This window comes from Protopterus annectens, chromosome 4.part0 (assembly GCF_019279795.1).
Source record: "Protopterus annectens isolate FY-2018-M chromosome 4.part0, PAN1.0, whole genome shotgun sequence".
In the NCBI taxonomy this organism is placed as follows: domain Eukaryota; kingdom Metazoa; phylum Chordata; order Ceratodontiformes; family Protopteridae; genus Protopterus; species Protopterus annectens.
The window spans coordinates 643,054,644-643,198,822 of record NC_056733.1 but is presented as its reverse complement, the minus strand read 5'-3'; positions in this window follow the sequence as shown (position 1 = coordinate 643,198,822).

The window sequence follows — 144,179 nt, the reverse complement described above, 5'->3', positions numbered from 1 at the left end:
AGGTAAGGAAGAAAGGAAAGGGAAAAAGGAAACTAAGAAAAAACTAAAAGAAACTTCTCATCATAAAGCCATCAATTATCACAGGTACACTTTTACTTTATTATCTATAGTCTATTTTAATTTATATATTACACTCTGTATCAGAATAAATATCTATACAACTTATTATAACTTAATCAACACATTAAAAGTACTTCACAAGAATATGTTATTATACTTCTGTGTCACTGTTAGACAGAGGCACAGTATACTAACCTCGAAAAAGGGCATAGCAAAATTAATTTAAAATGGGTGGCGAAAGCCAAACACACTCTGGCTAGGCTTATAAATGCCCTAGGGCAGATAGCCTAGTATGAACCTATGAACCTATAAATAAAATATGTCTTCCTCATTCATTATAAGTTATCAATACTCAAAAGCATTAAAAGCTAAAGTATTCAATTGAAAGTGGACTAATTATATGCTAATAATCACTGCAACATGATACATATTGTCCAACTATAAAACACAATGATAACAAGTTCTTAAACAAATAATTATACAGTCAAGATATAAAATAATAAAAGGTTTGACATGAGAACACTTTAACAGTGACATAGAAGCTATACTACTGAGATAAGCTCTATTCAATTAAATCATTTGCCTTAGATGTTTTCACTGACAAAGAAACTCTAGCATGCCAATGCATACTTTGCATACTAGGCTATGTTCTGTTTTGATATGTTCACTCAACTGTCAAACTGTTTAACATTACGGTTGAATTTCTTATATTTTAAAATTGGAGACAGGATGTATGTTTATCAGCATACCATATATGATTGCAACAGATTCAAGATATATAGCAGTTAACAGCAGCACTGTATTTTTTAATCTTGTTGTTAACTATAAGGGCAAAATAAGCAGCGGGTTTTGAATGTATATAAATGGGTATTTGGTAATGCAACAGTGAAAAGTAATGTGAGATGTTTTTAGAACTGTGATAGTTGTTTTTTGATTAGCAGCGATAATGGGCTCTATAGATCTAATGTTATGTCGAGCTCTAGTATTCCTGCTGACAAATAACCTGGAGGCATACCTGAACAGTCTCCTTTTGAAGTTCTTTTGGTTTTTTAGTCAACGCCAGCAGCACAAGATGGTACGCAATTTTACACACAGGAGCAGTTTGACAGTTCCCGCTTACCATATCGGTCTGAAATCAAACAGATGCTTGTATAATGACGTTATATTAGACATCGCGAACAAGCCTAGCCCCATTTAGAATACCACAAGTGTACTTTACAATAAAAACTTAGAAAGGAATACCACCGATTAAATACTAAAAACTAGTTTATTTCTACCCTCCATTACCAAATATTAAACATTAGAGTATTGGAAAGGGACATTCCGAGTAAGTGCACCACGATTTCTGTTCCTAACCTGCACATACATATGGAAGAGGAGTGAGGCTTCTGTGAGTACTTGACAGTAGATTTCTATTAATTACCAACATTGATATGTACAGCGTTCGCTGCTGACAGGCTGTGTTGATTCATAACACAGTTTCCTAAATATAGTTGTAAACATGGAGGTTTCGCTATGCATGTCTGCACTTCATGTGCTTTCCTCCAGAGCATACATGCTGAGCTGTATATCATTGAAACCTGCCCATGCTGTGTTCTGTATGGGTCTATATCATATGAGCGACTCGCACAAATTGTGAACACTCATAATATCGAACGTACCAGATCTCGAACTTTCTATACACCCCCCGCTAAATCTGTATTCCAACTCCGAGATCGCACTACAGTGAGGAAAGGGAAAATATCCCATTCTTCACTGTACCGCGATCTCAGAAAAAGCACTTCGAGGTCCGGTACATTTGATGTTATGAGTGTTCACAATTTGTGCGATTCGCTCATATGATAGAGACCCTTCTGTACAGCACGGAGATTACTGGTCACCTGTTGATTCATTTAAAGGGGACAGTAGGAATATTTGGTTGATGCTAGATTTACAAGATGGGAATATGCTTTTTTATCTACACTAAACTGGTTTGGAAGGAGGATAGAGTGATAAAAGAAGAGTCTTAAGAATACTAGTAGATTTATTGCATATTACTGGGTTCAGACACTGAAGACCAAACGAGATGTGGAGCCCCAGCTTTCCTGATGCTAGAGTTCACAAGGCATACCTGTGATATCTCCTCTTGAAATTCTCAAACATTTTTTTAGTTCCTGCCAGCTATACGAGATGATCTATAACATATCAGCAGATTTCTATTCACTTGAGCAATTATACAGATTCTGCTTGCCATCTCGGATATAAAATAGACAGTTGTTGACATATTGATGTCATATCAGACGTCAAAAATAACTCTGGTCCCAATAAGCGCTTCACAATCACTTTGCGTAGCACATAATTTTAGAACTAAAGCATTTTTGTTTTTAAACTTACTAAAATTATTTGTTGAACATTTTTGGTCTGAAGTATAACAAAAATGCTATAGTGAAAAATGAATCTTCATTGGATTATCAAAAACTAAGTGATAGAAGGTCAGTAATTTAAGTAAAGAGTATTGTTGCATAATATGTAAAACTTTAACATTGTTTTAAGTTAACGGAAAGCTTGATCAATGCAATTGTAACCTAGAAGTTTTATCCAATGCTCATATTTATAATAACGGGTTTTATTTATAGGTTCATAGGTTGGTACTAGACTATCGGCCCTAGGACCTATACAAGCCTAGCCATAACAATTCCCTGGCTATTTCTTCCCCACAATATTTACTTCCCTGGACCCCTGTCTAGCAAGGTGACTGACGTGATCTCCAGGTTGAATTTCCTCTCTCGCATCCAATCGTCAAGGTTCCTTTTGAAGAGGGCCAAAGAGGTGCTCTGCTTGACATGTATGGGCAGTCTATTCCAGAGTCTGGGGAGTCTCTAGGTCAGGAACCTATCCCTCCAGTATGTTTTGTTCATTGTGATGACAAGGTTTAGATCCCTGGAGCATGTGGCTCTGAGGGATTGGAGTGTAGCATGTCCAACAGCTCTGCATTTGACATGGCCTTGTATGTTGAGCACAGATCGCCTCTGAGTAGATGATATGTGACAGAGTATAGCTGGAGTTTTTTTAGATGGTCAGCATAGGGCATCTGCTTTAGGCCTGTTCATAGGTTGGTACTAGGCTATCGGCCCTAGGGCCTATACAAGCCTAGCCATAACAATTTCCTGGATATTTATTTCCTCAGTATTTACTTCCCTGGACCCCTGTCTAGCAGGGCGGCTGACATGATCCCCTGGGTAAATTTCCTATCTCCCATCCAATCATCAAGGTTCCTTTTGAACCTTTTGTGATTCTTTTAGTGAGGTTTTTTTTAAAAACTAAAGTCTAAGTACTGTATTTATTCAAGATATCTCAGATAAGAAAATAGTTTCTTTGCAACTGTACTGATTTTGCATTCATAATGACTACTTAATGTAAATTTTGTATTTGGATTTCTATTATGACAGCCTTATTACAGACTTAACAAATGACTTTATAAAAAACAAGTATTTAAAGAGAAAAATGCTCACTGAAAATAACTCTGGTGAATATAGTTTAACATTTTTCTTAGTTACAGTGTTTATCTTCAATGTTCCTTGACCCTGGATCTCTTTATCTAGATGTATTTAGTCTTTTGATGTATGATTCTTATTGCCTACACTAATTATTATTGTCATGAACACAATTAGTTCTATTTATTACTGAAAATCAGTAACAATGTATAGATATTTTTCAGTGAAAAAATGTATATGTTAAACACAGTGGTAAACAGTCTATTAGACTATTTATTGTAAAAATATGTGATGGAAAATTTTGTCTATCATCCTTATCGTATGTATCTTTTGATATTAAGTCCATTTTAGACATAACATAAGTTTAAGTAAACTTTTTGAGAGACTTTCCTCTTAACTTACATTTCTTTTTTTTTCTCAAATAACTTTTTATTTCACAAATATCAGAACAATACAAAGAAGAGAAAGAAAAAATAAGCAGTCCATGAATGAAAAGCTGAACGTTGTATACAAGGATGAATATACAAACAAAAAAAAAACAATAATATATACAGTCTAAATCTATAAGCACACTAATTATGTACAATATTTACAAACTAAAGTGCTACCATGCAGAGAAATGAGTTAGAAGAGAAAAGTCGGAGTTATAAGGGATATCAGTGGATCTCCAAGTAAAACTCAAAGTGGGATCGATACCATTTACCCAGATATAAGCTGTAAATTAGATTAATTATATAGAATTAGGTCGAATAAACATTTCCAGACTTTTTTAAAGTAGGCTTTTCTCCTAGACCCTTTTGTGATAAACTTTTGCGCCGAATATATGTCAAAGCCATCTCCTTAAATCCTTTCCAACAAAGTTTAGTGCGGTCCATCCAGTTCTTAGTAATATATAATTTGATAAGGGAGCAGAGAGTGATTATTACATGATGTTTTCACTTAGGTAGCTTTGTGTTGGGTATGTGAAGGATCGCTGTTTCCCAGGAAAGGGTGGATTTGTGGTATCCCATTTTCTCTAGGCGAACTTTTAAGGAGCACCAAAGTCTGTGGGTATGTTTGCAAAACCAAACTATATGAAGTAGATCTGCTTTTGGGAAGGAGCAACAAGTACAGGAAGGGGAAGTTTTGGGGTCAACCCTATTAACTTACATTTTTTGATTAGAGAAAAGAGAATAAAATGACTAATTTTTACATAAATTTATGAATATCGTAAATAACATAACTGTCATGAACATACCACAACCAGCTACCACAGCTAAGGTGAAACCATATCTTTTAAGTAATATTTTACATATATAGTTTACTCCAGGGTGAGAGACTTTTTTTGTGTAGAATAGTTAGAATTAGAGGGTTTGCCTGTGTGACTTCCTCACACAGACAAGAGGAAAGGGATAGGTGTGGAAAGTACTTGCCATAGTTTTAATTACACAAATATGCTTTACATAGTTTTTAAGGTGTCTTACATAACACAAAATTCAATGCAAACATGCTCAAGTAATTTTTTCCATAATGCATATGCAAGTAAAATAATAAGTATGTAATGCACAACAAAACTTCATATCAAAACTTAATATGAAATATCTTTCCATTAACGTCAATGGCTTCAATGACAATAGTAAAAGAAGTTTATTCAAATATCTTAACATGCGTAAACCCTCATTTGTTTTTCTTCAAGAAACACATCTTATTAATGATGACATAAATAAACTTAATTTCAATAATTATACATTATTGACATCAAAATGTAAACAAAAAAAAAAAGAGTTGAGCAATATTAATCAGAAACTCCGTTATTTCCCCTAAGATAATATCTACACACCAAGACTCCTCAGGTATGTTTTGTTTAGTATCTCTTGAAATAAATAAAAAAAGCATACACCTTAGTTAATATACACTGGATACATAGGATCAGTATTAAAACAACACCCATTTAGAGGATAGTATACATCATACTAAAGGCAGTTTAATTATGGCAGGAGACTTAAATTGTATCATGGAAGACAAAGACTCAGACTCACACTGTAAAAGATAGAAGTCTTCAACCTCCAAAGCCTTAATGAAATTTATTGATACTGTATTAATCAAGGATATTAATCAATTTGCTGATCATAATTCATTATTTTACACCTTCTATTCACATAGACATAAATCCCACTCGGGTATTGAGAGAGTGTATGTCTCAACTGACCTAGTAACAAAACTAAATGAGGTTAAAGTTATAGCCTGTCCTATATTAGATCATAGTATAATAATATTCGATATAGACTATGACCCATACTTTTCTCTCCCTATTACTAGAATTCCCTCATACATAAATCTAAAAGATTTTAAGGAATTTTACACACATGAAATGTTGTCTTTCTTAGAAATAAACAACACTGAAGATATATCAGAAATTTATATATGGGATTCTTTAAAATCATACATCTATGGCAAAACATTAACATGGTTCATCAATAAAAAAAACATGGAATAAAGAAATAATAGTCCTACAAAATAAACTAGATACATTTTAAACTAGAAATACAAAATGACAACACTAATCTAATCCCAGAATTAACACAAATCAATAATACTCAGAGATCGTACATCATAAAACTGTGATAACTCTCAAGAAGATTAAACTAAACTTTTATTCTATGAACTCACTTAATCAAAAAGAACTAGCAAATAGGACAGAAATAAATAATCCAATCCAGACAAATTAAGGGAATTTACAACACACACACAAATAAGGTAGTAACAGATCTTAATATATTAGAAGCATTTAGATTACATTACAACAATCTCAACACATCTCAACACATCTAAACAAGAAAACAAAAAAACAATAAAAGATATCAAAATATTTCTTAGAATATTAATACTAAACTAACTCAACAACAGAAATAATTAATAAACCAATAACCATGAATGAATTAAAAGCACAAATCTCTAAACTCAAAATGAACAACTCCCCTGGTCCAGACAATATACTACCAGAGATGATTTGACTATTACCAGGACAAACATTATCTTTAATATTAAAGGTATACAATACATCTAAAGATAAGCTATTAATTCCCCCCCCCCCATGGAAATGCTCAATATCTCCAATAATTAAACCCGGCAAAGATGAAAAGCTCTGCTCTTCATACAGACCTATATAATTACTTAACATAGACTACTAAATGTTTATGTCAGTATTTGCAAATAAAATTAAACATCTACTCCCTCTACATGAGGACCAGACAGGCTTTATAAAAGGAAGAAATACGATAATATCAAAAGAATTATAACATTAATAGACTATATGATACATAAAAACAAAGACTTAACTTTAGTTTTCTTAGATGTAAATAGCTCCTTTGACACTGTAGACTGCAAATACTTAAACCTAGCCTTAGAAGAATATACATTTACCAAAGCCTTTATAAACTTAATTATAACATTATATTAAAACTCCTCATTATATGTTAAACTAGGATCCCATAGATCAGGTCCTATTACAGTTAGAAAGGAAACCAAACAAGGTTGCCCACTATCACCATTATTGTTTGCTCTATTGATTGAACCATACATGAACAATATTAGATATCAGATCAGGATACAAGGTCTAGTAATAACTAAAACATTAATTTAAAATTACAACTATTCGCAGATGACATCCTTTTTATCCCTATCTAATACAAATCATTGTATGGAAGCAATATTTATTTCTATGATTAATTTTCAAAAAGTATCAGGGCTATGCTTCAATGATGACAAAACAAAGATATTATGTGTAAACCCCAAGACAAATAACAAATTAGATAAAAACAATTCTACAAATACATTGTTCCTGAGGGCAAACTCAAGTATCTGGGAGTCTGTATGTATCACAGGAACTAAATGACACCATAAACTACAACTACACTACAACACTAAATAATATTGAAATATTATATTTGTTTATAACATTTGATGATAGGTTACAACTGATAAAAATGGTTTTGTTACCTAAAATATTATATATAGCAGAAGTCCTTACACTTCCACCAGGAAAGAAAATCCTTAAAGAAATCACTTCAACTCTGATGAAATTCCTATGGTACCCCAAAAGAAATAGAGTGGCATATTCTCATCATATCAGAAAATGGGAACAAGGTGGGTTAAAGTTCCCAGAGACTGAAAATTATATAAAGGCATCTATAATTAAAATAGTGATGTACTGGATAAATCCTAGATACTCTTCCAATTGGAAACAGTTACACTCCATTATACTAATGAATGAAAATTGTTTATCAAAGAATGCTTTGGTAACTGACAAAGATAACAAGGTATGGCACTATTTAAGTTTACATTTACAGTATACTACAATAAAATTAACTAAACTAACACTAATAAACAATATTTTTGATGTGTTTAGAAAATTCATTAACACAAATTTAGATATAAAACTGTGGCATATATTTTAGTACCATTTACTATTACAAGGTATTTCCCTGATAAAACACCTAGAGAGATTTTTGGTTTATGGGAAAATAACTTATTTTGTTGGTTGCAATGTATTGAAAACCAACAAGCTTTGAACACACAAAGTATATTGTAAACCTATGGCCTATCCCCTAATGACTGGTTAGTTCTTCAGAGTGTCACAGCATACACTAAGGATCTGTGTAGAATAATACATAACTCATCCTTCAAAACCGTACCAAAAATTATAAACTGGATTTTTGGAATTCTATATAATAATATCAGTGTTAAGAATGAATTATCATATCTATATAACACTTTAATTGTCTATAAGACAGCTCCCAAAGATTCTTACTGGCTGTACCTAACTAAAGAGTTTCAAGTATCATTATCAATGGAAGATAAAACAAACATTTTATTTTCAGTTAAACTAACTTCTTACTCACAATTCTGGAGGATTTTTCATTGGAAATTTCTACACAGATCCTTTTTGACACATGAGAAACTCTCAAAAATGAACCCTTCAAACAGCAATTTATGTTGGAGATGTCATCTGTCCACTAATGCTTACTGGTCTCATATTTTTTATGACTGTACTAATATTAAACCATATTGGAATGAGATTAACAAATTTCTTCAAGCTATCTATACTGATATATTTGTTTTGATAAAGTCTTTAATTTTATTGAATGTTAATAGTAATAATATGAAGAAAGATGACCTGTATTTGTTGTGGACAATGTTAGCAATAGCCAGAAAATGTACAACTAGAAGATGGAACTCTAATCTAGAACCCACAATGGAGGAATTCCTATCATCACTGAAGAAATGCATACTAATGGAGAAAAGAACTTTTCCTAAGCCATTGGTTAATAGTCCATGGATGAAAGTTTTGAATTTGATTGATACACTACAGATGGAACCAAACTCTTCCTAACTGTCATAGTTTATATATTAACTTATTATTTAACTACAAATGTTTTTATCTGAATCCTTTTTGTCAGGCTGAATGTAAATACTGTAAATAGTTATTGAATGTTATGAATATATTAAATTATTGTGTTATTTCATTAAAATAAAAATATTTTGAGTAAAAAAAAAGAAATATTAGTAACTGGAGCAAATTTGTATTTACAATGGAGGACAGGCTGTATTTAACCAAATCAATCATCTCCCCCAAAATACTGTATTTCATACATGTTTTCTCATTACCACCACCAAAATATATAATACAAAAATACAAAAAAATAATTTAAAAATTCATATGGTATCCACTTAAACCTAGAATAGCATTAAACAACCATTTGCCAAACTGGGAAGACGGTGGAATTAATCAGCTATACAGTGAAATGTATGCCCATTCGGCGGTAATTTAGAATGTAACCCTATGGATAAATCCACTATATTCTTCTATTTGGAAAATATTACATGAACAAATCTGCTTAAATGATATGCAGAAACATATTCAGGATCAGTTAGTAATTGTACCAAATATTTTGTATTGGACTATAAAATCATATTTAATGGAGAGTAAAAATAAAAAATATCATCTCTTTATATAAATCACACAGTACCCATATTCAAAAAAGTTGTTAATGCTGACCCCAGTATCAAATCCTGGCTATTTGCAATTTTACCAATAGCATAAACCTGTAATAACTTTGAAATACTTCAACTTGATAAAATGGAAAAGCTGAAGGAAGCAGAATTAATATGCTGGCATCAACTCTTAGAAAAAAAACAATATACTGTAGAAAAAAACAATATACTAACCTCCACATATCTTATAGATAAATATAATTTACTTAATGATATTTGGCTAACTTTACAATCTTTAAGATGAGCCTTAATAAATAAAACAGAGACGGTGCAAACCTCTGTTAAACAAAACATACCTAAATTTATTGATTACATTATATTCATTATTTATCAACCTTTTCAAGGAAATGGGTATTTATCTAATATTTACAAATTAGTCAAATAGATGAAAACATATTACAAAAAATCGTACTGGAATTATTTCACAAAGGTTAACAAACACTCACCCCAAGATGAAGAGAAAAAGCTTATACTCAGATCTGAAAAACATATTACACTGTCTCCCCATTGGCACCTGTTTACATGGAGATTTCTACACAGAAGTTTCTACACACCATACAAACTATCTTTAATGTTTAACAATCAAGAGGAGATGTAAAATGAATCTAGACGCAAACTGGGTACATGTTTTTTATGATTGTATAAAACTAAAACATTATTGGAATAATATAAACTCTTTCTTTCAGACAACATTTAATTATAACTTTGAATTAACCTGGTGTTGTTTTACTCACCCATTCCAAAATGTGTTACAAGAAACAGATTATCAATTCTATGGTCCTTACTATCTATAGCCAGAAAGGTAATAACTAGCAATTGGAAAAAACAGAATTCTCTGTCGTTTAAAGAATTAAAAAAATCTTGCTATGGCTGTTGGCCAAATGGAAATAAACACTATAAAAAGAACCAACTGAATTACAACACTACAGAACTCTTGGTTAATAGTAATGGAAACCATGGAGAAAAATGGACAATATACATAACTGAATTGGTATGAATTACATTGTTTGCAAGTGCTTTCATCTAGATGATTAGACACCTTTGTATATAGTTACTTTCTTTTTTTGTGTGTTTTGATAGTTCGTCTTTTTATTGCATTTATCTTCTTACTTTAATATTATGTAATTCACATTCTGTTTCATGATCATCATATTGTTACATATATGCTTTGTTAAATTATTGTAACTTAATTTTTTGAAAAAATAAAAAGTATAAAAGAAAAAATAATATGTCTTTGCTTTTAAAGGATATCACAGTGCTGTGGATTATTTTGGTACAGTTTCAAGTCTTTTCAGGATATAAAATAAATGAAAATAAAACAAAGGCTATAGCAGTAAACAATGTACCCACACAAGAAGTGGTTCAGCAATACCCATATTTATGGAGGAATGATAAGTTGAAGTATTTAGGTGCATGGATTGAAAAAGAATTTATACCACTCAACTGTCCAAATTTTTGCAAAATGTATTTTTGCCTCATAGTTTTGCTTTGTTCCTCATAAAATTTATGATGTTATGTTGCCCCCATCTTGCCTCCATTCTTGCTAGTTGGGTTTGCAGCCGATCCTCTGCTCTGACTTGGCCATATACTATAGCCCAAAAGCCTTTTACTGGCTCAAGGCTAGCCCCTATCCCAACATGCCTAACGGTAGTTAACCAGATCTCGTTTGCCACTTGCAGCGTCGAGAGTACTCATACTGTCTCAGGCTAAGTATTTTCTTCTTCTTGTTATATTTCCTATAATTTTTTGGATACAGATAGCTAATTTCCTGTTAGTTTAGTGTTAGAGTGTGTTTCATCTTAGGCTTGCACTTTTCTGACCTTTCCACTGCTGCCTTTTTGTTGTTATTGTGGCCGTCATTTTCCTTTAGGCCTAACTTGTTACCTTGAACCCATTTGACTTAATACTATAGTAACAAGAAAAAAACAAAACTAGATGCAATGTCCATGATAATTATAAAAAGCAATATACATAGGAGAACATTTAATATAACAGATTAGATAATTTAGATAATTTTGTTCAAGCAATTAAACGATGAGTTGTGTTGTCAGTCCTTGCTTTTATAGTAGCAATCTCATTCTTACAAATGTATTTCACAAGATGTATAAACTCGACTTTAAAGACAGTAGTAGATTAGGATTTCCAATTTTTAGTAACTTGCTGTAGAGAGGACAGACCATAGTAAAAATGTTGGTGTTTAGGAATGGCTTCAGGAACAGGAACACTGAAAAGGATAAGGGAGTCAGTAATTGTATGGTTGTCATTCCATAGAGCTTTACAAAGATATTTAAAGTCTAACCAAAATGGGGAAATTATTTTGCAATTAACAACCATATGTATCCAGTCAGCATCTGGGTGTCCACATCTCCAGCATTTCATTTTGTCTTGTACATTATTGCTAGTCTGTGGAGTGAAAAAACATCTATGTATACACACCAGAACAGGGAAGATGTGGATTCCTTCACCGACAGTAAACAAAGTGTTTTTTTTTTTTTTTTATCTTTTTCCGACAATACTTGTCAATTAACTTCACCTGAATAATTCCAAAAAGAAACATCTGATGTTCTTCGTGTTTTACTGTTGCAGTCATCACCTGTGGGTTATCCCTGCTGTGGTAGCTCTTGGCCGGCCCAAATACCAGAGTCAATGTTTGTCTGCATCGCCATTACATCAGTCTTTCTTGCCTTGGAGCCCGTGGCAGAAGCAGTTTGCAAGTGTGGCAGTCGGTTGCTACCAGAGTTTTGAATTACAGCTGAAAACGTCTAAAGCTAAGTACCCCATTGGGGATCCTTTTTTCTTGCACTAACCGATGTCCGTACCCCATTGGGGATCCTTTTTTCTTGCACTAACCGATGTCCGAAAAAGTTAACAATTGTCTCGCCTGTGGAAAGCAAACCCCACACCGAGACTTCCATTCATACTGTGTCACTTGTTTAGTCCCAGACCACGACCTCCCCCATTGCTGGTTCTGTGCCCACTTTAACATGAGAACTGTTCGTCGTAGAGCTCTTACTGTAGCAAAGTATTTTTGTCTGTCGTACTCGCATTCCGAAATGGCATCCATCAGCCAACAATTCGTAGACATACAGAAAAAACGTAGAGGTAGAGACAAGACCACTCAAGGCTAAGCATTCCGACGACTACTGGTAAGCAGGTCGTCAGTTCTCCAGAATTCATTGAGGTGCTTTCACACCCCCTGATGCCCAATCCGATACTTTCGCAAGCCTCTACTGAGACCATTTTGGAGTCCGGTATGCAGCAGAAATCTTCTTAGTCTTCCGAGCCTTTGGTTGTCTCTGCCTCAGTTGGGTCTGGAGCCCCGATGCAGGCACCGGCTTCCGAGAAGATTTCTTGCACTACCGAATCTAGACAAAAAACGCCATCTTCTCGTCCAACTACCATTTCTGTCAGACCGACGGATACCCTTAGGCCTAGAAGCAAGGCTACTCCTAGGAAATCTACCTCTAGCCACCATCTTTCTTCTGCTCCACCACCTCAAGCTCAAATGCTTAAAATGGCGGAGGATCTTATCTTCCTTAACAGGGGTAGTCATGCCACAACTTCTAAAAGGAAAAGAGACCCATCTCCTGAAATACTGACAGAACAGGATTCTGAGAAAGCTGATTATTCAGATTTTGAAGAACACCAACCTCTTCTGACTGCTTATGAGGATTCAGATGCAGAGGAATCCATTCCTCCTGCCTCCCCACCAGAAGATCTCTCCTTTGGGGAAACCCTTCACACCCTCCATGAACATTTCCACTGGTAATCACAGGACTTCCCTCAGACTAAGAAAAGACTAAGAGAGTTTCTAGACCATCTCCAGCACAGACCCTTGGCCATACCCCCTATTTTAGAGGTGGTGGATGATGTCTTCCATTAATCCAGCTTAGCTCTTGAAACCCTCCCACCTGCTCCAAGTAAACCTGACAGGTATTACAGAGTACTGGATTCTCACAAACACCTGTACAGAAATCCTGCTTCAGACCCAGAGGTCATTACACAGGGACCAAAAGGAGCTAAGGCTAGTTCTACAAAGAATCCTATTCCTTCTGACAAGGATTCCAGAGGTCTGGACAGATGGGGTAAAAAAGTATACACCTCTGCAACCTTAGCTATCGGAGCACTCAACTGTCAGTTCCACATGCTAAAATATCAACAACACACTTTGGAACTATTAAAGCAAAAGATTTCAACATTTCCTGACTGTGCTAATTCAAAAGAGTTAGCAGATTTACTGCACTCAACTTGTCAAGTGGTAAAACACTCATTACACTGTGGATATGATGCCCTAGAAGCCTCAAGCAGGGCAGCAGTGTCAGGATATGTCATTAGGAGACTTGCATGGATGAAGGAACAACCTCTTCCTGATCATGTCAAATCTAAATTAATTGTTCGGATCTGTCATTAGGAGACTTGCATGGTTGAAAGAACAGCCTCTTCCTGATCATGTCAAATCTAAATTAATTGATGCACCCTTTGATAAGGACCGCTTGTTTGGAGTAAAAGCAGAAGAGGTGCTTAAAAAGATGAAAGACAAAGCAAAATCTATGCAAACAGTGAAAGATTTCTTTCAGGTACAACCTCCTAGGTTCAGCAAGATTTTTCGCTCAAAACACTCATCCTTTCCTGCACCTAGCAAGGTAAGCCCCGCCGGGACAGACCACCCAGACTCCTGTCCCACGGATAGCAGAGAACCAAATAGTGGACCACTTCCTCTCCAAAGGCGGGGAGTTCTAAGCCATCCCTCTATGGCAAAAACTCTCAATGACCCCCCCGCCCTCTTTTCTCTCAAGAAAAATTAGGAAGAAGGCTGTCCCTCTGCAAAGAAAATTGGCTTTCTGTAACAAAGGACCAATGGGTCTTAAAAATAATTTTTCAGGGATACAAATTCTCTTTCAACGAACCCCCTATTCCAAGAGGGTACTCAGACTTACCTCCAAATCAGTGGGCAGAGGCATTAAAACAAGTCCAAACTTTCATATCCCAAGGGGCAGTAGAACCTGTCCCCTCAGATCAAAAAGGCAAAGGATTTTATTCCAGACTATTCCTTGTTCCCAGAAAAGAGGGCATCTGGCGCCCCATCCTGGATCTATCCATTCTGAACACCTCCCTAGTGGTTTCCAAATTCAAAATGATAACTATGCAGCAGCTGCTGCCTATGCTGACCAAAAATGCCTGGTTAGTTACCTTAGATCTAAAAGATGCCTACTCCACATCCCCATAAGGGAATCCTGCAGGAAATGCCTTCGCTTCAAAGCAGGCTCACAACACTTTCAGTTCTCTGTGCTACCCTTTGGCTTATTTACTGCTCCCAGGGTATTCACCAAATGCTTAGCCCCAGCCATAGCCTTTTTCAGACAGAAAAATATACAGATTTACCCTTATCTGGATGACTGCCTCATTCAGGCAGAGTGCAAAGAGAAGCTACTCAAGGACCTCCTCTTTATCAAAACTCTACTAACCTCCTTAGGGTACAGCATCAACGAGAAGAAATTAAAACAAACACCCTCCTGGAAGATCATTTTCTTGGGAGCACTGCTGGACACAGCATCCCAAATGGGCTTCCTATCCCCAGAAAAGCAGAGCTTCCTGCCTCTCTACTTTATCCAGCTGGCTTCCAGAAGTCACTTCACTGTGAGGAAGTTCCTGCAAGCCTTGGGGTACATGACATCTTGCATCCTTCTAATTCCTCTGGCCAGGCTTCACATGAGAAAACTTCAGTGGAACTTAAGAACCTTTGGTGTCAGCACTGTGAACCCCTAGAGACCTCTCTCCATCTGATCCCCTGTATAAGGGCCATGTTTCTCTGGTGGGGCAGGGTCCTGTACCAAGAACAAGGGTCTTCCCTTCACCCTGCCAGGCAGACCATTACCGCCGACGTCTCAGACATTGCTTGGGGCGCTCACCTAGAAGGCAGGTGCACCCAAGGTCTTTGGGATGCCCAGCACCTTCCCTTACACATCAACCAGAAGTAAATGATAGCAGTACAAAAGGCTCTGACATCCTTCAAACCCCATCTCAAGCCAGGGGTTCTCCTTATCAAAACAGACAACACCACACTAATGTGGTACATCAACAAACAGGGAGGGACCCAGTCTTACCCTCTGTGCAGGCTAGCCATGAACCTCTGGCTGACAGCCTCATACATGGGATTATACCTAATAGCCCAATACCTGCCAGGGATCAACAACACCCTGGCAAACCACTTAAGCAGAAATGTAATGGACCCTCACGAATGGCAGCTCCACAGAAAAATCTTTTTACAGATCACTCAGGAGTGGGGGACACCAGAGGTGGATCTCTCTGCTTCGCATCTCAACCATCAGCTGAAAAAATTCTGTACCAGAGAGTATCACCACCTAGTGTGGAAGGTGGATGCCTTGACCTTCTGGAACACCCTCTTTGTGTATGCATTGCCTCCTCTGCCTCTTATTCCCAAGGTACTGATCAGAATAAGGGAGGAGAAACCAAAGGCCATCCTCATTGCTCCATATTGGCCCAGACAACATTGGTACCCTTTACTGCTCAGCCTGACATTAGAGCCTCACAGGCAGCTTCCCCTGATCTCAAACCTCCTGACTCAGGTGGGAGGGGGGATGCTGTACCCAGACTTGCAGACTTGGCTAATACTCTAAAGGCAGACAAGGGGCCCCAGTTGAGCAAACAGGTCCTAGACATTATCACAGAGGCCAGAAGGCCCAGCACCAGAAAATCTTATGCAGGAAAATGGAAAAGATTCTGCTCCTGGAGCCAGTCCAGAGGTGGCAATACCTCACAACCTTTCATCCCTCTTATCCTGGACTACCTAGCAGAGCTACTTAATAGTGGCCTCTTCTTCTCTTCTATTAAAATCCATGCTTCAGCCATTTCAGCCCATTTTGACACAGATCTTCCCGTTTTCCCATTCTTTGATCAAACAGTTCCTCAGAGGGGCTTCTAATATCAGACCTCCAAGAAGGCCACCCACGCCACCCTGGGACCTGAATTGTGTTTTGGAAAAACTAACCTCACCACCCTTCAAACCTGCTGCTTCAGCAGAATTAAGATACCTTTCCTGGAAGACTGCTTTTCTCCTAGCTATCACCTCAGCCAGAAGGGTTTCAGAACTTCAGGCACTGATGACCATTGAGTCCTTCACCATTTTCCATGCAGACAGGGTCTCCCTGAAGACTAATCCCTCCTTTATGCCCAAGGTGTATCTAATGTGACTCTCAACCAGGCCATACATCTACCCACCTTCTTTCCTAACCCTCAAAACAAGGGGGAAAGAATTTTGCACTCACTAGACATGCACAGACAGCTCAGATACTATCTGGACCATACTAAGCTCTTCAGGAAAACAGACCAACTACTTGTCAGCTTTGCCCCAGGGGCAGAGGGGAAGCTCATTTCCAAGCAAACCATTTTGAAATGGATATCACACTGTATCCATTTCTGCTTCAGATTACATGGGAACCCCCCCAAATCTATGCAAACCCATTCCACTAGGGCAGCCTCCACTTCCACAGCATTCCTCAGAGGAGTTCCCATCAGGGACATCCTCGAAGCTGCCACCTGGACTTCTGTCCATACCTTTACCAGGCATTACCACCTACCTCTATTTTCTAAGACTAGGGCAGGGTTTGCCTCTACAGTTCTGCAGGGCTTGATGACCCAGACCTAGGTCTCTTACTAATCCTACCACCCCTCTCCTCAGCTTTTTAATCCTCCCACAGGTGATGACTGCAGCAGTGAAGCACAAAGAACATAGTACAGTTGTGTACACTTACCATAAATGTGGATGTCTGAGTGTATTCACTGTTGAAGTCTTGATTTCCCTCCCTCCTTCCCCCTTATATCTTCTTTCTTTAGGGAGACATAAGCTTCTCTAGGTGGCTTTTGGCCACCAGGACCACTTTACCATATTACTTGGGCCTATGCCTGGTTAGGGCAAGAAAAACTGATGTAATGGCATTGGCTTCCTTGCTTTGTAGCACTGATGACCTGATATCAGTCAGCAAGCGACAGCAGCCGACACAGAAAAACATCAACTCTGGTATTTGGGCCAGCCGAGGGCTACCACAGCAGGGATAACCCACAGGTGATGACTGCAACAGTGAATACACTTGAACATCTACATTTATGGCAAGTGTACACCACTGTACTATTTGCTAAAATCATATATGAGAATTTTATAAATAACAGATATGTATGAAGTATTCTTGGGTGAGCTATTAATAATTGTTGAGATAAAATCCAAGATTTTTAAGTTACTCTTATTGTATGCCTCTAATGAGGGTACAAGCTTAGCATGTACAAAATCCTTACAAATCTGGATGTTCAGCCAATTGCAATTTTGCAGACTATATGTGCTGATCAAATAGTCTGCAGAACTTTTTTTCTTAGCTGAGATAAATTGATTCCAATATAATAGGTCACCCTTCTTAAATTCTAATATTTTCTTAGTATCAAAAGATATCATTCATTTGTATAAACAATAGGAAACATGATTATTAATAAATTCTTAATTACTTGATTAGAAAACATAAGCTTTTTAAATGGCAGCAATATTTGGTTTTGTAAGAGGTGTGAGAACAAGTTTTGACTTTTCACTTTGAATGTATATTTTTAAAATCCATATAAAGATGCTGTATATATTTGAGTATATGGGTCAGGCAATGTTCTGTTACTATTAAGAAGTAAGGTTTCATGTATTGATTTCCAATATGAAGTACAAGTCTTATTTCAGAGCAACGCTATGTTAATAAATGCTGAGTGTAAATAAAAATTAATATTTGGAAACCCTATACCTCCTTCATCCCAGCTTGTGGTGTGCCAGAGAAGAGCAATTGATTTTTTTGGGATACCAAAGGAGGTTAAATAATAAGTTATTAATTTTCTGTTTAATTTTGACAGGTGGGGTAATTAGTAGAGCTTGGCCAATGAATAAGATTTTGGGTAACAGTATAATTTTGATTAAAGTTCATTTTTGAGTTTCACAGTTAAGACTCGTATACATAACACAAACAGAAGGTTATAAGTTAAAGTGGAAAGGGATGATGATAAAACATGACAGAGTTGAAGAAGTGAACCAGTTTGCTACCTATCTGGTAACATATGGATCGATGCATACTTGAGAGAGTTTTTCTATTATGCCCAAGTGGGGAATAATATCAAAGGCTTTGGCCAGGTCAAGGTAGGCGGTGTGCACGGTCTTCCCCTTGTCCATGGCTTTGGTGACTGTCTCAAAGAAGTTGACCAAATTTTGCAGATATGACCTCCCCTTGATGAAGCCAGACTGTGTGGGATCAAGTGTTTGGAAGTTGCCAATGTCCTTGTTAATGAGGTCCATGATAATCCATTCCATGGCCTTGCAGATCAGGCTAGTTAGGCTGATGGGTCTATAATTTCCCGGATCGGTGGACACTACACCGTTGTGTAAAAGGATGACAGTGGCTGTCTTCCACTCAGCTGGGATGAAGCCAGTACTCAGGCTTTGGTTGAATACGGTGCCTAATGGTGCTGCAAGTTCCTGCCTGAGTTCACGTAGTATGCAGCCTGGGATGTTATCTGGTCCCATGGAAGCTGCATTTTTTTGCCTTTGAGAGAGCAGTGATAACCTATTCCCTCATTATAAGGAGAAGGGGGCAAGTATTGGGGATTTACTGATGGAGGGGTAAAGATTTCACTGAATCTGTCAGCCAGCTGTTAGCTGATCTTCCAGACTCGCCTTCCAAGGCATAAAGTTCTACCCTCATTAATCTCTCCTCACAAGCCACTAGGTGCTCTATTTGTTGCAGCTATGGTGCTGCAGAAGCTTTTGCAAGATCAGCTGCCTCAGCTTCAGTCCTGAGATGATATTCTTGGTTAAGGATTCAGCCCTTACCCGATTACATTACCTCAAAACTAATGGACCCACCCCTGGATAACTCTGCCCTTTTTAGATCTAAAGTGGTTGAGCTATTTAAAGCCCTTCAGCAGAAAGAGAAGGCACTGTAAGATCTTAAACACCTGTTCATCTCCCCTATTCCCAAATTTCACAGAAACTATCCATCAATGGCACAGTTCATTAAGAAGCACTCTGCTCCAGCTTCCCATGCTAGAGGCAGAAAAGGGACAAGGAAACTGCAGACCCCTTTTAGGTCTGCTCAAAATCTGTCCCAGAAAGCTCCCTTTCAGGATAGGGCAAGTAGCCTGTGACTACCTGCCTTCACTGCCCCCCTCCAGACTCCATTCCCCTGTCCCTAAGGCTCTCACTGTCTGCCACTCTGGCAAATCATTACCTCAGACAGGTGGGTCCTCTCCATCATAAAAAAGGGCTATTTTATGTCCTGAGTCATTCCCCCCCCCACAGGGATCCCCCAGCCACATAAAAAACAACTCCACCTCTTCCAGCCAGTCATAGACAGCCTCCTTTCTCAAGGAACCATATAACCAGTTCCTCTGGGGGAAAAAGGAAAGGGGTTATATTCAAGACTTTTCCTGGTACCCAGGATGGATGGACCCTGGAAGACCTATCCTGGATCTCTCTCACCTCAGTCTGTTCTTGCAGGTCCCCACCTTTCACATGTTTACTCTTCAAACCCTTTTTTCCTTTACTGATAATTCAGGGATTTCTAACCAACTTGGACATAAAGGACACCTACCTCCACATACCTATAAGGCCCAGCTACAGGAAATTTCTGTGTTTTTCTGCTGGCTTGTCAGATTTTCAGTTCTCAGCCTTACCCTTTCGACTGTGTACTGCTCCAAGGGTCTTCACCAAATGCATGGCTCCTTTGGTGGCCTACTGCAGGGTCCAAGGCATCCAGATTTTTCCATACCTGTAAAACCTACTGATTCAGGCAGAATGCTCCAGATTCCTGCAGAGCCAACTCCAGAAAGTTATCTCCCTCCTGCAGGCTCTGAGATTCCACATAAACTTTCCTAAGTCTGACCTGAGTCCTTCCCAGGACAAGTTTTCCTGAGGTGCAGAATAAGAACAGATGTTATGAGGGCATTCCTTCTGACTCAGAAAGTGGAAACTCTGACTCAGTACCTAGCCATCATCCTCAAAGCCACTGCTTTAACAGCCAGATGATACCTCAGGCTATTGGGTTACATGGACTCCACTAATCCCATGCTGCCTCTGCAAGACTCAACATGAGAAAATCGCAATGGTATCGCACGTTCATATGGACCCAACACTCACACCCATTGGACTTCATCATCCCCTTCCTCCCTTGTCTGAAGAAGGAGACGCTGTGGTGGTTAAACCAAGTTATGCTCAACTCAGGACTTCCACTGAAACCCCTACCCCTTGTTCAGGAGATGTACACAGATGCCTCAGATCTGGGCTGGGGGACTACTCTGGGCAGCCTGAAAGTGCAGGGTACCTGATCCCACACCTTTAGGCGAGAACACGTCAACATCAGGGATATGAGAGCAATCATATTTGCCCTGACAACCTTTCTTTATGACCTAAAACAAGGGCCCCTGAAGTTGTTCACAGACAGTACTACAGTTCTTTGGTATGTCAGCATACAGGGAGGAACCAAATCCTATTTGCTTTGCAGACTTGCTTTCCAGGTCAGGGACTTGGCAACCCAACATGGAATCTCCCTGCAGGCAGTTTATATCCCTTCAGCTCAGAATATTCAGGCAGACACCTTAAGCAGGTCCATGTCACAATCCCACGAATGGATGCCTCACAGGAATGTGTTCCTGGACATTGTCCACAGGTGGGTGCACCTCAAATAGATCTGTTTGCCTCCCACCTGAACAGACAACTTCCATTGTTTTGCACCAGGCTAATCAGTCCCTTAGCAAGGGCAATGGATTCCTTCTCCATTTCATGGAAGGGGTTGTTTCTGTATGCATCCCCCCCCTTCCCATTACTTCAAAAAGTCCTGCTGAAGATCTAGCAGGCCAAACCAAAAATCTTGCTGGTGACTTCCTTTTGGCCAAGATAGCTGTGGATGTTCTTCGAGTTTCACTTTTGCAGTCATCACCTGTGAGTTATCCCTGCTGTGGTAGCTCTCGGCTGGCCCGAATACCAGAGTCAGCGTTTTTGTACGCCGGCTGCTGTCGCCTGTAGTCTGACATCAGGTCACCAGTCCTATAAAGCAAGGCAGCTGACATCATTACATCAGTCTTTCTTGCCATGGAGCCCGTAGCAGAAGCAGTTTACATGAGTGCCGGTCGGTCACTACCAGAAGTCGAATTTCAGCAGAAAACGTCTAAAGCTAAGTACCTCGTTGGGGACCCTTTTTTCTTGCTGTAACCAATGTCCGAAAAAGATAACAGTTGTCTCACCTGTGGAAAGCAGATTCCACACAGAGACTTTCACTCTTACTGCATCACTTGTTTAGGCCCAGACCACAATGTCCCTTGTTGCCGGTTCTGTGCCCTCTTTAATGCAAGAACCATTCGCCGCAGAGCTCTTTTTGTAGACAGTTATTTTCGTATTCTGTCTTCGAATTCCGATATGGCCTCCATCAGCCAACAATCTGCCGATATTCCGAAAAAACATAAGGATAGAGACAGGCCACACAAGGCTAAGCCTTCCCACGATGCTACCACTAAGCAAGTCGTCAGTTCTCCGGAATTCAGTGAGGCACTTTCGCAGCCCCTGATGCCCGACTCGCTTTCTACGCAGGCCTCTGCTGAGACCCTTTTGGAGTTCGGTATGCTGCAGAAATTCACTTCGTCTTCCGAGCCTTTGGCTGTCTCTGCCTCGGTTGGGTCCGGAGCCACGACGCAGGCATCGGCTTCCGAGGAGGCCGTTCGCACTACCGATTCTAGACAAAAACTGGCGTCTTCTCTTCTAGCTACTGTTTCTCAGAGACCGACAGATTCTCTCAAGCCTCAAAGCCAGGCCACTCCTAGGAAATCTACTTCTAGCCACCATCTTGCTACTGTTCCCCCACCCCAAGCTCAAATGCTTAAAATGGTGGAGGATCTCATCTCCCTTATCCTAGGTACTCACAGCCCCACTCCAAAAAGGAAAATACTTCATTCTCCAGAAATTATGACAGACCCAAGAGTCTGAGGAATCTGATTATTCTGCCTTTGAAGAGGAACAAAAGCCCTTAACTGTTTATGAGGATTCAGATGCAGAGGAATTCATCCCCTCTGCCTCCCCTCCAGAGTACTTCTCCTTTGGCGAACCCCCCCCCCACTCCCTCAGGGAACATTTTCAATGGGAATCTCAGGACTACCCCCAGTCAAAGAAACAACTTGGAGAGTTTCTGGACCTGCCCCAGCACAGTCCCCTGGCCATCCCACCCATTCTAGAAGTGGTGGATGATATTTTCCTTGAATCCAGTTTAGCCCCTGATGCCCTGCCTCCTGCTCCAGCTAAACCTGACAGGTACTACAGAGTACCAGCTTCTCACAAATACCTGTACAAGAACCCTGCTGCAGACCCTGAGGTCATTACACAGGGACCCAAAGGACCCAAGACTAGTTTTGCCAATAATCCTCTTCCTTCCGACAAAGACTCCAGAGCTCTGGACAGATTGGGTAAGAAAGTATACACCTCTGCAACCTTAGCTATCAGAGCATTCAATTGTCAGTTCCATATGTTAAAATATCAACAACACACTTTGGAACAATTAAAACAGAAGATTGCTACCTCTCCTGACGGTGCCAACTCAAAAGAGCTGACAGAATTACTACACTCAGCTTGTCAAGTGGCTAAGCACTCATTACACTGTGGATATGATGCCCTAGAAGCCTCTAGCAGGGCAGCAGTGACAGGATCTGTTAGTAAAAGACATGCATGGCTGAAGGAAAAACCTGTCCCTGATCATGTCAAGTCTAAACTTATTGATGCACCCCTAGATAAAGAACACCTGTTTGGGGAAAAAGCAGAAGAGGTGCTTAAAAAGATGGAAGACCAAGCAAAATCTATGCAAACAGTAAAAGATTTCTTTCAAGTTCCACCACCCAGATTCAGCAGGAATTTCCCCTCCAAGCACTGGGCCTTCCTTGTACTCAGCAGACAGGGCCAAAGTAAGCCCCGCAGGGACAGGACATCCAGGCCCCTATCCCAGGGCCAGCAAAGAAGCAAACAGTGGACCACTTCTGCCTCTAAGGCGGGGAGTTCTAAGCCAAGCTTCTGTGGTAAGCACTCACAATGACTCTCCCTCCCCCCTCTGCCCTCCTTTCACTCATCTGAAACTAGGACGAAGGTTAACCCTCTTCAAGGACAGTTGGGTCTCTATGACAAATGGGTATTAAAAATCATTGCTCAGAGATACAGATTCTCCTTCAGCGAACTCCCAATTCCAAGAGGGAACCCAGACCTCCCCCCAAACCAGTGGGCAAAGGCATTAAAACAGGTAAAAAACACTAATATCCCAGGAGGCAGTAGAACCTGTCCCTCTGGATCAAACAGGAAAAGGTTTTTACTCCAGACTATTCCTTGATCCTAGAAAAGAGGGTACTTTGTGCCCCATCCTGGATCTATCCAAACTGGACACCTCCTTGGTGGTCTCCAGATTCAAAATGCTAACCTTGCAGCAGGTCCTGCCTGTGCTCACACAAAATGTCTGGCTGGTGACACTAGACCTAAAATATGGCTACCTCCACATCCCCATCAGGGAATTGTGCAGAAATTTCCTGTGCTTCAGAGCAGGCAATCAGCACTTTCAGTTCTCTGCACTGCCCTTTGGCTTATCTACTGCTCCCAGAGTACTCAAATGCTTGGCCCCAGCCATAGCATTCTGCAGACAGAGAAATATACAGATTTACCCTTACCTGGAGGACCGCCTCATTCAGGCGAACAGCAAAGAAAAGTTGCTCCAGGATCTTCTCTTTGTCAAAAAACTCCTAACTTCCTTAGGGTTCACCATCAACAAGAAAACATCAAAGCAAAACCCCACCAGGAAAACTGTTTTTCTGGGAGCTGTGCTAGACACAGCAACCCTAATGGCCTTCCTATCCCCAGAAAAGCAGAGCTTCCTGCCTCTCTACTTCACCCAGCTGGCTTCCAAAAGTCACCTCACTGTGAGGAAGTTCCTGCAAGCCCTGGGATGCATGGCATCTTGCATCATTCTCATCATTCTCACTAGGCTTCACATGAGAAAGCTTCAGTGGTACTTAAAGAACCTTTGGTGTCAGCACTCTCAGTCCCTAGGGACCACTCTCTCATTGATCCCTTGCATAAGGGACAGATTTCTCTGGTGGGCAGAGGCCTGTGCCATGAACAAGGGTCTTCCCTTTATCCTCCGCCCTTCCAGCTAGACCATCACCACCGATGCCTCAGACAAAGCTTGGGGAGCTCACCTAGCAGGCAGGTGTACCCAAGGCCTTTGGAATGCCCAGCAACTTCACTTGCACATTAACCAAAAAAAATGATGGCAGTGCAAAACGCTCTGACTTCCTTCAAACCCCATCTCAGGCCAGGGATCCTCCTTATAAAAACAGACACCACAGTAATGTGGTACATCAACAAGCAGGGGGGCACCCAATCTTACCCCCTGTGCAGGTTAGCCATGAGTCTGTGGCTTACTGCCACCTCCATGGGACTATACCTAATTGCCAGATACTTACCAGGGATCAACAACACACTGGCAGACCACCTAAGCAGAAACTTACTGGACCCCCACGTATGGCAGCTCCACAGAGAAATCTTTCTGCATATCACCCAGGAGTGGGGGACCCCAGAGGCAGACCTCTTTGCCTTGCACTTCAACCACCAGCTGCACAAGTTTTGTACCAGGGAGTATCATCTCCTAGCATGGAAGGTGGTGGATGCTTTGACCTATCCCTGGAGCTCCCTCTTTGTATATGCATACCCTCCTCTGCCCCTTATTCCCAAGGTTCTGATCAAAATAAGAGAGGAGAGACCAAAGGCCATCCTCAACGCATCAGTTTGGCCCAGACAGCATTGGTACCCCTTACTACACAGTCTGACCTCAGAACCCCCAAAGCTGCTTCCCCTAAGGTCAGACTTCTTGACAGGAGAGGGGGAAGGTACTGCACCCAGACCTACAGACTCACAAACTTTCAGCATGGCTCTTACACTAAAAACTAGCAAGAAATCACTGTTAAACAAACGGGTCCTAGACATCATCGCAGAGGCCAGAAAGCCCAGCACAAGAAAATGGAAAAGATTCTGCTCCTGGAAACAATCTAAAGGGGGGCAGTACCTCCCAACCTTCCATCCCTCTCATCCTAGATTACTTAGCAGAGTTTTTCAATAATGGCCTCTCCTGCTCTTCTATTAAAATCCATGCCTCGGCCATCTCTGCCCATTATGATTCAGACCCGGGTCTGTATTAGAACATCGAGGTTTAAAACCTTTGAATGTTCTAATATCAAACTCTACGGAGTGAAAGCTTTAAATATCGAAGCAACAGAAACCCAAATTCTTTCCTAGGGAAAGATTTTGGTTGTCCGTTTCTGTTGCTTCGGTATTTTCAGCACAGTGGTGGAAAGTTACGGGTAAGTGTACGATTGTGTGGATGTGAGGGTTAGGGCGGGTTAGGTATGCGTGCGATTGTGTGGACATGAGGGTTAGGGCAGGTTAGGTGAGTTAGGGTTAGGGACTGGGTGAGGTGAGTGTGCGACAGTGCCGGACCTTAGGGTTAGGGTTTGGATTAAGTTAAGTGGATAGTTAGTGGTGTGTGTATAGTTTAGTGTAGGGTTAGTTGTAAGATTTTAGGTGTATTTGTGTGAATTGCTGTTTGTTTGGTGTGCTTGTGTTGTGTGTATGTGTTTTGGAACAGCAATTTTTTTTCCCTAGGAAAAAAATCGCTGCTCCAACCGTTAGAGATTGTAAGCTTTCGCTTACATAGGGTCGATTAATCACCATTTGCTTCTTTAAGCGGTCGGTGATCTAATATAGACCCTTCAGACTCACCCCTCTTCTCTCACCCTTTGATTAAGCAATTCCTCAGAGGGGCTTCTAATATCAGGCCTCCCAGAAGACCTCATACTCCACCCAGGGACATGAATTATATGTTAGAGAAACTAACCTCACCTCCTTTCGAACCTGCCGCTTCAACAGAATTGAAATACCTCTCCTGGAAGATTGCCTTCCTACTAGCTATCACCTCAGCCAGAAGGGTCTCAGAACTTCAACTTCTCATGGCTGTCGAGCCCTTCATAATTTTCCATACAGACAGTGTCTCCCTGAGGACTAATCCCTCCTTTATGCCCAAGGTGGTATCTGATGTGACCCTTAACCAGGCCATACACCTTCCCATCTTCTTTCCCAACCCTCAAAACAAGAGGAAAGAATTCTACACTCACTAGATGTGCACAGACAACTCAGATGCTATCTGGAAGGCACTAAGCCATTCAGAAAAACTGACCAGCTTTTTGTAAGCCTTGTCCCAGGGGCAGAGGGAAAGCCCATTTCCAAATAAACCATTTTCAAATGGATTTCACACCAGTCTATATTATAAGCATGAACATTTACTTACCCGAATACCTAAATGCCGACACATATTCCGCGAACCGCAAATACACCGAACGCCCTAAACCGCAAAATTCAAAAGGTCGAACCATCATTGTTGGTCCACCCCACCGCCTGCTACATACTACCTACACAATCAAACTAAATAAACCGCATACATACATACACTAACAAAACCCTACTTCTATCCTGAAACTAAACCCTACTTCTAACCCTACACTAAATCTTGCATATACCACCATGTATACACTTAACTTAACCCGCACCCTAACCCTAAGGTCTGTAACTATCACACATTTACCTTAAAAAGCTGTACCCAAACAAACGAATCCGCATACATACACATAACAAAACCCTACTTCTAACCCTACACTAAATCTAACATACATTACCATCTATGCACTTACCTTACCCCGCACCCTAACCCTAAGGTCCATAACTATTGCACACTTACCTTGCAGAGCTATACCGCAGAAGGGCCAACCATGACGATTCGACGTTTCCGATTTCACACTTCTGGATGATCAATGTTTTCGTGGTTCGATGAAGATGTGTCGGCATTTAGGTATTTGGGTAAGTAAACGTTCGTTCTTTTAATATAGGCCAGATTTTTGCAACAGATTATATGGGAAACCCATCCCTAAGTCGATCTGTACCCACTCCTTTAGGGCAACCTCCACTTCCACTGCCTTCCTCAGAGGAGTACTTACCAGGGACATATTGGAAGTGGACACCTGGACCTCTGTCCATATCTTTACAAAGCATCACCACCTACCTCTGTTTTCTAAGTCTAGGGCAGGGATTGCCTCTGCAGTTATGCAGGGCCTTTTGACCCATACGTAGGACTCTACCTATCCTTCCACCCTTTACCTCAAATTTGGGAATCTTCCCACATGTGATGACTGCAACAGTGAAACACAAAGAATGTAATACAGTTGTGTATGTTTGTTTGTGTTTTTTGGCTTTTCCCGGTTAGGGCTTGCCACAGCGGAACTCCGGTCTGCTAATGATTGGTTGTGGATTTTTACGTACCAGGTTATCAGCCCTGATGCACAACCTTCAACGAAGGCACGCCCCATTCACGTATGCCTCCACACAGAAGACGCTCTAGCTGAGAATTGAACAGGACAACATCTTGCTATGAGGTGGCAACGTATACTTAGCATAAATGTAGATGTTCGAGTGTATTCACTGTTGCAGTCTTCATTTCCTCCCTCCATCCCCCTTTTCACATCTTCCCCTAAGGGGACACATGCTTCCCTAGGTGGCTCTTAGCCACCAAGACCACTTCTCTCTTTTCCCTTGTGCTTCTGATCAGTTAGGGCAAGAAAAATTGATGCAATGACATCAGCTGCCTTGCTTTATATTACTGACAACCTGACGTCAGCCTACAGGTGACAGCAGCCGACACACAAAAACATTGACTCTAGTATTCGGGCCGGCCGAGGGCTACCACAGCAGGGATAACCCACAGGTGATGACTGTAACAGTGAATACACTGAAACTTCTACATTTATGGTAAGTGTACATAGCTGTACTTTCCACCTTCTTCTGCATTTAGCCAGGGGCAATCACCACAAGTTACCTGACAGAGTGGGCTTTCTCACAGAGGAAAAGGGATCCCTGATCCATCCCCATCTGGAATCTCTGAATCTAACCCTGTGGGTGATGGAATTATGATCCCTTCTAGGCACCTTTACACTGAGGAAGTGCTATCAGTCTTTCAGGAGGCCAGCAAACGTAATACTAGGAGATCCTATTTGTGTAAATGGAAGAGGTTCTCCATGTGGTTTCAACAAAGTCAGCTAGACCCTTTGCAAAGTGAGATCCCCTTAACACTGTCCTGTCTGTGTGAATTTGTGCAAGCAGGGTTGGCATATTCCTCTGACAAAGCACACCTTGCTGCTATTTCAGCCGGTCAGCCTCTTGATCCTCCTCTAGCCTCCTGTCTCCCTTCAAAGTTTTCCTTAAGGGAGTGCTACACCTCAGACACCCCCAGGAGGCAGGTCCCTCCTCCATGGGATCTGAATTATGTTGTAGAGAAGCTCACTGTTGCCCCCTTTGAACCAGCTTCTGAGGCATCTCTGAAACATTGTACCTGGAAAACTGTACTTCTTGTGGCCCGGACTTCAGCCAGAAAAGTGTCAGAGGTCCAGGCCCTCATGGCAACACCCCCTTTCCTCATCTTCCACAAGGATAGTGTGACCCTGAGGACCAACCCCTCCTTTATGCCCAAGGTGGTCAGTGAGCTATCCTTAAATCAGGGTATTCACCTTCTCATCTTTTTCACTCATCCCTAAAATGACAGTGAGAGAGTCTTATATTCCCTTGATGTTCACAGACAACTTAGATTTTACCTTGACAAGACTAAGGCCATTAGAAAATCAGATCAATTATTTGTCTCCTTTCACCCCAGAGCCTTGAAAAAGGCAGTGACAAAGCAGACCATTTCTGTTTGGATCTCCAAAGCTATATCCTTTTGCTACACATACCATGGGAAACAGCTGAAATCCAAAATTAAAGCCCACTCCACTAGAGCCGTGGCTTCATCTGGGGCCTTCAAGTGTTTAGACACTGCTTCCATCCTAGAGGCTGCTACTTGGTCATCTGTCCATACCTTCACTAAACACTACAAGTTGGATCCTGTCTCCAGATCCAGAGGGGGGTTTTCTAGGGCAATCCTGCATGGCTTTGTGGAAAGTAGCTCCATACCACCACCCTCTTCTTCCATGTGAGCTTTGGCACTCACCCAAGAGGAATACTGCAACATGAGAATAGAAGGACATAGAATAGTTGTGCAAAACCTTACCATAACCATAGTTGTCCTTGTCTTCCATGTTGCACTATTCATTTCCTCCCACCATACCCCCTTCTCTCTATCTAAACGGTCTCTTCTTGGATGGCACAGAGCCTGTACAGCTATCCTGGGACTGGGGTGTTCAGTTCTGAGGAAAGGTACGTGCAGATGTCACTTTTATGGCTGATGCTCCCTGGGCCAACGTCAGACGTCCTAAATGCCTAGCAGTGACAACAAACTTTTGTATACTGGCCGAATGTTCTGGTAGCAAGAGAGGAAAACCCAAGAGTTTGGAATACTGCAACATAGAAGAGAAGGACATCTGTGGTTATGGTAACATTTTACACAACTATTCTCTATGTAGCTAGCATGAGGGGCTTAGGGTGGGTGTTAGAACCTGGTGATCCTGTACTGTCAAACAGCACCAGGTTGAAGTGTCTTTCCTTTTCTTTATTTTTTGCTCTCATATTGAGAATGAGAGGGTCTAAATCAGGAAGTGGCACTGGGTACCACAAATACCAGCTACTCCTCTGGAAAAAAAAAAGCAATTACGGGAATCAAAATTTAAACCAACTGTAAATACTGAATATTGGAAAGGAGATAAAACAACTGGAAGTGGGATCTTTAGAAAAAGGAAGGATAAAAATACATAGAAAAATGGAATTTGTGGTAATAATACATCCAGAATAATATTCCTACTCTCATAATGGATGAATCTGTGACAAAGCATATACCCATTAACATTACAAATGCCTTGTCTCAGAGACTGAAGCTTTGGACTGTGGTGGTGAAGTTTGCTGATAAGGGTGGTACTTTTGCCATGTTGTAAAGAATTAGAATTTAGAAATCATGTGACACTGAAGGGATGGCCTACTGACCTCATGCCATCACTCCAGAGGAGGTTTCAGAATGTGTGTAGATTCACCTAGCAATTCTCCTGGTTGATACCTCCTTTGGAGAATGTCTTAAAAGACACAGTGTGGTCTTTGTCCCCAAAAAGGACTCCAGCCTCTGGCAGAAATTCCCAAATCATATATTTTAGTTACTGCAGGAGCACTTAAAAAGGTGCTTATATCCCACAGCCCTTCAACCCATCCCGCAGCCAGAAAGACCAGGGCAAAGGACATATTTGGAATACATTATTTATGCATCTGATATGTTTCCGGTTCATGGCTTTACTGGAAAGGCTCACCCAGACTCTGCGACAGTTTGCTGTGAGGGAAAGGTTAGCTTGTTTTTTATTTCTTGTATTTTGTATTACTTTATTGCCGTTTTCTATTTTGTATACTGTGATTTGTTTTCTTTACACTGTAGTTTACTTGTATTCTGCTTTTAACTGCATATTAAAACTTGAAAAGAGACCACAGCTCTCTCTCTTGTGAGTCATCCAGAAATTTTTCCCACCCTCTCGCCCTGTTACTGTTGTGTTCTTAAACGCCACTGTCTTTCTAGTTGCCTTCTCCATATGTTAATCTGACCATATATCTCATTTCCTCTGTGCTTTTACTGGCTGGTGTGAGTAAGTACAAAATTATAATTTTGTGAAGTCACTCCCCTTCCAACTGTTTAAATTTATTGGCTTTCCTAATGTATTCCATAGTACCAGAATACAAAAGTGCCCACACCCTTTCAGTCTGTCTTGCTCTTTTAGAAATAGTGTCTCTCCACTAAAACTTAACTTTTTAGACAAGTTACCCACTTTCATATCTAACTGCTTAGTGCACACTGCAGTGTTTAGGATAAGCCATTCTTTTCATCTTACCTTTAAGCATCTATTGCAGGACATAATATCAGGATTCACAGCAATAGGGCAACACACAGAAGTACCACAGAAGTCACAGGAAAATAAAGTTAAATTTAAGTTGAATTTAATGAAGCGCTTTTCGTCTGTGGTGTACACAGACTTCCTCAGACAAAAAGTATTACAAACTACATTTAACTGAACAGCAGCTTAAATATCCAGCAGTATTAAGTCAAAGGTTCAATTAACCAATCAGGCACACCTTGAACCATGAATAAAAATTTAAAGTTAAAACGCAAGCTCACAGGACTTGAGTTCAATCACTCACATTATATTAAAATTAAAAATAAAACTAGACAATCATAAAATTCAATCATCTATTGCAGGACCACCAGTTATTGGAGAGCCAACATTCTGCCTCTAAGTAGTCATCTTGGGATTAGTGCTTCTGTTTTCTCCTGGTGAGAGAAGGAGTACAGTTACATTATTTCCTGGAGACTGCTGATCACCAGAAAGACTAATAACTGCTTAATAGGAGACAGCTTGGAATCTGTGCTTATATTCTGATCCTGGTGAGAGTAGGAGCAGAGTGCATTGATTCCTGACTTTTTCTGCTTGGATAGTGAGTGTCTGTGCTTGACCTGATTGGTCTGGTTGCTGTTCGAGGCATCTACAAGAAAAAGTCTACAAGCTTACAGACCCTTGCATCATCTGGGACAAGACTGTGGATCACCAAACAGACTGTGGTCTGCTTCTCTTCACATTTTGCTTCTGGTGAGAGAAGAAGCAAAGGAGTATTGCATCCCAGCAGAGTGAAGCTGTTGTGAGACCAGCACTATTAATAGCTAGGTAGTAGCCATTCATGCATTCATTGACAAGCTAATTCTTTGTTTTCAGTAAGTACTGCTTGATTTCTTTCTAACTTCAGAATATCTGCCTGAATACACCATCCTTAAATTTTCAGGGTCTATGTATTAGTTTCCTCTCAAGTGTTTGGCAGTACTCTATTCTGTACAGGTTCAGACACCTTGAGTGACATTTTTCCTGTAAAAGCACAACTGAAATTTCTACAATGTCTAGTTGCACACAGGACAACTAGTTTGCAGTGACAAGCACTGTCCACATAGTTGCAAACCGGATACTCCTGACAGTGAGTGATATTCTCACTCCAACGGTCTAATCAATAAAAAAGGGTCTTTTGCCATGCATATGAACTTTCCTACTGTCTCCATTACCGGCCTGGTGGATATGGGCATCCTGAGGCAATGTAGAAATTCCCTCATGTTTACTGACAGCCAGTTAATTCTCAAACAAACTGATACGGTTTTTGAGAGATGTATTTACACAAAGTCACTGGAGGCAAAGCTCTCACATAAAAGTACTCATAATGTCAATAAGTTTGTCAGTATTACACATGCTGTACCCATCACGCACAATTCAAAGCAGACATATAGACCCACATATACTGAGGCACTTACATGTAACCTTCCTAAACCACAAAGACCTCCTAGATAAAGTACACATAAGAAATACCCTCAGCAGCCCCAAATGCACTCTTTCAAAACAACACCCACATCAACACATAGAGCTACATCTCATGGTGCCTCTACCTCTAAGCCCATAAGGCATGTAACCACACAATGCAACATTCTAGTCATTGGAGACTCCATTGTGAGACATACTGATGTCCCTCTCACCAGGCTGAGTAAGGAGAAGTTATGGTCAGTTGCTTATCAAGTGCTAGAATCCGTCACATTACGCATGCACTCAGGTCATTGGATCACAATTACCAGTATGACTCGGTCATAGTCCATGTGGGAGTAAATGACCTGAGATGTAGCTCCCTGTACTATATGAAAAGAGACATCACAGAGCTTTCAGAATATGTGTCTCAGGCTGGTATGAGCCTAGCATTGAGCAGCATTTTACCTTCTCCAAGGATGATGCCACAATACGAACAAAAGATGATTGACTTTAATAATTGACTTAGTTTCTGGTGTCATTCTAAGGGGGTGCAGTATTTGTCAGCATGGAAGGAGATGGTCAACAGACCTCGCTCCTTTGCCAGGGATGGTCTATACCTCCCACCTTTAGGCTTTCAAATATTAGCTAAAACATTACCTTTCCCCATAGTACATTTTTAGGCAATGTCAAACTGAAAGTACTTCCAACATAGCAAATCAAAACCAAGAAAACCTAAAGGTATTATTGCTCAGTGCTAGGAGCCTAAACAAAAAACTCCACTCCCTGGAAGCTCTCTTTACCCTAGAGAATGCTGATGTCTGTGCAGTCTCAGAGACGTGGTTTAAAGCCGCATACAGCACACCAACAGTGCAGGGTTATTATGCTTTCCACACATTTAGACCAGCTTTCTTCACTGGCAGAGGCTAAAGGTGGAGGTGTCTCTATTTATATCAGAAATAAATATACTTCAAGGCTGGTCAAACAGGGCAATGCACTTGAGCTGCTCCATGTTCAAATCACCATAGGTAAAATCCAATACCACTTCCTTGCAAGCTATAGGTCCCCTCTATGACCCAGGAAACCCATACCATGTATTTAAACGTATTAGAAACACTAACCATCCATTCCAATACTATATTCTTGGGTGGCTTTAATTACCCCACTGTTAACTGGGAATTCTATACGACATCAAATGTACATGCAAAGAGATTCCTGGATTTTGTAAATACAAACTCCCTGGACCAGATAGTCACTACACCAACCAGGGGTGCAACCATACTGGATCTGGTCCTCACTAATATGTGAGAGTGCTTCACATCCCCTACTGTAATGCCTTCCCTAGTAAGGTCAGACCACAAAATGGTCTCCTTTGAAGTACAAATAAAACCTGGACCCCCAACTAAACCATGAATATTCAGGAACTATTCTAAGGCTAACCTCCTGTTATTAACTGAGAACCCGGCAAAATTTCAAGCCCCTATAAACCATGTGAACACTTCTACCTATGCAGAACTGTTCACAGAAACCCATGTACAAGCTTAATAGCTGTATAGAGGCAGCTGTACCCACCAGGAAGAAGTACAGAACTAATTCAAAAAACAAGCTACAGTGGTGGAATCACAAAATCAGTCAGATGTATAACAGGAGGAAGAACATCATGGCAAAAATTAGGAGGTGCAGCACCCAGAAGAATAAAAGCACTCTCATTAAACTAAACAAACAACTCAGAGGACAAATAAAGTCTACCAAAGCCAAATTTGAGGTATGTTTGGCCTCCCAAGCCAAGGACAACCACAAAGCATTCTTTAGCTATGTCCACAACCTCAAAGGCAATACACAATTGTGTGCAGAGCTCATTGTAAATGGAGCCACCTATACTGAGCAAGAAGATATAGCAAACCTCCTGGCCGATAAATTCAGCTCCAACTTTACTCCTCTCTCCCCCTCAACCTTCCCTCAGGAAACATCATCAAATACAACCCCCCTACTATCACTAGGGAGCAGGTCCTTAATGCTCTCTGTAAGACCAAGAACACTTCATCAGTGCGCCTAGACAATATCCCAGGCTGCCTTCTAAATAGCATGAAACATGACCTATCAGGGCCTCTGGAATTACTGTTTAACTGTAGCCTCCAAACAGGCTTCATGTGTCATGAATGGAGAAAGGCAACAGGCATCCCTCTGCATAAAGGTGGACCATCTACAGACCTTGGAAACTACAGACCCATAAGTCTCACTAGTCTTATATGTAAAGCCATGGAAAGAATTATCATGGAAATGATCAATAGAGGTATAGTAAACCTCCAGACACTGGACCCAACCCAGTTTGGTTTCGTAAAGAGCAGATCATGCCTACTCAACCTGGTGGACTTCTTTGAGAAGGTCACCAAAGCAATGGATGAAGCAAAATCATTCACACTGCTTACCTTGACCTGGCCAAGGCATTTGACACAATACCCCATTCAGGCATTGTTGACAAACTCAAGAGTTTAGGTACAAACCCATATGTCACCCAGTGGATAGCCAACTGGCTCACAGACAGGACCCAGGAAGTTAGAATTGGAGAGTCCACCTCTACAAAGAGTCCAGTCACAAGTGGAGTCCCTCAGGGATCAGTCCTTGGACCGCTCCTTTTTGGCATTTACTTCTCAGAAGTCAAGGCCAATGTCCGTGGCCTCTGGCTGACTAAATTTGCAGATGATTGCAAATTAGGAGCTGTCATCGAATCTCACACTAACACAACTCCAGGAGGGGCTGATACAGACAAACAACTGGTGTCAAAGTCATGGACTAAAACTTAATGCCAAGAAATGCATAATAGCATCCTTTGGGAAGTCATTCATCCCTGGTAACTATCATATTGACAACACACCCCTTAGAGTTGACCCAGTAGTCAGGGACTTAGTGACACACATAGATAGCAATCTAGCCTTTGATTATCATGTGTCTACAGTAGTGAGGAAATCATTCTATGTTGTGCAAGGAAGTCATTCTTCCACTGTATTCGGCATTCATCAGACTTATCATTTAGTACAATGTCCCCTTTGGTATGTACCTAAACAGGCATATCCAACAACTGGAATGTCCACAGAGGTTCCTCACTATTCCTAGGTTCCTAAAAGAATACAGGGCATAAGCAATATGTCCTATGCAGACTGCCTCAAGGTCATATCCCTGTATTCTGTCTCCTACAGGCTTTTGAGGGGAGTTCTATGCCTGGCATACAGGAAATTGTCAGACCCCACTCTGATGGACCTCTTGCATATCACAAAACAAACAGCACTAGAATTACCAGTTCTAAAGACTTAAACCTTGCCTGTGATATAAATATGACCTGCTGGAGAGATAGGTATGTATCCCAGAGACTACCCTGTCTATGGAACAGGCTCCCCATCCATGTGAAGCAGAGTTCTTCCCTAATTCAGTTCAAGTGCAACTTGGACAATTGTATGGTAAACCAGAAATTCATCCCTGGTTTGGTACTTGCATCTCTGATGCAAACAGACAACCTGTAAGTGGTTCTTCTCCCAGGCCCATGCTTACACTTAAGGATGTTAGAACTCGTCAGAGATTTGGGGTGCATAGCTAGGCTTAAAAAGGCCCTTGTGACCATTAGCCTAGTAAACACCTATATGATAAACTAGATAACTTTTATGTTGGATTTCAAAAGAGGGTGGTCTGACAAAATGCACCACATAATAGAGAGGTTACCAGGTGAGGATTAAATGAGAAACTTTTTTCTCAAGTCTTAAAACATCTCTAATGTGACTAACTTCATGTTGTGCATCTCTTGTAACACTACTGCAGGCTAGGGAGAGAGAGAACGAGAGAGATGCAGTAGCTGCTAGTTTGGCATTGCAGTTCACTGATAAGCATAGGTCCAGATGATGGACTTGATGAGAACACTAAGGTAACTTTTTCTGAATTTCCATTTCCAGAGTTGTGCATCTTTAGCAAAAGAAGTAAAGAAGCAGCTGGAGAACATGGAAAAGGAAGGTGAAAACCTCAGCTGTGCATCTAAAACTTATATATGATTATATGTGCAGCACACAGCCCAAGTCTGCATGGTAGGCAGATGAGATGAAGCCCCCATGGAAACTTCCAGCAAGATTGCAGACCCAGATGCAAAGGTCGTCAGTAATCCACATGAGGCCACATTCCATCTAAGGTCAGGCAGTAGCAATCCTGTGGCCTTACCTGACTGTTCAACATGTAGGCAACTGTGGGCTATCTCTCTTTCTCCCCCTGTTGGCTTGGATTTATATCACAGGTGAATCAGGAAATGATATTCAGAGGGTACAACATTCCTAGAAAAAAAAAACATCCAGTTGAACTGTCTCTAGCCTTGTCCAATATCCAAACCTGTCAGAAAAAATTCTGCAAGTCACAAAGTATCCAACTGGCTGCTAAAAAGGGCCACCCAAGAGGTATGAGCAAACCACAAAATGCTAGGATACTACTCTACTTCTTTTTTTGGTGATGCAGAAGACAGAGAACCTCAGACCACTTCTAGACGTAAATGATCTAAACGCTTTCATTCCATCATTCCCAAGCAAACCTTTCAAATGGTCATGGTATAGCCTATTAGTTTTTCTTATTAGAAAAAGACTGAATGTGCTGTTTGGACCTCCCAAGATTCCTACTTACATATCACAATCTCCAAGCAAATCAGGAGGTTATAACATTTCTAGGTGGGGGGGTTGTCATTACCAGTTCCATATTCTCATAAATGGTCACACTTTAGCTCAAAAGGCAGTCACAAAATGCATGTTTGTGGGTTGCAGCCTGCCAGAAGATGCAAGGGGCCATGGTTTTTCCATATTAGACAGCTGGCTGATAATTGATGCATTTGTTCAGACTCTAACTACTTCCAGGGAGTACTATCTCAAAACACTCCATTGTCCACACATTTCAATGACTCTTGCAAAGCTGCTACCATTTCAACTGTAAACACTGATCAAATGCCAGTTGGACACCAGCTATTGCAGTGCATGTCTACCTCAGGAATGGGTTTATCTCTTCAAACACAGCCACTTAACATAATTTTTTCCAACTCTGTTTTAGCTCAGCTGTGCCTAAAGTCTTTGAAACTGATGGCAGCAGCCATTTGTGTGGTAACTCATGCAAGACGTCACATGATGGTAGCATAGTGATAAATAAGGGTTTAGTGGTCACAATGCAGGCCACATGCCCCATTCTACAAGAATATCTAAGACTTGTAAACAGATTCTCCAATGGTAAATGGTACTGGATAATCTCTCCTCTGGGAAACCCTCTAATTGCCAACTCCACAAGCTACAGTCAGCATGCACCTGCTGCCTTAGAGTTGTTGGACTCTGCACAAGGGAGGATGGTTCAAAGTGTCTGGACATTTCTGGAGCCCAACCTCCATATCAGTGTTCTTATGATATGGGAGGTCCTTGTCAAACCATAAACTCTTTAAGACTCCATTCCTCAGGTATAATTGCCCTTCAGACTGAGAACATGTTATCAGTTTAATGTACTATTAAATGAGAGGAAACAGACCTTACCCTCTATGCCTAGGGTCAGTGAGAGTCTGAGAATGGGCCTTCTAGTTCATCTGCTTCCTAGTGGCCAATTGTATTCCAGGGTAAGACAGTTCTGCTACAGACAGGCTAAATTGCTCCTTAATGATGTCCCGTGAATGGATCCTCAGTCACAGAGTGATTCACAAGTGGTTTACTTTTGGAGGCAGGACTCTGTGTAATATGCTTGCAGTTCTGATCAGTACCAAATGCAATAACTAGATGGCCTCATTCACAAGTGGCACCCTAGAATCCTTTATACTTTTCTCCACCTTCTGTGATGATAAGATTCATTCAGAAAACCAGGGACCATGAAGCAACAGTCCTCCTCATAAACCCTTACTGGTCATTGTTTCTTCTGCTTCATCCTTATCTTCTTGAAAAACCCTTAGTGCTTTCTCTTATTAAACACTGTTGACCCATCCTTCATACAAACCTCATATCAACTTTCACTCCATTAGTTTCTTAGCTTGCCTTTCCCAGTTCCACTCACTGCAAGTAATCCAACCCTGTCTGCACAAAAGTTGTAAAAATCATTCCCTCTTCTTATAGGCTTCTTGCAAGATGTACAAAGGGACAAATGGACTAATTTTTCTTCTGTTGGTCATACTTCTCTCTTTTGGCTGTTCCTGTTAGGGGTCGCCATAGCGGATCATCTGTTTCCATTTCTTCCTGTCCTCTGCATCCTGCTGTGTCACACCAACCACCTGCATGTCCTCTCTCACCACATCCATAAACCTTATCTTAGGCATTCTTCTTTTCCTCTTACCTGGCAGCTCCATCCTTAGCATCCTTTTCCCAATATACTCAGTATCCCCTCCTCAGCACATGTCCAAACCAATGCAATCTCGCCTCTCTGACTTTGTCTCCAAACCGTCCAACCTGAGTTGACCCTCTAATATACTGATTCCTAATCCTGTCCATCCTTGTCACACCCACTGCAAATCTTAACATCTTTAACTCTGCCACTTCCAGCTCTGACTCCTGCCTTTTTGTCAGTGCCACCGTCTCCAACCCATATAACATAGCTGGTCTCACTACCCTCTTGTAGACCTTCCTTTTCACTCTTACTGGTACCGGTCTGTCACAAATCACTCCTGACACTCTTCTCCACCCATTCCACCCTAGATGACTATATACTCCTAAACCACTCCTCTATCAAAGTCCTTCTCTTGGCCTTTTCAGATTTCGACTTGAGACTGGATTTTACTTCTCTGTCTTCACTGAAAATTTATAAAGCTTTTCTGCTTGGCTGCACAGCATGAACTCCTGAATGAGACCCACATGTCCCAAGTCTGATTAGCAGCTCAGATGTTGGGTAAGCCAGGGAGGGAAGAGTGGGATTTAGTAGCATATGTCAGCCCATTCCATGTCTTCCCCTTAGATGCTATGGGCACGCGCAAGCATGTGGTTAGGATACAACAAAAAAGCTCTGATCAGTGCCTCTGTGATTGTCTCTTACCCTGCAGGAATGAACAGGCTGATGGTTAGCAGGTAACACAGACAAAAATAAGTATGCAAAGCCATTCTGAGAGGCACCTTTCTTCTAAGTCCCCATCCCCCAACAGTTTTCCATGCTTCCCTGGGATTTGCATTTCATGCTTGAAAAGATATCTTGCCTCCTTTCAAGCCAGTGTCCATAGCTGAGTTGAAGCCACGGAAGACATTGTTTCTAGTGGCAATGACCATACAACTGTATAGATTTTCGCAGAACTTCCAGATTTTTGCCTCATATTTTTGGTCTATTCCTCATAAAATTTCTGGTTTTCTAGCAAATCACTGGGTTGATCTGAGGACTGAAATCATCAAATAATGATATACATTTGAGTTTCAGACTTCAAATCCCTCAGAAAAATGTATGTTAACACAATCCCAGACACTCTAGCAACTTTCTAAGTTTATAAGGGCAACATTTAAAATCTGTCCCTATTTTTGGGCCTTTGTCCCCCCATTTTGTCAGGCTTTGTCCAGATTTCTTGCACTAAGGTTTAGAAGTATGGCAGTGACATATGTTATATATTAATAGGGTTCATAAGCAGTTATTTGGCATGCAGTTAAGGAAAACATTGAGGAGCTTAGGCCAAATTCCCAATTTCTTCAGAACACTGTCTGGTTAAGTAACTTGCTCAGAGTCACACAATAGGCAGCTGGAAGCATAGGGAATCAAATCCTAGAATGTAAGAAGTGTCTCATTAACAGCTCATAGTCTTAATCCTGTAGCCTAACAGACATACTAGGAAAAAACTTGATGATGCAGTTGTGCATAAAAGGTACATTTGTAAAAAAAGGTAAGCCCACTAGACACAAGTGTCCCTTTTCAGGGTTGACCCAGTAACCATGTCTGGTTATGTGGCATGATTAGAGTCACATTGTAGGCACATGGAGCCGGACAGAATCAAGCCTTGTACAATTGTCTGCAGGAAGTAGCTAATTAAAAGCTCAGAGTCTTCTCTCTCTGTACTTACTGCCAGACAGTACTAATCTGTGAATCTATGAACCTATGAGCCTTCTCTCTCTGTACTTACTGCCAGACAGATGGGATTTTCAAGCTTTATACTCACTCACTCCACCATATTTGTTTTTTCACAAGTATAGGGTCATCCTAAAAACTAAGCCTTCTTGTATAGCTAAAGTGGCCACAGAGAAAAGCCTTAATGAATCAATCAATTTACCAGCCATTTTCTGAGTACTGTAATATGGGAGAATGTCTGCTCTATTGCATTGATGTGCATTAGCAACTCAGATTTTATACTGAGAGGATCCAGGCTTTCTGCAAGAACAGTCAGCTATTTCTATCACTGTCCAAATGAAGCTTGGAAAGAAACTGTCTATGCTTATTCTATTTAAGTGGTTGTTTAATTGCATTCAATTTTTAATGTTATCTATGTGAAGATTCTTAATTCAGCACCTATGGCACATCCCACAAGAGTGGTAGCAATTTTAACAGCTTTGTTAAGACACGTAGTTTTAAATTTTGTGCAGTAACTTCCTGGTCTTCCTCTAACACTATTGGAAGATGCTATAAGCTGAATACAATGTCCAGATCCAGGTCTATTTTGGAGCCATTGCTATCAAGGAGATATTGCCATAGGGATGTCCTTCTGGAAGGATTTGGTTGAGGCTCTGTCATGTAGTTACAGAGGTTGGACCTCTTCATATTAAGTAAAAAATTAATGTACTTAACAGTAAAGGCAGAGCCGCAAGAGGCAGGTGCAGCCTCCGTAACGTACCCTTGTTCCTTCCCCCACCTGTGGTGTAGCAGGTCTGTAGATTCCTTCCTTCTGTTGTATTGTTGCTTATTATACACTCGTCAATATTTATGCAGAAGATCTGGAGGAATAGGCACTGCAGTGCATGATGGGCTAAAAGGAAGGTACTTAGCAGGCTGGAAAAGTTATATCCATTGAACAAGCTTAACGCAAGTCTTGTAATTATGGAGGATGGACCTACCCCTTGCATATGGTAAGTATATACATTTTGTTTCCTGAGCCCATACATCACACGGTGTTTATTCTGTGATTTAACTTTTCTATTATTTCCTTCATGCTGTTTTCTATTTTGTGGTTTAGCTTATCTTTTTGAGCTTTGTTAATTAGTATATTTGAACAGACACAAATTATCACTTTGTATGCCATCAATAACTTACCTTGGTCTGTCATATGTTGTCATCCAAGGCATAGAATGAGATTAGGCATTTCCACAGTCTATTCAGTACACATTGAACTGGCTTAGCCATGTAGCAGCACTAACTAGTTGGCAGCAGTTGGCTGCCAGAGTAATGAGCTGTGATGCACTCGTTTTTTTTTTTTTTGTTTTTTGGAGAATTTCTTTGGGAGATGAACATTCACTGTAATTTATGTTTTGCCATTCTGATGCTCCTGGAAGGTGCTACAGCTATCATGGTTGTGAGCAAGGTGAAGTTTGCAGTTTGGACTGTCTTGCTGAAAGTTTAGTTTGACCTGCTGTGGCACCAGTTTGAACTTGAATTAGAACTGTGTCAGCAGGTGAAGGAGTGAAGCAAGAGTATTTGGTGGTAGTCTGATGTTCCTGGGGATGGCATTTTCTTTCTATGCTCATGGTATCCACTTATTTGGGAAACTCTTACTGCATATAGGCACCATTAGAAGTAAAGGGTCTCAGGAATTTTCATGGACTGAGTTTGACAAAATATCTGTGTATTTCTCCTGAGTCTGAACATCTACACATTCCCATTATGGTGAAGTGTTAAGCTAGATATTGTTTTGTCATGATGCCATTTAGTTTTCTCCAAAAGTCTCTATTTAAATATACTGCATTATGTACTGAGCTTTATGGTAAGTGACTGTATCCAAGCATGTTTGTCTTTCAGCAGTTTTACAGCTGTTTGTCCCTTAGCTGTTATCAGCAAGTATTATTATTTGACTGTTTAATGTCATCTGCTCTCCTAGCAATGTGAAATTATAACTGCTGTGATGGCTGTTTTCAGCTGTCACATTTCCAAGTATGATGCATATAACACAAGCATTCAGGTCACTCCAAAGCAAGTACAAATATGACTCCGTCATTGTCCATGCTGGTGTGAATGACCTGAGACGTACCTCTGTGGACTACATGAAAAGAGACATAGAGGAGCACTCTGATCATGTAGCCCAGGCCGGTATGACCCTGACCTTGAGTAGTGTATGATGCCACAGTATAAAGACAAAATGATCAATTTTAACAATTGGCTAAAGTATTGGTGTCATTCAAAGGGGATCCAGTGTCTGTCTGCCTGGGATGACATGCTCGACAAGCTATGTTGCTTCACTAGGGACAGCTTTGCACCTGTCACCCCTGAGCTTTTGAATACTGGCTAAGGCTCTTGCCACCCCCATAGTGCCTTTTTTAGGCAAGGCTCAAAAGACAAACCCACCTCCATAGACAACACAAGGAAAAAGAAACTAAGGGTAATGCTGCTCAACGCCAGAAGTCTAAACCTCAAGATGCACGCACTCGAGGCTCTCCTCAGTATGGAGAATATCGATATCTGTGCAGTAACAGAAACCTGGTTCAAGGCTCCCGAGAGCACCCCAGCACTACCAGGTTATATCTCATACCATGCTTTTCAGCCCCAAAACTCAGACCGAACCACAAAAGGAGGGGGAGTATCCATATTCATCAAAGATACCCACACCTCCAGGTTTGTGGCACTGCACGAAGCATCGGAGACCATCCATGTGCAACTAACAGTGGGCAAAACTGCCTTTCAGTTTGTAGCCTGCTACAGACCACCCTCCCAAACTCAGGAACCCCACTTGGCTTTCCTGAGAACACTGGAGAATATGAAGGTCTCTCCAAACACCATTATATTGGGTGACTTCAACTACCCAAACATAGACTGGGAGCACTACTCAAGCCCCAACACCCTCGCCCAATGGTTCCTAGAATTTATAAACTCAAATGCTATGGAACAACTGGTCACCACTCCCACAAGAGGGGAAAACATATTGGACCTGATCATCACCAACATTGGGACTCTATGCTCCATACCAGAGGTATACCCCTCATTGGTAAGATCTGACCATAAATTAATCTCATTGGACATCCGTATCCCATCCCCACCCCCAGCCAAGGAAACCACTGTGAAGAACTTCTCAAAAGCAAACTTCACACTTCTCAAAACAGAGGTGGAATCCTTCAAAGCCCCCGGGCCAGTGGAACATACGGCCCAAACCGCAGAATCCTTTACAAACGCATTCTATGGACACCTACAGGAATGCATGGATCGTGCTATCCCAAATAAAACCAAGACTCACTCCTCCAAAGGCAGGAGACCTGTCTGGTGGACCCCAGCCATAAATAAGCTGTACAACAGAAGGAGGAAGCTACTACATGATAGAACAAAATCCCAAAAAGGGAAGGCATCTCTGATCAGTACTAGCAAGAAACTACAATCCCTCATAAAATCATCTAAGGCCAGCTTCGAAAGAAAAATTACACAAGATGCTAAAGATAATCACAAGGCCTTCATTAGTTATGTCAGGAACCTGGGTGGCAACTCCCAGATATGCTCTCAGTTAGTGCAAAATGACAAAAAATACACTGAACCCACAGACATTGCCAACATCCTGGCAGACAGGTTCAGTGCAAACTTCTCTCCCCTTTCCCCCCCAAAAGAGCAAATGTCTATCCCAACAGAGTGTAGCCTCCCTGACATCACAGATGCACAGGTGAGAGCTGCCCTCTCCAAAGCAAAAAACACAGCATCAATGGGACCGGACGGTGTCCCGGGCTACGTCTTACATGAGCTCCAAGAAGAACTGAACCCTCACATAAAGTCACTGTTCAATCTCAGCCTTACTACAGGATATGTACCCAAGGAATTGCGTACAGCAACAGTGGTCCCACTCCACAAAGGTGGTGCCACAACGGACCCCGGAAACTATTGCCCTATAAGCCTGACTAGCCTGGTCTGCAAAGCTATGGAGCGTATCATCATGGAACTCATAAACAAAGACATTGGGAACCTCCAAACACTGGATCCTACCCAATTCGGCTTTGTTAAGGGCAGATCTTGCCTCTTGAACCTGGTCGACTTCTTTGAAACAGTCACCAAGGCCATAGATGAAGGGAAGGTAGTCCACCCAGCCTACCTGGACCTCGCAAAAGCCTTTGACACAATACCCCACTCAGGCATCATAAATAAGCTCACCAGCTTAAATATCAACCCCTATGTCACAAGATGGGTTGCAAACTGGCTCAGGGATAGAACCCACATGGTCAGAATTGTAGGTGCCATGTCAGACTCTAAACCAGTTACAAGTGGCGTCCCACAAGGCTCAGTCCTGGGACCTCTCTTGTTTGGTATATATTTCTCTGAGGTACAGGCTAACACGGGAGGACTATGGCTGACCAAGTTGGCAGATGACTGCAAACTGGGTGCCATAATCGACTCGCCGACTGACACAAGCATCCTTCAAAAGGGTCTCACAGAGATGGATAACTGGTGCAAGAGCCATGGCCTAAAGCTAAATGCCAAAAGGTGCATAGTCATCCCCTTTGGGAAAAACAAAGTGCCCACAAATTACCACATAGGTGGTAATCCATTAAGTATGGAAGAAGTAATTAGGTATTTGGGGACCCAAGTAGATAGCGATCTCTCCTTTGACAATCACATTGCCAAAGTGGTTAGAAAGACCTTCTATATAGCCCACCATATCACGAAAGGGTTCACATGTAGATCAAGAGAGGTCATTGTGCCCCTCTACTCATCACTCATCAGGCCATAATTGAATGCAATGCCCCATTTGGGATGTACCTTACCCGACATCTGCAGCAACTGGAAAGACCCCAAAAGTACCTTACCAAGAGGATCAAGGGACTCAAACAGATGCCCTACGCAGTTAGGCTAAAGAAACTCCAGCTCTACTCAGTTGCTTACCACCTACTCAGAGGCGATCTCTGCCTGACGTATAAAGCCATGTCCAACCCAGAATTAATGGACATGCTCCACCTCAGGAAATCCAAATCCCTTAGAGCTACACGCTCCAGGGACTTAAACCTCAGCACAGAAATAAATAGGACAGGCTGGAGGGACAGATTCATATCCCAGAGGCTCCCCTCACTCTGGAACAAAATCCCAATCCATGTTAGGCAGAACCCCTCAATGACCCTCTTCAAGGGAAATCTTGACGAGTGGATGGGAGATCGTAGGTTTACCCTTGGGATCTCTTCTGTGTCCCTACTAGACAGAGGCACAGTAAACTAACCTTAAAAGGGCTATCTTCTGTGACCTACTATACAGAGGCACAGTCAACTAATCTAAAAGGGTGGCGAAAGCCAAACACACTCTAGCTAGGCTTATAAAGGGCAGATAGCCTAGTATCAACATATGAACCTATGAACCTATGTATAACAATTGGTTGTCCTGCTGCCCTCTGAAAATGAATTGCATGAGCAGCATTAGACCAGGGCATAGAAGCCCGATTAGTATAGCAAGACAAACATGGAAACCCCAAAATATGGCTGAAGTTCTAACTGCACAAAAAACAGAAAGTGTAGCTTTGGACAAATTGACCAGTCATTGAATTATAGGAAGCAGGAAAAAATCATCACCCACATTGTACTTTGAAAAAAAGGGTGTCCACAGCCAGATGTGAAATAGGACCCTACGTAAACAGGCAGACATTTTGCCAAAACACATTACTAATGTAATATATACAACAAAAAGACCCCTTATAAATACACATAACAATACGTACATATAAAGTAGTGAATCTGAATAGGGATTAGGACAAAAAGCACAGCATCCCAGGACTACAGTGAAACATGAAAGAAACAACCAGAATGGGAGATAACGAGGGCAATGCAGTAGAATAAAGAAACAGAAGCACAACACTTATAGCAAAGGACCCACAGTTATGTTAAAACAGTGCACACAACAGCAATCATAACAGTACAGCACAGACGTGAACATCACTACAAGTAATGATCTACATCAAGGATCTTAAAAAGGTCACATAATTCAAAGGACAATATTGAAAGGGTCTGTCGCACAGTTAGTGTTAGGAACATTGACATGATATCCATGATAAATACAGCATAAACATAGTATTTCAGCAAAAAATAAAAAATACTGGATAAATCAAAAAGTGAAAACAGAAACTGAGAAACAACAGCCAGTGATATTCTGTCCTTGAGTAAAATTGTGTTACTGACTAGTAGGTACACTGCCTGGATGTGAGCAAAGAAGAAACTAAGAGAGCCTGAAAGAAAATCAGTTAGAAAAGGTTAAGAGAAATCACTGAGAAGAATCCTGCAGCTGTTCAGCAAAAAGCAGTTGAAGCTCCAGCAGTTGTGCAAGACATGGCTTCCTAATCTAGAGGAAAAAATAAGTCAGATGGGAAGGTTCCCCTCTGATATGTTGGGTCTATATCAGAACATCAAAGTTCTAAAACTTTGAATGTTCTAATACCGACCCGTTTTGAGCGAACGCTAAAAATAGTGAAGCTGCAGAACACCAAATTCTTTCCTAGGGAAAGAATTTGGTTGGCCGGTTCTGTGGCTTTGCTATTTTCAGCGCTGAGGTGGAAATTTACGGGTTGGGTTCAGGTAAGTGTGCAATTGTGTGGTGGTTAGGATTAGGGCGCGGGTTAGGTGAGTTAGGGTTAGAGCGCGGGTTAGGTGAGTGTGGAATAGTGATGGACCTTAGGGTTAGGGTTTGGGTTAAGGTAAGTGGATAGATAGTAATGTATGTATAGTTTATTGTAGGGTTAGTTGTAGGATTATAAGTGTATGTGTGTGGATTTTTTTTAGGTGTGCTTGTGTTGTGTGCATGTGTTTAGGAATAGCAAATTTTTTCCCCAAGGAAAAAAATCGCTGTTCTGAATGTTCGATATTATGTGGTTTAGATATTTTAGGTAAGATGAAATAGCGTTCGCTATTTTCATCTTTCGATAACGTGATATAAACATGATATGTTGTGTCTGATCAGAGGAGCCAAGCAGGGGTGTCCTTGTTCCCGTTTATTATTTTTGTTATATTTAGAATCACTGGCAAAGAAAATAAGGGACTCAGAAATTCTAGGAAATGATTTGTATGGTGTTTAAGAAAAGTTGGCTTTATTTGCAGGTGACATTATATTGTACTTGGTGAAACCAGAAAAGGACAACTCAGCATTGTAGAGCATTCTGAGACATATCCATTTTTTTGGGGGGGGATATACAATTAATGAAGGTAAAACAAAGGCTATAGCTATAAACTATGTACCCACACATGAAATGGTTCTGCAATACCCATATTTATATATTTATGGGGACATGATCAAATGAAGTATTTAGAAGTATAGATTAAGAAAGATTCTATTGTAGTAGCTAAGGATATGTGGGAAGAGACTAAAAATATTAATAAAAACTGAGAAAATGGAAGCTTTTGCCTGTGCATATGGATAGTAAATACAAGCAGTAAAAATGTTTTTAGTCCTTTAAGTTTTATATACAAGTAAGGCATATTTTATCAACCAGAGGAAAAGTTGTGGATAGTAATTAATAAAGAGATGAAGGATTTTATTTGGGAGGGGAAGAGGACAAGAGTCAAGAGGGATAAGTTGATCTTCTCAGTAGAACAAAGAGGTTTAGGATTGCGTGATTTTAAGGGACATTTTTGACAGTTAATACTCTTATACATAACACAAGCAGAAAGCTACAATTCCAAGGGATGATGATGAAGTAGGGGGGTAATTCAAAAAATAAGGAAATAATGGGATTTTAGATCCAGAATCCTTAAGGAGAGTAACAACAGTCGTACAGAATATTATATTTCATAAAGTAGTAGAAAATATACTAAGAACTAAGTGAATATAGGAATGGAGAAAGGAGATTCTGCCGATAGGGATGACTGCAATTGCAGGTGCTGAAAATAGACAGGAAGGGGCTGGAATTTACTGGAGGAAGCTGGCAAAGGAACCAATATATAGGGAACAAATAACTAGCGGAGGGAAAGTAATAGAATGAGAACAGGCCAAGAAGACATTTGAATTGCAGACTAGTGATTGCCTTCCCTAGCATGGACTGATGTCAGAGTATAAAAGTGAAAGGGATAGGGGAATCCTAAATGAAAGAGCTGCACTGGTTGAGTTTTTAATTGAATTTAGAAATGAAGCTGCTGTTAAAAAAGAGATCATTAGAACAACATATAAAATATTGCATGATAACTATCGAAATCAATCAAAAGATGTCAGAAAATATTGGGAAGAGAGATTAGATATGCAATTCATAAAGAAACAATGGGAGGACGTGTATGGCTCCCAAATATGGAACAAAATCCAAAAGATTTAGAATTTTTGCCTGGAAGTATTTGCCTAGATACTTTTATACCACAAGCAGACTTCAAATACTTTTTCCTCGGGTAGATGGCAAATATTGGAGGTGTAATGGGGAAGAAAGAGGTACCTGGGAGCATATGTTTTTGGAGTGTAACTAATTGGCAAAGTTTAAAAATTCCCTACAGAGTACTCTGTCAGAAATATTTGGCGTAAAAATGAGTGTCGCTAAGGAAATGATTAGTTCTGAGCTGGGATAAAGGATCTGAATTGCCTAGACATAGTATGGCCTTGTTAAGTTTAATTTTGGTGGCTGGCAAAAAAGCAATTACTAAAAAATGGAAATCAAAATCTAAACTAACTATACTTGAAATGGTGAAGAACAGGAAGTAGGATCCGCAGAAAATGGTAGGAGTAAATTACATAGGAACAAATGGAAATTGTGGGAACAATGCATGCAGAAAAATGTTTTCAAGGAGGAACAAGGCTTAAGGGCAGGCAGGAATTGAACAATTTATGTAATGTTGCTTTGCTTATATGATATGTAACAATGTGTGTGTGATGTATAATGTTTGTAAATGTGAACTTGTTAATATGGTTTGATTACTTTTATATAAATGTAAGTTTGGCTATATCACAAGTGATAACTCAATAGTGATTTTTTTTAAATGTACATCATACTATGAACATCCTAGGTGATGGTGTCATTAAATTGTGATAAAGGGGGCCACACTTTGCACAGCTGATTAGCATTATCAGAGGTATGATATCTCATGTTGGAGATGTAAAGTTGAGAGCTATGTATAACCTTAATAGTGTACACAAAAACTATAATGGAGGTGAACTGGGCAAATATAAATAGATATTGCTGCTGAAAAGTTTAAAATGAGATGGAAGAAAAGGATGTCACTTAACATGAATATGATGAAGGATATCAAATATGCAAAGACTTAGGGTGTCTGATTGTAAAGGGGAATAATGAGGTATAAAACAACATATGTCAATAATAACATAACAATATTGAGGCTAATAGGTGGACACTGTGTAATATTATTCCTGAGATGTGAAAAGTATTACACAGTGTGCATCAACACATCACCAAAACCATGAGGGTGCCACATGATAATCATAGCAGAAGTGACATCCAATGACAAAAAGAGCAGTGCGTATAGTAATGGGCACAAAGGCAGCCACAGTAACACAGGAGAATAAGGTCAAGGCAATAACCCATACACATATAAATAGGGTGTAAAGCAAGTAACTAATGAACAATGATATTGTGATGATGACTGAGGGAGTTATGAAAATTATAGACATAAACATATATACATACGTACAACATACTGACTGAGGGCACAGAACATGTACGCAATATAAGGCAAAGCACATATATACAGTATGTGTAAGGGTCATTAAGTCAGTAATCACCATCCATCATATATGGAAAATAATGTCCAACACAAGTCTGCATCCATAACAAAGAATACCAGGCATGCAACATGACAATGGCATTATATCTTACAAGAAACACATCTGGTGAGTGCAATTCACAAACCCAGCTGGCAAGTCAAAATATCAGCCTGTGACCACATGGTGTGCTACCACTGGCAAGTGTTCCACATTTGGTAAAATAGTAGTACAACATGCACTTAACTCGCAAATGTAGAAATAAAGTGTACAAATGTCATCAAAATATGCACACAGTATCAGATGCATATATGTGTAATCCAGACCATGTAGGCATGACACTCAAAATAATGAATTAAAATAAATCCACATGACAAAATGGAATATCATGTCCACAGTGGGCATGATAATAATGCCAGATGTCAGCCCCAAAAAAAAATGCAAGTTTCAATGTCCAGTATTGAACACCAAACCCAAGAGTCCAGAATACTGATGTTGTAAAAACACAGTCCCCATGCTGACACAAGCTTCACATCAGTAGTCACATACAAGCTGTGCTGAAGGACTGTAATATATGGAATGTCATACAGTCAAAGCTCCTGATGGATGCTTCCCTGGGAAATAAAACGCAATGTAAACCACACCTGGTACCTTAAATACTAATACTCAAGACGTAACTATACCCAACAGCAGTGTAATAGGTGATGAACTGTAGCCCTCATGTAATCAACAGCACTGTAGTCCCCCTTCCTTCTCATTAGCTGGCAAAGACTATCCCTCTGCTGTACCCATCTATTCCTCTGAGGCGATGGCGGTAGGCCATGCAACACAGACTCACAGAGCCAGTCAACACAGTTCCATTTCATCACTAGTACACGTACCAGATCATGCAAACCCACTGTCCTTGCTCTATACAGGTCCCCGTGATGTCTCTGCCAACCCTCAGCATGGTTTACGGTACATGGCAGTGACAGAGATGTAAGTTCATGCACAGACCAGAATGCTGGTGAAAAAAGTAGTGGGCAATGTTGTGCCCAAAGGACACGTGTGTCATAATGCCACAACTTACCAACTCGGAGTGGTACTGCCTCTTGAGAGTACTGCTCACATAGACTGTCATACACATCACCTATCTCAGCTGTTGTGAGCTATGTCATAGGTTCATAGGTTCATAGGTTTATACTAGGCTATCTGCCCTAAGGCATTTATAAGCCTAGCCCAAATTATTGTGGCTTACGCCACCCCTTATATGAAAAAATACTGTGCCCATTAGTTTGTTGTGCCTCTGTCCAGCAGTGACACAGAGTTGATTCCTGGGGTAAACCTACGATCTCCCATCCACAGGTCTAGATTTCTCTTGAACAGAGTCAGCGAGGTGCTCTGCCTCACATGGACCGGGATTTTATTCCACAGCATAGGGAGTCTCTGAGTGATAAATCTATCCCTCCAGCACGTCCTATTTATATCCGTGCTAAGGTTTAAGTCCCTTGCTCTAGTGGTTTTGGTGGATTTGAATTTTCTGAGGTGGAGCATGTCCATTAATTCCGGGTTGGACATGACCTTGTATGTCAGGCACATGTCACCTCTGAGCAGACGGTATGCGACTGAATAGAGCTGGAGTTTCTTCAATCTGGCAGCATATGACAGATTTTGGAGTCCCTTTATCCTTTTGGTGAGGAACTTTTGGGGTCTCTCCAATTGCTGCAGATGTCGGGTGAGATACATCCCTAATGGGGCATTGTACTCGATCATTGGTCTGATAAGTGAAGAGTACAGGGGAACAATGACCTCACTAGATCTGGATGTGAATCCCTTCATGATCAGGTGGGCAATGTAGAAGGTCTTTCTAACCACTTTAGCAATGTGAGTGTCAAAAGAAAGGCCACTGTCAACCTGGGTCCCCAGGTCCCTGATAACCTCTTCTGTGCTTAGTGGATTGCCACCTATATGGTAGCTTGGGGTTACCTTGTTTTTCCCGAAGGGTATGACTATACATTTTTGGCGTTTAACTTCAGGCCATGGCTCTGGCACCAGCTATCTGTTTCCGTGAGTCCCTTCTGAAGGATATCCGTGTCTGATGCACTTTCCACTATGGCGCCCAGTTTGCAGTCGTCTGCAAACTTTGTCAGCCAAAGTCCTCCCATGTTGGCCTGTACTTCTGAGAAGTAGATGCCAAACAATAGGGGCCAAGGACCGAGCCCTGTGGGACACCACTTGTGACCGGCTTGGAGTCTGACACAGCGCCAGCAACTCTAACCCTGTGGGTTCTGTCCTTAAGCCAGTTTGCAACTCATCTTGTGACATATGGGTTTACATTTAAGCTGGTAAGTTTTTCTACAATACCCGAGTCGGGTATTCAGTCGATAGCCTTTGCTAGGACAAGGTAGGCTGTATGAACTGCCTTTACCTCATCAATGGTCTTGGTGCCTGTTTCGGAGAAGTCACCCAAGCTCAAAAGTCATGGTCTTCCCTTGACAAAGCCAAACTGGGTCGGGTCCAATGTCTGCAAGTCCCTATATCTTTGTTTATGAGCTCCATTATGATCCTCTCCATAGCTTTGCAGACTAGACTTGTTAAGCTTATGGGGCGGTAATTACCAGGGTCCGTAGAGGGACCGCCTTTGTGGAGTGGGACCACAGTTGCCGTGACGCCACTCCTTGGGCATGTATCCTGTGGTAAGGCTGAGATTAAACAGCTGCCTTATGTGCGGGTTTAATTCCTCATTTAGCTCGTGTAGCACACAGCCGGGGACACCATCCGTCCCATTGATGCTGTGTTTTTAGCTTTAGAGAGAGCAGCTTTCACCTGCGCATTTGAGATGTCCGGGAGGCTACACTCGGCTGGGATAGTTATCTCTCCTTTAGGGGAGGGGGTGAAGTTTGCACTGAACCTGTCTGCCAGTATGTTGGCAATGTCTGTGGGTTCAGTGATTTTTGTATCATTTTGGACTAATTCTGAGCATATCTGGGAGTTTCCACCCAGGTTCCTAACATAGCTGAAAAAGGCCTTATGATTGTCCTTTGAACCCATGGCAATTTTTCTCTCAAAATTGGCCTTAGTTGATTTTATGAGTGCTCGTATTTTTTACTAATAATGATCAGGGGTGACTTCCCTTTTATGGATTTTGTTCTATCATGTAATAGCTTTCTCCTCTTATTGTAAAGTTTGTTAATGGCTGGGGTCCACCAGACTGGACGTTTGCCCTTTGTGGAAAGAGTCTTGGTTTTATTTGGGATTGCCTGATCCATGCAGTCCTGGAGGTGTTCATAGAAGGCATTTGTAAGGGCTTCCGAGCTTGGGTTGTGGTTTCCTCTGGCTCAGGGGCCTTGAAGGATACCACACCAGTCTTGAGTAGTGTGAAGTTTGCTTTAGAGAAGTTCTTCACTATGGTCTTTTGCTTGGGGTGGGGGCGGGATGTGGATTTCCAGTGAGATTAGTTTATGATCAGATCTCACCAATGAGGGATATACTTCCGGTGTGGAGCATTTTATCCCCATGTTTGTGACAATGAGATCTAGTATATTTTCTCCTCTCGTGGGAACAGTGACTAGCTGTTCCATGGCATTTGAATTTATGAACTCCAGGAACCGTTGGGCTAGAAAGTTAGGGCTTGAGTAATGTTCCCAGTCTATATTCGGGTAGTTGAAGTCACCCAATATGATGGTGTTTGGAGATACATTTATACCCTCCAGTGTCTTCAGGAAGGCTGTGTGGGGTTCCTGAGTTTGAGAGGGTGGCCTGTAGCATGCTACAATTTGTAGAGCAGTTTTGCCTATGATTAGTTGCACCTGGATGGTTTCCGAATCTTCGTGCATTGCCACCAACCTGGAGGTGTGAGTATCCTTTATGAATATGGATACACCCCCTTCTTTTGTGGTGTGGTCCGGGTTTTGGGGCCGGAACGCATGATATGAGGTAAAACCTAATAGTGCCGGGGTGCTCTCAGGAGCCTTGAACCAGGTTTCAGTTACAGCACAGACATCGATGTTCTCCATACTGAGAAGGGCCTCGAGTGCGTGCATTTTGAGATTTAGACTTCTGGCATTGAGCAGCATTACCCTCAGTTTCTTCCCATTTTTGTTTTCTAGGGTGGTAGGTTTAGAATTTGAGCCTTGCCTAAAAAGGCACTATGGGGTGGCAAGAGCCTTAGCCAATATCCGGAATCCCAGGGTGACAGGTGCAAGCCGTCCCTTGCGAAGCAGCGTGGCTTGTCAAGCATGTCATCCCAGGCAGACAGACACTGGATCCCCTTTGAATGACACCAGACATTAAGCCAATTGTTAAAGCTGATCATCTTGTCTCTATATTGTGGCATCATTCTTGGTGAAGGAAGGATACTGCTCAGGGTTAGGGTCATACCTGCCTGGGCTACATAATCAGAGAGCTCCTCTATGTCTCTTTTCATGTAGTCCAGCGGGGTACGTCTCAGGTCGTCCACACCAGCATGGACAATGACTGTGTCATATTTGTACTTGCCATGGAGTGACCCGAGTACTTGTGTTATGTGGCGGATTCTAGCGCCCGATAGGCAGCTTACTGTGACCCTCTCCTTGTTCAGCCTGGTGAGTGGGACGTCAGTGTGTCTGACTATGGAGTCACCTATGACAAGTATGTTTGGTGTTGTATTTGGCCTTAAGGGCTGTGACTGCTTTGCACACTGCTTTTGTGGTTTATGTGTTGCTTGTGGGGTGTCTTGAGGTAGCAGTTGTTTGGGTGTCTGCTTTGGAGGCCTCTGCTGTTTAGGTAAATTTTACTCAGAGCCTCCGAGTATGTCTTTGTGTGTTTATGTGTTTGAGTCAGTGGAGTGGTAGCATTATGTGAGGCTGGTTTTGTGGTGTGTGTAGTTGCCTTCTCCTCCTGTCTGGTCTTGCCAGTCCTGAGTTGAGAGAGCTCAGCCTCCAGTTTGGCTAAATAGCTGCATCTCTCGCAAGTATTTGTGTTATGTGGGAGGAGGAGAGGGTTGTCTGTGTACATGAGGCAGTTATAACATTGCCTCAAGATTCCCAGATTCACCAGCTGGACCGGAGAGGAGATTGACAACTGACCTTTGGACATGCTAGAATAATATTGGGAAATCCTTAATTGAAAACAAGGGCCAGTGGGGAGTGAGGGTGTAGTGCTTTTAATTTTTAGTGCTGACTTATATAATTGCTTTAGTGAGCAAGTGCCAGGTAACTTGAGTGCAGTGTGTTACAAGTAACTAAATGCAAAAACGACAAACAGTAACTTTCTTTCAAGTGAAACAAGGAAATAAGTACAGTACAATACCAGAAGTTGTTTCACCTTTATAGTGAATGATGGTACTTTCACATAACGTATGATTAGATCTAATTGCTGGACTTGACACCACAAAATCTGACCCATGTGAAACAGGCATGCATGTGATTCTGCATCAGGGTAAGCCCAGTGCATGGTGTTGTATGAAGCATGCTCAAAGTCTATCATCACAAATGATGGTTATAATGTAAAACCACATTCTGTAGCAGTATCTCCCAAACAGCCAAAAAGTGAATCGCATGCAGCCAGACTTTTTTGTGCTCGAGAGACAATACACTAATGGAGCCATCCTGCCATCATCACCCACACCTATAATGTCATGGAAAGTATACAGTTGCCTACACACTAGTGTACATGTTGGAAAGATTCCATCCATAAACCACACCACACTTGCAGACAGATTTGCCATATTTGCTGTGGTGGTAGACATGCAAAGATAATGTTCTCCCCATCATATGATGCATGCTTCATTATGGTCCCACCAGCCCTGACCTTGAAGACATCCTCGGATGCCCTTCTATTCAATGTTGGAGTATTCTTTACATGTGGGAAAGTCCTCTGCCCAAACAACCTGACAGCTGGCCAGCATACAACAGTTTTTTATCTACTGCAGGTATGTGGGATGTCGCACATATGTTCTGACACCCTCAGCCATAAAAGGACGTCCACATGCACAATCCTCAGAACTTTTTTGCTGCCATTCAGAACTCTTAACTTGTACATCGGTCTGCTGCCTGAATCCTTTTGCTGCTGCCTGATTTCAGATAAGTGCCCCATTGAAGATTTCTTTTTTTGGCTACTGCTTTTTGTATTTAGTTCATGTCATCCAGGAAGGGCAAATGTAGGTGGGGAAGGCAGATTCCAAATAAAGATAGCCATGACCTTTGTCTTTTCTGCCTAGGCCCCAATCACAACCACCTTTCCTGTTTTGTCAGCCCTTTGTTCCTAAAACTTTAAATAGCTGACTTTTGGCTTTAAATCTCTATTTAGAGAATCAGAGGTTTAAATATCTGGTTAAAGATGTTATGGAGGGTTCCAGGGATGCTTCTGCTGAGGCGATTTTGAAGAAGAAGGTTAGCAAACCTAGGCCTGAGTCCTCTTCGGCTATGCCGCTAACTTCCAATGTATCCCTTGAGGTCAGTGAAGATCCGGTGTTGCGTTTGGAGGTTGGGTCTGGTTCCTCGATGAGTGCCTCTTTGAAAGCCGCTAGGGAATCTGACCTAGGCATGTCCACAGAGGCAGTGCAGATTTCCATTTCAGGCAGACAAAGGGAACCGTGGTTCACTGTGCTTGAGGGCTCTGGGGACATTCCTTCTATTCCTGCTAGGGATCGAACATGGCCCGCTCCGGTCATTAGGCCTACGTCAGGCTCCTCCACTTCACCTCATGGGGAAATGCATGTCAAGGAAAAAAACAAAAAACTAGACACTCTCAGGTCCCTTCCACTCCTCAGTTTGATTGGGAAGCATTTTCTCAGGGTTTAATTAAGGCTCTGATGGCTTTGAAACCTTCTTCTGCTGTTCCTGTTCCTTCTTTTACATCTTCTCCTATTTAAAGAGTTGGGGAACAGTTTCTCTTTGCTGATAGTGATGAGTCCTCTTCTGATGAAGATTCTTTAGCATATTCCACTCAAATTACATCCACCTTAACATATGTATCTCCAGAGGAGGAATCTAATGGAGTGGATTCCCTAGTAGAAGAGATTTATTTTGGTGAAACAATTAACAAAGTGAGGGAGATTTTTTCATATGGGACTCTTCCCAAATTTCTGAAGAGCAAAAAAGGTATTATGACCTTTTGCAAATGGAAGTTCCTTTTCCTCCTACAGTACCTCCAGTCCTGCCAACCTTCCTGGATGCTTTTGCTTATTCTTCTAAGACCCCTGATTCTCAGACTCCTGTCCCCAAGCGCTCAGACAGATTTTACAAGGTGCCTGATGATTGTAAGAGTCCTTCAGCTGATCCAGCTGTTGTTTCTATAGCTTCAGACAAGTCAACTTCTTCCTTCTGATAAGGATAGCAAAATTCTGGAGAGACTTTGTAAAAAGGTTTACACATCCTGCACTTTAGCAATCAGTGCAATGAATTACCAGACCCACATATCTAGATATTCCTTGGCTCTACTTTCTCAGGCTTCACAAGATCTTGTTCAGTTACCAGATTCTGAGGTTAAAACTCAGGTTTTGTCTCTCTTGTCATCTTCTTCACAAGTAGCTAGACATTCCATTAAGTGCAGGTATGATGCTGCTGAGGCATTGTCCAGAGCTGCCGCATTTGCTTCTATACTTGGGAGACACTCTTGGTTGAGGCTTCAACCATTGCCAGATGACATTGAAGCAAAACTGCTCGATGCACCTCTGGATAAGTCAACTCTTTTTGGCTCGTCAGGTGCATAAGTTATTTAAGACTTTGCAAGAGAAAGGAAAGGAACTTCAAGATGTGAAGCACCTGTTTGTTTCTCCTGTTCCGAAGTTCTATAGGAGTTTTCCTGCTAAAACATCTTGTTTTAGAGACCAGTTTGCTCATCTTCTGCCTCTGCTTCTGCTTCTAGGCCTAGAAAATCTGTTAGGAGGCCTTCTCAGTCTAAGCCCAATGTTTCTGTTCCTTTCACTCAGCAGCCTTTTCAAACCAGCCACAGCTCTCTGTGATTACCAGCAACCTCTTTCAAGTCTTCCTCCTCTATCTCTTCATCTCTGTTTCTCTCTTTTCCAGCATGGACAAAGATCACTCAGGATTCTTGGGTTCTGTCTATTATCCAACAGGGATACTTCATGACTTGGAAGATTATTCGTCCTTTCATGGTAATTCCACACACCCCTTCCAGTCAACTGCATTTGTTTCCAGAGGTTCTATCTCAACTACTTTCTCAGGGCACAATTCAGAAGATGCCACTGGATCAGAGAGGCAGGTTTTTTTTTTACTTAAGGATATTTCTGGTTCCCAGAAAAGATGGTCCTTGGAAACTAATCCTAGATCTTTCCCACTTAAACACTTTCTAGAAGTTCCATCTTTCTGCATGCTGTTTTTCCTCTGATTTCTCTTCATTCTTACATGACCTCTCTAGACATCAAACATGGTTATCTACACATTCCCCTCCATCTTCTGTACAGAAAATTTCTTTGTTTCTTGGTGGGTTTTTTGCACTTTCAGTTCTCTGCCTTGCCTTTTGGACTTTCCACTGCCTCAAGGGTATTCACAAAGTGCTTGCCTTCTTGAGAGTCCAGGGTATCCAGGTATAGCCATACCTGGACAATCTTCTCTTCCTGGCTCCTCTGTCAGATCAGCTGTCTCAAAAGCTACAGGTGGCCATTCATCTCCTTCGAAGTCTAGGGTTCACCATAAATTTCAAAAAATCCTTTCTGACTCCATCCCAGGATCACATCTTCCTAGGGTGTGGAATCAGGACAGACCTTATGATTTTTTTTCTTCCCACAGACAATGTTCAGTCCTTCATTGCCTTTCTGGAGTCCCTTGTTCCTATTCCCTCCATTACAGCCAGGGAGTTTTTAAGACTTCTAGGGTTCATGGCTTCCACAATTATCATGCTTCTGTTTGCAAAACTCCACATAAGGAAATTTCAGTGGTTTCTAAAGTCAGTGTGGACACAGCATGCTCACTTACTAGATTTTGTGAGTCCTCTCCTTCCCTACCTAAAAACAGAGTTTCTTTGGTGGATTCAACATCTTTCTCGGAGTCCTGGCCTTCCTCTTCTGCCCCAGACATCTCAACATCTGTTCACAGATGCCTCAGACACAGGCTGGATAGCAACATTTACCTCCCAAGAAGGTTCAGGGTCTTTGGTCTTCCTCTCAAAGGAGAGAGCATGTCAACATCAAGAAAATGAGGGCTCTCATTCTGGCTGTTCGGTTCTTTCATCCTCTCTTTCAATTAGGACAGCTGAAAATATTTACAGACAACACCACTGTTCTCTGGTTTATAAACAAGTGGGGGGATACGAAGTCTTACCTTCTTTGCAGGTTAGCTCTCACTGCATGGGAATTGGCAATTCAGTACAATGTGACTCTTCTTGTGGTTTGCATTCCTTCCACTCAAAATACTGTGGAAGTCACCCTAAGCAGGTCCATGACTCAATCCCATGAATGGACGCTTGACAGGGATGTGTTTCTGGACTTGGTCCACCTACTCCCTTTCTGGATCTATTTGCCTAATCTCTGAACAGACAACTTCCTCTGTTTTGTGCCAGACTACCCGATCCTCTGCCTTGGAAGGTAAATGCCCTATCTTTCTCATGGAAGGGGATGTTTCTTTATGAATCCGCCCCCTTCCCTCTCATTCAGAAAGTTCTGCTTAAAATTCAACAGGGCAAACCAAAAATCTTGCTGGTGACTCCCTTTTGGCTAAGACAGCATTGGTTCCCTCTTCTTCTGCTTTTAGCCAAGGGCAGTCATCACAAGTTACCTCACAGAGTGGGCCAGCTTACAACTGATCCTGTAGATAATCAACTTTTGATTCCTTTCAGGCACCTTTTTTCACAGGATGTGCTTAGGGTTTTGCAGGCCAGAAAACCCAATACTAGAAAATCTCACATATCCAAACTGAAGAGATTTTCTATCTTTTGTCTTTCTCGAAAGCCGGATACATTCTCAGCGGATATTCCAGTAGTTCTTTCTTACTTGTGTGAATTACTTAACAGTGGCTTGTCATACTTATCAGTGAAGATTCACCTGTCTGCATATATCTGCATGTCTGCCATTATCTCCACCTTTAGCATCCAGATTGGAGGTAAAACTTTTCCTTAAAGATGTCTTACATATTAAACTTCCCAGGAAAACAGTTCCACCTCCTTAGCATTTGAATTATGTCTTAGAGAAGCTTACTGTGGCTCCTTTTGAACCTGTAGTCTTAGCTTCCTTAAAGTCTTGTACTTGGAGGACTGTGCTTCAGTTAGCCTTGACATCTGCCAGGAGGGTTTCGGAGATTCTGGCTTTGATGGCTTCCCCACCTTTCCTTGGTTTCCCACAAGGATAGTGTTTCTCTGCATGTCAATCCTTATTTTATGCCTAAGGTAGTAAATGAGGTGTCTCTTAATCAGTCTATTCAATTGCCCACCTTTCCCCTTCTCCTCAATCCTCTAGTGAGAGGATCTTGCATACCTTGGATGTACATAGACAACTTAGATTCTACTTGGATAAGACTAAAGTTATCAGGAAATATGATCAGCTTTTTGTTTCTTTCCATCACAGGGCTCTGGGTGTACCTGCCTCTAAACAAAAATTTCCAAGTCTGTTGTGTTTTGCTATGCTTTCCATGGTAAATCTCTTGCTGTGCCTGTTAGGGCTCATTCTACTAGGTCTGTGGCTTCCTCAGCGGCATTCTTTAAAGGTCTGGATACTAATTCTATTCTGGAGGCTGCTATATGGTCTTCTGTACACTCCTTCACCAAACATTACAAGCTGGACACTGTTTCTAGGTCAAGAACAGGGTTTGCTAGGGCCATTCTCTATGGCTTTATTGAAAATTCTTCAGTGCAAAGTTCTTATGCTCCTTCCTCCTACCAGGGTGCCTACTAAGCATTGGTATTCTTCCAGGCTCAAATTCTAAACCTACCACCCTAGAACACAAAAAAGGAAAAAAACTAAGGGTAATGCTGCTCAATGCCAGAAGTCTAAATCTCAAAATGCACGCACTCGAGGCCCTTCTCAGTATGGAGAACATCGATGTCTGTGCTGTGACAGAAACCTGGTTCAAGGTTCCTGAGAGCACCCCAGCGCTATCAGGTTTTACCTCATATCATGCGTTCCGGCCCCAAAATCAGGAAAATACCAAGAAAGGAGGGGGGGTATCCATATTCATCAAGGACACCCACACCTCAAGACTGGTGGCAATGCATGATGCATCGGAGACCATCCAGGTGCAATTAACCGTAGGCAAGACTGCTCTGCAAATTGTAGCATGTTACAGGCCACCCTCACAAACTCAGGAACCTCACATGGCCTTCCTGAAAACACTAGAGGGGATAAATGTATCACCAAACACCATCATACTAGGTGACTTCAATTACCCAAATATAGACTGGGAACACTACTCAAGCCCAAACACCCTAGCCCAAAAGTTCCTGGAATTCATAAACTCAAATGCCATGGAACAACTAGTCACCATCCCCACAAGAGGAGATAACATACTTGATCTCATCATCACGAACATGGGAGCACAATGTTCAACACCGAAGTATACCCTCACTGGTGAGATCAGATCACAAACTAATCTCGCTGGAGGTCCTCATCCCACCCCACCTGAAATAAAAAGACCACAGTAAAGAACTTCTCAAAAGCCGACTTCACACTTCTAAAGACTAGTGTGGTCTCCTTTAAGGCCCCGAGCCGGGCGGAAAACAGTACTCAAGCCGCTGAATCACTTACAAATGCCTTCTACCAGCACCTGCAGGACTGCATGGATAAGGCAATCCCAAGCAAAACAAAGACTCTTTGTACCAAAGGCAAGCGTCCAGTCTGGTGGACCCCAGCCATAAACAAACTCTACAACAAAAGGAGGAAGCTACTACAAGATAGAGCAAAATCCTTAAAAGGTAAGACACCCTTGATCACTATAAGTAAAAACTAAGAGCTCTCATAAAATCATCCAAAGCAAATTTCGAGAGAAAAATAGCTAAAGACTCAAAAGACAATCATAAGGCCTTCTTTAGCTATGTTAGAAACCTAGGAGGAAACTCCCAGATATGCTCAGAACTAGTTCAAAATGATGTGAAGATTACTGATCCTACAGACATTGCCAACATACTGGCTGACAGGTTCAGTGCAAACTTCTCCCCTCCCCAAAAGGAGAGATATCTATACCAAACGATTGCAGCCCCCAAACATCTCCAGCGCCCAAGTGAGAACTGCTCTCTCCAAAGCAAAAACACAGCATCCATGGGACCTGATGGTGTCCCTGGCTGTGTGCTCCACGAACTCAATGAGGAATTAAACCCACAGCTAGGACAGCTGTTTAATCAAAGTCTTACCTCTGGATACGCACCCAGGAGTGGCGCACTGCAACTGTGGTCCCACTTCACAAAGGCGGTGCCTCCACCGACCCTGGAAATTACCGCCCATTAGCTTGACAAGCCTTATCTGCAAAGCCATGGAGAGGATCATAATGGACCTCATAAATAAAGACATAGGGAATTTGCAGACCTTGGATCCAACCCAGTTTGGCTTTGTCAAAGGCAGATCATGCCTTTTAAACTTGGTTGACTTTTTCAAACAGTCACCAAAGCCATTGATGAGGGAAAGGCAGTCCATACAGCCTACCTCGATCTGGCTAAGGCCTTCGATACAATACCCCACTCGGGTATCATTGAAAAACTCATCAGCTTAAATGTTAACCCATACATCACAAGATGGGTTGCAAACTGGCTGAGTGACAGAACCCACAGGGTCAGAGTTGCTGGCGCCATGTCAGACTCAAAGCCTGTCACAAGTGGTGTCCCACAGGGCTCAGTCCTGGGCCCACTCTTGTTTGGCATCTACTTTTCCAGTACAAGCAAACACAGGAGGGTTATGGCTGACAAAGTTTGCAGATGACTGCAAACTGGGCCATAGTAGAAAACACATCTGACACAGATATCCTTCAGAAGGGTCTCACAGAAACGGATAACTGGTGCCAGAGCCATGGCCTAAAGTTAAATGCCAAAAATGCATAGTCATACCCTTCGGAAAAACAAGGTTACCCTAGCTACCAAATAGGTGGCAATCCACTGAGCACAGAAGAAGTTATCAGGGACCTGGGGACCCAGGTTGATAGTAGTCTGTCATTCGACACCCATGTAGCTAAAGTAGTTAGGAAGACCTTCTACATTGCCCACCTTATCATGAAGGGATTCTCATCTAGATCAAGGGAGGTTATAGTCTCCCTTTACTCATCACTCATCAGACCAATGATTGAGTACAATGCTCCATTCGAATGTATCTGACCCGACACTTGCAGCAGCTGGAGAGGCCACAAAAGTTCCTCACCAAAAGGATAAAGGGTCTCAAAATCTATCCTATGCTGCCCGACTGAAAGAACTCCAGCTCTATTCAGTCGCACGCTTGCTCAGAGGTGACATTTGCCTAACATACAAGGCCATGTCAAACCCAGATTTGATGAATATGCTCCACCTCAAAAATCTAGATCCATCAGAGCCACAAGGGCGGAGACTTAAACCTCGACACGGCTATTAATAGGACGTGCTGGAGGGATAGATTCATCACCCAAAGACTCCCTATGCTGTGGAACAAAATCCCGGTACATGTGAGGCAGAGCACCTCGCTGGCCTTGTTCAAGAGAAATCTTGACCAATGGATGGGAGATCGCAGATATACCCCAGGGATTACCTCAGTGTCACTGCTCGACAGAGGCACAGCAAAATAATGGGTATAGTTCCCCATACTAAAGGGGTGGCGTAAGCCACAAAACGATGGGCTAGGCTTGTAAATGCCCTCGGGCAGATAGCCTAGTATGAACCTATGAACCTATGAACCTATGTAAAGAATACTGCAGCACTGAAGAGAAGGACATATAATTGTAGTGTAAAATCTTACCATAACCATAGATGTCCTTCTCTTCTGTGTTGCAGTATTCTGTTCCTCCTGTCTTCCTCCTACATCTTGTTCCTTCCTTGGATGGTTTTATATTGTTCCTTAGTTCTGGTATTCCTCCTGGGGCATTTCAGTTCTGAGGATTGTACATGCGGACATCCTTTTTATGGCTGATGTTGTCAGAACATACGTGCAACATCCATGTACCTGCAGTAGCTAAAAGCTGTTGTATACTGGCTGGACATTGGGTCATTGTGCAGAGGACATCCCCACATGTAAAGAATACTGCAACACAGAAGAGAAGGACATCTGTGGTTATAGTAAGATTTTACACAACAATTCTTTGTCTGTTTGTGCATGGAATGTGCCATCTACTGTGCAGCCGGTCCTCTGAAGTAACTTCTGTAGTACCCGCTTTCTTGGCATCTGTTGCATGCCAACCAAAGGATCTTCTGGAGACGTTATAAATTCCAATGTCCTGGATCAACTTATCCACACCACCACCAGGGGCAACAGTATCCTAGACCTAATCATTACCAACATGAGTGGCCGGTGTTCCACACCTGAAGTCAACTCCTCATTGGTCAGATCCAAATATAAGCTAATCACCCTAGATATCCACATCCCACCCCCACCCCCCATTAAGGAAACCACGATAAAAAATTTCTCCAAAGCTAACTTCATGCTTCTTATGACACCCATGCAGATGGACAATACAGTTACGACTGCTGAATCCTACACAGATGCACTCTATAAGCACATACACGAATGCATGGATCGTGCTATCCAAACAGAACCAATATCCTCCAACAAAAGGAAGCCAATCTGGTGGTCCACTGCCATAAACAAACTACAACAGAAGGAAGAAACTTGCAAAAGAGAGTAAAATCCCATGAATTTAGGAGCTTTCCTGTTCAGCCTCAGTAGGAAGCTGAGATCCCTTATAAGATCCTCCAAAGCTAGCTACAAAAACAAAATCGCCACTGATTCTAGGGACAGCCATAAAGCATTCTATAGCTATGTCAAGAATCTCAATGACAACACCCAGATCTGCTCAGAGTTACAGCACAATAGCACAAAAATTACAGAACCAACTGATATTGCCAACATCCTGGCAGATAGGTTCAGTGCTAACTCCCCCCCACCCCCTAAAGGGCCCATATCTATACAGGAAGAATGCAAGAGTCCCTGTAATCACAACTACACTGGTAAAAGCTGCACTCTCTAAAGTCAAAAACACAGCATCCATGGGACCGGACAACATCCCAGGCTGCATTTTACATGAACTTCAGAATGAACTGGCTCCCCGCCTAAGCACCATGTTCAGTCATTGCCTCACGTCAGACTTTATGCCCATTGAGTGGTGCACAGCAACAGTTATCCCACTCCACAAAGGGGGAGCCACCACTGATCCCGGGAACTATCGCCCTATTGGCCTGACGAGCCTGGACTGTAAGGTCATGAAACTTATCATCATGGAACTCATAAACAAAAATATTGGTAACCGCCAGACTCTGGACCCCACCCAGTTTGGGTTTGTGAAAGGCAGATCATGCCTCCTGAAGCTGATCGACTTCTTTGAGGCAGTCACCAAAGCCGTAGATGGGGGTAAGGTGGTTCACACAGCCTATCTTGACCTCGCCAAGGCTTTCGACACCATCCCCCATTCTGGAATTATAGCTAAACTCACTAAGCTAGGTATAAATCCCTACGTCACAAAATGGGTTGCCAACTGGCTCACTGACAGAACCCGCATTGTAAAAGTTGCAGACTCCAAATCTGACTTCAAACCAGTGACAAGTGGAGTACCACAGGGTTCAGTCCTGGGACCTCTCCTGTTTGGTATCTACTTCTCTGAAGTACAGGATAACACAGAAGGCCTCTGGCTAACGAAGTTTGCAGAGGACTGCAAACTAGGAGCCATAGTCGAGTCCCCAAATGATGTGGACATCCTACAGAAGGACCTCACTGAGACAGATGCCTGGTGTCAGAGCCATGGCCTCAAGCTCAATGCCAAAAAGTGCATTGTCATCCCCTTTGGTAAAAACTCTGTACCCATGAACTACCACATAGGTGGCAGTCTACTTAACACTGAATGTGTGATAAGAGACCTCGGGACCCAGGTGGACAGTAGTCTCTCCTTTGATAATCACATCACCACAGTAGTCAGGAAATCCTTCTATGTGCCTCACCTCATCACAAAAGGGTTCTCATCCAGGAAAAGGGAAGTCATTGTTCCCCTCAACTCCACACTCATTAGACCCATTGTAGAGTACAACGCCCCTTTTGGAATGTACCTCACAAGACATCTGCAGCAGCTGGAAAGGCCACAGAAGTACCTCACAAAGAGGATTATTGGCCTCAAACAGAAGCCCTACACTGACTGTCTCAAAAAACTCCAGCTTTACTCTGTAGCATATCGCCTACTCTGAGGTGATCTCTACCTAACATATAAAGCTATGTCAAACCCAGAGCTGTTGGACATGCTACACCTAAAGAAATCCCAATCCCTCCGAGCTACATGCTCTAGGGACCTAAACCTTGTCACCACAATAACCAGGACATGCTGAAGGGATAGATTCCTGTCCCAGAGACTTCCCATACTCTGGAACAAGCTACCCATTTATGTCAAGCAAAGTTCCTCATTAGCACTCTTCAAGAACAATCTTGATGAGTGGATGGGAAATGGGAAATACACCCCAGTGATCACTTCTGTGGCTCTGCTCGACAGGGGCACAGGAAAATAACTTTCTTGGATGGCATAAGCCAGGGAACCTTGTTGGCTAGGCTTACTTAGGCCCTTGGGTCGATAGCCTAGTACCTACTTATGAATGTTGGTCAACCATAGCAAAAGGGATGTCACTGGATATTGTTGTTTTCTCTCTTACTGTCTGTGTGAATTTGCAGATGACAGCTCCTCTGGCTTTAGTGCATGATGGTGGGCTGTCCACCTAAGCAATTCTTCCCCTTGCTGTGTCGCAGTTGTCACTGCTCTTCCATCGCTGTTTTGTTTTCTTTTCACCGCACATCCCTAGTATGATCTTCCATTGGATTACCTCTGTCTATGAAACATATACCCATCTATCACAAGGACTGGTTTGCTCCTTTGACTCGTAGTACTGCTATACACATTTCCAATCTGGCCAGGGATGTTTACATATATTTTCACTTTCAAAAACAGTGCCTTCCATTGGGATGTACTACATCAGAGGATGTGGGACAGATGGCCAGGGATGTTTACATACATTTTTACTTTCAAAAACAGTGCCTTCCATTGGGATGTACTACATCAGAGGATGTGGGACAGATTTCTGTTATATTTCCTATGCTTATGGAGGGAGTTGCTCATACACATTGACTGTTCTATGAACGTCCCAGAGGGCTTATGTACTTCTGCTCACAAAAGCCTAGCAGTTGGCAAATACTGCATTGACAAACTGCTTTTCAGTAATACCTGCTATTCCATGCACTAAGATTGCAATGACATGCACAGTCAGTCATCACAAGGTTAGGTAAGTTAACTACAAATAGTTTCATTCCATCCACTCATAATGGAAGCATAACAATTTTCCATCTTTGTTGCTAGCAGAGTATTTGTTTTTCCTTTTGCTAGTACTTTTATTGCAGATTTATTTAATGTTATTTGCTGTACAAATTAATAGGTTCAGATATTGTTTATTCTCTGTTCAGTTTTTTGTTTGTTGAAGTTCTTTGGATAAAAGCAGTATAATACAGTTTAAAATGAAGCTGAAGTCAGATCCCAGCGATAGTGACACGAGGTACCCATCCCCATACATTTCCAAGTAGAGACAGCAATTACAAGTGATACACATTTCCTGTCCTGCCTTTGAAAACTGAGTAGGTGTGCATACTAAAACATCTGACTTTTGCCTGGTATCCTGTTTGCACTACGTATGCTTAACCATCTCTCTACAAGGGGAACTCATGTTACACTGGTTTATAGATTCCTAGGAGGATATTAGGCTAATGGATCATGGTTAGATGGTCGTTGTTAGCAGAGCAAATCAGTGATTAGCACCAGCTGCCCCTGTCCATGAGGAACATAGGTGCCACCTCTGGGGTGAATTTATGATCCCCTATCCAATTGTTGAGGGTGAGCTTAAATAGGTCATTGAGGATCTCTGCTTCACGTGAAGTGGGAGTTTATTCCAGAGGAGTGGCAATCTCTGGGAGACCTATCTGTCTCTCCAACATGTTCTGTTTATATCACAGGCTAGGTTGAGATCCCTGGAATGAGTGACTGTTGTCCCATTTGATTTGTGGACATGCAACATTTCCATTATGGCAGAGTCAGAGATCGCTCTGTAGGCCAGGCACAGGTCACCTCTCAGCAGCCTGTAGGATACAGAGAACAAAGACAGGGCCTTCAGTCTTTCCATGTAGGTCATGTTTGGAGCCCTCAATTTTCTTGGTTAGAAACCTCTGTGGTCTCTCCAGTTGTTGCAGGTGCCTGGTGAGGTACATGCAAAATGGAGCATTGTACTCAATTAGAGGTCAAGTATAGAGGACTTATAATATCCTTAGTCTTGAATGCAATGCCCTTATTTATGAGATGTGCATCTTAAAAGGCTTTCCTTACCACTGTGGAGACATAGTGATGAAAGTTTAAATTGGTGTCAACTTGTGTTCCCAGGTCTCTCTCCACTGTTTGAGCTTAGGAGGTGCTATCTATAATGTAACTTGCAGGGACCACTTTGCCAAAGGGGATAATGACACATTTTTTTACATTTAGTTTTAGACTGTGGCTCTGGCACCAATCATTAGCCTGTGTTAGCCCCTTTTTTAATATGTTAGCATCGTTGGGGGGAGGGTTCTGATTTCACCTAGTTTGCACTCATCTGCGTACTTGATAAGCCATAGACCATCTACTTTTGCCTGGACATCCGGGAAGTAGATTCCAAATAGTAGAGGGCCCAGCACAGATCCCTGTGGTACACCACTGGTAGCTGGTCTACTGGTGGAGGTGGAATTCCCAACTTTGACAGTATGTATTCTGTTGGTGAGCCAGTTTGCTACCCATTTAGTTAATCACCACTGGAGAGTTTCTCAATGATACTGGAGTGGGGATTGTGTTGAAGGCCTTGGCTACGTCAAGATAGGCGGTATATACTGCTTTGCCCTCATCCAGGGCTTTGGTGACATTTTCAAAGTCCACTAGGTTTAATAAGCAAGATCTGCCTTAACAAAGCAAAACTAGGTTGGGTCAAGAGTTTGGAGGTTGCCTATGTCCTTGTTGATAAGGTCCATGATGATTCTTCCCATGGCCCTGGAGATGAGGCTGGTTAGACTTAATGGCTCTGTAGTTACCAGGGTTGGTTGATGGACCCTCTGTGTAAGGGAATTACTGTTCTCTACTTTGCTGGAACAAAGCCAGTGCTCAGGCTATGGTTGAAGAGAGTGCCAAGCGGTTCTGCTAGGTCTTGTTTTAAATTGTTTAGTAAGCAGCCTGGGATGTTATATGGTCCCGTGGAGGCTGTGTTTTTGGCCTTGGAGAGGGTGGATATGACCTGCTCTTTGGAGATGCTAGGTAGTGGACTGGTGACAGGGATGCTTTGGAGTGTGTCTGGTGGGAACAGGGCGGGTGAAATTTTCACCAAATCTGTCCACCAGCAGGTTGGCAATTTCTTCGGGTTCAGTGTGAGAAATATTGTCCACAGTCAGTTCGGTACATAGCTGGGCATTCACTTTAAGATTTCTGACATAGTTAAAGGAAATCTTATGATTGTCTTTAGCCAGAGATGCTAATTTAGCCTCATAATTGGCTTTAGAGGACTTTAGAAGATATCTAATTTGCTTGTTCAAGCTGCGGAGAGTATTTTTATGATGGTGAGCAAGTTCCTTTTTGTTCATGGATAACAGTTTCTTCCCTTTGTTATATAACCTATTTATACTTACAGTCCACCAGGGTAGCCTATTTCTATGGGAAGACCTGGTTTTGATCCAGACAGATACAACCAAGTCTATACAGTTGTTTAAATGTCTATACAGGGCATTTGTGTACTCCTCTGCATAGGAGTCATTGTTGGCTGTGTTAACAGGAGGTTTGAAACTTTTTATACTCTCAGCATACTTCTGCTAGTGTATGTTGTCCAGTCTGTAGAAGGATAGTTGAAATCTCCCATGACCAAAGTGTTTAGCTGTATAGGGAGTGATTCTAGCAAGTCCAGATAGTTGGTGTGTTTCTCTTGGTTCAGGGTGTTTTACCTATATTGAATTGTACCTGGAGTAGCTCTAGAGAGTCATACTGTTTAACCAGTCTCTAGGTTTATTTGGAATTAATGAAGATGGATACACCTCCACCTTTGGTTCCTTCACACTCGTTTTGGGGTCTGAATGTGTGGAAGGCATTGTAGCCTTGTATGGCCAAGATTCTCTCTGCGGATTTGAACCAAGTCTCATTGACTGCACAGACGTCAGCATCTTCCAAGGTGAGGAGTGCTTCCAGGTAGTGCAGTTTTCTGTTGAGGCTCCTGGCATTAAGCAGCATAACCTTGAGTTTGTCTTGAGTGAATTTCATTATGTTGGTAATTTTTTTTGTTTTGACATTGCCTAAAAAAGGCACTATGGGGAAGGCAGGTGTCTTTGCTAGTATCCGAAAGCCTAGAGGAGACAGATGAAGACCATCTCTGGCAAAGCAGCATGGTTTGTCAGCCATGTCTTCCCAGGGTGACATATACTGGATCCCCTTGGATTGACACTAGAAGCTAAGCCAATTGTTGAAGTAAATCATTTTTGCCTATATTGTAGCATCACCCTGGGTGAAGGTAAAATGCTACTTAGTGCTAGGAACATGCCTGCCTGGGACACATAATCTGACAGTTCAGTCATATCTCTCTTATATAGTCCAGAGAGGTACACTGAAGTCATTCACTCCAACATGTACTATGACAGAGTCATAACAGTAATTGTTGAGTGACTTGAATGCGTGTCATTTGACAAATCCTGGCACCTGACAGCAGCTAACTGTGACTTTCTCCTTGTCCAGCCTGCTGAGGGGAAGAACTTTGTGTTTCACTATGGAATCGCCTATGACCAGGGCATTAGGTTTTGAGGTGTTTTGCCTTAGGGGCTTATTTGTTGAGACACTTGTGTGTGTTGCTTATTTGTTGAGACACTTGTGTATTGCTATGTGAAGTGGGGTCTGTTCGTGCTCCAGTAAGTGTGATCTGTTTGAGCTTGGGAGTTCCTTGGTCCTTTGGTAGGCTCTTGATGAGTACCTCCGCATAGGTGGGTCTATGTGACTTGACCTTGTCTTGTGTGAGAGGAGCAGTGTGTGTAACGACAGCCTGTTTGATGTCTTATTTATTGTTACATGAGAGGATTGATTCCGCTTCATGGTACAGTTACATCTCTCATATACTGTATTTGTTTGCTTTAGGAGCAAGTGGTTGTCAGTGTACATGAGGCAATTACTAAATTGCCCTAGGGTCACTCAGGCTAGCTGGTGAAATGTTGGGAAACTGAGCTGTCCATTGTAGCAGGTTAAACCATAAGTACTAGTTGGGGAGTGGGCAAGTTGGAATAGCTTTGCTCTAGGACTAACCTGGCTAACTAAATAAGGGGGCTTATTCTGTTGGATTAGGGACAAAGGCGTGTGGTGATAGTGCTCAGCTGAGTTGTCCGCAGTGCAGCAGGGAAGCTTGGGAGGGTTCAACTGACAAACAGCTAGGGAAAAAGTTGGTCCTGGGAGCTTGCTACTAAACAGGGCACTGCTAACCCTCTTTGTGCAAATCTTTCCCTTCTAGGCTGGCATTTTTGTAATATGCAAGTGTTGCACTAAACAATAAGCAGATTGTTGCTTGTTTGTTGGATTTATATCCATGTTATATATCTTGCATTTTTGCTGTAATTGTTTTTTTCCCAGTCTGGCTGTTTGGAAGATGTGCTGCTGTCAGTCTGAACTGTGCAGTTTTTAATTTTCTGTCTACTTTTTTTGTTTAAGCAAGATTAGATTTGATTTAGCTTTAATTAGGACACTGTATTCTGGCTTTATTAGCGAACAGACCTCTCAACTGTTCCAATTTTGGATGAACATAACGTTTTCAGGCCTGGCATGCCCCTGCCTAGGATGAATGTATTTTTGGAGGTATACCTCTATGCTCAGGCTTGATTTACCCCTTCACACAATTTTCTGAATCTCCCTCATCATGTGATTTTTGAAGCTGTCTAGTACACACATGACCAACATTACTAGTGCCAACAGTATTTTAAAGAAAGAGGATCCACATCATACATCTCCCTTTTTCAGAAGCAGAAATAAATTACCTTGTGTGGTGAATTTTGTAATGCAGTTCATTAAAGTCTACAGGTTTTACATGGTCTCTGTAATAATGTGCTTATATTTTCCATCATTTTTGTCACTCTGTTTTTTAAATGTGTTTCTGAGTCGTATCCCACATTTCTACTGGAAGCAGGAAGGGTTATCTGCTATTTGGTATTCAAATCTTATGTTAATTAAATGTCCTGATTTTTTGGCTAGATGTACCTACGTTTTCTAGAGGCTTTTGTACCTATTTTCATTTTCTGCAGGTTGAGAGGTACATACTTCTCAACCTCTTAGCCCAAGAAATCTGGACAAAGCTGGACCTAACGGAGGGACAAAGACTCAAAAATAGGGACATATTTTAAATGTTGCTCTTATAAACTTAGAAAGCAGCTAGAATAACAGGATTTACAATACATTTTCTAGAGGATATGAAGTCTGTAAAGCAAATGTATGTCATTATTTAGTGGTTTCATTCCTCACATCATCCCAGTGATTTGCCTGAAAACCACACATTTTATTAGGAACAGACCAAAATGCTGAAGTAAAATCTGGACAGTTGAGAGGTCTGGGTCAGCCATAAAGCCAGCTGAGACATTGTGCTACACAGGTAGGTGGACTGGTCTGAAGATCTTTTTTTAGCCATGATGTAGGCCCAAGGCAGAAAAAAAGGTTTCATTTTATTCCACTGTTTACAATGTGTTGTTTAAGTGGTGCTTAAGAAGTTCAAGATACATTTCAGGACTTGGTGTCATGATGTTTCTTACTAAGAAATGCCTTGAGCTCAAATGCACACCTATGTCTGATATGTTATCGTGCCTTCATTTTTAAACTACACTGGCAGGATTATCCGTTAGGTATAATGTCTCTATTTTTAAGTACTCTCAACAAGAAATGCACGAACAGGTGCCTGCCTGATAATGAATGACACTGATTCCCAGCTTGAGTGTTGGAACTGTGACTTTGGGACTTTACTGTTGACGTGCAGTAAAATGCTGAAAGAGATGCAAAAGCAGTGTTATTTCAGGCGGTTAGAACATTAGTGCTTTCATTTCAGCTGCTGTTAACCCACTTAAAAGAATACAGTGAGGCTTTACTGCTGTAATGTTTGTTTTCTTCTGAGTATTGCCCAATGCTAGCTGTGGCTTCAGCTGCAGAAAAGTATTGCTCCTTTCTTCCTGACACTGCATACTCTTCCTGCTTGTGGTTTCTAGTGAAACAAGAAATAGCTAAATAATTATACTTTTCTCTCTCCTTCTACTGTGCAGTGCCTGTCTGCTACCATTCCCCTAATAAAACTGGTACCATAGATATCCAGTCACCTCAGAACTGTGTGCTACAGCCTTTTGGTTCTTTTGTTAGCTAACTTTACCATTTTAAGTAAAAGCGGAACATCCTCTTCATCCAGTTCCACCCTCATCCTGCTGTAACATGAAACCTCCCCCATCCTGCCCAACTCTCCCACAATTTCAAGGTTCTTAACACTTCCTAGCACAACAGAAAGTTCATTTATGAAACCCGACTATGAACTAAGGTGACTGTTAAAAGTAAGGTTTTATTCTTTGTGTCCTTCAATGAATACTTCAATTTCAAAATCATAACTGGGTCATTGTTTAAATATTTTGGCCGCAGGTTTCACCATGTATCCTCTAAGGACCCCCCCCCCCCAACCTTACTGTCAGTGACACTGCACATATCTAACATGAAGGCTGATCACGTTGTTGGTGTGCAGAATCAGTTTTTAGGCTGGAGATGATTTTTTTTACCAGTGTAATTCATAGGATAGGATATGAAAGCAGAAGACAGAACTAGAATGTCGAGAAGTACTAGATCTGCAGGTACAGCTTTGTAACGTTACCAGTTTTCAACATTTTCACCCAAGTAAGATATGCCTGCTTCTTTGGGATATTTTGTGAAAGTAACAGTGATTATTTTTGTCCTCTAGAACAAAATGTGCGTTTTAGGTTTGGTGGAGGAGGTGTGGGGACATAAAGCAAATTGCAGTCACTGTGAGAAATAACATATATATTTCCCATAAAAAAAATTATCAGGATTCTTCTTGAGAGAGCATTACAAGAACACTATATCAAACATCTGAAGCAAAAATAACTGGAAAAATCAGTAGGTTATGTATGTGCATTATGTTTCCAAATATATTCCCTGACATAAGTAATTTCATCTTGTCACTTAGATTTCAGAATGTGTACACATTCCTTCCAGTGGGTATTACAACTATAAATGTGGCCGATGCCATGTGTGAATTATGCTATTTCCCCATCCTGATGTGTTGTATTCTTATTACTGAGTGCAAGCTAACTTTCAACACTCATTTTTTTAGCACAGTGGCTTATATTTTGTTACAGTGCATGTTCTAGGACTTCTAAGAACAAATTTCATAATTGTAACTAATATAACGTGTGACATTTTATACGCCTGACTCAGGCAGCGGTATGCGTCATGCTTATTCATCCGATAGAGATAGTGAAATGAATTGTATACAGATGTGTGAAATCCTTATTAACTCATTCACTTATCAAACGTCTACATACTCATAGTAAAGCCTTCCAGTAAACCTCCTACTGGTTTTCAGAGCAACATACTTCTATTAGCTTTACCAGGTTTCATATTTTCTCACTTGTATAACACTTCTTTCTTGTGCTATAGTTCCTTTTAGAAATGAGTAACAATTCTGCTGTGTCTTACATTTTTGTAGTATACGAGTACAGTCTGCATTTGATATTTTTCCTTTACATTCAAGTCTAACTAATTTGATTCTGACAAACTTGATTTGCATTCAAGGTAACACAGAGGACAGCACCTTGGAGCCTGCTGTTCCACATTACATACCACTTGTGTGTCTGTTAGGCTATCTCTTATAGAAAATTAAATTTATTTTTTTCTCATTTGCACTGGGTAGTGGAAAGGCTTCAATAGAGTTTACTGTCATGGATTATATGTAAGACCCTCTCACGCTGAGGATCTGCAGGGCATTTTACACCAAACCTTGAGAAAAATGACTGAAATTTCCAGGGGTTGTTCCTTTGCCATAAATATAAGTAGGCATTTCAGTGCAAAAATTCAGAAAAAAAAAATTAAAAATAGGAGTCTTGAGTTAAAACAGAAAAATGTGACACTCTTCGGTGGTTTTCAATGAAGAAAACTTGTGAGCAGAAACCCACTTAAGCACCTGTGAGATAACAGCATAGGGTATTACATGGGAGGACTACAGTTCTGTGAAGGAGGTGGTTATGTGCTGCAGATGTTAGAAAATGTTACATTTACCAGCTTGTCAGTGGTTCTTGAACTCCAATGAAGTCATTGTTCGAGGCAATTCTTAACTGTTACTGTGATGGAGAGCTGCTATTTTGTTTATATATATAGTGTTGTCAGTATGTACAGTAGCTATTGCCACTTCAAGACTATTGTATAACATTGCCATTTTAATACAGTATGCATCCCATAATGCATTGCATTGAGATTACTAAAATAATATTGTTTCTACTGAGTTGCCATATTGTACAGAATAAATGTGCATAGATTTATATCTATTTAATCAGTCAGTGATCTGCGAGTGTCATAAGAAGCCTAACTTTACATTCCCATGGTATTCTTTAGCCATTGCATTTTCTTATTTCCTCTTTCCATCAGGGAGATGGGTGCCAAACTTAGGGCGAGTTTATGGTTTCCCATCCAGTCGTCTAAATTACATTTGAATAGAGTAAGAGAAGATGTTCTTCGTGTTTCAGTGTTGCAGTCATCACATTTGGGTTTTCTGCTTGCAGTAGCCCTCATTCGGCCTGATTAACAAAGTCTTGGGTCCTGCGTTGGTTGCTGTCACTTCTTCCGTGACATCAGGTAGTCAGGGGTATAAAACATACAGCCGACGCTATTACATCAGTCTTTCTTGCTGTGCGGTGCCCAAAGCAGAAGCAGTTCGCAAGTACCGGTCAGCCGACACCTGAAATTTTCTTTTTCGAGTTTCAGAACCGAAGTCTTAAACTAAAGCTAAGTACCCCATTGGGAAAACTTTTTCTTGCTCTAAACCGACGTCAGTAAAAGTAAATAATTGCATTTCTTGTGGAAAGCAAATACCTCATAAAGATTTTCATTTGTACTGTATTCCTTGCCTAGGCCCTGACCACAATGTACCATGCTGTCAGTTTTTTGCTAAATTAATCAACGCACTATTAAACGTCGGTATATTTTTGCTTCTAAATATTTTGGATCACGCTTTAATTATCCAGAAATGTCTGTTAGCAATCCGACTACCGGAATACCTAAAAAACGCAAAGAAAAAGACAGAGACAGACCGTCGAGATCCAAAACAGACGACGACGCTTCTCCTAAGCCAGTCGCCAGTTCGCCGGTACTCAGTGAGGCACTTTCGCAGCCCCTGATACCTGCTACTTCTGATTCGCAGGCCTCTACTGAGACCCATTCAGAGTCCAGTATGCAGTGAGATGCTTCAATTATGGAACCCGCAGATGTCTCTACCTTAGATGGGTCTGGAGCCGCTGTGCAGGCACCGGCTTCTGAAGGTGTTTTCAAGCCTACAGATTTGTATATTAGACCAACACCATCTTCAAAACTAAGGCCAAAATCTATGTCTAAAAAACCGACGCCTGGGCCACATGTGCAGGCCCCTATGCCTAAAAAACAAATGATCAAAATGGGTGAAGATTTAATTACTCTGATCTGGGGTAACCAACCCCCCCCCCCCCTCTAAGAGGCCTAGGCAAGACATTGATTATGAATCTTCTGAACAGGATCCTAATTCTTCTGACTCTACTAATGAACAGGATTTGTCTGTACCTACTTATGAGGACTCTGATGCAGAAGATTCCATTCCTTCTGCTTCTCCCCCAAGATTTTTTCTTTTCGGGAAACTTTACATACCTTACGGGAACATTTCCACTGGGAAAGTCAGGATTTCTCTGAATCTAAAAAGAGATTTAGGGATTTTCTTCTTCCTCAAAATAGGGCTTCGGCTATACCTCCTGTCCTAGACATTGTTGATGATGTTTTTTCAGAATCTAGAATGGCTGCTGATTCCCTGCCTCTGGCTCCTTGTAAGCCAGACAGATACTACAGGGTTCCTGACTCCCACAAATTATTTTTCAAAAATCCTATTGCAGATCCTGAAACCATTTCTCATGGTCCTAAGGGCATTAAGGCCTTTACTGCTAAAAATCCTACTCCTTCTGATAGATATTCCAGGGCGCTGGATAGATGGGGTAAGAAGGTTTACGCTTCTGCAACCTTGGCAATCAGGGCTTTAAACTGTCAATTTCATATGCTTAAATACCAGCAGCATATCATGGGACTGCTTAAACAGAAATTGATGTTAATTTCTGACTGTGTGGAAAATAAAGATTTACAGGATTTATTGCATTCAGCTGAACAAGTTGGAAAACATACTTTGCAATGTGGTTTTGATTTTTTGGAGGCCTCTTACAGGGCTGCTGTAACTGGCTCTGTGCTAAGAAGGCATGCTTGGCTCAAAGAGCAAACTCTGCCTGATCATGTTAAAGCAAAATTGTTGGATGCTCCTTTACAACAGGACTGTCTCTTTGGTAATAAGACTGAAGAAGTTTTAAAAAAGATGGAAGATAAAGCTAAATCTATGCAAACTGTCAAAGATTTCTTACAAGTGCAACCTGCAAGATTTAGTAGGCACTGGCCTACTAAGAACTGGTCCTTTCCAGTTCCTATAAGGGCCACTCAAGTCAAACCCAGATATTCCAAAAGCTCCAGGTTTCAGTTACAAGGGACTTTTAGAACAAAACAATGGGGTGCCTCCTCCTCCAAATCTGGAAACAACAAGGCACCTCCCTATGGTAAGCAGTCTCAATGACTTCCCTCTACACTTACCAAGCACTAACCTTTCAGCTGCCCTTTTGGGGGGAAAATTGGCACTTCATGTAAGAAACTGTCAACTTATAACCCAGGACAAATGGGTTTTAAATATAGTATCCCAGGGATACAGATTTCATTTCCACACATTGCCAATCACAAACGGATGGCCAGACCTGCTCCCAAATCAGTGGGCAGAGGCCCAGAAACAAGTACTGTCTCTCATGAACATGGGAGCTATTCAACCAGTCCCAGAAGAGGAAAAGGGACAAGGTTTATATTCAAGACTTTTCCTGGTACCCAGAAAAGACAAGTCATGGTGTCCAATTCTGGGCTTATCTACTCTAAACACATTTCTGGACATTCCAAAATTCAAGATGCTGACTCTTCAACAGTTACTTCCTATGCTAGGCAAAGATGCCTGGTTGGTAACTCTAGACTTAAAAGAGGCTTACCTGCATATCCCAATCAGGGAATCTTGCAGAAGATACCTCCGCTTCAAAGCAGGCTATTTGCATTACCAGTTCTCTGCACTGCCCTTTGGCTTATCTACTGTACCCAGGGTCTTCACAAAGTGCCTGGCTCCATTAATTGCATTTTTCAGGCAAAGAAATATTCAAATATATCTAATACCTGGACAATTGTCTAATTCAGGCAGAAAACAGGGACATTCTTCAAAAACATCTGGCGTTTGTAAAAAAAGGTTCTAACTTGCCTAGTGTACACCATAAATGAAAAGAAATCACAACTGGTACCCTCTCAAAAATTACATTCCTGGGTGCAAGCTTGAATACAACTGCCCAGATGGCTTACCTTACGCCAGAAAAGCAAATTCATTTGGTGACTTACTTCAAACAGGTGGCGACAAAAACCCAGCTATCTGCAAGACAAATTCTGCAAGCCTTGGGGTTCATGGCCTCCTGTATTCTTCTAATTCCATATGCAAGACTGCATATGAGGAATCTTCAGTGGCACTTATAGAGTTTATGGAGTCAACATTGTCACAGCCTGGAAACAATGATTCCTGTCATACCTTGCCTGCATCTAGTGTACCAATGGTGGGCAGAAGCCTGCCACCAAAACAAGGGACTGCCATTCACTCCACCCCCTGCTACCCAAACCCTAACTACAGATGCATCAGACTATGCTTGGGGGGCTCATCTGGCAGGGAAGTGCATTCAGGGCAAATGGAGCCCAAATCAAATGCACCTTCATAGGTTAATAGGTTGGTACTAGGCTATCTGCCTGAAGGCATATATTAGCCCAGCCATGTTGTGTGGTATTCACCGCCCCTTTAGTAGTTCCCTAGACCCTTGTACTAGCAGCTAGTACCCTTGGCCCCTATCTAGTAGTGCTGTTGGTGTGATCCCCGGTGTGAACTTTCTGTTACCCATCAACTCATCAAGGTTCCTCTTGAAGAGTGATAGTGAGGGGCTCTGTCTTATGTAGATCGGGACCCTGTTCCATAGTAAGGAAAGTCTCTGAGAAGGGAATCTGTCCCTCCAGCATGTTCTATTCATTGTTGTGTTGAGGTTTATATCCCTAGAGCGTGCAACTCGAGTAGATTTGGTTTTGCTAAGATGGAGCATGTTCATCAATTCTGGGTTGGACATGGCTCTGTACGTTAGACAGAGATCGCCTCTGAGAAAGCGGTATGCAACAGAGAACAGTCTTAGCTTTTTCAATCGTGCTCCATAGGGCAACTGTTTGAGGCCAGTAATCTTCTTGGTTAGGTACCTCTGTGGTCTCTCCAGCTGCTGGAGATGTCTAGCCAGGTATATTCCAATTGGTGCATTGTACTCAATAATGGGTCTGATGAGGGAAGAGTAGAGGGGCACCATTACATCCTTAGATCTTGATGCGAACCCTTTCGTGATTGGATGGGTCACATAGAAGGATTTTCTAACCACTTTGGCAACATGGTTATCAAAGGAAAGCTGACTATCTACTTGGGTCCCTAGATCCCTTATTTCTTCTTCAGATTTCAGGGGATTACCTCCTATGTTGTAGTTTGCGGGTACTCTGTTTTTTCCAAAGGGGATTACTATGCATTTTTTTGCATTTAGCTTGAGACCATGGCTTTGACACCATGCATCAGTCTCATTTAGGCCCTTCTGGAGGATCTCCATGTCGTATCTTCATATCAATCAAAAAGAGATGCTAGCTGTACAGAGTGCACTGACAGCCTTCAAGGACTACCTTCATCCAGGACAATTAATGATAAAGACAGACAACACCACAGTTATGTGGTACATAAACAAGCAGGGGAGTACACACTCCTACCCCCTTTGCAGACTAGCCATGGCATTGTGGAACATGGCCTTAACCTATCAGATTCAGCTACAAGCTCAATTCCTGCCAGGAAAGCTGAATACTCTGGCAGACAAACTAAGCAGAAATCTCATGGACCCACACAAATGGAAACTGGAACCATGGATTTTCAACATGTTGACACGCAAATGGGGGAGTACAGATATAGATCTTTTTGCCTCACCCCAGAACTATCACTCGGGCAAATTCTGCACAAGAACTCATCACAAAAAAGCCTGGAAGGTGGATGCTCTATCATTCAGCTGGAAAAACCTATCAGTCTATGCCCCCCCCCCCCCTGCCTCTGCTCTCCAAAGTTCTACTAAAAGTAAAACAGGACAAGCCAAAAATTATTTTGATTGCTCCAGACTGGCCTCGTCAACACTGGTACCCACTCCTGCACAATGTGTCACACCTTCCACTGTGGCACCTGCCTCAGACACCTTACTTACTGTCTCAGCAGAGCAACCAAATTCTGCACACTCGGCTCCAAACTGAATCTTGCAGCATGGCTAATCACCTAAATTCACCCTTGACATTCCTCAGCAAACCTGTAATGGATGTCATTTTGGAGGCAAGAAGGCCTAGTACTAGAAACTCTTATGCTGACAAATGGAAAGGATTCTGTACGTGGAATCAATCACAAGGGATAAGCACAGCAGTGCCCAATATTCCTCAGATTTTACAATATTTAACTGAGATGCTTCACAAGGGCCTGTCCTTTTCTTCCATAAAAATCCATGCCTCAGCCATTTCAGCTCATTACAACACAGAACCTCCCCTCTTATCGCATCCTCTGCTAAAGCAGTATCTCAGAGGGGCCAAAAACTTAAGACCACCCAGGAGAGCTCCAACCCCTGCCTGGGACCTCAATTTTGTATTGGAAAAACTCACTCTCCCTCCTTTTGAGCCAGCTGCTACTGCAGACTTAAAATTTCTCTCCTGGAAAACAGCTTTCCTTTTAGCAGTCACTTCAGCTAGAAGGCTTTCAGAATTACAGGCTCTTATGGCAGTGGAGCCTTTCATTATTTTTCAACCGGACAGAGTGGCTCTAAGGAACAATCCATCCTTCATGCCTAAGGTGGTATCCAGTGTGGCTCTTAATCAGACCATTCATTTGCCAATTTTCTTCCCCCAATCTACAGAATGAGGGGGAACGGATTCTGCATTCACTGGATGTACACAGACAACTTAGATTTTACTTAAACAGGACAAAATCTCAAAGAAAATCTGAACAAGTACTGGTGGCATTAGCTGCAGGGGCAGAGGGAATGGCTATTTCAAAGCAGACTATTTCCAAATGGATAAGCCATTGTATTTGTTTCTGCTATATGCACCATGGTAAAACTATCCCCCAGGGGATCAGATCTCATTCCAACAGGGCTGCATCTACTTTTACAGCCTTTCTCAAAGGTGTTCCTACCAGAGACATTTTAGAAGCTGCTACCTGGAGCTCAGTTCATACGTTCACCAAACATTACCATTTACCTTTCTTCTCTAAATCCAGAGCTGGCTTTGCCTCTGCTGTCCTGCAGGGCCTTATAGCTGGTCCTAATGCTGTATAGAACCATCCTCCCAACCATAGCTTTGGGAATCTACCCAAATGTAATGGACTGCAACAGTGAAACACGAAGAACATAGTACAGTTGTGTACACTTACCATAAATGTAGATGTTCGAGTGTATTCACTGTTGCAGTCCTGGTTACCCTCCCTCCAACCCCCTGTTTTTTCTCTTACTATACCTCTTCTTTCCTTTACTATGCTTAAAAGCCTTTTTGGTGTATTTGCTTTTGTGTGGAGGTATATTTTTGTGTTTTTAATTGCTTAAATATTTGGCTCCCTGTTTGGGGGGCACCTGACATCTGGGGCAAGAAAAACTGATGTAATGGCGTCGGCTGCATGTTTTATACCCATGGCAACCTGACGTCATGGAAGAAGGGACAGCAACAGACGCAGGACCCAAGACTTTGGTAATCAGGCTGGCTGAGGGCAACCTGCCAGCAGATTACCCAAATGTAATGACTGCAGCAGTGAATACACTCGAACATCTACATTTATGGTAAGTGTACACAACTGTACTTTCCTCAGGAGGTCCAAAAATTTAAGACCACCCAGGAGAGCCCCAAATCCGGTCTGGGACCTTAACTTTGTATTGGAGAATCTCACTCTTCCTCCTTTTGAGCCATCTGCTAGTGCAGATTTAAAATTCCTTTCTTGGAAAATAGCCTTCCTTTTAGCAATCACTTCAGCATGAAGGGTATCTGAATTACAGGCCCTTATGTCAGTGGAGCCTTTCATCATCTTTCATGCAGACAAGGTGTCCCTCAGAACCAATCCCTCCTTCATGCCCAAGGTGGTATCCAGTGTAGCTCTTAATCAGTCCATTCATTTGCCAACCTTCTTTTCTAATCCACAGAACAAAGGGGAATGGATACTGCACTCCTTAAATGTGCACAGACAACTTAGATTTTACTTAGACAGGACTAAACCTCAAAGGAAATCTGAACAACTGCTGGTGGCATTTGCTGCAGGTGCAGAGGGGAAGGCTTTTTCAAAGCAAACAATTTCTAAATGGATAGGCCATTGCATTAATTTCTGCTTTAAGCACCATGGAAAATCTATCCCACAGGGGATCAGACCCCATTCGACCAGGTCTGCATCTACCTCTACAGCCTTTCTCAGAGGTGTCCCTACCAGGGATATCCTAGAAGCTGCTACCTGGCATTCTGTACATACTTTCACCAAGCATTACCATTTGCCAATTTTCTCTAAATCCAGAGCTGGCTTTGCCACTGCAGTCTTGCAGGGCCTTATAGCTGGTCTTAATGCTATCTAAATTCCTCCTCCCATCCTTAGCTTTGGGAATCTACCCAAATGTGATGACTGCAACAGTGAAACACGAAGAACGTAGTACAGTTGTGTAAACTTACCATAAATGTAGATGTTAGAGTGTATTCACTGTTGCAGTCCTGGTTACTGTCCCTCCAGCCCCCTGACTTCTTTTGGCTATATGTCTACTCTCCTTTACTATGCTTGAAAGCTTTTTGGTGTATTTGCTTTTTTGTATGTATATGTGTATATATATATATATATATATATATATATATATATATATATATATATATATTATTGCTTCCCATTAAGGGGGCACCTGACATCCGGGGCAAGAAAAACTGATGTAATGGTGTTGGCTGCATGTTTTATACCCCTGACTACCTGATGTCACGGAAGAAGAGACAGCAACCGACGCAGGACCCAAGACTTTGTTAATCAGGCCGACTGAGGGCTACTGCAAGCATATAACCCAAATGTGATGACTACAACAGTGAATACACTTGAACATGTAAATTTATGATGCGTACACAACTGTACTTTCTTTGCTTTATGTGGAGTAGAAGATGGTTCAGTAGAGGCAGTGCTCTTTATGATACATACTTATCCCTCCAACATGTCCTGGTTATGTTGCAAAAGAGATTGAGATCCCTTGATTGAGTTAAGTGTTTTTGCTACTATGGGACTTACAAATGTGTACTAGATCTGACAGGATAGGGTCCATTGAGGCTGTCTACTTGAGACAGTGATGGCCTTTGATACTAAGATGAGGGAGAATGCTTTGAAACCATCTGCATAGATTTTATGATTTAAGCTCTTGATTTTGTAGTGAAAAATCATTGGGGTGGTTCCAGTTGTGACAAGTTTTTAGACAAGTACATACTGAAAGGGGCATTATATTCAATGGTCAGCCTACTGAGAGCTGAGCAGTATGGAATGATAACATTCCCGGACCTGTATGCCATACTCTTATATATAAGCTGAACAATGAAAAAGGATGTCTGATGTTGTCTTTTTCATTCATTCCTTAAGTGATGGGTCTCAGATCCAACTCAGCTGTTTCTATCAGATCCTTGGATCCAAACTCTCGGGCTCCTCCCTTTGCCTGTAATGCCCTCTTACCTAACATACCATAGATGTTGTTTGCCACCACATCGCTACAGATGCAGATACTATCGCTCTCAAGCTGTTGGTGACTTTTCTAGGATAAACAGTGAAAAATGTCTTCCTTAAGTCTTTTGACTGATTCTGGCACCTTCCTCCTTTTTTTCCATTTAACTTCCTTTTCAAGTCTCTCTCTGCATTTTTTACTGAGAACTCCATATTTCTGTCTAGTACTATTGCTGTCTTCTTTCTGTTCTTTTCCTACCCCTTTTAGGGCATTTCTTGTCTACCATTGTTGATGGCATTTTCCAAGCCTCCTAAAAAAGTACTTCTTTATAGTTTTTGATTTTTTCAGTGGACTTTCTTTTCCTTTCTTTAGGTATGCCAGGATGGCTGATAAACTAAATGGCTTCAAGAAGTGCATCACATGTGAACACAAAATACCTAATTTGGATGCCCACAGGGAATGCGTGCATTGCTTGGGTGCTGTCCATTTAGATGCAGATTGCTCGATATGTGCTGGCTTCAACTCCAGGACAACTCCAGGGCGCTCACAGGCAGACAAAATAAGCTTGTTTTGAAGGGCTTTCTCCCTTCCCTTTCTTCCTCTGTTTCAGCTAGGGCTCAACCCCCCCTCAGAAAAAACTGACAAAGGGAAACCCAACTCGGCTCCCAAACACAAAGACTCTAGAAAGAGTTCTCTAGATCCTACCAACATCTTCAGCTCCTTCCTCAGAGCCACCTTCAAAAGTATCAAAAAAGTCAGATCCCTTTGCTCCGAAATCTAAATCAGCTTGGATTCGGTCACTTCTTTTCATTGGATCCAATAATGTCTCAACTCCCATCTCCCTTCTTGCAGGAATCTCCTCATAAGCACTCTGGACCTCCATCCACTACCTCTTCTCTGAGGTCCTCCAGGAGTTTGCCTGAGGCTGAAGTGGGTAAATTCCTCACACCTCAGATCCAGATGGGGGTAATCTCTCTCCTTTTCCCATCAGATCAATGAGTCTGCCTGACTGACACTAGTCCCTCTTTAGTTTCTCCTTCTCTGATCCAACCTGCTCTTTCAGAGCCCTTAGATCCAGATCTCTGGGGGGGGGGGGTCATCATCTGATCTAAAGATTATTCATTCTTCGACGTATGTCACTTCTCTGAGCTGTCTGGCTCTGATCCTTTCAGAGCCAGAGGACTCTCAGAGCTGAAACGTCATTGCTGGTTCAGGGGGACCAGAGTTGACTCTGAAGTTATTGGAGCCGTCCCTGCCCTTCAGAGCTATGGCTGTTGACTGCTCAGGTCTGACTTCATCCTTGGGTTGGGTGGTTACAGGGTTTCAAGGGCCAGCAGCTCATGAAATACTGGCCTTAGTCTTCTCCAAGCACTATGCCTTTACGATAGTGGAGAAGACTTTCTCTTTACCTAGAGAAAGGACATCCCTACCTCCCACTCAGATCAGATCAGTCTATCTCCTTTGGGTCTTTACTTTGAGCATTGTTCTTCCATTCCACTAGGACAGCCAGCCCATCCAAGTCTCCAGTCAGTCCTTCAGGACTCCCCCAGCACTTCTGATACCTTACCAGACCATCCCGCTAATGAGGTCCCTTGAAAGAGAGCATGAAAAAGGAGACACTTAGATTCCCCTCAGGAATCTCTCATGGGGGACACCGATTTTGATGAATGGGAAGTGTCCTCCAGGTCTCCACATGAAGACATCTCATTTGGAGACATTCTTGAGCTCTTAAAACAAAAAGGTGGTTGGTCTTCCGACACCCCTTCCCAAGAGAAATCGGTATTACTGGAGGCTTTCAGGTCTGGCTACATCTTGGGTGATCCTCTGGCTGATGAACTTACAGACCTTGTTTCTCACTGGGCGTTGAAGGAACCAGATACTGTGGGTCCCACCCCAAGTGTCCAGAAAAATTTCTAGCCCCTTCCAAGGACAGGACACACTAGAGAAAGGGGTCTCAGCTGGTACCATGGTTGTGGCAGCAACAATAAAAAAAGAGCTTGCAGATTAGAGCTGTTCTGTCTATCTCCCTAACAAGGAGTCCAGGGCCTTGTACAGATTCAGTAAGTGCATCTGTGCTTCAGCGATTTTTTTCTCTGTGGTCATTGAATTATTTGGCACATTTTACGAGATTGCTAAGAGATGACTAAAGAACTTTCCAAATCTATTTTTGGGTCCATATCTGTGGAGGACCAAAATAGTCTCCTCACAACTGGCCACCCTTCAATCTATAGCTAATGTGTTCATGAGGCTGATCTGTCATGCAGTTGAATTTACCTCAAGGGCAGTAGGTTCAAGCATATACAACTTTGCAGGGCCCTTCAAGTCTTCATTCATCAATGCTTTGTTTGATGGCTCTTCCTTATTTGGCCCTAAAGTAAAAGTCACTCTCTCCAGATGTAAACAAGAAGGAAAGACCTTGTTTGCTGTAGGGATATGTTTATCCATCAAGGAACCTTTTCCTGTAATCAGTGAGGAGTTAGAAAGATGTGGTTCCATAAATCGAGGGGCCTTTCCAAGACTCATGAGGAAATAGTTCTCCCGGGGGTATGAGGGGGGACATCTAATGGAAGACACCTCCCCTGCAAGCAGAGGTGATAGTGATCCACAGAAACAGGGTTTCCAGAATTTCTTCTCGGACAAACCCTACCAGCAATCCTGAAAGGCTGCACGACTATGGCCCTCTGGAGGCAGTTGGGGGCATTTGTCTCTGCACCAAAGAGCCTGGTTGTCCATAACAAAAGATTCCTGGATGGAGGGAATTGTATCCAGAGGTTATATCATACTATTTTTCCAAATTCCTCCTACAAAAATGAAGAGAATTCCTGAAGGTGCACCCAATCAGAGGGAAGCAGCAGTCTTGGAAATAGGAAAGCTGCTAGAAAAAGAGTCATCCAGAAGGTTCCTCCAGACCAGAGTGGATCCAGGCCCTGCTCAAGATTCTTCCTGGTGCCAAAGAAGACAGGGGACTTGAGACCCATACTGGATCTCAGCAAACTAAACCGGTTTGCATACTATTCAAGGTTCTGGATGGTCATGGTTCAGTTCCTTCTGCCCCTACTGTAAAAGGATGATTGGATGTACTTGACAGATCTTCAGGATGTGTACTATCACATCAAAATGAGCAGGTGCTCCAGAAAATATCTGCACTTCCAGCTTCTAGCCAGTCATTACCAATTCAGAGCATTGCCCTTTGGTCTTAACTGCAGCCTCAAGGTGTTCACCAAATGCATGGCAGTGTTTGGCTTGGTTTTTAGTTGTGACAACTCACTTGAGACTGCTGGGATTCTGACTGTTTCCATACCTAGACATCTGGCTCCTAAATGCTCCAACTAAGCATATTCTCCTACAGGCAAGGGACTACTAGCTCCAGTTAAGTTTCCACCTGTACATCACAGTCGGTTACAACAAATCACCTTTCACTCCTCTGCAGAGCCTGGAGTTCATAGGTGCTCATCTAGACATGGTCAATCAGATAGACTGTCTCCCTCCAACTTGCATCCAGATTCCCAGATCACAGGTCAAGAGAGGAATGCTGCATTCTTTTCTTCCAGCACAACTAGTCTATCTTACAAACTTTGGGATCCATGAAAGCAGCTATTACCTTAGTCCCTTTAGCCAGGTTTTACATGCGAATACTGCATTGGACCCTGTCAGTACAGTGGTCCATTCTTCAGTAGCCTTTAACAGTCCCAGTCAAGATCACACAAGTTTGCAAAAGATATCTTCTTTGGTAGCTTCACTCAAATAAAGTTTCTGAAGGTTGTCCATTTGTTCTTCCCCTGCCAGCGGCCTTGCTGACCATGACACCTCCCAGTTGGGGTGGGGGGTCGCTACTTAGGAAAGACAGTCTAAGGTAAGTGGTCTCCAGAAGAGGCCAAGACACATATCAGTGCGCTGGAAATGGGAATAGTCCTTCTAGCGTTGCAGACCTTTCAAGATGCTCTCCCCTCCAGGATGATTGCTGTTCAGATAGACAATATGTTTGTAGTCTGGTACATCAACAAACCAGGAGAAGCCAAATCTTACCCACTATGTCGAGAAGTAATGAGAGTGTGGCAATGGGCAATCTCTCCAGTCCATTTCTAATAGAAAAACACATACCAGGGAAAGGCAACATGATTGCGAACAAACTAAGCAGGTCCATTCTGATACCTTATGAGGTCACTCAGTGTCAAAGTGGCAGAGAGAACTTTTCCATTGATGGGGCCAGGCATGCTGTCACCTTTTTTCTTCTCCCCTCAACAAGTGTAGCAGGTTCTTTAACCTGATCCCTCCAGTGGGGGAGTCATTGAGAGATGCTGTAGTCCACGATTGGCCCACCTGTCTTCTCTATGCTTACCCACTAGTACCTCTAATCCACAAATGTCTACAGAAAGCATACCAGTTGAAGAGCACAGTTGTCCTCATTGCACTTTTTGGCCTCCTCAAATTTGGTTCCCCTTCCTCTGGTCTCACCTTCTACATCAGCCCTGGATACTGGACCCAATCCAGATCTCCTATCTCACCTGATAGGGACGACTCATCAGGACAGAAGGCTCAAACTGACCACATTGTTTCTCCAGTTCCACTGATTGCTAGACAGCCCAGGCTGTCCTCCTTGGTCCATCACATTTTGTTATTTTTTCAAAAAGCTTCTGCTAGGAAGATTTACAAAAGTAAATGGGTGAGATTTTTCTTCTGGGCACTTAAGAAGGATCTGGAGCTCTTTTCTGCCCCTGTACTAGCTGTACTTGATTTTTTAGCTTCATTTTTTAATGAAGGGGCTAGCTTTTCTACTGGTAAGGTCCAGTTGGCTGCTACTTCAAATTTCCATCTAGGTGAAAATAATTCTTCCTTAGCTTCTTCTAAATTATGTAAAGCCTTTCTCAAAGGAACTTTTCTACTTAGACCTCCACTAAAGGATTCTACTCCTCCTTGAGATTTAATTATTTTGCTTCAAGCTCTGACCAAAAGTCCCTTTGAACTCTCAGCCAGGTCAGACCTTAAGTTTTTGTCTTGGAAAACCATTTTTCTAGTTGCTATTACATCAGCTAGTTGAGTATCTTCTCCAAGCCTCCTTATCTGGTTTTCCACAAAGACAGGGTCTCCTTATGGACCATCCTGTCTTTTTTGCCTAAGGCAGCTTCTGAGTCTAATATCAACCAGGTCATTAACCTCTCGATTTTCTTTCCAAATTTTTCAAACAAGAAACATGCTTCATCTTTTGGATGTACATAGGCAACTTCGATTTTATCTCCATAGAAACAAGGATTTCTGGAAGACCGACCAGTTGTTTAAATGCTTTGCACCTAACAGATTGCAAGTGAGTTTCCAAAGTTACACTGGCCAAATGGTTAACCAATTGTATCTCCTGTGTCTATAGTGAAAAATGTTTGTCCTTGTTCTAGAGCTCATTCCACAAGGTCTATGGCTTTATCCTCAGCCTTTTGGTTAAGAGCTTCTATAGATGACGTGTGCATCTGTATTTTGATCTGTCACCTCTTTTTTGTCTTTTTTTTCTCTGTGTCATGTAATTTCTTTTTATCCTCTTGTATTAAAAACAAAAGTTATTCTAATGCTATGTCTCTTATGTTTAATACTGAAAGTACCTCTTATATATTGTATATTTTTGTAATGGTATTTTAATTGTATTACTGAGTACTGTGCTGTGAACTGCATCTTGCATCTTTATGTTATGTGCTTGTACATTAGACCGCTCTATACTTGTTTTATATTTTGCATGACTGTAAATTGTCTGGTGCTTTTCTCCTCTGGTTTCCACTGAAAACGGGCCCTTGGCTCAGTTGGGCCAACCTGGTTAACAAATGTCAAATAAATAAATAAAAGTATTGCTCATAACAAATTGGATTTGGTCTCTAGGAACAGAGCTGCGTTTGGCTCCGCAGTACTTTAAATATCCATCCATGAGGACCGCCCAATGTTCATCTAGCTGGGGAATCCCATCAGTTTAGGAATGAATGAAAAGGTTGAACAGCAGAAGGTGTGCAAAAAGTGGTAACGCCACAAGTAAAATAACAAACCACTTTGTAGCCAATGTCCTACAACCTCTGTATCGAACCAGGTTTATTAAAATTCCAAAAACACATTAGTATAAGACCCGAACTTAGGTATAGGACATATAAACTGTAATCTCTCCAGCTTCCTCTTGGATCCATTTTTACAATATTAAGTTATATGTTTTTACATTGGGCTTCACTTGTCAGTTTTAAATATGTTTTTTCTTTTTTGGTAAGAGTGTAAGAAAACAGTGTTTTAGAATTCTTTTAGAAGGTTTTCCTTTAAGAACTTGTTTAATTCTGCTTAGGATTTGCTTACTTCAATTAAGTGATTATGGGAGTATAGTTGTATTTATTTCAAATTGTTCTGATGAAGTCTATTGACGAAAGCGCTTGACCACTGTTTTTTACTGGATTTTGTGTACTTCCTGCTTGTGTTTTTGGAATTTTAGTAAACCTTGTTTCGATACAGAGGTTGTAGGACATTGGCTACAGAATGAATGAAAAGGACATCAATTAAAAAAGTTGTGTTTACCATAGCATTACATCTGTGTTGTCCATTTTCATTCGTCCTCAACTTCCCGCCGTCATAACCCCCTTCCTTTTGCTCCTAGTTAGGCCTAAGTGTTTCAGTTTAGGAGCTTGTTTGAACTCTTTTTTTTTTTTCTTATTCTGTTCCTTTTTAAGTTCTTGTAAGGTATTGTGCACTGTCTCTTATGGGCAGCAAACTCGATCTGAGGTGTGTTAGTGGGCGGGGCATTATGAGTAAAGGGAAGAGCTCGAGAGTTTGGATCCAAGAATCTGGTAGAAGCAGCCGAGTCAGATCTGAGACCCATCAGTTAAGGAAGAATGAAAATGGACAACACAGATTTAATGTTACTTTTCCTTACAATAGTGGATATATGCTGATCAAAGGAAAGGTCATTGTCAACAGAGGTTCCCAAATTCCTGACTATGACATTAAATTTAAGGGGGTTGCTGTCAATATTATACTTACAAGGGATTTGCTGTCAATATTATACTTACAAGGGATCTGAAGTGTGTTAGGCGGGTGGGGCATTATGGTGAGTACATAACTTTTTTTCCCTTACAATAATGGATATATGGTAATCAAAGGACAGGTCACTGTTAACAGAGGTTCCCAGATTCCTGACTATGAAATTAAATTTGGGGATGTGCTGTCAGTTTTATACTTACAAGGGAAGTCATGCTTTCCAAAGAATGCTATTTATACGTTTCTTGTCATTAGTTTTAGACTGTGGTTCTGACACCAGCTATATGGAAGAGAAATGCCCTCTTGGAGGATCTTGGTGTCCTCTCAGGAGTTTATGATGGCACCATGTTTACAGTCATCTGCAAATTTGGTCAGCCATAATGCCAAAGAGGATTGGTCCAAGAACTGAACCATGGGGTACACTGCTACTACTGACAGCTCTTTTGGAAGAGAAAGAGCTGCCCATGCTAATTTCATGGATTCTATTTGTGAGCCAATATGCTATCCAATGAGTTGTATATGGATTTGCCTTTAAATGTGAGAGTTTATCTATGATGCCTGAATGTGGGATGGTGTCAGACACCTTTGTGAGGTTTAGCTGTGCAATTTGCACTGATTTACCCTCATCCATTGCTTTAATAACCTTCATGAAGAAGGTGACTAGGTTAAATAGGCAGGCTCTGCCCTTAATGAAGATGAACTGGGTTGGGTCGAGAGTTCTAGGTGGTCTGTGTCTTTATTTATTGATTCCATAATGATCCTTTCCATAGCTTTACAGGTAAAGTTTGGCAGGCTTATAGGTCTATAATTACATGGGTCCATTGACACCACACCTTTATACATGGAGATGACTTTTGCTGTGCTCCATTCATCTGGTATGAAGAGGCTGATATTGAATAGCCTCTGGAAGTATCTGGCATATCTTGTTTCATGCTAACCAGTAAGACACCTGCTATATGTTATCCAGCCCTGGACATGAACTCATTAGGCTTCTGAGATCCAAAACTTGTTTGAAATATTTTTCAGAACACCCACAGTTTTTGTCGTGCCCAAGTAAGTATAGATGCAACCTTCCTTAATTTACTAGAAAATTCTGTTCTTAATAATCTTAGAGCAAGAAGAATACCCTGTGAAACATATATTATCAAAGGAAGTACAAACCACTGTGCTTCATGTATGCTTTGTGCCATATCCAAGCAAATTGCCTTTTATTTTAGATACAGATCCGTGCACTCCCCCAAAATGCACCACCTAAAGTTAACTTAATTGCTAATTTTAAACCCAATTAAGTTATATGAGTAGGTTCTGTCAAAAAGGGATGTTCTGCAATTGTTATCTCCAAGGGGAATGTCATTTATCCGTACAGCACTGTGTGTTAACTTTGTGTATCTAATTCCAGAAAAGTAACCGTCAAATCTTACTGTGGATTAGATATATGTACCTAAAGACCATATGCATAAAGAGAAACCTTATATGTTAATCACTGTACTCTGTATTCATTCGGTAAGATTTTCTTTAATCTGCTTGCCAAGGGTTCCAGATAAAACAATAAACAAAAGTGGAGAGCGCAGGCATCCCTTGCCTGGTGTCACTTCCTAAATTAAATACACAAAAATGTATTCTTAACATTTATTCTAGCTATAGCTCCTCGATGTTACTGATTGATCTAATTTAACAAAACACGCAGGAAATTTCAGAAACAATAATAGTTTGAAAAAGATACTGCCAGTTCATCCCGTGACATGCTTTTTCAGCATCTAGACTCGTAAGTATTAAAGGATGTTTGATTATAATGGCATCTTCTATTAATAAGCAGTTTTTGTCAAATTATCATGAGTGGTTCTGTCAGTTACAAGTCTCATTCGGTTTGACGATAAATACAGAATATATTGTGGCCAGTATATTAGCCGAGCTAACAGGACAATGAATAGATAGATATTCAGCAGCATAAGTCTACTTGAAGTGGGTGTTTCAGAATGACAGCAGTTACTGCCTGGCCTCCAGTACTGGGGAGGAGCTGAATTAAGAACATATTTACCTATTGATTGCTACACTAATTTAGCATTTAAATATATTTCTACCAGGGCCGGTGTTAGCATTTTGGGGGCCCCCAGCAAATCTCAGGTTTGGGGCCCCCTAGGCACTTTAGTCAAACTGTTACCCTGTCACTGCCATCCCTCAGAAGCAGTCTTTTAGTTCATGCTGCATCTGTGCAGTAACTGAGACCTGGTTCAAGGATCCAGAGAGCACCCCTGCAACACCAGGCTACAACTCTTACCACACTTTTCGGCCACCAAACCAGGACCGAAGCACTAAAGGCGGAGGAGTGTCCATATTCACCAAGGATATTCACACCTCCAAGCTCGTTGTCCAACACAATGCATCGGAAATTCTACAGGTGCAACTAACACTAAGTAAGACTGCAATCCAAATTGTAGCTTACTACAAATCCCCCACCATGCCCCAAGATTTTCACTACACCTTTCTAAACATACTGGAAAATATTAAGATACAACCAAACACCGTAATACTGGGTGATTTCACATACCCTGCCATTAATTGGAAAACTACTTGGTTACCAACACCTTTGCCCAACGGTTCTTGGAATTCATAAATTTCAATGCACTGGATCAACTAATGCATAGTCCCACCAGGGGCTCAAATATCCTAGACCTGGTCATTACCAACATGGGAGATTGATGCTCCACACCAGTGCTCCTCACCTCATTGGTCAGGTCTGACCATAAGCTAATCACCCTTGATGTCCACATCCTACCCCCCCAAGTAGGGAAACCTCCATAAAAAAAACTTCTCCAAAGCCAACTTCATGCTACTCAGGTCAAAAGTGACAAACTTCATGACACCCATGTAGACAGGAACTGCAAGTTTGACTGCTGAATCTTACACTAAGGCACTGTACAAGCACATCCACTCATGCATGAATCATGCCATTCCAAATAGAACCAAGACGGTCTCCTCCAAAAAAAGGAACCCAATCTGGTAGTTCCCCCTGCCATAAACAAACTGTACAACAGGCGGAAGAAACTGTTGCAGAAAAGAAGAAAATCCCAGGATGCAAAAAAACTCCCTTACTAGCCTCAGTAAGAAGCTGAGATCCCCTCATAAAATCCTCCAAAGCTAGTTACGAAAATAAAATTGCCAAAGATTCCAAGGACAACCACAAGGCTTTCTATAGTTATGTCAAGAATCTAAATGGCAATCATCAGATCTGCTCTGAGCTACAACAGAATGGCTTTAAATATACTGATTCCAAGGATATTGCCAATATCCTGGCAGATCGATTCAGTGCCAACTTCACCCCCCTCTTACCCCCTAAAGGGCCCATCTCAATACCAGTGATTGCCAAATTCTGATAATCACGGCCACAAAGGTTAAAAAAACGCACTCTCCAAAGCTAAGAATACAGCATCCATGGGACCAGACGACATCCCGGGCTGTGTATTACATGAAATACAAAATGAACTGGCACCTCACCTAAGTGTCACATTTTATCATTGCCTCACCTCAGGCTTTGTGCCCAATGAGTGGCACACAGCTAGTTATCCCACTCCACAAGGGGGGATCCACCTTGGATCCTGGGAACAATCATCCCATCAGTCTGACAAGCCTGATCTGCAAAGCCATGGAACTTATAAACAAAGACATTGGCAACCTTCAAACACTGGACCCCACCCAGCTTGGTTTCGTAAAAGGCCGATCTTGTCTCCTCAACCTGAATGACTTCTTCGAGTCAGTCTCCAGAGCCGTGGACAAGGGTAAGGCGGTCCACACAGCCTATCTGGACCTCGCCAAGGCCTTCGACACCATCCCCCAGTCTGGAATCATAGATAAACTTACTAAGTTGGGCATTAATCCCTACATCACTCAATGGGTTGCCAACTGGCTTACTGACAGAGCCCACACTGTAAAAGTAGCCGACTCAAACTCCAGCTCCAGACAAGTGCCAAGCGGAATACCTCAGAGTTCAGTCCTGGGACCGCTCTTGTTTGGCATCTACTTCTCTGAAGTACAGGCCAACACTAAGGGACTCTGGCTAACAAAGTTTGCTGATGACTGCAAACTGGGAGCCATTATTGAATCCGCAAATGATGTGGATATTCTACAAAAGGCCCTTACAGAAATAGATGCTTGGTGCCAGAGCCATGGGCTTAAGCTCAATGCTAAGAAATGTATAGCTATCCCCTTTGGGAAAAAACATGTACCCATGAATTTTATTTATTTTATTTTTATTTATTTAACATTTGTTGACCGGGAAAGTCCGACTAGGTTCCACAGATCCTGTTTTCAGCGGAGGCCCAGGGAGAAATGCTCCAGAAGCATGTCTTTAGAATGTGGGAGGAAACCGGAGTACCCGGAGGAAACCCACGCGAACGCAGGGAGAACATGCAAACTCCACACAGAAGGCACCCCAGCCGAGAATCGAACCAGAGAACCTCTTGCTGTGAGGCAGCAGCATTAACCGCTGCACCACTGCGCCGCCCTAATTGTGGGAATTACCACAAGTGGCAGTACACTAAACACTGAAAGTGTGATAAGGGACTTAGGGACACAGGTGGACAGTGGTCTCACCTTCGATAACCACATAGCCACAACAGTCAGGAAATCCTTCTATGTGGCACACCTTATCACTAAGGGCCTTTCATCCAGAAAAAAGGAGGTCATTGTCCCGCTGTACTCATCCTTCATTAGACCCACTATAGGAGTAGAGCTCCCCATCACAAGACATCAGCAACAACTGGAAATGCTACAGAAATACCTCACTAAAAGAATCACAGGCCTAAAGCAGATGCCCTGTGCTGACTGTCTAAAAAACTCCAGCTATACTCTGTCGCATATCACTTACTCAGAGGCAATCTCTGCTTAACATGTACAAGGCCATGTCAAGCCCAGTGCTACATGTACAGTGGACATGCTACACTTAAAGAAATCCCAATCCCTCAGAGCCACATGCTCCAGGGATCTAAACCTGGTCATCACAATGAACAAAACATGCTGGGGGGATATGTTCCTGAACCATAGACTGCCCATACATGTCAAGCTGCGCACCTCTTTGGCCCTCTTAAAAAGTACAATATCCAAACGGAAGAGGCTCACCACGACCACGTAATAAAATAAAACAATTTAATACTGCAGTAAAAGTAAGCGCTTTCACGTCTCAATAACACTTCTTCAGACTTTAACAAACTGTGGTGAGCCTCTTCTGTTTGGATATTGCATTTTCTTGGTTCTGCAGAGGCTTTTTATCCAGTACTGCTTTGTTTGATTTGCCTCTTCAAAAGTAACCTTGATGACTGGATGGGAGATAGGAAATTCACCCCGGGGATCACATCAATCGCCCTGCTAAACAGGGGACCAGGGAAGTAAGTATTCTGTGAAGAAATAGCCAGGGAATTGTTATGGCTAGGCTTGTATAGGCCCTAGGGCCGATAGCCTAGTCTCCCCTAAGAAACAAAATATATTCATGTTGCAACGTACATACCATGAAATACATAATTTATATTTATGGGTTTGTTATATCTCTCCACCTCCAAGTGCAATAAATATGTGCAAAGCTAAATATAATGGAGGTCACAGACCCAAAATATGGCACTTATGAATTTAGAAAGTAGGGTAATAAGCTTTGCATTAGCATTTATTTACTGATGAAGTCCAAGACTGAAATGTATACCTTTTAGTGACTTCAACCCTCAATAATTTGCCGCAAAACCACAAATGTTTGTGACGAACAGACCAAATATACGAGGCAAATATATGGGCATTCTGCCAAAATCTGGAAATTTGAAAGGTGTAGTATTTGTTTAGTTTGTGTAGGACTTAGAACACTGACTCTGCTTTTGACAAGTTTCAAATATTAGTCCAAGGGAGAGCAATCTTTTTGGGTCTTTAACTTTGCCTTGTCCTCTCTCCACACAAAATAAACTTGGCTGCCTGTACCGTACACTGTTTAATCTCCAACTTGCTCTACACAACGTCTCTCGTGTCCTTGGTTTTGGCTCATATTTTCGCTCCGACCTTCTTAAACTCCCTGACACTTTCAGAAAAAAAGGGGGTGGACTGTAATCATCAAATAAAGTCATTCACTACAGTTCGTTATTTTACTTCAAAAATGCGTATTAATGCATGCACTCTAATTCTATCAACATTCTAAGTCAATGATACTAACATTTAAAAACTATCTCTGACTGGCTCCTGACGCTATCTACACATGCTAAACAAAACATCTCACATCCAGTTGGCACAGCAGACTGCTAAATCCTGCTTTCCTACCTTAAACCTTTTATTTACCAGTTCAACCTCCTTATCCAGTGACAGGTTGGACATTATTACATGTCAAAAAAAAAAAAAAAACAAGTTCTTTTCCTGGCTGCTGCAGCCAATCAGGTCCTGTGCTTACAGGCACGAAAAAAAAAAAGAGGAGGAAAACAGTTTGCAGTCACACGGTGATGTTACTGAGCCGTGTGGACGTCCAAAAGGTGCTTTGCTGAGCAAAGAGCGGAGGGGACAGAGAAACTCGCAGCTGCTGCATGGGGGCCCTCGTTCGCTGGGATGTAATCGGCGGATCCCCACGGCCGCGGGTTTCACGGGTGCCTAATGCCGGCTATGATTTCTACAGACAAGCTGTCATGACCAGGTGATTAACCTTTACTCATGTCAGCCAACAGCTGTTTTATTCCTTAAATTTAAGAGTATGCCCGAAATGAAGTTTATTCAAAGGCAAAGAATTGTAAACAAATCAACTAATTCATTCCTTTATTTTACTAACTGCCATATCTGCTGTTTGCTGTCTCAATCTTAATACCAGATATTTCTTATTACTAGAAGTAACCTTGAAGTCTCTTAATTTACAAGATCTCTTACTAAGTTCAACTTTATGTAAAGTAATGTTATCCTAGATATCCTTAATTCTTAGTTCGTAGTTCTTTGCTTATATTATCATACTGTGCATTTTATTTATTTATTTATTTATTTAACATTTGTTGACCGGGAAAGTCCGACTAGGTTCCACAGAGCCTGTTTTCAGCTGAGGCCCAGGGAGAAATGCTCCAGATGCATGTCTTTGGAATGTGGGAGGAAACCGGAGTACCTGGAAGAAACCCACACGAACACAGGGAGAACATGCAAACTCCACACAGAAGGCATCCCAGCCGAGAATTGAACCGGAGAGCCTCTTGCTGTGAGGCGACAACGTTAACCGCTGCACCACTGCGCCTATGTAGACTTAATTAGTCCCCTGAGTTGTTTATTAAGTAGATTAGCTCAGTCTGACATTATCTCAAATTATTTCTTATAACTTTTGTCTTTCCTGATATATTTTCCTGTCAGGCACTTTGCTAAATCTGTTTTGGTAGTATCCGATTTTTCTGGAATTAAACCCTGATCACTTGACTTTAAACGAGACCATTGTTGCATTAAAGTGTTAAAACTCAACCTGAATTGATCTCTGTGACAAAAAAAAAAAAAGATTCAGTTTTCAGTGACTGTGAAATTGGAACATATCCATATGTATTTTAAAACTAAAGGCACACAATCATGATCGCCATCATTGTCGTCTGCTTTTCCCATTTTTTTCTACGTGAAATTGGGGTGTCACATCAAATGTCACCACTTCTCTTGATTCACTACCATTCTCCTACCTACCTCAACAGTTATACTTGCCTGTTGCAGGTCTTTGCTCATGTAATCCAGCCATCTCTTGGCTAGATGTTCTCATTTCCTCTTGCCGTATTCCTGCTTCTCCCAAATCATATTCACCAAACGTCCTTGTTGACCAGGTTTGACTATAAAACTGTCTCCTTTGACATAAAATAAATCCTGGAACACTTATTCCAAGACAAACTTCCTACTTTTAAGTGACACCCTGGCAAAATTCAAGCCCCCCCCAAACCCAGGAAACTCCACCTCCTACATGGAGTCATTCATAAAAAATCTTTACAATCACATACACAGTTACATAGAGGCAGTGGTACGTATCCAAAATAAGTGCAGAATAAACTCAGAAAACAAGCTGTCCTGGTGGAATCTCAACATCAATAGGTTATATACCAAAAGGAATAAAATCATGGACAAAAATAGGGCATGCAATGCCCATTGAGGTAAAACCCCCTTCATCAAACTTAATAAACAACTCAGGGGACTAATTAAGTCTACAAAAACAAATTTGAGATAAACATAGCCTCCCAGGCTAAGGACAACAAGACATTCTTCAGCTATGTTTGAAACCTCAAGTGCAATACACAGCAATGTAGTAAACTAGTTATAAATGGAGACACCTACACTGAGCTAAAGGATATAGCAAATCGAATGGCCAATAAATTCTGCCTCAATTTTAACCCATTTTATCTCCATACAACTCTCAAGAAATACTCCCAACCATAGCTCCCCTGACTATCACTAGGGAGCAGGTCCTTCATGCAGTCTCCAAGGCTAAAAACATTGCAACGGGAACCTGATAATATGCCTGCTTAATATCATGAAACATGACCTACCAGGGTCACTAGACGCATTATTCAGTTGTACCCTTCAAATAGGCTTTGTGCCAGTGAATGGAGGTCTGCAACTGTTATCCCTCTGTACAGGGGCAGGCCATTCACAGACTTGGGGAAACCACTGACCCATAAGTCTGACTAGTCTCACATGTAAAGCCATGGAAAGAATAACCATGAAAATGATAAATAATGACATAGGAAACCTTCAGACATTGTATCCTACCTGGTATGGTTTCATCAAGGGCAAGTATTGCCTACACAACTTGGTGGACTTCTCTAAGATAGCCACCAAAGCACTGGAAAAGGGCAAAACAGTGAAAACTGCCTACCTCAACCTGGCCAAAGCATTTGGCACAGTACCCCACTCTGGAATTGTAGATAAGCTCTTGAAATAAGATGTAACTCCCTATATCACCCACTGTATAGCTAGCTGATTCATAGATAGGACACAAGAAGCTAGGATAGCTGAGGAGTCTACCTCCACAAAAAGGCCAGTTACAAGTAGGGTCCTCCAGGGCTTAGTGCTAGGGCCACTCCATTTCGGCATCTACTTCTCTGAAGTCAAGACTGATGTCAAAGACCTCTGGATGACCAAGATCACAGATTATTCCAAACTAGATGCAGTCATAGAGTTCCCATAAGACGCAAACATCCTCCAAGAAGGCCTGACACAGAGTAATAACTGGTGCCAGAGTCACAGTCTAAAATGCAATGCCAAAAAATGCATAATAGCATGTTTCATAAAGGAAATTACTGCATTAATAATATACCCCAAGAGTTGGCCTTGTGGTTAGGATTTTGGGAATGCATGTAGACAATTACTTGGCCTTTGCCCATCATGTGTCCACTGTAGCAGGGAAATCATTCTACTTTGTGAATGTTATAAGTATGGGTATCACATCTAGGTCCAAAGATATCATCATTCCATTGTACTCCACCCTCATTAAACCAATCACTGAGTTCAATATGTACCTGACCAGGCATAACTGGAATGTACACAGAGGTTCCTCACAAAAAGAATATATGTGTAGTCATGTCCTACATGGAGCACCTCAAAGCCTTATCCATGTGCTCAATCTCCTGCAGACTGCTGAGAGGTGATCTATGCCTGGCCTTCAAAGCATCTTCTAATCTAGTATTTATGGACCCATTGCACATCCATAAAACAAATGGCATTACAAGCACCAAATCTAGGTATCTAAACTCTAATGTAACATAAATAAGACATGTTGGAGGTACAGGTATGTTTCTCAGAGGCTACCCCTTCTCTGGAACAGGCAACCCATCCATGTGAAGCAAAGTTCCATCCTGCAATTATTCAAGTGCATCTTGGATCAGTGGATGAGGATTCATAAATTTACCATTGGTCTGTCACTTATGCCTCTGTTAGAAAGATGAAGCTTGTAAATGCTCAATCATCCATACCCAAGGAATGTCCCAATGAAATGAATGGTATCAGAACCTGTCAAATATATTTGAAAAGCATTGCTAGGCTTAAAAATAAGGCCCTTTAGGGTTGTTAGCCTAGTAATTACCTATGGACCCATGAATTTAAAGGCAGAAATAGGAGCTGACTATCAAGTAAAAAGAAAAAAAAAATGACATTTCAGCTGTCACTGTGAGCACATTTTGCAACCTTACAGTAAATCCAACAAGCAACAAAACCAAGTAACAAAGTCACTAGAAAGAATTCTTCAGAGCCGAGTACCGCAAGAAAGGCTTTATTAACAATTTTAAGCGCTTTCGTCCCCAAGGTATCAGGACTTCATCAGAACAAAGTATAACCAAACTACTCTCCATTTATACAACTCATGGGTGGTTACATATCAATCAATTAAGTTCAATTAAATTAAATGCAATGCCTTAAAAAACTGTAACCCTTCCATTCACAATAAAGAGGTCCATGTTTGAAAATCCAAATCTAAATATAGCATAGCAGCATTCTTTCAAAGAATTAATAAGCGGTTAAGAATAAGTGTACATATAAAAACAAGTACAAGAAGAATAGATACAAATACATAAACACAACCTGCCCAACACATAAAACCTAATATAAATACATATTTTTCACTAGATCAAACTAATAATTAAAAAAAAAGAAAAAACTTGTCTAATCAACCCCCTAAATACATTATATTTATCTATTTAAATAGATCTTTAGAAATCAGGAAAAAGCCCTGGCTGCTCCCCTCCCAGCATCTTTCTTGCCTGTGTTATCCTGCTTTTCTCGTACTTCCAGCTCAAGTCTCTAGGAACCTAAGGACCCTCTTCAAATACCAGCGGGTTCACCTCACAGCCTTAAATTCCCTTCACCCTCTTTCAAGGAAAAAATAAAATTATCCTGCTTTTCTCGTGCTTCCAGCTCAAGTCTCTAGGAATCTAAGGACCCTCTCCAAATACCAGTGGGTTCACCTCACAGCCTTAAATTCCCTTCACCCTCTTTCAAGGAAAAAAGAAAATTATCCTGCTTTTCTCGTGCTTCCAGCTCAAGTTTCTAGGAACCTAAGGACCCTCTCGAAATACCAGCAGGTTCACCTCACAGCCTTAAATTCCCTTCACTTGCTTTCAAGGAAAAAAGAAAAGTATGTTAGCTGTCTAACTCCTGCCAGTTTTACTCTCTACCTGTGTACCAGTGCTATAGGTGCCTAAGCACGCTCTGAGCCAGGACAGCCAGCAGTCTCTCCCCCCCATCTCTGTAGTACCTTATCATTTACTCCCCTATCTTCCTCTAGGAACTCCCTCTCACTCTTCCCCAGTTTTTAATACAGCAACTCTCCTGCTTATCTACCTGCAATACAGACCTGTTCACTAGATGGTACCCTGTTCCTAGTCTCATCTCATGCTTTTCCTCTAGTTTCCTTTACTAATTACCTTATTTTCTGTAGTCCCAGACCTGCGTTCTAGTTCCTCACACTTCACCCTACTGTCTACTACTACTGTCTCTAGGTTCTCTCATCACTGTTCTCACCTGCTACTGCCTTATCCAACTTACCTTCTGTAGCCAGTACTGCTGATTGTCTCTTCTCCAGCTGCTTCTTACCTATCTCCACCCGCTCCGATGTTCATCGTGCATACAGCTGCAGTAATCACAGATGGGTTTTCTGCTGTCAGGCGGTCCCTCGGTCGGCCGAATTCCAAAGTCTTGGTCCGGCGTCGGTTGTCGTCGCTTTCTCTTCTGACGTCAGTGAGGCCAGAGTATATAAGACACAGCCGACGCCATGTTCTTCAGTCTTTTTTGCTGCACGGTGCCCGAAGCAGAAGCAGTTCGCAAGTGCCGGTCGGCCAGCTCCTGAATTACGAATATTTTGGAAACCGAAGTCTTCATTAAAGCTAAGTACTCCGTTGGGGAAACTTTTCTTGCCTCAGACCGATGTCAGAAAAAGTTAATAATTGTATTTCTTGTGGGAAGCAAATACCGCATAAGGATTTCCATTCCCTCTGCATACCTTGTTTGGGCCCAGACCATGACGTCTCGGGCTGTCGCTTTTGCGCTACTTTCAATAAACACACTATTAAGCGTCGGGCGGAGTTCGCCCAGCACTTCTTTGGTAAAGCTTTTGATTATAAAATGTCATCGGACACTCCGACTACCGTTTTGTCCAAAAAACGCAAGGAAAAGGACTGACACGCGAGGCCCGCCGACACCACGCCAAAACAGGCTACACGTGGTCCGGTTCTCAACGAGACGCCTTTGCAGTCCCTGACTACCGACGACACTCCTTTGGCGGTGTCCTCTGTACCCGAGACTGCTGGGTCCTCGGCCCTTTCCCAGACTACAACCGAAGCCTCTGCTAATGTTGAGCCTACTAATGTGGACAGGTCCACCTCCACCCATGGTGTATTTAGGCCCTCATCTTCTTTTTCAATTAAGGCCTTTACTAAATCCAAAGCAGCCAGGCATCCCACGAGGCCTGTTGCACAGGGCCCATCTCCAGGTCCCATGCCTAAAAAACAGATGCTTAAAATGGCTGAGAATTTAATTACTCTTATCAAAGGTTCTCAACCCCCTCCAGACAAGAGACCCAGAGTGGAGGAAGATTCTCCCTCTTCTGATCAGGGATCCATTTTATCAGAACATTCTGATGCAGAGGAACACTCTTACTCTCCTTTTGAGGATTCGGATGCAGAACAATCCATTCCGTCTGTATCCCCTCCTGAGGATTTTTCCTTTGGGGAAACCTTACACACCTTGAGGGAACACTTCCATTGGGAAGGCCAAGACTTTTCAGATTCCAAGAAAAGACTTAGGGAATTTCTTTTGTTACCTCAACACAGACCTCTGGCTATACCCCCTGTTCTGGACATACTGGATGATGTCTATTTGGAGGCTTGACTTAACCCGGATTCTCTGCCTCCTGCACCAGTCAAACCTGATAGGTATTACAGAGTACCCAGCTCTCACCAATTTCTCTTCAAAAGCCATAATGCTGACCCTGAAACCATTTCACAAGGCCCCAAGGGATTGAAGGCCTCCACTGCCAAAAATCCACTTCCTGCAGAAAGGGAATCAAGATCTTTAGAAAGGTGGGGTAAAAAGGTATATACCTCGGCCACCCTAGCCATGAGGGCTTTAAATTGTCAGTTTAATATGCTTAAATATCAACAGTTCCTGTTATCACAATTAAGGAACAAAATGTCTCAACCTGAACAACCAGATTTAAAGGAGTTACAGGATATGATGCATAGTGCGGAGCAAGTGGGTAAACACACCTTACAATGTGGTTATGATGCCCTAGAGGCCTCAAGTAGAGCGGCAGCTACAGGATCAGTCATTCGCAGACATGCCTGGCTTAGGGAACAAAATTTACCTGATCATGTGAAAGCTAAACTTCTAGATGCTCCTTTACAAAAGGATGTGCTGTTTGGTACTAATGCTGAGGAGATATTACGGAAAATGGAAGAAAAAGCCAAATCTATGCAAACTGTCAAAGCTTTCTTACAGGTCCAACCACTACGTTTTAGCAGAAATTGGCCTTCAAAAAACTGGTCCTTTCCAGCCACTGACAAGCCCCAAAGAGGTAGATACAGACGCACAAGGGGCAGAGGGCAGTCACAAGGATCATATAGAGGCCGACAATGGCAAACTCCAGCACCAAGAGGTGGCGAAGACAGTGCACAACAATACAGGAAGCAAACCCAATGACTCCCTCATTTCCATGCCAAGCATGTCTCAGCTGGCAGCACCTTTGGGAGGAAACTAGCATTATTTGCAAGCAATTGGCATATTGTCACAACAGACAAATGGATCCTGGACATTATAAACAGAGGCTACAAATTTCAATTTCACACTCTTCCAAAAATGAGAGGCATGCCAAACCTGCCACAAAATCAAAGGGCAGAGGCACAACTGCAAATTTCAAAGCTCATAAGCATGAGAGCTATTCAAGAGGTACCTACTCACCAACAAGGTCAAGGTTTTTATTCAAGACTTTTTCTGGTACCAAGGAAAGGAACCGACTAGAGACCCATTTTGGACTTATCCATCCTAAACACATTTCTACATGTACCAAAATTCAAGATGCTCACATTACAGCAGCTTCTTCCCATGCTGGGCAAGGAGTTTTGGCTGGTAACATTGGACCTCAAGGAGGCATACCTGCATGTCCCAATCAGACAAAGCTGCAGAAGATACCTCAGATTTCTTGCAGGTTCAATCCACTATCAATTCTCTGCATTGCCCTTTGGCTTATCTACTGTGCCCAGAGTATTCACAAAGTGCCTGGCATCAGTGATTGCCTACTGCAGACTTCAAGGGATACAAATTTACCCTTATCTGGATGACTGCCTGATCCAAGCGGACAGCAAGAACATACTTCTGGAACATCTGGCATATGTGACACGGTTACTGCTTTCTCTGGGATATACAATCAACAAAGAGAAATCAAGGCTAACACCATCTCAGAAAATAACTTTCCTGGGTGCCAACTTGGACACAAACACCCAGATGGCCTACCTTACACCAGAAAAACAGGGGCAACTATCTCAGTACTTCAAAATACTAGCAAAAAGTACCAGGCTTACTGCAAGGAAAATCCTGCAGGCTCTGGGATTCATGCCATCTTGCATTCTTTTAACCTCATTTGCAAAGCTGCATATGAGGAAACTTCAATGGTACCTAAAAAACCTATGGTCTCAACACAGTCACAATTTGGAAACAATAATACCAACAATTCCATGTTTGCAAAAGGAATTTCTATGGTGGGCCCAAGCATGTCAAGCAAACACAGGCCTCCCATTCTGCAAGCCTCAAGCAAAGCAAGTCATAACCACAGACGCCTCAGACTACGCCTGGGGGGCGCACATGATGGACAGGTGCATTCAGGGCAAATGGTCCCAAAAAGAAAAGCACCTTCACATCAATCAAAAAGAAATGCTAGCAGTAATAAATGCAATTACAGCTTTCAAGGACTTCCTGCATCCAGGACAATTACTGATAAGAACAGACAACACCACGGTAATGTGGTACATAAACAAACAAGGAGGAACACATTCATACCCCTTGTGCAGACTAGCCATGACTCTTTGGAACTTGGCTCTGGAAAGACAAATCGAACTTCAAGCACAGTACTTGCCAGGATTGGAAAACACACTGGCAGACAATCTAAGCAGAAAAATGACAGATCCACACGAATGGAAGTTACATCCTCAGGTGTTTGCAGAAATAATCCAAGCATGGGGGAGGCCAGACATAGATCTTTTTGCCTCCCACAGGAATCATCAGTTGGAAAAGTTTTGTTCAAAGACCTTTCACCCAAAGGCCTGGAGAGTGGACGCCCTTTCATTCAGTTGGACAGCATGGACAGTTTATGCATTCCCACCTCTGCCTCTTCTGCCCAAGGTGCTTTTGAAAGCAAGAACAGACAAACCGAAGATGATACTGATTGCTCCAGATTGGCCAAGGCAACACTGGTACCCACTCCTGAGGAGCCTAACACATACTCCTCCCTGGTCCCTGCCTCTAATGCCTCTTCTGCTGACTCAGCACAGCTACAAAACTCTTCACAGTCAGCTGAAAACACTCAATCTCGCTGCATGGAAAATTCCTTAACACCACAACAGACCCTACTCTCCAAGGAGGTGCAGGATGTCATTTTGGAGGCCAGAAGGCCAGCTACTAGAAAAGCTTACTCCGCAAAATGGAAGCGGTTTTGCTCTTGGAATGAGAAAAGAGGCCAGGACCATAGAAAACTGAACTTGTCTCAGGTATTACAGTACCTAGCGGAGCTATTGAACAGTGGACTTTCTTTTTCTTCCATAAAAATCCATGCCTCAGCCATTTCTGCAGAATTCAACACGGATCCTCCTTTATTTTCTCACCCACTCTTACGACAGTTCCTCAGAGGGGCTAATAATATAAGACCACCAAGGAAACAACCAATGCCAGCCTGGGATCTTAATTACATACTAGAAAAATTAACATTGCCTCCCTTTGAACCAGCTGCCTCAACAGATTTGCAATATTTGTCCTGGAAGACAGCCTTCCTTCTGGCCATCACTTCAGCTCGTAGGGTTTCTGAACTACAGGCCCTCATGGCGGTGCAGCCCTTTCTCATTTTCCATCAGGACAGGGTTTCCCTTCGTACCAACCCATAATTTATGCCTAAAGTGGTATCCAGGGTAGCTTTAAATCAAGCCATACACCTACCTATCTTTTACCCCAATCCTCAAAACAAAGGGGAAAGGCTGCTACACTCCTTAGACATCCATAGGCAGCTTCGTTATTATTTGGACAGAACAAAGTCCTTCAGGAAATCAGAACAACTCTTTGTGTCCTATGCTGTAGGGGCTCAAGGGAAGCCAGTTACAAAACAGACTGTTTCAAAGTGGATAGGCCACTGCATACGGTTTTGTTACTCCTATCATGGGAAATCTGTTCCTACAGGTATCAGATCACACTCCACCAGGGCCACAGCTACCTCTACAGCCTTCCTCAGAGGAGTTCCTACCAAAGATATTTTGGAGGCAGCCACTTGGAGTTCTGTACATACCTTCACAAAACACTACCATCTGCCTTTATATTCCAAAACAAGAGCAGACTTTGCCACTGCTGTTTTGCAGGGCATTCTGGCTCAACCCTGTTCCTCCTAGTACCTACCACCCTGTGCATAGCTTTGGGACTCTACCCATCTGTGATTACTGCAGCTGTATGCACGATGAACATAGTACAGTTTTGTACCTACCATAAATGTAGATGTTCGAGTGCTAATACAGCTGCAGTACAGGTTTCCCTCCCTCCTTCCCCACTTGGTAAAGGCATGGGGCCTAACAACCTCTTCATACTACCTAACTGGGTTATCCTGCTATGTTTTATTTGCTTGCTACCACTGATTTTGGATTATATTGCATTGCTTGTATATGTATATAAGCATTATTTAGGTATTGCCTTCCTTCTGGGGGCACCTGACATCTGGGGCAAGAAAGACTGAAGAACATGGCGTCGGCTGTGTCTTATATACTCTGGCCTCACTGACGTCAGAAGAGAAAGCGATGACAACCGACGCCGGACCAAGACTTTGAAATTCGGCCGACCGAGGGACCGCCTGACGGCAGAAAACCCATCTGTGATTACTGCAGCTGTATTAGCACTCGAACATCTACATTTATGGTAGGTACAAAACTGTACTTTCTCCCTACTTTTATACTTACTAGCCACACCCCTACCTCCTCCCACTACTCTGATTAAGCTTTTCTATTGCCTAATTACTTCTCCTCCACTTACCATTCCTATCACACCCCTCCCTTCATCCACACCTATTATATTTCTTACCATCAATAACACAGCTGACATCTTATCTATTCTAATGGATGAATTAAATACCACTACTCAGTTTCAGCAATTTATCATACTCTTACTGCTTCCTCCTCTCATTTATGCTTATATACTCTCCTCCTATGTACACCTATTAAGTCCAGATTTTCACCACACTAATAAAATAACCACCTCCACTCCTCTACCCATCCTATTCAACCATGCTAACATTACAACAACTCCCAGCTATCTAACAACAAAATATCATAGAATAGTCCACATCAGAAATATTAATCTTAATCCCTGGAGATCTCTACTCTTAAATAGCAGACTACCATATCCAATCTATCTCAGACAACTCCAAACATTAAAAGATGGAGACATTCACCCAAACCCAGGCCCAACAGCAATTCCAATCTCTCTCCCCAACCAATCAACTAATTATCCCATTACTAAACCATCTAATTCACTCTTTATAGCTCATCTTAATATTCGTAGCATTAACAACAAAATTACTCAACTCCATGCTCTTTTAGAAGTCTACTCCTTTAACATCCTATGCCTAACAGAAACTTGGCTAAAACCTGTAACAAAAGACAACAAAATCATCCCACTAGGATATAATATCCTGAGACTTGTCCGTGCAACCAAAAAGGGTGGGGGAGTAGCAATTCTTTTTAAATCTGGCCTACAGTTAACCACTTACAACATTAAACCACCACTTAGTACCAGTGCAGAAATTCTTATATCTAAACTACAACTTAACAATGCCAAAGCCATCTATATTATTTGTATCTATATACCCCCCGGTAACAACAATACCACCATAGAAAATATCCTTTACTGGTTATCTAAACACCTGCCCCAAGAAACCATAATCCTTGGTGATATAAACATTGATTGGAACTGCTGTAGCAACAGCAACCCAACCACCAACATCAACCTATTTGGTTTTGGCCAAACCATTAAATCCCCCACCAGGATAGATAAACACAACAAGAAAGAAAGCACATTAGACTGGATTCTGTTAAACAACCATCCCCAATTATATGAATCTGGAACCCTTCCTGATGACATAAGTGAACCATTCACTTACCTATATCATCAGGCATAAAACCTATACTCCTATTCCCACCACAATCAGTAATATTAGATCCAAAAAGAACTTCAACCTACATCTCTTCCAAAACGAACTCAGAGCATGCAACTGGTCTCCCCTAAAATACCTCCCTCTGGAAGAAGCTGTTCAATACTTTAATTCTAACTTCTTAGCCATCCTTGATCATCATGCACCAACCCGTACTATTAGAATTAAGACCAAGTCAGCCCCATGGCTTTCTAAAGACACCAAACATAAAATTCACCTCAGGAATAAATACTGGGCCAAATGGATAATGACCAAAAATCCTGCAGACCAACAACATTTCAAACAACTAAGAAATAACACTAAGAAAGCTATACTATCTGATAAAAGAAAATACTACCTTCAATTTCAAAAGGCAAACCATAATAACCCACAAAAATTCTGGGCATGCATCAACCAATTACTACAGCCAGGTCAATCCAGTACACCAAGCCCACTAAACACTGACCATCAAAATCCCATGCATACTGCCAATGCCTTCAATACCTTTTTCACCGATGCAATCCAAACACTAGCCAGTCAACTATCACCTAATACTTTTACTTTACCTACCTATAACAAAGCTACACCCCCTCCATTCATTTTCCAACCAGTCCCAACAACCCACATTCTTGCCCTAATCCAAAAACTGAAACCAGGCTCTCCTTCAACAGACCAACTGCCTGCTGAATAGCTACAGAAATCTGCCAAGTCAATTGCTTACCCCATCTCCATTCTGATCAATAGAAGTATTAGCGAAGGTCACGTCCCTAACATCTGTAAAGTCTCCCATATTATTCCCCTTCACAAAGGTGGAAGCTCCACCGATTTCTCCAACTACCGTCCCATAGCCCTTCTTTCTCCTTTGGCCAAGATCATGGAAAAATGCATACATAGGCAATTGCTAGACCACCTACTCCATAATAACTTGCTCTCTAACTGTCAACATGGTTTCAGACCCCCCCATAGCACGACCACTGCCCTCCTTTCCTTTACAGATTGTATTAACAAAAACCGCAACTGTGATATGCTTTCCTCAGCACTATTTATCGATCTGTCAAAAGCATTTGATATGGTCAGTCATCAAGTTCTGACAGATATCCTCAAATCCCTGGCCTTAGATGCACTCTCTATCAAATGGTTCCAATCCTACTTAGATCAAAGACAACAGGCTGTACTCTGGCAAAACACTCTATATAACCACCTACCAGTTAACCTCGGTGTACCTCAGGGATCCATATTAGGACCTCTCCTTTTCCCCATATTCATCAACGACCTTAATCTAGCAATTCCCTATGCTACTTGCATTCAATATGCAGATGACTCCACACTTGTATGCTCAGCCACAACAACCTCTGAACTTCACTCCCTTACTCAAAATGTATTTAACACTGTTGAACAATGGTTCACTCACCGTTGCCTTCTACTAAACCCCCAAAAAACTAAACTCCTCCTTTTCAATCCTAATCATAAGTCCTCTCCCATAGATGTTGCTGTTACATCCACTAATGGTACCATTATATCACCTGACCTAACTACCAAGCTACTTGGTATTACCATTGACAACAACCTTACCTTTGACATACATATCAATAACACTATTAAATCTGTCAACAAAAAACTTGGCTCTCTCTACAGAATTAAACCCTTCCTGACACCTACAGCTAGGACTACTATTGCACACACTCATCTAATCTCTAGACTCCTCTATGCCTCAAATATTTTCACTAATCTATCTAAGAATAACCTCAATAAATTGGAAATCTCATACAATAACATAGCCAGATTTGCTACTGGTAACCCATTTAGAACACACCATTGCCTTAATTTAAAGGAGCTTCAGTGGCTGGAACGACAGAATCTGCTCAAATACCACCAACTAATCACTGCCCACAAGACTCTTTACCAACCTTCCAGTACTCCTACTCTATCCACCATCATCACCCCCTATCACAATCTGAAGTCCTTACGTTCATCTCAGAAACTTCTAATTAACACATCTAAATCTAACAACAGGGCTGGGGATTCTCTCTTCTCTAATACTGTGGGAAAATTTTGGAATCTCCTACCCAGCGAACTTTCCTCAGTTTCCTCTATATCACTCTTCAAAAACAGACTGAAATTTTTCCTCAAAACACACTGGTTATGCCCCTATACTAAACCTGACTAATTCTCCACTCGAAACTTATACTGTCAGCATATTCTATACCTTACCTTTCTCACTCTGTATTTCATTATTTCCATCCCTCTGAATACTTACCTGTAAGAGAAAAAAAAAATTATTTTATTTTTTTACTACACTCATTTTTTTTTTTTCAGTCTGACTTTTATTGTACCGTACTTGTATATGGAATTAGCCTGTATACCTCCCTTTTTTTCTATATTAAGTAATGCACTTACTTGCTATTTTGAATGCATTTCCTATGGTATTAACTTATGTCCTCTCTGTATTATTTCTGTATTATCCAATTTTGTACTTGTATACACATCTGAAGTCATTTTATATTGTCCTGCAACTTTATTATCATGTGTGTCATGGAGCTTTTCTCCCCGGGCCTCTACTGAAAATGGACATATATCCAGTTAGACTAGCCCGGTCAACAAATGTAAAATAAAATAAAATAAATTATAGTAACACAAATACATATGTATATATATTATTATTAAAAAAAACTAAATATACGGTAGTTCATACAGAATTACTAAAGGAGACCTGTCGCCCCTTCTATCCCACCACACTATAAAAAATAACAAGCCTTCAACTTCAGCATACTGGTAATAGAAACATTCTCATTTAACCCCAGGGATTGGGTAGCGTTAGTTTTTAGTTGTCATTTCAACTCCAGGTACTCTAAATAATTATCAATAGGGCCCCCTCAATCCCCCAGTTTTGGGGGGGATCGAGGGAGCCCTATTGATGATTATTTAGAGTACCTGGAGTTGAAATGGCAACTAAAAACTAATGCTACCCAATCCCTGGGGTTAAATGAGAATGTTTCTATTACGAATATGCTAAAGTTGAAGGCTTGTTATTTTTTATAGTGTGGTGGGATAGAAGGGGCGACAGGTCTCCTTTAGTAATTCTGTATGAACTGCCGTATGTTTAGTTTTTTTATTAATAATAATAATAATAATAATAATATGTATATATATATATATATATATATATATATATATATATAATATATATATATATATACATATACATAAACACACACGCATGTATTTGTGTTACTATAACGTGTTTAGAGGTCTGATTAGACATTTTTTTTAATTAGTCTGATCTAGTGAAAAACTTGTATTTCTATTAGGTTTTATGTGTCGGTGAGGTTGTGTTTATGTATTTGTATCTCTTTTTCTTGTACTTGTTTGTATATGTACACTTATTGTTAATCACTTATTAATTCTTTGAAAGAATGCTGTTATGCTATATTTAGATTTGGGTTTTTAAACACACACCTTTTTATTGTGAATGGAAGGGTTACTGTTTTTAATGCATTGCATTTAATTTAATTTAATTCATATGTAAACGCGCATGAGTTGTATAAATGGAGAGTAGTTTGGTCATACTTTGTTCTGATGAAGTCCTGATACCTTGGGAACAAAAGCACTTAATTTTGTTAATAAAGCCTTTATAGTAGTACTCGGCTGTGAAGACTTCTTTCTTCCCAGTGACTTTGTCACAGTAAATCCAACTACCTAATTTATGGATTTATTGCATCAGAGACCTTCTGGCTACTGTGAATGCTTTGAAATGTTCTTTTTTCAGCCTGCCCTTCCGGATAGTTGGTGTCAGCAGCACATATTCCTTTTTAATATTCCTGATTAATTCTGACACCATATTGTCCATCAAAATTTAACATAGATTCAAGAGCATGCATTAACCATTGTCAATCAAAATTTAACATAGATTCAAGAGCATGCATTAACCATTGTCCTCAAACTAAACACTGTTTTATTTCAGGTTATTCAAATTATTTTTATTATTTAAAATGCAACAGTGGACCAGAATACATAAAGCATATACTGAACAAAAATATAACCAATAAATAAAGTAACATCTTTACTAATAAACTCTGTAATAAGTATTAAAATTCAAAAATAAGTTTAACTAATATTAAATCAACTATTTCAAAACTATTTAGTTTTCAAATCATGAAGAGGTCTGAACATCTCAGGAGGGAATCAAACGTAAGAAACTCCTTAACCCAGTCCTACTGGCTTTTGGGGTTTTCTTTGATCGCTTCACAGAGAGGCTTTATACGCTACCCATTTAGATCATTGTTGCATATACTTTTCTTTATTTCCCCTATCCCCCATACCTCTCATTCTTCACTCTTCATCAATCCATCCAATAAACTTTCTAATTCAGATATATCCCTTCTGATTATGCTTTCAATTTCTCTGTGATACATGTCTTAGCTATCAACATGATTAAGTATAGCATTATTTGATCCTTATAAAAGAGTTCAGCAACCTCCTGCTAGCCCAATAAAAATAACTGTGAGGTCAAAATAGTCAGTGGGATTCAGTAAACTCCATGTAGGCTTCGCGTGAAGCCTGCATGGAGTTTACATGTGTGTGCTGTAATGTGAGATGAGCAGCAGAGCTAATTGCATATTTATGCTGAACACTGTGTTTAAACATAAATAAGCATGATTTTGTGGCTGACAACAGTGTAAGTGAACATGGATAGCACTCCTGTTTAAATCAGATCACTAAAGGTCCTCAGAATGCCACAATGATCACCAGGGCTTCAGACATAGCTCTCAGTCTCTTAGTGCAAGACATCTGGACAAAGGTCAACATAATGGGGGGACATTGATCCAGAAATAGGGACATATTTCACATATTTGCCCTATAGAAATGTGCTAGAATAACCAGGGGATTGTGTTAAAATGTATGTAGTTATTGAGTCATATCAGTCCTGAGATCATTCCAGTGATATGGCAGAAAGCCACAAATTTGATAAGGAATACATCTGGACAGTCTGTGAAAATCTGGACAGTTGAGAGGTATGAATGTTAAGTATATGGTCCAAACACAGTAAAGGACAGTGTATCTACAGTGCAGAGTACTGTGAAATCCCATTCCTGGCATTCTGTACTGAAGTTGTGTAAATGATCTGTAAGGGTACATGGACTGCCATGTAAAATAAACAGGTGAAGTGTGTGCGTATTTGAATAGGGAGAGACAGATGAATTGTAGGAATGAACACTGGGAAAGAGGATAGGTGAAATAACCTAATGTACAACAGATGAGGGCATGTCAATGGAAGACTGCCGTAGCAGCAACACCAATTACATATCAATATGGTACAGTAGGAACTACACAGTGAAAATGTACAATGGGGAGGATGTCTGTATGATATAATCATCCTTACTTGAGTAATGGAGAAGACATTTATCAGTGATCTGGCATACAACTGGGGTAGCATGCATATTGTGAAGGTGTACAAACTGATTTGCCTGAATATGAATGCAATCTCAGCAGCGGTCTCCAGCAAGTGGGACACAGGTAAAAGACTCATGGACAACATTAAAAGAAGCAACCACAATTATGGACAATATCAGAATAATACCACCAGTAATTTCATGCTTCTGATATAGCGTATGTTATTTAGAGTGATCAGAAAGCTGCAGTGGTGCAGCGGTAGCATTGTCACCTCACAGCAAAAGATTCTCCCGTTCGATTCTCGGCTGGAGCGCCTTCTGTGTGGAGTCTGCATGTCCTCACCAGGGTCGAGTGGCATTCGAAAGACATGCGTGAATGGGAATGCCTTCCTTAAAGGTTGGGTGTTGGGCTGGCACCTCTGCACCATAAAAATCAACTGCCAGTCATTAGCGGACCGGAGTTCTGCTGTGGCAACCCCTAACTGGGAAAAGTCGAAAGAAAAACAACAACAAGAGATGATTCTGCACATACACACTTGTACAACTATTATGATACATCCAAACTTTATGAGGGTAATCATGCACACTGTCCTGGCACTGTAACATCTGCTGGAGGTGTTTGGAGTGATACTGCTGTACCTGTATGCAACATTGTAATCAATACAGGCTAGCTGACTGGTGTGCATGACTATATATATATATATATATATATATATATATATATATATATATATATATATATATATAGCACAATCTACACTGTCGCAATTGTTATCCATGCCATTAATGTTGTCAGACACCTGTTTCTGTACTGTGTGCATCACCAGAACAGGTAGCAGACACGCATCTGGTGTAACAACTTGATGGGGAGTTCCGCATCATCAGACAGTAATGTTTATGTCACATAAAGAATACCTAGTTATGGCCAATAATTTGTGTGACAATTCACTGTGACAAAGGTGGTACACTTCAGTTACACATCAGTGGAAGATATGTAGGGAGGTACATGAAGAAGGGTGCATTGTACTTAGTTACTGGTGTGATGAAGGCTTGGAACTGTGGAGTTATGGCCTCTGATGTGGATGTCCTTTACATACTCAGTACTTGTGTTACATACAAAGGAGTGGTCAGCACTGTGACCTCATGCTGGTGAATGTTCCACTTACCATCTACTCCAGGACACAGGTCACATACCTATTGGTTTGATTTTAGGGTTTGATGTCCACATTGTACTTGGGTTGTGTGTTTGTTTTCCTGATGTAACAAATGCCCTTATGTTTTCTTGTCATTGTAGGTGTTGTCATGGCTGTGGCAGACATCTTTGGTGTGTGTTGATACTGTCTGTATTATGCTAATATCACAGTTGGAGTCTGTGACCCAGTGTCACTGTGGCCCAGTGATCAAGGAGCCTTAATCCTCACCACTGACACCTGCAGGATAATGTTCAATTGCAGTACAAATGGATACACCCAGTATTTACAGATGCAGACCTCCCTGCATCAAGCACAATTTCCCTTATGAGCGCACACAGAACACACTCAGCCTGGGGTCTGGATTTTTCTATATCTGACTCTCCACTGGTACAGCTGTAGGGTTAGGTCCACAGCTGAGTGTCCAAGCCAAGTTCTTCAGCACCCTGTCTGTGAACCCAGTGCTTCATGTCCCTGCCCCAAGTAGCTGACACACACACACACACACACAACATACACTGTGAGATTTGATTTTTCACACACACACTCACATACATGCGCACACACACACACACACACACACACACACACACACACACACACACACACACACACCTGGGAAAGGCTAGCACAGATTTAACTCTGTGCCCTCTTCTGCCCAGGGTATAAGGTAGTTATCACTGCCACCAGACACTCCACAGTCAGCTACCCTAAGGCGCTTAGCAAAGGGTGTCTACTTATACTGTGCAATATTGATACTAATACAATTGGTAATAGTTGACCAAGACAACTAGGCCTTCTGGAATGGCCCACACAGTGTCACTAAATAAATATAAGAACTCACAAAAATTAAATACTTTCTAAAAGGACCAGTCACAATAAAAGTTTTAAATATATTAAATAATAAAAGAACATGAAAATACTGAATATATATTTACAGCAAACCACAGAGTTCAAATTACAGGAAATGTTGAAAATAACATTCATGGACAGACTCAGACAAATAAAGAAAAACAATGTCTAAACTAAGCTTCACTATATTTTCCTGACTGAATCTAGGAGAATTACTATTCCCTATTTATTTAACAGAGCAAGGCAGATGATTTGGTGAATGGTCCTTCTTGTTGTCTGGCCCAAGACAGAGTACTCAATACTGAGAGATTTATTTTATAATATCCAGAATTTCCATGATGGCTGGCAGAATGACCTTATCTGGTCACCTGATTCTAGGTTCTCGCACTATTCCCCTTTGAAACTTTTTTTTTTAATCAAGAAACATCTTTATTAAACCATCAGTACTACAAAGGCAATCATACATTCATATAAATGAAAACAAACCACACCAACAAAATCCTAGTTGCAAGCATTTTACATCACAAACCATACTGACATAACACCCAGTTGCAAACACCATACATCACTTATAATCTACCCAATCTTTCTCACTCAAACATTACATAGCTCATTTAAGTCCTGATGCCTTTTAGACCTCTTTCCTCCCTTGTATATATTGTTCCCACAATTCCCATTTTTTTCCTATGTAGTTTTCTCCTACCCTTTTCTAAAGATCTCAATTCCAGTTGTTTTACCTCTGTTACTGTACTCACTACTTCCAGTATAGTTGGTTTTATGCCCCCCTTTTGAAGCTCGAGACAGGATATTAGCATAGATGTGATGAGATGCATATGTAAAGTGTTGCTAATGTTTATGGCAGTGCCTGGGCTTCCCCTCTTTTTACTGAGATAATGAACAAAAGCTTCTTCCAGGCATGTCATCTCTGGCCCTTTTCAGATCTGTGAGATAAGCACTTTTATGGGCCAACAGGTGGTCCAAATAACAGTATTTTTCTTAAAGTAAGAAGTAAGCTAGCTGCTTAACCCCTTTTCTTCCAGTGTCCTTTGCTAAGATATATACATACAGTCTCACGTCTACATTCCTTCTCTGTCCAGCATGACCCACTGTTGATATATTTTTTAACACTAGCAACTTTACAAATACATTTTTTGATTTTCAAATGCCATACAGTTCTAATACATTTGTAACCTAAGCATTTGTGCAAATCAGTTTGATATTCAAATTCCATACAGTTCTAATGCATTTGTAACACCAGCATCTTGTATAAATCAGTTTGATATTCAAAGGACATATCATTCTTACAGAACTCCAGCTGGCTATGCTGTCACTAGCCCTAGCCCATATCATCACAGAGTCAATGTTTGCCCACAATCTGTAGTCATTCAGGCAGCTGTTTGGATGTAGGATGTGTATGTCTGTGATGTACACTACTTAAATAATGGACAGGAAAGGGCCTAGCAGACAGCCCTAATGTAGGGACCTGATCACTGGACCTGAGATATAGATCACTTCACACCTGTCAACATATTTAGATGCCATGTATGTGATACACTAGTCTGCCCACTTGGTAATATGGGTGTATATGGTCACATCTGACAGTGTTGAGTGAATACCTCAGTATGGATTTGTGTCAAATGCCTTGGGCCTGTCAAGTTCAAAAGGATAATAATGTTGTCATCATGCATGCCCTCGATGATCTCTTTGATGACATCTAACAGATGTAACGGACATGATGTAGCATTAACAACTCCCACAGGTGTGTTGCACACAGCCATGATATCACTATTGTCCATTTAGAAAAGGTCCATGATGATATTTTGGTCTAACTCGTGGATGAGGAGAGTCAGGCTGTATCTATACATGAATGCATTGGGTGCTGTCCCCCCTCCCAGCTCAAATGGATGCATGTTGAAAACACTCTTCTACAGCAACATAGTCTATTTAGAGGTTGTGTTGAAGTGTGTATTAAACTGGGTCAGGAAGGTGTATGTGATGAGGCGTGTGATAGGCGATCTGTGATGTCGTCACAGGTCATTGATTCTATGTGATAGGCCTGGATGTAGATAAGACAGCGCATACTGGTTATCCTCATGGCATAGGGTTTGAACACAATCCCCAAGGAGGGATCATTGAGAAAGTCTCCCAGCTGGGGATTAAACCTCATGTCACTAGATGGATAACCAGTTGGCTCACTGACAGAACACATACCGTGAAAGTTAGTGAATCAACCTGTACCAGTAGAACTGTCACCATTGGTTTACCCCAGGGATCTGGCTTGGCCCTTTACTGTTTGGAATCTGTTTCTTGACAGTTCAGGCTAAAGTATATCGCCTTTGGCTTACTGCATTTTTTGATTCTTGCATACTGGGTGCAGTCATTGAGTCCACCTATGATAACATACTACAGGAGGGGCTAACACAGACAAATGATTGGTGACAAAGCCACATTGTCTACAAATAAATGTAGAAATGTGTCTTTATTTTGTCCTTCTGAAAAGTGGAATTCCATTCTAATTACAGCATTGACAACAGTCCTGCTATGTTGAAACCCAGTGATACAAGCACTGGGAACACATGTAGATAGCAATTTGAACTTCAACTACCAAGTGTCCACACTGGTATTGAAAACCTATGTTGTGCACATCGTAAGACATGACACCATATTCAGATCTTAGGATTGTATGACAGCACTGCATTCAAACCTCATCTGAACACTAGTAGTGTATAATGCTCTGTTTTGCTTATACTTCACCAGACACATGGAGCAGCTTGAGAGACCAGAGGGTTTTTTCACCATGAAAGCACAGATGCCATGATATATGTGGATATACTGAAAGCCATGTCACTGTAATCTGTATTGTATAGGATTAGGTGACTTCTGCCTGGCCTCCAGGCCAGTCTCTGACCCTGCCCTGGTGGGAATAGTGCATATCCACAAAGCAGATATAGCTGATGACATCAGCAGTGTCTGTTGAGTAGAATATGGTAATAGTGTCCCACATGCTGGTCTAAAAGGATCTCTGTAATGTCAAGCAGAGCACAAACACACACCCCAGTTGACTGCAGTGAGAATATAACCCCTTCCTATCTAAGTACACCAACTACAGACCTCAGTACTTTACACAGACACCACTGCACAAGTCTGACTTTTACAAGACTGTAGGTCAACTTATAGTGGATGACATCAGCAGGGCATGTTGGAGAGAAGATGTTGGGAGGCCTACATGAAATGGATGTGTAGGCATATGCAACTATCAAAATATTGTCAATCCATGGGATAGGAGCAGTAATACTTCTACTTTTTGGGCTAGACACACACACACTTGGCTGCAGTGAGAACAGAACCCCTACCTAAGTACACAGACTACAGAACTCAGTACTTTACGCAGGCGCCATGGCACAAGTCTGACTTTTACAAGACTGCAGATCAACTTATAGTGGAAGACATAAGCAGGGCATGTTGGAGAGAAGATGTTGGGAGGCCTGCATAGGTTCATAGGAGGTTACTAGCCTAATGGCCCTAGGATGTTTACAAGCGTAATCATGTAAAAACACAAGTACCATTATTGGGCATAGTTAAATGGTTGTTAGCAGAGAGATTTTGTGATCAGCACCAATTAGCCCTGTCCATGAGGGACATAGGTGCCACTTGGGTGGATTTGCAATCACCCATCCAGTTGTCAAGGTTGAGCTTGAATAAGGTCATTGAGTAGCACTGTTTCACATGGAGTGCAAGCATGTTACAGAGGAGTGTCAATCGCTGAGAGCTGTATCTGCCTCCCTAGCATGTTCTCTTTATATCACAGGCTAGGTTGAGATCCCTGGAGCAAGTTATTCTTGTCCCATTTGATTTGCAGATGTCCAGCATTTCCAGTAGCGCAGGGTCTGAGGCTGCTATGTTGATTAGGCATAGGTCACCTCTCAGCAGCCTGCATGATACTGAGTACAGTTACAGGTCTTTCAGTCTTTCCATGTTTGTTTTGGAGGCCCTAAAGTCCATCAGTCATAAAGCTCTGTGTTATCTCCTTTTGCTGCAGGTGTCTGGTGAGGTACAGACAGAAGGGAGCATTGTACTCAATTAGTGGTCTGATAATGGTAGAGTACAGCAGAGCTATGAGCTCCCTAGCCTTTGATGTGATGGCCTTATTTATGAGGTGTGCAATGTAGAATGTATGTCTCATCACTATTGATACATGATTGAAGTGTAGATTGCTATCAGCATGTGTTCCCAAGTATTGCAAGACTGTGTTTGAGCTTAGAGGGGTGCTAAGTATATCATAATTAGCAGGGGTACTTCATTGCCAAAGGGGGTAATGAGGCATTGTTTTAGAGTTCAGTCTCCGAGTTTGGCATCAATAATTTGTCTGTGTCAGCCCATTCTGTAATTTGTTAATATAGTTGGATTGGAAGAACTCTATATGACTACATTCAGTTGACAGTCATCTGCAAACTTGGTAAGTCACAGGCCGTCTACCTTTGTCTGGACTTCAGAGGAATAGTTTCCAAACAGTTGATGGCCCGGCACAGATCTTTGTGGTATTCCAGTAAGTGGTCTAGTGGTGGAGGTGCAGTCCCCAACTTTGACAGTATGCATTCTGTCGGTGGGCTAGTTGGCTATCCATCTAGTAATCTATGGGCTAATCCCCAGATGAGAGAGTTTCTCTGTGATACCTGAATGGGGGATAGTGTCAAAGGCCTTGGATAAATCAACATAGTGTTATATCCTGTTATCCCTCACCCTGGTCTTTGGGGTCCTTGTCAAAGAAGTCCACAATGTTTAATAAGCAAGAGCTACCCTTTACAAAACCAAAATGGTTGGGTCAAGTGTGTCGAAGGTCACCTATGTCCCTGTAGATAAGGTCCATGCTGATCCCTTCCCTAGCCTTGCAGTTAAGGCTTTTTAGGCTTATGGGTCAATAGTTTTAGTTCTGCACATTACCAGATTGACGTGCATTGCATATCACACAACGTTTTTTATTGATGTCTGTAGTGTAGATGATATATGTGTGGAAAAAGTACTGAGGCACCAGGGTTGCATTGCTTGAGGGGAGGCAACACATGGATGTATTGTAAATTTGTGAAATATTGTTAGATAGGGCCTTCAGTTTATGTTTCCATGTCATAGTCAAGAAATGGAAAGTAAATATCAGTAGTGCATAATATTTACTTTTCCATAATGAGGTGAGCAGTGGGTTTGCACTCTGGTTGGCAAAGTGTTTGTACGTACGAGATACACATTTTCAGTACTTTCCATGTTTGTGCATAGTTGTGCAGTGTACAAATGCAAGCCACATTGTGAAAGGTCTGAGAGTTAGTACTGAGTCTATGAAAGACACTTGCTACTTTACTGACTCTATGGCAGCAGGTGTAAATGTATTGGCACATTTCTTTTTGAGCCCAGATGATACTGGGTTCGAATCCAGGTGTATCTAATACTTTTAAATAAACAGTGATAATGCAATGACATGAATTATTTATAGTACACTTGTTGCTGTGCGTTGGCATAGCGCAGCAGGGTTAAGTGGCATTGCACAGAGATAACTGCAGCTTGTACCACTGCTAACCATCACTGTGCATTGGTGCTCAATGCAAAACTCTGCACAGAGGCCAAAAAGTGAAAGGATCCACTGCTTTTTCTGGTACTTATGTGCTGTGTGATTCTATTTTTTGACTAGATTATAGGTGCTAAAATGGGGTAGATAGGAAGGTGGTGAAATGGGGATCAAGCAGGGGGAAGACCAAAGGGAAAGCAATATAGGAATGTACAGGAGGGAGGTAGGAAAAAACCATAGCTGTCCACTTCTTTAACAATGTAAACTGAAAATATGTGCAGAATATTAACTGAACTTGGACTCTCATCTCCACAAAGGGGGGTGACAACAACACAGTCATGTATAGCCAATTGGACCGAACCAAGTATGTCAGGAAGACACTTGTGTGAAATGGAGAACTATGTATGGGATTTTTTTTTTTTGTGGGACAGGTGCCCATTTTTTAAAATTCGGTAGGAGAGGACTTCTGGTAAGGTATGTAGGTGTGTCTGGGTCAGGTAAATTGGGTGGGTGAGGAAGCAAATGCAAACAAACAAGACAAGAGATGAGGATGGTAATGGACACAAACGGTTTGGGGACACCATGATTGGGGGTGAGGGAGTGGACAATGTAGGCTAATGGACATTACTGAAAACAGTGAGAATCGAGTCCTCACCCACTGGACTGTAAACATGGTCTCCTTACTCTGCTGGCAGCTGGAATGCTTGATGTCTCCTCCTCCTATGCACCACGTGGGAGAGCAGCCTGCCCATTCAGCATAGGGGTACACCAGTGTTGTGGTGCATAACCCTATGCACCATCCCTGGAAGCTCTCTGTTGGTGATAAAATCACCACCTCTATCACTGTTCTGGGAGGGTACCACTGCACCAGCTTCCAGAGCAGTACTACCTGGGACTGAGGGCACAGGTAGTGCAGGAGTAGCAGAGGCAGCAGTGCTACCAGGTTGGCTTCCAGATGTGTTGGGCATTGGAGCTGGAGCCAGTGGAGTGAGGGCAGGCTGATCCACTGGAGCTGGCCTACCTCACTGTGCTGTGTAGCATTTAGTGATGTGGTGCACATAGATGACATGGAGATATTTTGATGACACATAATAGAAAATATAAAAAGAGAGATAAGGTTTGGGGTAAGAGAAGAAAAGAGAGAAATCTAGTACCATCATATGTGACATACTGTGCATTAACACAATTATACAACTGTTTTATCTGAAGTATTACATTTAAGTATACATCCTAACAGATAAACACTATACTACAGATTGCTGAAAGTAATCCTTGAAATGTGCATATATTGCACATATGTGTATTCCAGTTGTACAGATTACAGCTTACAGCAGGGCATTTGTGCCACTGGTGTAGAGTTTTTAATTTAATGTAAATTATTATTGAAAAAATAACAATATTGTGTGGTTGGGAATTGTGGTATATAAAACCCACAACCTCTGAGTATAGTCTAATATTGGACTCTTACAATTGGTTTGTGCTACAGACTAATGCATGCATACTTGCTTTGGGATATACATGCTCAATCTGATGCAACTCTATAAAAGACCAAAAAAATTCTAACTTTTAGTGGTTCAGTAACACTTTCCTTCTGCTGCATACATACCACTTGCTTCCATCAGTCTCTCCAGTTGAGCAACATGAGCCTGTCAATTGAACTCACATTTGGTGGGAGCTGGGGAAAGAACAGCAAAGAACAGAAGAGCATTATGCATACCAGTCTTGCCTATATTTAGCTTTCTAAAATACTCTCTTATTGTCATACTTAAACAGCTGTGGGATCTCCGCAGTCTCAAATTCCTGCAACCAGCACTTGAGAATATCCCTTTTTCTCCTGTGTAGGTCATTAAAATGATGTCTACATTGCTTTTCAGTGTGTGGGATACCAGTAGCACTGGACACAGCCTGGGCCAAACTATTCCACTCCTCAGACTTGTACTGGGAGCCAGAATAGTCCCCCTACAGAAGCCTTTGGCTTTGGTGCTTTACCAGGATATCTTGAACTCTTGGACACCCCACCTTTGTGCCCTAAATTGTGCACCTTCCTCTCCAACATCAGCCATGTCTACCAGCCGAACTAGAGCAATGAAAACTGATGCTTTCCCGCCAATTCCAATTAACGCTTTTACTGGTAGTGCGCAAACCGAAGCAACAATGCCAGCCACATTTGCACAATGTTAAGCAGAGCGCAGCAGTGCCAAGCAGGGAGGAATTAAATAATTGAAACTGGAAGGTTAATCTGACACTTGGCCTTAGTTTGAGGGGTGTCTACTGATGGAAATATATATTGGAAGGTAACTGTTAGGTGAGTTAAATTTGCAGACATGCACTGAAGGCATAAATGTAAAAATGACATATTTTTTTCTTAATACACTGAGGAAAATGTAATTTTACAGTGTGGGATTCAAACCTATTTTTCAGTTCATTGCTATAAACTGCACTGTCACACTTGTAAAAATAGGTTGCACACCCTGTACTAGAAGCCAAGACCATCTGGACACCCCGGTTGATAGCAACCTGACGTCTGACCACCATGTTGCTTCTGTTGTACGGAAAGCCTTCGGCATGGCCCACATCATAAGTAAGGGTATCTCATCCATGGACAAGGAAGTCATAACATCCCTGTATTCTTCCCTTATAAGGCCCATTATTGAGTACAATGCCCCTTTCGGCATGTACCTCACAAAACACATGCAGCAGCTGGAGAGACCACAGAGGTTCCTTACCAGATGAATCCAGGGCCTCAAATATCTACCGTATACAGATAGGCTAAAAGCCCTATCCCTCTATTCAGTTTCATAAAGACTCTCCAGAGGTGACCTCTGTCTGGCATACAAGGTGATGATGGACTGCTCCTTGATCGGACTGCTGTATATCTGCAAGCCAAGCACCACTCAAATAACCCACACGAGCTGCCTCAACCTGGTCTGTGACATCAGCAGGACTTGTTGGTGGGACAGATTTGTGTCCCAAAGACTCCCCCCATCTGTGGAATAGACTCCCTCTCCACGTCAAGCAGAGTACCTCTTTACCCCTTTTTAAGCGCAACCTGGATAACTGGCTGGAAAACAGAAAATACACCCCTGGGATTCCACCCATATCCCTGCTGGACAGGGGCATTGGGTGTTGACTTGTCTAAACATGGGCTAAACTGTTAGCTAGGCTTATAAGGGCCTCAGGGCCAATAGCCTAGTAACCTCCTGTGATCCTGTGTACTCCAGCCCTACACTTACACCTGCTGCCACAGGACTAGTTACATGAAATTTCCTAATTTCCTAACCATTCTTAAGGTCTGTGTGTTAACCGCTGCACAATACTACGTAGTGGGTTTAAACGGTGCCCATCAGAATTAATACAATGTATTCTGTTTCAGTTATCAACTGTCTGAGTCCTGTCTACAGGTGTTCAATGGCTGCAGCTGCTGAAGAACCCTGCTAAATGCTGTGCAGTGCTAACAGTTGCACAATGAAATACAAAAATTGCAACAATCTATTGTTATGCTGTTTTACAGACACCCTGTTTTAGGTGTTCTGCAGGTGTTCTGTCTACTTCCTGGGTAGCCATCCAGTCCAGTTTACCCACTGCCATGCTTCATGCAAATAAGATAAGCACAGCCAAATCTGATATTCATTTTTCTCCATTTCCCATGTTTGTGCTAAGCAACGCATTGAGCAAACACTGACCCAAAAACACAAAAAATAAAAATAAAAAAAAAGGAAATAAAGAAAAGAAAAAAGGGACAGGTAGTTGAAATGAGGAAAAGCAATCTGTGGCAGTCTATGACATACTCACTAGAAAATATTAGTACCCATGAGATATTTCTACATAGGCCTGGATTTGAACCCTCACTTCAATGAACCTTCAGAATACAGGAAGTGTGCCTTATCCCTCTTTACCCCTCAAGCAGCTTTGCAGCAAGGAACTGAAATCATAATACATACAGCCAACTGCAACATCATCTACAGTAATATGAAACCGTACAACTGTTATTTGTACATTTATTATTTTGGATGTAGTGCACTAAGTGATCACACAACCAGTTATGACTATTGTTTGCAAATATACAACTCTGTCTTACCTTTCTGTTGGTCAGTCTTCTCTTATCTGACCAGTAATCTGAGACATGCTGTCTGTAAGTCATTCTATATCATTGTCCTTAAAATGTGTGAGGATATTAAATGACAATAATATCATATCCAGTTGCCAACAAATGAAGGGGAGGTTGGGTGTTAACAAACAGAACCTGTGAATTGTGTGCTGCTTACTTGCACTTCCAACCTTGGCAAAATTGCATCTAACACTTTGTAAGTCTAACCTGACACACCCACTGGATGTAGGGCAGCCTGCAGTGCTGTTGTGTTTTCCTTCTGCCAACCAGTAATCATTCATAGTTGCAATCCATTAAAATCAAACATTGAGGGAGTGCCTTCACATGTTTACATCTGCTATATGGAGCCAAGTATTGGGGATTCAGCAATTCTAATGAGTTCACACCTCATTTGCATCTTTGCCGTGCTGGCAGCACTGAATCTATACCATGAAAAGGCAACTGGGTAGCTAGGAAAATAGAATATGAGGAGACTTGCTTATGTAGAGAACACAGAAAAGAGGCTATTACTTTGGGATATATCTGCACAGAGGATTATTGAACTTGAGAAAGTATGCTTGCATTTTTGTCAGCTACATACTGCATATGCTGGAATGTAATTAAGAAAAAATCTGTGTAATATTTTAATATACATTTTGATTAGCAAAGGCTTTTACACTTTTATCTGTATGCATTAGTTAGAAGTGTACTGATGGCATTGGCATGTTTGTCAGGGCATTTCACAGGTATAAATGATTGGCAATACCTTAAAAAATGAAATGTTAAAAAATGAAATGTTCTGTGTTAAATCTGTAGACATGTTTCAGGAACAGTACATTTGATAGCAGTTTCAGCATTTCAAAGATGGTTTGTTAGCAAAATGTGTAATTTGCTTGTTCTTTTAGAGAGGAGCAAAGCTGCATTTCTGTTATAGCATAAACAAGGATATGTTGCTATTGTTACTGTCCTTTTTTGCATTCAGACTGTATTTCAAATCTTTAGACTGTTTTTTGTTTCTCCAGTGGGTAATACTAAAATACTACCTTTTCTGTTTTATCTGGGAACAGTTATTTTGTAGTTATGTGATACTTGCCTGCATTATCCTTCTGTCGCCTTTTAGGACACCTAGAATTATACCGCCAAGGTGTCTCAATCCTCAAGAACCACCCTTTACTGACCCTGAGACTCAGGTCATTGTTGATGCTTTTAGGCAACATGGTGCCTTCCTACTTGAGAGGGGATGTGGAGATATGTCAGTGAGAATGCAGATTTGGCAGCAGATTGTCGCAGATGTTAATGCAGTGGGTAGCCACAGCAGGACATAAGACCAGGTGCACCATAGGCCACTGACACAATCTCATCTGCACGGAGGAAAGCAGCTGCAGTGGGCCATGATTGGATGGAGGGCCTGCTACAGAGCCACCAATAACAGCAAATGAGTTCCTGTCCACTGTCTGGAATCCAGACAGCTCCTAGGAAAGTGCAGAACAGCATGTCCTTGACATTGGTGCTACTGTTTCAGATACAGCAAGCATGTTCCAGGAAGAGCTTTTAGGTAGGCTTTTGTATCACAGTTGTTGAGTACTGCTGTATAGTAAAACAATTTAAATCGATATATTACTTCAGTTTCACAGTATTTTTTGAAGGGGGATTGAAGATTGCTGCAGTTAACAACACATTCTGATTGATTAGCTTAGGTTGGAGTTGTCATCCAAGTTCTTGTTGAAAGTATAGTTGATGGACATTATATATACATACATATATATATATATATATATATATGTGTTACTGTTAATTGTGATGATGTTGTCCTTGCCTTTTGCTTAACGTCTTCCAGGACCATCTGGCATGCAGAGGATACCATCATTTGTACATGGTAAGCCAAACATTTTTATGTCAGTATTGATGAGCAATTCAAAGAAATATTTTAGTGTGCGATGTTGATGTCAGGACTGTTGTGTGTATTGCTGTACTATCTAATAGGGCAGCACTGTTATTTTGTTAGTATATATTGGAGTATAGTAGTTTAGGTATTATTTTTTCCTGTGTTTGCTGCTTATCACAAATAACAGTTGAAGTGTGGGACTTCTACCACTTGATGTCAGAGTATCAGCAGACTTTGATGATGGCGGCCAAACAGAGGCACAGTCAGGGGGTGTAGAGGTTGAATCTGACACTGAGGTTGACATAGACCCATCCCCTGAAATTCCATCAGATACAGCCAGTAGGCCTATGTCTGCCCATTCCAGTGAGCCCACAGGTATTGGACAGATGGAGGGTGAGACAATTGATCGGGAAAGTGTGGTTACTGTGGCTTTAATGCCTGTTGACTATGGCTGTGACCATAGTCTGGGTGAGGTGCCATGCAGGAGGATTGTTAGAGGTGCTTGGAGGAAGCCTGCCGTCCATCCCCCACTTGATCCAGGTGTCTGTTCCCGTGCCACTCCGTGTATGTTTAGGGCTGTCATGGAGGTACAAGCACATTCCCATAGGTGCTCCAGAGAAATGCTTAGGGTTGTAGATGCATGACTGCCTCCACCGTGTTGCCAATTCAATGGATTGGATGAATGATATATTGGAATGAGCGGTGTCTGTGATGGAACATCTACTGGGAGGGGGACTGCATCCTTATGGTCGTAGGTCAGCCACATCATCTGGTGTTAGCCAATGTGGCCATGCCTGATCACACTCATTTAGTGCCAGTACTTCCACTGCTCCATCAGTGGGTGAGTTGCCCACACCCAGACATGGCAGGCCATGGGGTCATGGTTCTGGGTGTACCCATGAGGGGAGCTCATCCAGCAGACATCAGTCACATTCAGGTAGCAGGAGTGTGTCTGACCATGGGTGTGTGAACATGCCAGTGCAACTCCTGGCAGAGACATTTCTCGTGGTGATGGATGACCATGATGAACTGCCATCTCTACCATGCATGGTTCACACCTGACATACCAAGATATGGAGCTAGCACAGAGCTTGTCTATGTTCATGGAGACACTCGCACACCAATTTCACCTGCTTCTCTTTCTTACACACTCACCGACCTTTTGTGTCAGCCTAGTCTTCCTGCCCCCATCACCCTGTGCAAGTGATAACTGTGCCATATCCCTGTTTTGTATCTTTTGGATTCAAGGATACATAAGCTTTGTGTCTGATGCTTGGGGTGCATAGATGACAGTGCTTAGTATATCTGCATTTGTGATGTTGAACTGGTAATTGGTCTTACAAAGTTAGACAGTTGATAGCATCAAAATTTTCCAGCTTTATTGTGAATGATCTTGTGAAGGTTGTGAACTCTGAAACTACAATGTGTATGATTACTTTCTAACTTCTCTCCTTAATGATGTTCCAGTACAAATGTATGCTGATAAACTGAGGGCATGCAGTGACCATTACTACTGAGGCCTACTACTTAACAATGGACACATATAAGTCAAATAAGTCACTGCTGTCGCATGTTAAGGTAATTTCTGTACAAATATACATGTTTACACTACCAAGTAACAAAATGGATGGATATGCCAGTCATTCATATTACCACACAGTACACTCCAGGTTCAATATTTAGCTTGTAAATCCAGCAGTTTTAGTTCAGGGATGACTCTGTCTGATGCAAGCAGTACACAGCTTTTTCATGGAGAGGTAAATGTTGTGAGGGTTGCCTGGCATCAAAGTTACTATATATATGTACATAGGAGGAAGGCTTTAGGTCCCTAGGTGGTGAGCGAGTGTGCTATGCTTTGTCTCTTAGCCAATGCAAGGACATATTGAGCACACTTGTGTTTGTCTACACCCACAGCACCTGCTGCTTCCCCCTCTGACTTCTCACCTGTGTGTGGCTGTGGTGACATTGGCATTGGTGGAGGGACGTGTGCTCATTCCTCTTATTGATCCTGCTGAAGTTGTTGCAGCTCAATGTGTATATGGTGTAAACGGACTGTGTAGACTTTATTGAATCTGGCTGAATGTCTTTCCATATCACTCTGTTGAAAAGTACCTCAACTGAGTGTTTATATTTCTTTAGCTTTTAACAAGCTTAAAAATTATGGACTCAACTCCCTAGTTCTTCAGATTCACATATTCGACAGTTGGGATTGTCATTAGTTTGAATCTTCCTAAGTCTGACTAAGGTATAGAAATATTTATGCAAGCATTTCCATCCAAAGATTTTAAATTTCCTCAACTGAGTTGCTGTGTTTACTAGTGCTATGCCATACATCCATGCCCTCATATTTTAAACTTTGACCCAAAGTTGTTTCCCAATTTCTCTTCAATTCATGTTAATTATATTTAAGGTATTATACTACTGAGATACCAGCTTACACAACCTTCCTTTTTCTGCTGTAACCTATTTCATCAATGTTAAAAATTCCAAATCTCTACCTCTCTCCTGTTGATACCATGATATAGTTTCATCCACTAATCACCCTTACATGGTTACACTGTAAATGATCTGGAAAGTTAAATTTGTCTTTAGCCTGTTGCCATGTCAATATGCTGTCACCATTTATAACTTGATACCAATATCTCAGTGATAGCCCTTAAGCTTTCCACTGCAGCTTGTTCCTGAATGAATTTTTTTCTCATTTTCGTGGCCTGTCGGTAACAGGATAGTCTGCATATTTGGTAATGCCAGACATTGGGAGAACCACTACACCTCCCTTTCTGTATTGCTTAAGTCTTCTACCTTCATTTTCCCTTGTCCTTTTTTAAGATAGACTGATAGGTTCATAGGTAGGTACTAGGCTATCGGCCCTAGGGCCCATACAAGCCTAGCCAAAAAATTTACCCTGGCTTTCGCCACCCAAGAAAATTATTTTCCTGTGCCCCTGTCGAGCAGAGCCACAGAAGTGATCCCCGGGGTGAATTTCCCATTTCCCATCCAATCATCAAGATTTTTCTTGAAGAGTGCTAATGAGGAGCTCTGTTTGACATAGATAGGTAGTCTGTTCCAGAGTATGGGAAGTCTCTGGGACAGGAATCTATCCCTCCAGCATGTTCTGTTTATTGTGGTGACAAGGTTTAGGTCCCTAGAGCGTGTAGCTCGGAGGGATTGGGATTTCTTTAAGTGGAGCATGTCCAACAGCTCTGGGTTTGACATAGCTTTGTATGTTAGGCAGAGATCGGCCCTGAGTAGGTGATATGCGATGGAGTAAAGCTGTAGTATTTTGAGATGGTCTGCATAGGGCATCTGTTTGAGGCCAGTAATCATCTTTGTGAGGTATTTCCAGTTGTTGTAGATGTCTTGTGAGGTACATACCAAAAGGGGCGTTGTACTCTATAATGGGTCTAATGAGTGATGAGTAGAGGGGAACAATGACCACTTTTTTTCTGGATGAGAATCCTTTTGTGATGAGATGAGCCACGTAGAAGGATTTCCTGACCACTGTGGCGATGTGATTATAAAAGGAGAGACTACTGTCCACCTGTGTCCCAAGGTCTCTTATCACATTTTCAGCATTAAGTAGACTACCAGCTATGTGGTAGTTCATGGGTACAGAGTTTTTACCAAAGGCGATGACAATACACTTTTTAGCATTGAGCTTCAGGCCATGGCTTTGACACCAGGTATCTGTCTCAGTGAGGCCCTTTTGTAGTTTGTCCACATCGTTAGGAGTTTCGATTATGGCTCCTAGTTTGCAGTCATCTGCAAACTTTTGTTAGCCAAAGACCTTCTGTGCTGGCCTGCACTTTAGAGAAGTAGATATCAAACAGGAGAGGCGCCAGGACTGAACCCTGTGGTACTCCACTTGTCACTGGTCTGATGCCGGATTTGGAATCCACTACTTTCACAGTGTAGGTTCTGTCCGTGAGCCAGTTGGCAATCCATCTTGTGACATAGGGATCTATACCTAGTTTAGTGAGCTTATCTATAATTCCAGAGTGGGGGATGGTGTCGAAAGCCTTGGCGAGATCTAGATAAGCTGTGTGAACCATTTTACCCTCATCTATGGCTTTGGTGACTGCTTCAAAGAAGTCAATCAGGTTTAGGAGACATGATCTGCCTTTTACAAATCCAAACTGGGTAGGGTCCAGAGTTTGGAGATTACCAATGTCTTTGTTTATGAGTTCCACAATGATATGTTCCATGGCCTTGCAGACCAGGCTTGTCAGGCTAATGGGGCGGTAGTTCCCGGGGTCCGTAGTGGCTCCCCCTAATGAGATACACTTTTGGATTTACAAACTTCCAAAATCATCTCCTTCCACTTGGTGGAATAATTCATATTTTCTAGCTTGTATACCAGAGATAAAGCTACTGTGCCCCAGTACAATTCTAAATTTGGTATTGAAAGGCCTCCACTCTTCCTGGGAGCTTCCAGTTTGTGCCACACCACTTTAGGAAGCTTGCCCTCTCAGATAAACTTAGTTACCTCAGCAACTGAAATATTGTCTTACTCAGCAGATAGCCCAGGGCCTGTATAGTGTACAAAATACACTCCAAAACATGCCAATTCAAAGTATGTATTTTTTTTTACCAATATCCAAACTGAATCCCTTCCACTTTTTGAAAGGATACAGTTACCCTCATTATGCTGCCATAAGTTAAATCTAATGTTTTTCCACTGTCTCCCCTATCCAAATCCTCAGATATTTTAATTTAGTCACCCTGTCCAAGAATAGACATTACACTGTAAGACTATATGGGTACTATAAGTTAACTGAAAAAGCTTTTGTTTTATCTATATTGATTGTATATCTTGAGACCCTACTAAATTCCCAGAGGATTTAAAAGAGCTTGCCTAACTTATGAATTTGCTCTAGAAGGGTTAACATTACATCATCCACAAATAAAAAGAACGTCAGTTCTTCCTGTACTCATTTATATGTTTTTATTGATGCTTACCTTATCTGCTGAACTAATGGCTTTACATACAAGGCAAATAAAATTGGGAATAATGGGCACACTTGCCTAGTACTTTTATACAATTAGAATTCTTCTGGTAATCCTCCAGAGACCTTAACAAATGCCCCAGACCCCTCATACATTTTCTGAAGCAAGACAATAAAAGAATATCTAAACCCCATATTACTCATTAAGTAAAAAATAAAATCTCATCTTACCTTATCAAAACTGAGAAATAATAAGGGACTATGCTTCCTATTCAGATTCTCTAAAATCATTATATTTTTCAATGTATTATCATGTCTCTTGCCCCTCCACAAAATCAGACTGATCCTTGTGTATTATTACTGGCAACACATTAGGTAACCTTTTGGCAATTATACTTATGAACAATGTTGTAGTCATGATTAAGTATAGAGACTGGTCTGTATGACTTTGGCAAAACAGGATTTTTCTCTTCCTTTAGGATAACCCTCATAACTGATTGTTTCTATCTCATCGTAACTTCCCCACGTTACACTATTTAATTCTTTACCTTTCAATATTTAATTCATCAAGTCTAGCCAAATGTCCTCAAGGGCATTTCCTAAGACTTTCCAAAGTTCTTCTGGTAAAACATCATGACCCAGGATTTCCCTGATGTCTGCTTCAATATAGCTTCCCTCAGTTCTTCCTTGTAATGACATGGAATAGGCCCTCAGTTTGCTTCCCTGTAGTGTAGACCCTCAGCTCTCTCCTCTGTAGAGTAGACCCTCAGCTCTCTCCTCTGTAGAGTAGACACTCAGCTCTCTCCTCTGTGGAATAGACCCTCAGGTCAGTCCTCTGTAGAGTAGGCCCTCAGCCCTCTCCTCTGTAGAGTAGACCCTCAGCTCTCTCCTCTGTAGAGTAGACCCTCAGCTCTCTCCTCTGTGGAGTAGACCCTCAGCTCTCTCCTCTGTGGAGTAGACACTCAGCTCTCTCCTCTGTGGAGTCCTCTGTGGAGTAGACACTCCGCTCTCTCCTCTGTGGAGTAGACCCTCAGGTCAGTCCTCTGTAGAGTAGTCCCTCATCTTGCTCCTCTGTAGAATAGCTCCTCAGCTCATTCCTCTATAGAGTAGGCCCTCAGCTTGCTCCTCTGTGGAGAAGGCCCTCAACTTGCTCTTCTGTTAACCTCTGTATATTCACTGCTTGTAAATAATCACCTATGACTGAATCTGTGGTGCTTGTCTCCATAGGACATGCACATAAATCCCTATAGTAGTCCCTAAAAGTCTTCATGATTCCCTCCTGTGTAACTTCCCACTTCCCCTTCTTTTCACCAACAGCTTACAAATCTTTCTTTATACTTTTTGTTGCCATAATGACATTACAAATTACTTCAATGCTTTTGATCAATTTGCACAATATACATCTTGTATTGCCTGCCTCTGCAATATTAACCTTTTGACTATACAGACTTGTATCTCCTGTTTTAGGCTTCTCTGTCTGTTTTCTTCATCTCCTCTAAGTTTCCTCTGCTTATGCTGCAGGTTCCTTAATTCCAGACTTAAATGACAGTATCTCTCCTTCTCTACTTTCTTTTCCTCCTCCAGATGTTCCTTAATCTGATACTTCTCCAACTGTTTGCACTTATCCCATGACTGTAAGAAAATCTCCCTTACCTCATGTAACTTAGCCTTCAATATTTTTTCCATCCAAGTTCTGTGTTTAACATTTTCCAATAAATGTACTGGGCATTTCCAATGCCTGTTCTCCATATTTCCAATCTCTTTGTCTTTCCTTTTCTTACCAACAATACTACATGATCTTGAGAAACTTACAGGGCCCACCACTGCATCCTGGACCAAATGCTGCTTCTCTTTTATTATACAAATCTTAAATAATTCTTAACCAGTGCATGTATCTAGCAGAATAGAATGTGTACCCAGAAAACCTCACTTGCCTTCCTTTCATCTCCCATACATCTAATAAATACATATGCTTCATATATTGCTTTAAGAACTTCCTTTGGGGCTCCAATCTCCTCTTCATGGGCCCCCCTGACCAGAAAACACTGCATTCTAGATTCCCCTAATAACCATTGTATCTTCTGCAAATGAGTGTATCGTTGCCAAAATCACTCAGATCTTGTTTTTAGTAGAAGCTAGAAGAGAAGCTGCCATTAAAAAAGGAATAATTAGTAGAGCATATAAAATATTGCATGATAACTATAAGAATCAATCAGAGAAGGTTAGAAAGGATTGGGAAGAGAGATTGGATAAGCAATTCACAAAGAAACAATGGGAGGAGATATGTATATCTCCAAAATATACAACAAAATCTAGATTTAGGATTTTTGCTAGGAAATGTTTATATAGATATTTTATACCCCACGTAAACTCCATAGAATTTTTCCTCAGGTAGACATCAAATGTTGGAGGTGTGACAAGGAAGAAAGGGGTACTTGGGAACATATTTTCTGGGAGTGCAGTGGGTTGGTGGACTTTAAGGATTCCCTGCAGGATGAAATGTCAGACATGCTGGGTAGGTGTATTGGTGGAACAAGGGAGATGATTTTTTTAGGCTATGATACAGAATCGGAATTGCCCAGACATGGTAAGGCCTTGCTGTGTCTAATTATGGTGACTGCCAAAAAAAATAAATTACTAGAAAATGGAAATCAAAATCTAAACCATCTATATTAGAAGCAGTGAATATAGCAACAGGATAAAACAACTACAACTGAGCTCTTTAGAAAAGGGTAGGAGCAAATTACATAGGAAAAAATGGGAATTGTGGGGAACAATACATACAGTGGAGGAATGAGGTTTAAAAGAAGGCAGGACTTAAATGAGCTATGTAATATTTGACTGAAAATGATTGGGTAGATTTAATTATAAGTGATGTAAAATGTTTGCAGCTGGGAGTGTGTCAGTATGGTTTGTGATGTAAAATGCTTGCAACTAGGATTGTGTCAGTGTGGTTCATTTTCATTTATGTAAATGTGCGATTGCTTATGTCGTAAGTGATTGTTTAATAATATTTCTTGTTTAAAAAAGGGGAAGGAATTGAATAATTTATATAATGATGCTTAGGTTATATGATATATAGCAATATATGTTGAGTATAATGCTTGTTAAAGTTAATTTAATACAATTTGATTACTTTTGTATAAATATAAATTTGCCTATGCCACAAGTAATGATTCAGTAAAGGTATTTAAAAAAATAACTCAAATCTCATTAGTTTGCATAGAGGGTGGAAAAGGTAAATTAACTAAAGCATGTTTATCACTTCCCAGACTTCCTTTAAAAGCTACAAATCTGTCCTTCTCAGATAATGTACCTTGAATCTGAAACTCAGATAACCTTAAGAGTAAAATTATTACCTCTCTCCTTTTCTTTAGCTGGTAGTCTGATTGATGCCTTTGCTACATAATACCCCATCCTTTGCATCTTTGATGCTCTAATCTATCAAGATGCATCTTCTGTAAAGCTACCACCTCCAGTATATGCATTTTGATTATTGCAAAAATTCTATCCTTTTTTTAACTAGGTTATTCTTACCATTGACATTCCATATAGCAAAAGACCAACACATATTGCATTCACTACCATTTGCATTCTTTCTTTTGTCTACATTCTGCTTATCTAACCATCCTCTTAACATTCCTATATATATATATATTAGACCAAAGTTCCATTTCAGATTGTTCTTAATTTTCCAATTTTTTTGTCCAGACCTCCCTGAGAAACAGTTATAAAAATAGTAACAAAACTGCATATGCTTTTTGAATTCTGTGTCCCTTTGAAGGTAGGATCCCGTGCTCTGTTATGGTATAATTATCTGATGTCATCTGATAACATCTATCTCAAACATGTGCCACGTTCAATGAAACACTGGAAATGTCAAGCATCGTGCTTAAAACACAAGTTTTCTCCAGTTTCAAACTTCAAAATATTGCCCCATTTTACAAAAACAAAACAAGCCCATTTGTCTAATACACTCTAAAAATTCTAAATCTATAAATGATTTTTCCAGTAGCTTAACATGCACTACTCCATAGCAGTTGAAAAACTCAGCTAAAGTTATTTAACAACATTCAATCAATTCCAGAAAGTCAGTGCTAACTTGCACTATAATTACTTTTAAATATCTTAAAGTTCTAATCTTACTTTAGACGTAAAGGTAAACCATATAACGAACCTTCATCCCCCCCCCCCCCGATTATTCCTGGTCCAGGGATATAGTAGTTAGGCACAGAGTAGGGATGGGGATAAATAGATGCTTTCCTAAACCATCACACAGTAACACATACAAAGGTAACAAAACAAAACTAATATACATGACATATCTAAGGAATACACCTAATGAATAAATGTGGGAAATAGAATCATGGAACATTAAAGGGCTCCAAAACAGGAAGAAAAGAAAACTATTCTTACACTTTACATTAAAAACCACAGCCAACCTCATACTAATACAAGAAACATACTTGACTGCAGAGCAATGGGCAGACATTAGCAGAAAGAAATGGATAAGTCAAATCATAGCTTCAGAGGGGAAAACAAACAGTGCTGGGGCGGCCATAATAATTAAAAAAACAATTTAAGGAAAAAATACTTAAAACCAAAGCTGACAAGGAGGGAAGATGGTGTTATGTAACATTTACTAGTCATACAATACCAAAACCTATAATGGTACTTAATGTTTACGCACCTTGTAATAACCAACAACACTTTTTTATGTCATTATACCCAACCTTAAACCAATTTAAAGATAACTACCTAGTGATTGGAGGTGACTGGAACACATATTAAAACCCAGAAAAGGATAAATCTAATCTGACCGAATCACATAATAAACAAGCCACATTAGCCCTTAATGAACTCAAACAAGATTTCAAACTATATGACCCTTTTAAATATGGGAACAGTGAAGATAAAACAGGGAAATTCCCATTCTATTCGCAATGCCACAAAATGTGGTCAAGGATAGACTTCTTCTTAATCTCTGACATATTCATTAACATGGACTCAACAATAACTATACATACCAGATTCTTTTCAGATCACTCCAAAATCACACTGAACATTAACTGGGACAAAAAGATATATTTAGAGAATAGGGGTCATAATTGGTCATTAAACCCTAATTTACTTTCCAAAATGGATGTAATAAAAGAAACGGAAGCAATACTAGTTAGCTCTTACAAATATCACTAACTCCCAAGTACCAACTGACATAGAATGGGCTGCAACCAAAGCTCAAATTAGAGGATTGTTTATCAAAAAAGCAGCATACTATAAAAAAATACAACTGAAAGAGGAGCATACACTGAAAGGGAAAATAGATAATCTTGAAAAAGAACTAATAAATAACCCCAAGAACCAAACAGAAGCAGAACTTTTAAAACTGCAAAGGGATCTGTATATGTTAGAAACCAGGAACCCATCTTTTTATGAAGCCAGAATGTTAGCCACTTACGCAGAAGAAGCTCAAATATCATCTAGAGCTCTGGCCAGAATTATCTCCCAACACAAAAATGCCTCCAATATATCAAAAATAAGCTACAGAGACAAAAACTACACAAAAAATGAAGACATTTGAACAAATATACTCTCAAATATATGGAACATGAATACTACAAACCTCAAAGGAAGATAGAACTCTTTTCCTTCAAAAACTGAAATTCCCTAAACTAAATTTAGACCAACAAAAAAAACTAACTGAACCGATATCCATCAGTGAAATTATTACAACAATCAAACACTTAAAAGCGCATAAGGCTCCAGGTCCGGATGGACTCGCATCAGAATTTTACAAAGCATTTTCCCCCTTGATAGCCAAACTACTATACTATAGACTGAATTACATAATAAACTATAAAATAAATGATATACACTTTAATGTCTCTAAAACCATCTTTATATTAAAAGAACACACAGACCCCAAAAACCCTGACAGCTACAGACCCATCTCCCTCTTAAATATAGATACTAAAATATTTACCTCTATACTTGCAAACAGAATGAAAAATCTGATAGAGAAAATCATCTCCCCAGAACAATCCAGTTTTACGCCACGTAGACAGACTAGTGACAATACATTAACATTAGATGCACTAATATCCTACACTAACCGATACAATATCAACATCTACAAAATGGTAGTGGATGCCCACAAGGCATTTGATTGGGTTAACCTAGAATTCTTACTCCAAACACTACCCTACTTTAATATACCCAGTAACTTCATTCAGATCATCCAAACTCTCTATAGTAACCCACACACATCTCTCTATATAAATAAAACTTGGTCAAATAGGATTTTAATAAAAAATGGAACAAGACAAGGATGCCCGTTATCACCCTTCCTGTTTAACTTATACCTAGAACCACTCTTTCTATACATTAAACAAAACACATACCACAATCCTCCATCAACACACAACTTCAAAATATATCTCACTGCATTTGCAGATGATCTGAACATATACTGCAGTACACCAAATTCAGATATAAACAAAATAATAGCTGCAATTGAACATTTCTCGACTATATCTAACTACAAACTAAACCTCAATAAAACTAATATTTCCCCCCTAAAAACACCCAAACTCATCTCACTAATACTATTGTTAAACACAATAAAAATAAAAGAAGAAACTAAATACCTGGGAATCACCTTTTTCCAGAATAACAAAGACTTCTACCAACGCAATGTAAACCTTAAATGGCAAAACATAATGCAAGTCTGTAAAAGATGGAATAACCTAAAACTACCATTCTTGGCCAAAGTATCAATAATCAAAATGAACATTTTACCTAGACTAATGTATATATTCATGATATCACAGACAATAATACATAATAAATTCTTCAAACAAATTCATACCTTCCTAGCAAAATTTATATGGGAACCCAAAAAAAACAGAATCTCCTATCCAAAATGAACACTCCCCAAAAACAAAGGAGGACCAAATTTACCAGATTTTAAAATGTACTACTTGATCATTAACACTAACAGAATATTAAGAATAGCTGAACATAACCCGTCAATGGAAAATTGGTCTCCTCTTTGGGTGACAATCTATTATAGATATGTTAAAGCTCTAGGTTTCAATCCCAAAGCACTTCCATTCCTGAATCAGAAAGAAATACAAACTTATAACATTACAGAGCCCTTAAAACATTCTATCAACTTAGCACAAAAACTCTTTCAATTCTTGAACCTTGGACAAGCCATGACAATACTGCAACCCCTTCATAAAAACCCAAATTTAAAAATAAATAATAAGATGCTGGACTTAGTCCTTTTTCCCAGACTGAAAGATAAAACAATCCAATATATTTATCCTTACCTTAACTGCTCAATACAAGAAATGAGGACCAACTTAAACCTCCCTAAATCACACATAATAATCCTAAGACAAATCAAAGAACTGTGTTCCAGTTACCTCCAAAATGCTACTATGACCAATAGTGACATAGAAACTTGTAGCAGGTTTTGGAAAACTATTATCACAACAAAGAAAACTATTACTAATTCATATAAAATGATAAATGAAATCAAATACCAGAAAGACCTCCTCTTCTCTAACTACTGGAGAAAAATTAAACCATCCATAGATGATCAGCAAATAAGTCAGGCAATCAATTTAACACTGAAGGTTATACCCCTCAAAAAGTTAGCATACACTCAGCTCATGATCAATACTAATGCATATTTTACACCTGCAGTCCTACACAAATTTAATACATCAAAAATCACCTTTCTGCCCACACTGTAAGGACCAGATAGCTGACTTAATCCATGTATTTTGGAGCTGTAAATGTGTCTATAAACTCTGGAATTCTGTCAAGGTACATTTACAAAAGATGGGTTATCAAACATCAACATTAACTTGGGAATTCTCTCTATTACACATTCTCCCACCCAACATACCAAGAAAACAAGCAAATACACTTTTAACAATCTTCCTACTAATGAAACTGTATATAGCTTTTAAATGGCTAGATACGATAAATATCTCTTGGGAGGGTTTTAAACAAGTAGCTATACAACACATTTTAGCTCATAAAATAGTAATAGATAAAATAGTAATGGATAAAAGAAACAAACACATAAAATCCAGAGGAATTTGGGAACAAACCTTTAATATCATATTAGCATAATTCATCACACAGCAACTTAGAAATACACTCTAATGGAACCGAAGAACACATACAAATTCAGATATTAAATAATAACTTGGATATTACAAATGTATATACTGTCTGTATACCTGTGAAATTAACAGTGAAAGCATCTATGTACATAGTGTAAATAGATATGTTGTACGACCTATATTCTGTGGTATTGACATCAATGTATAACATATATATATATATATGGTCATGATGCAAGATGGTTTTTATCTGTGACATTTATTAATGTAAAAAGAAAAAGAAAAATTATTGAAAAAAAAATTCTAATCTTACTTGCAGTTGTTCATTGTCAGTCCATGCTTTTCTTAAACAAGCAAAAGTAATATAATAGTTCTCATGATAGTCTACACTTAGCTTTAGACCCTCACTTAGTATTTCAACAGTACATGTTTTGTTAAAAATGAAGCACAGCATCACCCAGCAACCTTCTTATTCTTCTGTCTTTCCATCATCACCATGGCTCTTTTTCACAAGGCTGATTGCCACTTAAAATGTGGAAAGAGATTTTTCATCTTCGACACCTAACCCCCCCCCATCCATTCGCTGCTTTGATACGTCATTTACTGTGTTATTTGAACCAATTAAAAGGACTCAGCGTTCGAAAATAACCAACCCGACCAACACAAGAATGCTGTATTCCTGTGTGTCTTGAAATGCCAACCTGGTCTTCACAAACACGCCGAGCAAGGTGTAATAAAAATGTAAAGAGCTTTAATTCCATAAATCATAAATACAAGTTAAGCGCTTTCACTCACCAAACGCGAGCTTCATGAGAACTGTTTAAAAAACTAATTGATGTAACTTATATAACCTTTTTGGCGCCAAAATGATGCTAACTTAAAACTTTAAAGCTGCATACACATAATAGTAATAATAATTATTTACATTAGAATAATTACTTGAAGTCACCATATTCATATCATCAGATGCATCAAATAATCATCTACTACTATATAAATATACAAATAAAATTTTACGTTAAAATTTTTCATTAAAATTTTCAATGTTTGCAATGTTTACGGTACATTTAAAACTATCTATGGAAATAGTAATGCTGGCTTAATAGTGACGAAATCATTTAAGAAAGGTGTAGTCGAGGCATCTGTATATAATTGCCACCATATTTCCTTATAGGACAACAATCCTTTCAAATCCCCCCCTCTAGGTTCAACTACCAAACTATCTAAGATAGCAAATTTAAATGTATGGGTATAGCCATATTGTTTGATATGCTTGTATATATATGGTGACTTCAAGTAATTATTCTAATGTAAATAATTATTATTACTATTATGTGTATGTAGCTTTAAAGTTTTAAGTTAGCAGCATTTTGGCACCAAAAAGGTTATATAAGTTACATCAATTAGTTTTTTAAACAGTTCTGATGAAGCTTGCGTTTGGCGAGTGAAAGCGCTTAACTTGTATTTATGATTTATGGAATTAAAGCTCTTTACATTTTTATTACACCTTGCTCGGCGTGTTTGTGAAGACCAGGTTGGCGTTTCAAGACACATAGGAATACAGCGTTCTTGTGTTGGTTGACTTACTGTGTTATCACTTTCAATAGCTTCATGAGGGCCTGCACCACTTTTTTAGTATATCAGCTTAGCATTTCCCTTGCCACTGATGGATCAACATCAGTTCCAATATTCCCCGATATAAATAATTTATATATATCGCGGGATATAATAGTTTAAATTTAATGTTCCACTTAAGCGGTAACCTCATGTCTGGGGTGAACATTACTCTTTCCTACAGCATAACTTGGGAATAGTCCTGATCTATGTATATGTGTTTATTGGCCCACATTAATTTATAACCTGGAGAC